The sequence below is a fragment of the Myotis yumanensis genome, unplaced genomic scaffold (genome assembly GCF_028538775.1).
Source record: "Myotis yumanensis isolate MYYU_CA2020_CCGP unplaced genomic scaffold, mMyoYum1.0.hap1 SCAF_7, whole genome shotgun sequence".
Taxonomy (NCBI): domain Eukaryota; kingdom Metazoa; phylum Chordata; class Mammalia; order Chiroptera; family Vespertilionidae; genus Myotis; species Myotis yumanensis.
Window position 1 is genome coordinate 97511 of NW_027223758.1, and position 142859 is coordinate 240369.

Genomic DNA, 142859 nt, shown 5'->3' on the forward strand with positions numbered 1-142859 from the left:
GGCACCCTGATCCTTGCACATGAAGACTTACATGGGCTCTGCTGGTGATTTATACTCTCAGGCACCATCTACTGAAAACATCCTGTGGAAATTGGTACCTGTGCCTTCCTAATGTGTTCTTGTTCTTATTTCTGCAGATACAGTATATTCAAATATACTTCCATTGCCCTGGTTTCTGTGGGGATATTTATTTGCACTTCCATGTCAGCAAAGCAGGTGGTAAGAATCGGTTCACAAATCATTTATATTCACTGCTTGCCACGGGGCCCAGGCACCAGGTACTTACTAATGATACAAAGAAGGGAGAGAAAAAGGTAGCAAACATTTCCCTTGTGTCCAGGCCCATTGCTTGTGGTTCTGGTCTCTGTACCTAGTGTTTTTTCTTATTCCCTAGACTTCCCAGTCCAGCTTGAGTGAGAATGAAGGATTCCAGGCATTTACATGGTGGTTACGAGGCAAGTATGCTAATTACAATAATGATAATTGCCTCTGCAGTTCTGTTTGCTGAGTTTTCTCCTAAGGGACATGTTTCTTGGCAAGAAGTGTTAGCTAAACAAATGATGCCACAGGAGAGAGGCACCTGGGATCATAAGTCTGAACCGCAGTGTTCAAGAAGTGACAGAAAGAAAAGGACGAGGTCATGGTGGTATGTTCTGTGACATGGAGCCATGTTTCTCTGTTGCCACTGATCTAGGAAGAAAAGTACCTGCCTGCCTGCCCAGTACCCTGTGGGTGCTTGGCTGTCATCCATCTCTTTATGACCTGTCTGCTGAGTACAGGCTTCTTCAGAAGGGCACGTTGTAGCAGTGGACTCTAAGTCTCCAAGGGACCCATTGCTAAATCTTAGATTTATTTTTTTCAGAAGTTAGCTCTTCCTCATGGCAGTGTTCCAAGACCTGACTGGTCAGCAGAATCTCCCGGGAATTGTATCTCTTTGTGGAAGTAATGAGACAATTCCTGTAGTGCTTGGCCCTCCCGTTGTGAGATACAGAGGTGATGCTCCTGCCAAGTGCTTTCTGTGCTGGCAATAACAGGTTGAGACTGACCAGGCGAAAGAGAAAAAGCAAGGAAGGAACTGGATTCTTGCTTCTTGGCTTTGAAACTTTACACCCCCCCCCCCCTTTAACACAGAAAGATCTTCATGAGCTATTGGAAGAACAGTATCTATTAGGAGAAATTTGCAAAGGATTTGAACAAACCACTTACGGAGGAAAATATTAATGTCCTGTAATTTTTATGTTCAGCCTGGAACTAGTCTAATAAAGAAATGCAACTTGAATACAAAATGCAGTATCTTTTTATTTTTTAAATATATTTTATTGATTTTTTACAGAGAGGAAGGGAGAGGGATAGAGAGTCAGAAACATCGATGAGAGAGAAACATCGATCAGCTGCCTCCTGCACACTCCCCACTGGGGATGTGCCCGCAACCTAGGCATATGCCCTTGACCGGAATCGAACCTGGGACCCTTGAGTCTGCAGGCCGACGCTCTATCCACTGAGCCAAACCTGCTAGGGCATCTTTTTATTTTTGATCTATTATATTTGCAAGATAATAAATTATTATTCTCTTTGCTGCTGAGGGTGCAATAGGACAACCATGTTCACATAAACTGTTTACAGTATAAATTGACATGCCTTTCTGGAAAAAAGTATGGGTTAGGGTTAGGGTTTGGCTTAGGGTTTAAGGTTTTGGGCTAGGGTTAGGGCTAGGGCTAGGGCTAGGGCTAGGGTTAGGGGCTGGGGGTTAGGGGTTAGGGCTAGGGCTAGGGCTAGGACTAAGGTTAGGGTTAGGGCTAGGGTTAGGGTTAGGGTTTAGGGTTAGGGTTTATGGTTAGGGTGAGGGGTGAGGGGTGAGGAGTGAGGGCTGAGGGTGAGGGTGAGGGTGAGGGTTATGGGTAGGATTTATCATGGTCAGTATTTCCATAACTGGAATAAGAAGATGTGACAACAGGAGGATGACTGAGCAAGGGAAAATCTGGTGACATATTTAAGGGCATATGAAAGGATCAAGCTGCTATGGCTGTTACCACATGTACAAATGATCTTTCCCAGGAAGTTGCTGGGGTCCAGCCCCAACAGGTCCAGGGGTTCCCATGGAGGTGTGGACGGAGTTGGCGAAGAATGAATGACACAGAGGCAGCGTTCAGTTGATCATCATGGTTGGGTTCTCTTTTTATTGTTCCATTACATCATGGTATGTTTCAGGAAACCTTCTACTGTTCCTAGTTTCATGTCCATAATCCTGTCTCTAGTCTCTATCTAGTGCTGTTGATTTTGATCTTGTCTAGGTTAATCTCTTGTGTTCCATTATAAGGGCTATTCCAAGGTCACTCTTCTACTGCTCTACTGATAAGCTACAAGGAAGTGACTGAAGGAGCTTATCCTACCCAGTCAAGGTCATGTCCTCCCAGCCTTGCTGCTTGCCTTCCCTGGGACTTCCCTGTGTCAGTGGGTCTCCAGGGGTATAGGTTCTGGTACTCTCCCTGGTGGGCAAAACCCTGGGGATGTGGGTCAAGCAAGTCCCACATTTATTGCCAATGGTCTTAGTCCAAGTTCTTCATAAGTAGTACATGGTATTTCTGTAATACTAGGGGGGGTTACTCATTGATTTTCTTCCATAGTCCTGTTAACCCCTAAGCTGGGAAAACGACCATTTCTCGGGAAGAGGGTCCTGGTTAAAACACATAGAGCTTAAGAGGGGGAGCAGAAATATGTCCTACACGCCAGGTGCCTTGAAAAATGTAAGCTGTGCAGATGTTTCTTCCATGCAGCGACTACGTCAAACAGCAAGGGTGGATCGGCTCCCAGTAGGGAGGAAAGTTAAATATTTTACAAGAAGCCAAAATCCTCACGTAATACAATCAGTCATCCCAATATCGCCAAAGGTATAGGAGTTTGCACATCACCGCAGTCTATTCACATCATGAAGGAACTAGTCCGCGGAGGCGGTTTCCTCTCTTTTCTGAGAAAAAAGGGGATGAAATTTTCATCAGATGCTGCTTCCAGGTGTCGCATTTCAAATGAAAATTGTATACCCAGGAACCATGCTGCAAGGAACTGACTAGAGGTGAAAAGAATATCCTGACAACTGGTGACTTTGAAATGACTTGTCTAGAGGATGGTGGGTTGCAGTCATCTTTTGACTTCAAGCAGATTCCCCTGAAATGGGCAACACCCGACGCTCTTAAGAATGGGAGATACTGTTCCGAGAGTGATGCATGGAGAATTGGCATCCTCCTCCAGGGGACCTTCAACTTAGGGGTCTGTATATACCCTTTTTTGCCACTGGGGGGAGATTTTTATCCATCTTTTCAGAGTTAAATGAATCGCTGCCTTTTTCATTACCTGAAGAATTTTGACTCCCCCCCCCCCCCCCCCGCCCCACGCCCCCTTGTTTTTCTCATTTGGAGAAGGATTATCACATGGATTTTCACTTTTGTGTTTTTAAACTGCCATCATTCCATTTTCTCCTTTTCTTCGCCTCTTCCTTAGGTCTGGTAGCACCTCCAGGTCATTGTTTGAGTGATGCCGTTTCCGACCTTTTCTGTCCTTTTCATCTTTTTTCTCTCTTTCCCTGGATCTACTTTCCCTTGACGTGTCCAATCCTTTCCTGCCTGTTTCTCTCTCCTTACTCTTGATTAGTGGTGAAGAAGTTGTCTCCATTGAGTTATCATTCTCATCAGCACTGCTTTCATGAGATTTAGATGCACTTCCTCTGGAAGATGAAGAAGACCCACCAACAGGCCCATTTTGAACTGCGTTCTTCAGAGTGGGGTCTTTGTGATGAAACTCATTTTCAGGTATCATGTATGACTTCCTACATTTCAACTGCCCAGAGTAGCCGGTAGCTAATGCATGTAGACTACACCTTTTCCCTTTTTCTTCTTTGCAGATTTTATGCACTCTTTTTTCCAAAGCCTGACCCAGATTTAAAACTTTCGAGTAGCAAGGAAGTATTTTTGTTAGCACAATCAAGATATTCCTCATTGAATATATTCACCTATTTCAAGGCAATGTACCGATGCCTTGGTTAGTTTGTAGTGCCATTTATGTACCACATGTCGGAAATTTTCATTGTCTAGTTGATCAGCTTGATTTCCCCGATCAAATCCAGTTGCCCGAAGTATAGTAAGGAATCCTGGGTGGTTTCCACATTCTTTTTCATATGTGGCTCTATCACCGTGCCACCTAGTCACAGTCTCTAACATACAGCAAAGAAAGCTCCCATATTGACGCGCTTCATTTTCAGTACAGCTTGCCACTGTGAAAACGATGTCAGAGAAAACTCAATCGTAGCAAAGAAGTGTGGAAAAATTTGGAGTTTTCTCTTGATGTACCAATTCAACAAAACGAGCACAGTAAACAGCATCGACTGCTGAAAAAATACATCGAGAAAATATACACAGCTGTAAAAATTTTGTGATGGTCTCCTTTGGTGTAGACTTGGCTAAAAGCCAGTTGTCCTTTTCCAGTTTCAGTCTCTGTAGAACTCGCTGTACATGTTCCATCTGTTTCTTTTCTTTTTCAAGCAACTTGTCCCGAAGAGCACTACAGTGCTCCTTTTCTTTTTTCTTTTTCTCTGGAGGCATTTCTTGATTGTCATCAAGTGCTCTCATCTGGACTTTAAGTTTACTGACTTCCCGATCATAGCTGGTGTGTGGAACTGCAAGGTCATACGTTGTCAGTGACCAGAATGTGGCATAGAATCAAGGGCTGATGTCATCCCAGACATTGGAAAAGTGCAATGAGACTACCGCTTCACGGACAGATGCCATCACCATTTCACAGGCTGCTATGTACTTGTGGACTTTATGTTGCTGTTTACTTCCCTTGTCTGATTTTTTAAGTTCATCATATTTGGATGAGATATGGCGTGCATATGTTGGCCTAGACAAGAAAAATGCTGCATCATGGGGTATATGAAATTCGTGATAAAGCACATCAATCAAAGGCACTCTCTTTGTGTACTCTTCTGTGCTTAGATTCAGTGCTAAAAATCCACCAAACTGTACCAGGGTATCATGACACTGGTCATAGAGCTTTCCCACCAGTTCCACATCTTTCTCTCCACCTTCCTGAAAGATCACCCTATCCCACTGCTGAGCTATCATCAAAACAAGGAGAAGAGCAAGGTCATAGTCCAATAGGGCATCCTTTAGTCTCTGGGAGGATTTTTTAGTGTTTCTGGTCTGGCCACAAGAACCTCCCTCAGCTCTTAGTTGCTCTCCACCAGTCATGGCCTCTAGTTGCTCCGTTGTCATCGTCTCTTCCCTCGTGATTTCTATTCCTGCCATTTTATGTACCACTTCTTGCAATATAAGCAGGCCAATACTTCTGCCTGCCTTTAGCTGATTAGCCACATATTGCAGAAGACCAGCCAGATCCATTGGATATTTAGGAAAGACTGCAGCACAGAAACTAACAAGAGGCCGAAGCCAGCTTGAACTGGTTGTATCGTTGTGTTTCATCCTTTCCTTTTCTGGATTTGCTGAAGCCTCAATGATACAATAGGCCAAGACATCGTAATTCAATGAGGTGAGGCATTCCAGTGAATCTACTACAGGTGCCATCAAGTCATCACACGTCTGTATTTTTGCCAAGATATAATCAAACAAAATAGTTGGATTGCTGTGGCTCAATTTCCCAATTCGTCTTCCAGAAGGCCTCACATTTTCCTTGGTGAGATGGTTCATGATATCTCTAGCTTTGTCTATCATTCGAGCTTTAACCTTTACTAAAAGTAGGGACCTGTTGTAAGTTTCGTCCTTCCACTGGCCATACAAATGATATCTATGCTGATATGGAAATGTTTATAACATTCCCCATAGTTCCTCAGTCATACAAGCATTGCAGTCCATTAGATAAAGAGATGGAAGTAGGGCCTGGTCAGTAATGCCAAGTAAACAGCTAAGAATAACGTCCACTTTCTCTTGATCCTCTTGTTTCCTTCCATCAGACTGAAGCTCCTTCATAAAGGATTGGCCTATGCGCACCACTTTTGCAAATAAAATGGGATCCCAAGAAAGGTGGGGACCGAGGTAACAGAACGTATTGAAGGCATCTGTCCTCAAATCCTCAAAGCTCTCTGCTTGTTTTAGCACTCTCTTATTTTGCAAAGCATGAACAGGTGAGCCTTCAGCGCCTTTAGGAATGCCAACTCTTTGGTAGAGAGTCTCAATAGTTATGTGAATAAGCTTGCAAATAGCAAGAGCTATCAGCTTGTGGGAAGCAACATAGTATGGAGCCATCCGATCCATCATGTTCTGTGCATGCTGCCAATCGAAATCTTTAATAAGGCTTCTAACAAACCACATTTTTGGTTGTCAGGTGGCTTTTCTACTTTCTCCTCTTCCTCCTCTTCCTTTGCCTTCTCTTGCTTATCCATTTTTTCAGAAGACAATACAGCCACCGTTTAGTTTTTTAAGAATGGCCTTAGCTTCCAACATTTCTTGTTTATATTCATCCATCATGCAATTATCAGCTGGAAGAAGATGTACATAGAGTTCATTTAAATCAATAAGATTACCTTGTAGGAGCACTGCTGCAACACTGTATAAAGAAGAAGGAGTCTCTCCATTTGGCTCCTGGTAACACTTGAATTTGAACCCAAGTATATGACAAAGTGTTTGCGGCTCACACATATTCACACAAGATTCTAATAAGGATATAAAGAAGTCATCACATTCTGGTCTGCATTCAAACACTTCTAAAATGACACCCAAAACTCTATTGGGATCTAGATGAAAGCATCCTATTAAGGATTTGATATTTTCTAAGATTAAATCACCAGTCATATTTCCCGATAAATCTTGCCCCAATTCAACAGTCAGCTTAGCATAGCCTTCATTCTCTTCTCTTAACAAGTTGAACTTTTGCTGCGTATAAAAGAGTTTTGTCTTGATTTTCACTGATCTTTGATGGAATTGCCATGATTGCTTGATGAGTCCTAATGATTCCAATGTTTCTGGATCCAGGCGTTCCTTTAGAATCGTGTCTGAAAAGAAATACAAACACACTGATACCAATTGCGTAAAACAGTCTCTTTTGCCCTTCTAAAACGATTGTCTCCATATTTAACATGCAAAAGACATCAGCAACAATGGAAGGCGCATCCTCACGAAATTCGCTGATGTCATTGAAAACATCAGCTGCTTGTTTGGGCTTCAGATTTCCTTGAATGACATGGTGTGATAACTCATAGAGAGCTCGCTGGAAATCTCTGTAAGTCGAACTGCCGTGGCTCTTGTTTTCGCTGAGAAGCCAACATAAGTCCAACAGGTCGCCTCTCCCTGATTTCTCCCAGTTATTTATCCACTCGACCGAGACCAACACCGACGCTACCTCCATCTTCCCCGCCTTAGTGACAGAGGCCAGGAAGTGCCTCATCTCAGCGTGGGGTCAACGGGAAGTACAGCCCACGAGGAATGCCGGGAACTGCGCCTTTGCTTTTCGAGTTTCAGGCCCCAACAATTTCTAAAATAAAATAAAATAAATAATGAAAGAGCATATTATACCAAAGATCACTCTATTAAAGTGCTCCAAAAGTAGTCTCTGCGAACAGAAGGCCCTGGGCCGCTCACCTTGCTGCATTTTATAGCCCAAGAGCTTGGTGGGAGGAGCCAGAGACCCACCAATCAGCCGGCCCCAGGACTGAAACGCCCTCACACATTGGAGGTCAAGTTTAGGGTGGGGAAGCTCATGACCCAGGCTAGACCCCCGCACGGCCCGCCCTTCAGGTGGCATTCACCAAAAGCATCTCAAGGAAAGGTTCTCCTGAACCTGGCTGCGATGCCTGGTGTGCTTCACCATCGCCTCTTGTGCGGACTCCTTGGACCCAGTACCCGTGAAGAGTGTTGAGGGGGGGAGGTTATTTTATTTTATTTTATTATTTCTTTGCTCATTTCTCTTCATTCATTGCAATTGATTCTATTTCTGGGCAATGAATGGTTACAAACATCGGTCCCATTTGTATTTTTTTAATCAGTAGAATTTCTGGATTTTAAGGACTATTTCAGTGCTTATCGTTGCCTGTCACATATCTGTCTGTCCTTTCCATCCATGGCAAACGGATGCCCTTAAACCTAGTGAGTTTACTAAAAAAAAAAAAGCTTAAAAATGACCTTAACCACATGCTTCATTTGAAAATTGACATATAACTCTGTAGAATCCCTGTTCACTGTCTCTGCTATCCAAGTTGTCAACTGTCCTTGAATACATCTAGCAGTGATGGAGTGTGGTGTGAGGTAGGGCTTTACCTTGGGGGTGGTTTGGGGTGTGTGTGTGTGTGTGTGTGTGTGTTTCTCCTGGTTTTTCAACCTCCAATGTAAGGAGAGGCTGTTCATTTGTCCTAAGTCAAGAGTCCAGGTAACCACACAACGAAAGTCTATGGGAGGCACGAGAGAAATAAGAGAAAATAATTCAAACATAGCACTACAGAAAGTCCTCAACTGCTGGAAGCCGGTCCATCCTTGCTGCTTGACACAGTCGCTGCAGGAAAGAAACATCTGCACAGCATATGTTTCAATGGACCTGGCATATATAGCATACTGTTCTTAATATGTTTGCTCCCTTTAGCGCCATGTGTTTTAACCAAGGTCACCTCTCCGAGAAAGGTTGTTTCCCCAGGTGGGGATCTTTCCCTGAGGTTAGGGAGGGGATACAACCCCTTAATTAAGTGCCAGGCGGGTAGTTAAGCTACATAATCTTTACTCCCTGGAATGGAGATAAGAAACGCCCTAACCTTTGTAATAGAAATTGACAGGATTAAAATCGGCTGGTATAAATACGGATGTAACAAGACAATAAACATCAGATCCTCATCAGTTCCTAACCAGAACTCCGACCAGAATTTTGGCTGGAGATCCTGGCTATAGGTCCTGACTAGGCTGCTGATCAACTGAAGGCTGTCTTCGTGTCATTCCTTCTTCGCCGACTCCGTCCATACCTTTGGGGACCCCTGGACCCGCTGGGATTGGACCCCAGCACTCAACATACAGGACAAGAGAACAGGAAAACAAAAGAGAAACAGAGGATTCCAAAACACTCAGTAAAAAATAACATTGCATGCACCCTTAACTGGTGATAAGCTCTTCCAGTATAAACAGATGACAAGATCCAATTGAAAGACAAAACAGAGCCCTGCAGATGTGGCTCAGTAGGTGAGAGGACCTATCATGCAATGGAAAGCTGAAGGTTCCATTCGGGGTCACAAGGGAATCCTGGTCAAGGACACAGACATGGTTGCACTTACCAGGTTCTATCCTGGCTCTTGGCAGGTTGCTTTTGTGGGAGGCACCAACCCATGTTTCTCTCACATCAATGTTTCTCTCTCTCTCTCTCTCTCTCTCTCTCTCTCTCTCTCTCTCTTTCTCTCTCCTTGTGCTGAACTTGGCTGCGATGCCTGATGTTTATTCCTCCAAAGGAGGGCATGGAGTAGGGGTGCCGGAAAGGGGAGACTAGAGACACAAAAACACCAAACTAAGTGGGCCTTGAAGGTCATGGGAGGCTGAGGTTGAAGTTGAGGTGAATAAAATGTGTGTGCTTTTGTATATTAGCTCTGAGCAGGAAGCTAGAGGCCACCAGCAGCTGGTGGAGGCAGGAGAGGTGCTCCCCAAGAGCCCCCGGATGGAAAGGGGTTGCAGAACACCTGTCTGTAGCTGGAGGCATTGGGATCTTCTGCTTGGAAGACTTGCAAGGGTCTTTGCGGAGGGAGGCTGCTGAAACCAAGGCCCCCGTGGTGTACGGGGGCTGAAGGGAGCGCAGGGGTGGTGGGGAGCAAAGGGCCAGCGAGGAGCACAGAGCCTGCTGGGAACAACCATGATGCCAAACATGACCTGACATGATCAGAAATGAAACCCAATCACAAGCCCGACATGTTGTGCAGAGTTTTATTAGTACGGGATAAAAAGTATATGCAGCAGAATTTAATAAATCATTTCATACAGCATAATACATAAAAAAATAAGTAAAATACCCCCCCCCCACAAGATGTGATGCGTCTTCCCGGTGTTCAATGATGCCGCGAGAAGGGGGTGAATCCTCCAAGTCCAGGGAATGCGATGGGAAAAGCACCAGGAAGCCGCAAGTCGCAGATGTGCACACTCTGAAAGTTCGCCCAGTCCTACGGGCGCTAGAGCACACTGCCAGGAGGAGTGTGGAGGCTGGGCTGGGTCCTTGGGAAGGCTGTGGGCAGCAGCTCTCCAGTGGGTCCCGCACCAGCAGCAGCTATTGCTCTCCCAGCGCTGTGAATGGGCAGCGAGGTCACGTGTGCCCTAATGGGCTCAGCCTTGACCACTGAAGCAGCAGCCCTGGCCCGCCGCCACGCGCATGCGCAGTGGCCACCAAAGGGTCTTGGTGCGAGAGGGGCGGGGTGCAGAGCCCGGGCCACCTCGCCAGGGTGGAGGCTTAGAGGTTGGCCGACTCTGGAGGCGAGCAACTGGCGGAGAAGACGCACAGACCTGCGCTCCTCGCACCCTCGTGGGCGCACACCCTGGTCCCCTCTGGTCCCACGGCATCTGCAGGACTTGGCGGGGACACACTCCCTGGGAGATCCAGTAACTGGAAGAGGTCCACGTCGCTGTCACCCACAAAGTCGTAACAGGGCCTGGGGGAGGAGAAGGGCTCCTCCAAGAAGCAATAGGCTGAGAGCAGGGCTGTGAAATCAGGGTTTGAAGAGAAATTCCCGGCGTTTTCTGGCCCTGAGGCGAGAGTGTGTCCTCGGATGGAGCTCCAGTTGGAGTTGGAATTGGACTTGGAGCTGGATCTAGAGCTCGAGTTGGAGCTGGAGGTGCAGAAGGAGCTGGATCTAGATCTGGAGCTGGATCTGGAGTTGGGGCTCGATCTGGATCTGGGGCTGGAGCTGGAGCTGGAGCTCGATCTGGATATGGATCTGGGGCTGGAGCTGGAGCTGGAGCTGGAGCTTGATTTGGAGCTTGATCGGGATCTGGGGCTGGAGCTCGAGTTTGAGCAGGAGCAGGTGCAGCGGTGACCGTGCCCTGGACGCCTTGGGCAGGGTCGTAGCAGGCCTGGCTGTAGCTGGGGGCGCTTGGAACTCCTGCTGGGAAGACTTGCAAGGCTCTGTGTGGAGGGAGGCTGCTGAAACCAAGGCCCCCGTGGTGTATGGGGGCGGCAGGGAGCACAGGTGTGGTGGAGAGCACAGGGCCACCGAGGAGCACAGAGCGGGCTGAGAACACAGGACCCGCTGGGAGCACAGGACTGGCGGGGAACACAGGGCCAGCGAGGAGCCCAGGGCCTGCGGGGAGCACTGAGCTTGCTGAAAACACCGTGCCAGCAGGGAACACTGGCTCCTCAGGGCGCACAGGAATGGCGGGAAGCACAGGGATGGCAGCGAGCAAAGGGCCCTCCTGGGACGCAGGGCCTGCAGGTGAGGGCACAGGCGAGGGCTGAGGAACACAGGCTGCCAGTTCCTGGGGCGCAGGCTTGGCTCCCTGGCCTTGCTGCTTGCGCAGTCGCTGCAACCTTTGCTCTTTGGCCCTGCGGTTCTTGAGCCACACCCTCACTTGGGAGTCCTGCAGGTTCAGCCTGGCCGCCAGGGTCTCGCGTTCCTCATAGGTCCCATAGGGTTTCCCCTCAAAGAATTCCTCCAGAACCCGCAGCTGTTGTGCGCTGAACACCGTGCGAGGCCGCCGCTGGCGCCACAGCCGCGTCCTCTTCCTCGGGAGACTTGGGGACAACCGGGAGCCGTGGGAAACCCGGGGTCTTGCATCCTGGGTGCTCCTGGGCCCTCTGCGCTTGAAGCTCTGGCAAACAGCCCTGCGAGTGCCGCCTTAAATACCTGGGAGCCACTCGCCACCCAGCTGTCCCAACCAATGGGGCTCGAGGCAGCGCTGCCCTCAGGCCCCGCCCCTTGTGCAGGTGTGTGCATGCCTGCTTTTTCGCGCGCCGGTGCGTAGGGGCGGGGTGGGGTGGGGTGGGGTGAGGGTGGGGCCGGCGGGGCCATCAGGGAGCCGCAATCATTGATTAGTCCTTTGACCGAGCAGCTGCCCGCACCACGTGCCTGTCCTAGGGCCTGGCAGACATAGGTGGCCACACAGCCGTGGCCCTGCCCTCAAGAGGACTCGGGAGTGTGCTGTTCCCGAGCGGGGCTTTTATTGGCATCCACGTGAGAGACGATGACCTGCGTGATAGAATGCCAAAGGAAACTACACTGTGAGATCGCCTTGCTACATTCAGCTCGCCATCTGAACTGCCTCTTCTCGTGTCAGGGTGGCGTCTCCCCTTACTGGACATGATTTCTGCTTCCTGGGAGCACGTTGGTCTCCACGACAGTTGACGGCCCTAACGTCCACAATGGATAACCCAACCGATTCCTTGGTTTGTAAATTGGGACTGGAGGCCCCCTGCTCTATGATGTTTAAAAGAAAAACAGGTGTGTAATGAACCAAAAAAAAAAAAAAAGTGCGTCTAGAACTCTGTCTCCTGGCCGCACTTAGCAGAGCCATAGATTGACATCGCACCAAGATTTTTCCGTGAGAGCCCTTGTTATGCCGGAATGACCTTGCCTGAGCAGGGTCGTGTCCTACAGAGGCGTCTATCACCTGAGGCAGAAGATCTTGGCTGTGTCTTTAGCAGATCGTGTTGAAGAAACCATAGACGGAGGGAGCTGCCATGTTTCCAAGCAGCCATTGCGGAAAGGGCTGTGTGAACCTGAGTGTATGTGTTCAAAACCGCACAAGGAAAACCAACACACCAACACTTTGCTTCTTTCCCAACAGATTTTCTTTTTCCAATATGGGCAAGCATTGCTGTCCTGAAAGATGAATTTCTTACAAAATTCTACATTCAAAGTTGCCAGATCACCCTAGCTTCCCGCAATGGATGTCACAGTTCTATAAACAACTTTCATTTCCACAGACATTTCATTACTTGCTGAGCTGTGTGTTGAAAGGCTCTTTACAAGTGTTTGCACAGGCAGATGCACGCGCGCGTGCTCTCAAGCTCGAACACACACACACACACACACACACACACAGCGCACATGCCCTCATATTTTCTAATATAGTAATAACTAAGTATTTGGGTTTCCATTTGGGATTGCTGTATCCTTGGTGTGGGATATTTTAGGCTGAGTAAGAAATAAGTGATCAGCGAATGCCTCGACTTTGAGACACAGTGGTTTGTACACTGTGAATGGTCCCGTACATGACCAGTGTTGTTTGATGAATAAAAGGTTTCACCTGATTTTACCTTGTATCATTTCACTCGAGTGAATAATGTGTAAAACAGCGTTGGTCTTCCATGATTCCCTCTCCTTTGTTGAATTCCATCATGTTTTCTAAGGGGAGGACTATGACTGGAGGATTTTCCACATAGCTGACATGCCACGGGCTCTCCTCCCGTGTAGGAACTCTGGTGTCTGATGAGATTCGCATGTTGGCATTCCCACACTGACCGCATTCACATGGATTCTCTCTGGTGTGTGTTATGTGGTAACGTGTCGTCAGCTCAGACTTTTGACGGAAAGCCTTCCCACACACGGGACATACATGTGGTTTGTGCCCCGTGTGCATTCTCCCGTGCTGGTTCAGGCCAGAGCTTTGACTAGTGACATTCATAGCACGGCTTGCCCGGATGGAATCAATCCTGCTGTTCTGTGGTAAGATCATTGATTGAGAGCTTTGTCACAGAGGGGACATTCATGTGGTTACTCTCCTGTGTGGATGGCCTCATGCTGTCTAAGGAAAGAAGTCTGACTACAGGCTTCCCCACACTCACTGCACTCATAAGGCTTCTCTCGGTTGTGCATGGCATTGTGGTTTCTAAGCCCAGGCCGTTGCAGAAAGCCTTTCCCTCTTCCATGACATTCACTTGGTTTCTCTCTAGGCTGCGTCATGTTCTGCCCTCTGAGGTGGAAAACACTCCTGAAGGGCATCCCAGGGTCACACTGCGGTGTGCATGTCATTGTGTCTACTAAGGCATTCCTCTAGTCCAGGTGACTTTCCGCAGTGTTGGCTGACATCTGGTTTCATTCTTACTCGAACTGAGGAATGTGGAGACATGGCTGATCTATGAGTAACTTCATCACTCCTATCAGCCCTTGGCACCCTTCTTCTAGAAGCTGCGGAGAGCTCGAATATTCACGGCATGGTGGGGGCAGAGGTAGGGTTCTGGACATGCTCTGAAGTCGTCCAGGTCAGGGAGGGCTCCTTGGATGTGCTTGGGGCTGGCATGGACTGAGAATTTATGAGAGGGTCAGTGAGGTTGCGGAAGGTCCTCAAGGTTGGGGCACCTTTGGAGGATGAATTCCTAAGGGCTTATAGTGCCCCTGAGGGTGGGGATGATCTTGACTGTGAGAGAGGGATTAGGCAGGGATTTACAGGTGGAGCCCAAACTACAGTCATTTCAAGGAACATCAGACTCCACTATCCTGTCAGGGACTTCAGCTTTGTGGCACAACCATGATGCCAAACATGATCAGACATGATCAGAAATGAAACCCAATCACAAGCACGACATATTGTGCAGAGTTTTATTAGTATGGGATAAAAAGTATATGCAGCGGAATTTAATAAATCATTTCATACAGCATAATACATAAAATAAAATAAGTAAAATAACCACCCCCCTCCCCAACAAGACGTGATGCGTCTTCCCGGTGTTCAGTGATGCCGCCATAGAGAAGGGGGTGAATCCTCCGAGTCCAGGGAATGCGCTGGGAAAAGCACCAGGAAGCCGCGAGTCGCAGATGTGCACACTCTGAAAGTTCACCCAGCCCTGCGGGCGCCAGAGCACGCTGCCAGGAGGAGCGTGGAGGCTGGCCTGGGTCCTTGGGAAGGTTGTGGGCAGCAGCTCTCCAGTGGGTCCCGCACCAGCAGCAGCTATTGTGCTCCCAGCGCTGTGACCTGGCAGCGAGGTCACGTGCGCCCTAATGGGCTTGGCCTGGACCAGGGATGCAGCAGCCCAGGCCGGCCCGCCGCCACGCGCATGCGCAGTGGCCACCGAAGGGTGTTGGCGGGAGGGGGGCGGGGTGCAGAACCCAGGCCACCTCCCCAGGGTGGATGCTTAGAGGTTCGCCAACTCTGCAGGCGAGCAACTGGCGGCGGAGACGCACTGACTGGCGCTCCTGGAACCCGCGTGGGCGCACACCCTGGTCCCCTCTGGTCCCGCGGCATCTGCAGGACTTGGCGGGGACACACTCCCGCGGAGATCCAGGAACTGGAAGAGGTCCAGGTCAGTCACAGAGTCGTATGCTGTCAGCCACCAAGGCGTACCAGGGCCTGGGGGAGGACAAGTGCTCCTCTGCGGAGCAATAGGGTGAGAGCAGGTCTGTGGCATCAGGTTCTGGAGAGAAATGCCCGGCTTCATCGGGGCCTTGAGGCGAGACTGTGGCCTCGGATGGAGCCAGAGCAGGAGCGGGAGCAGGTGCAGGGGGGCCCGTGCCCTGGACGCCTTGCGCAGCATCACAGCAGGCTTGGCTGTAGCTGGAGGCGCTGGCATCTGCTGATGCGAAGACCTGCAAGGGTCTGTGCAGAGGGAGGCTGCGGAAAGCCAGGCCCCTGTGGTGCACGGGGGCAGCGGGGAGCACAGGGCTGGTGGGGAGCACAGGGCCAGCGAGGAGCCCAAAGTCGGCAGGGAGCACTGGACCCGCCAGGAGCACAGGACCGGCTGGGAACACACGACCCCCGGCAGCACAGGACCAGGGCCTATGGGGAGCACAGAGCCGGCTGGGAACACAGGACCCGCAAGCAGCACAGGACTGGCCGGGGACACGGGGCCAGCGGCGAGGCCAGGGCCTGCGGGGAACACTGGTTCCTCAGGGCGCACAGGAATGGCTGGCAGCACAGGGCTGGCAGGGAGCAAAGGGTCCTCCTGGGACGCAGGGCCTGCAGGGGAGGGCACAGGCGCGGGCTGAGGGGCGCAGGCTGCCAGTTCCCGGGGCACAGCCTGGGCTCCCTGGCCTTGCTGCTTGCGCAGTCGCTGCAACCTTTGCTCTTTGGCCCTGCGGTTCTTGAGCCACACCCTCACTTGGGAGTCCTGCAGGTTCAGCCTGGCCGCCAGGGTCTCGCGTTCCTCATAGGTCCCGTAGGGTTTCCCCTCAAAGAATTCCTCCAGGACCCGCAGCTGTTGTGCGCTGAACACCGTGCACGGCCGCCGCTAGCGCCATAGCCCAGTCCTCTTCCTCGGGGGGTTTGGGGACAACCGGGAGCCAGTGGGAAACCCGGGGTCTTGCATCCTGGATGCTCCTGGGCCCTCTGTGCTTGAGGCTCTGGCCAACAGCCCTGCGAGTGCCGCCTTAAATACCTGGTAGGCACTCGCCACCCAGCAGTCCCAACCAATGGGGATCCAGGCAGCGCTGCGCTCAGGCCCAGCCCCTTGTGCAGGTGAGTGCATGCTCTTTCGCGAGCCTGTGCCTAGGGTTGAGGTGGGGTGGGGTGGGGTGGGGGTGGGGCGGGCGGGGCCCTCGGGGAGGCGCAATCATTGATTAGTCCTTTGACCAAGCAGCTGCCCGCGCCTGTCCTAGGGCCTGGCAGACATAGTTGGCCAGACAGCCGTGGCCCTGCCCTCAAGAGGACTCGGGAGTGTGCTGTTTCCAAGGGGGCTTTGATTAGAATCCACGAGAGAGACGATGACCTGCGTGATGGAATGCCAAGGGAAACCACACTGTGAGATCTCCTTGCTAGCTTCAGCTCGCCATCTGAACTGCCTCTTCCCGTCTCACGGTGTCTTCTCCCCGAACTGGACATGATTTCTGTTTCCTGGGAGCACGTTGGTCTCCACGACAGTTGACGGCCCTGACGTCCACAAGGGATAACCCAACCGACTCCTTGGTTTGTAAATAGGGACTGGAGGCCCCCTGCTCCATGATGTCTAAAAGAGAAACAGGGTGTGTAACGAACCACACACACACACACACACACACACACACACACACACAAAGTGTCTAGAACTCTGTCTCCTGGCCCCACTTAGCAGAGCCGTAGAATGATGTCCCACCAAGATTTTTTTCCATGAGAGCCCTTCATATGCCCGAATGAACTTGCCTGAGAAGGGTCGCGTCATGCAGAGGCGGGGAGAGCTCTCTTTCTCATGGCATGGTGGGCGCAGGGCTAGGGTTCTGGACATGTTCTGAAGTCGTCCAGGTGAAGGAGAGCTCCTCGGATGGGGTTTGGGTGGGCAGGGGTTCTGTGAGGGATTCTGAGTGGGGCACTGAGGCTGCCGAAGGACCACAAGGGCGGGGCACCTTTGGAGGGTGAATCCCTTCGGGTTTTTAGTGCCCCTTAGGCTGGGGATGACTTTGACTGTGAGAGAGGGATTAGGCAGGGACCTAGAGGTGGAGCCCAAACTACAGTCATTTCAAGGAACATCAGACTCCACTCTCCTCTCCGGGACCTGAGCTTTGTGGCACAACCATGATGCCAAACATGATCTGACATGATCAGAAATGAAACCCAATCCCAAGCACGACATATTGTGCAGAATTTTATTAGTATGAGATAAAAAGAATATGCAGCGGAATTTAATGAATCATTTCATACAGCATAATACATAAAATAAAATAAAATGAAATAAAATAAAATAAAATAAAATAATTAAAATGCCCCCAGCTCCCAACAAGACGTAATGCGTCTTCCCGCTGTTCAATGATGCTGCCGCGGGAAGGGGGTGAATCCTCCGAGTCCAGGGAATGCGATGGGAAAAGCACCAGGTTCCTGGGAGTCCCGGATGTGCACACTCCGAAAGTTCGCCCAGTCCTGTGCGCGCCAGATCACGCTGCCAGGAGGAGCGTGGATGTTGGGCTGGGTCCTTGGGCAGGTTGTGGGCAGCAGCTCTTCAGTGGGTCCCGCACCATTATCGGCTACTGCGCTCCCAGCGCTGGGAACCGGCAACGAGGTCACGTGCGCCCTGATGGGCTCAGCCTGGCCAGCCCATGCAGCAGCCCAGACCCTCCGCCACGCGCATGGGAACTGGCCACCAAAGCGTGCTGGCGGGAGGGAGCCGTGGTGCAGAGCCCAGGCCTCCTCCCCAGGTTGGAGGCTTAGAGGTTCGCTGACTCTGCAGGAGAGAAACTGGCAGCGGAGACGCTGTGACCTGCGCTCCTCGCACCCGCGTGGGCGCACACCCTGGTCCCCTTTGGTCCTGCGGCATCTGCAGGACTTGGCAGGGACACACTCCCTGGGAGATCCAGGAACTGGAATAGGTCCACGTCGCTGTCACCCACAAAGTCGTACCAGGGCCTAGGGGAGGAGAAGGGCTCCTCCGATAAGCAATAGGCTGAGAGCAGGTCTGTGAAATCAAGGACTGAAGAGAAATTCCCGGCGTTGTGGGGTCCCTGTGGCGAGTGTGTGGCCTCGGATGGAGCTCCAGTTCGAGTTGGACTTGGAGTTGGAGCTGGATCTAGAGCTGGAGTTGGAGCTGCAGCTGAAGAAGGAGCTGGATCTAGATGTGGAGCTGGATCTGCAGCTGGAGCTGGATCTGGAGCTGGATCTGGGTCTGGGGCTGGAGCTGGACCTGGATCTGGATCTGGAGCTGGAGCTGGGGCTGGGGCTGGGACTGGGGCTGGAGCTGGAGCAGTGGCAGGGGTGACCATGCCCTGGACGCCTTGCACAGTGTCGTAGCAGGCCTGGCTGTAGCTGGAGGCACTGGGATCGGCTGCTGCGAAGACTTGCAAGGGCCTGTGAGGAGGGAGGCTGCCGAAACCAAGGCCCCCGTGGTGTACAGTGGCGGCAGGGAGCACAAGGCTGGCGGGGAGCACAGGGCCAGTGAGGAGCACAAAGCCGGCCGGGAGCACAGGACCCGGCGGGAGCACAGGACCGGCCGGGAACACAGGGCCAGCGGGGAGCCCAGGGCCTGCGGGGACACTGCGCTGGCTGGGAACACAAGGCCAGCAGGGAACACTGGCTCCTCAGGGCACACAGGAATGGCGGGCAGCACAGGGCTGGCAGGGAGCAAAGGGCCCTCCTGGGATGCAGGGCTTGCAGGTGAGGGCACAGAGGCAGGCTGAGGGGCGCAGACTGCCAGTTGCTGGGGCGCAGCCTGGGCTCCCTGGCCTTGCTGATTGCGCAGTCGCTGCAACCTTTGCTCTTTGGCCCTGCGGTTCTTGAGCCACACCCTCACTTGGGCCTCAGGCAGGTTCAGCCTGGCCGCCAGGGTCTCGAGTTCCTCATAGGTCCCATAGGGTTTCCCCTCAAAGAATTCCTCCAGGACCCACAGCTGTTGTGCGCTGAACACCGTGCACGGCCGCCGCTAGCGCCACAGCCCAGTCCTCTTCCTCGGGGGGTTTGGGGACAACCGGGAGCCAGTGGGAAACCCGGGGTCTTGCATCCTGGATGCTCCTGGGCCCTCTGTGCTTGAGGCTCTGGCCAACAGCCCTGCGAGTGCCGCCTTAAATACCTGGTAGGCACTCGCCACCCAGCAGTCCCAACTAATGGGGCTCGAGGCAGCGCTGCCTTCAGGCCCCGCAGCTTGTACAGGTGTGTGTGGGTGTGGGCGCGCACGTGCCTGCGTGCCTGCGTGGTTTTTCGCTCGCTGGTGGGGTGTGTAGGGGTGGGGTGGGGTAGTGGGGGTGCGGGCGGGGCCCTCGGGGAGGCGCAATCATTGATTAGTCCTTTGACCCAGCAGTTGTCCGCGGCTGTCCTAGGGCCTGTCAGACATATGTGGCTAGACAGCCGTGGCCCTGCCCTCAAGAGGACTTGGGAGTGTGCTGTTCCCCAGGGGACTTTTATGAGAATCCATGTTAGAGACGATGACCTGCGTGATGGAATGCCAAAGGAAACCACACTGTGATATCTCCTTGCTAGATACAGCTCGCCATCTGAGCTGCCTCTTTCCGAGTCAGGGTGGCTTCTCCCCTAACTGGACATGATGTCGTTTTCCTGGGAGCACGTTGGTCTCCACGACAGTTGCCGGCCGTGACGTCCACAATGGATAACCCAACCAACTCCTTGGTTTGTAAATAGGGACTGGAGGCCCCCTGCTCCATGATGTCTAAGAAAAAAATAGGGTGTGTAAAGATCCAAAAAAATAATTTAAAAAAGAAATGTTTAGAACTCTGTCTCCTGGCCCCACCAAGATTTTTCCTTGCGAGCCCTTGATATGCCTGAGTGAACTTTCCTGAGCAGGGTCGTGTCATGCAGAGGCACCTAGCACCTGAGGCAGAAGAGCTAGGCTGTGTCTTTAGCATATCGTGTTGAAGAAAACATAGACAGAGGGAGCTGCCATGTTTCCAAGCAGCCATTGGGGAAAGGGCTGTGTGAACCTGAATGTATGTGTTCAAAACTGCATAACGAAAATCACACACCAACACTTTGCTTCTTTCGCAACAGATTATATTGTTCAAAGATGGGCAAGCATTGCTGAAATGAAAGATGAATTTCTTACAAAATTGTACATTCAAAGTTGCCAGATCACCCTAGCTTGCCGCAATGGATGTCACAGTTCTATAAACAACTTTCATTTCCACAGACATTTCATTACTTTCTTAGCTGTGTGTTCTAGGGCTCTTTACAAATGTTCACACAGGCAGATGCAAACACACACACACACACACACACACACACACACACACACCACACTCCCCCAGCAAACATGCCCTCATATTTTCTAATATAAAAACAACTATGTATGTGTGTTTCCATTTGGGATTGCTGTATCCTTGGTGTGGGATATTTTAGGTTGAGTAAGAAGTATGTGATCAGCGAATGCCTCGCCTTTCAGACACAGTGGTTTGTACTCTGTGAATGGTCACGTACATGACCAGTGTTGTTTGATGAATGAAAGGTTTCACATGATTTTACCCTGCATCATTTCACTCGAGTGAATAATGTATAAACAATGTTGGTCTTTCACGATTCCCTCTCCTTTGTTGACCTCCGTCATGTTTTCTCGGGGAAGGACCATGACTTGAGGATATTCCACATAGGTGACATGCCTAGGGCTCTTCTCCCGTGTAGGGACTCTGGTGTCTGACGAGATTCGCATGTTGACTAAATGTATTCCCACACTGACCCGCATTCACATGGGCTGTCTCTGGTGTGTGTTATGTGGGAACGTGTCTTCAGCTCAGACTTTTGAAGGAAAGCTTTCCCACACATGGGACATACATGTGGTTTCTGTCCCGTGTGCATTCTCCAGTGCTGATTCAGGCCAGAGCTTTGAATAGTGACATTCATAGCATTGCTTGCCCAGATGGACTCAATCGTGCTTTTCTGTGGTAAGATCTTTGATTGAGAGCTCTGTCACATAGGGGACATTCATGTGGTTACTCTCCTGTGTGGATGACCTCACGCTGTCTAAGGACAGAACTCTGACGGTAGGCTTGCCCACACTCACCGCACTCATAAGGCTTCTCTCCGTTGTGCATTTCATTGTGGTTTCTAAGCCCAGATCATTGCAGAAAGCCTTTCCCTCCTAGGTGACATTCACATGGTTTCTCTCTAGGGTCCATCATGTTCTGCCCTCTGAGGTTGAAAGCATTCCTGAAGGGAATACCATGGTCACACTGTGGTGTGCATGTCATTGTGTCTACTAAGGCACTCCTCTAGTCCAGGTGACTTTCCGCACTGTTGGCTGACATCTGGTGTCTCTCTTACATGAAGTGAGGAATGTGGAGACAGGGCTGATCTATGAGTAAATTCATCACTCCTGTCAGCCCTTGGCACCCTTCCTCTAGAAGCTGCGGAGAGCTCTCATTCTCACGGCATGGTGAGGGCAGGGTTAGGGTCCTGGACATGTTCTGAAGTCGTCCAGGTCAAGGAGGGCTCCTCGGATGGGGGTGAGGTGGGCAGGGACTGAGGGATTCTGAGAGGGGCACTGAGGCTGCTGAAGGACCACAAGGGCGGGGCACCTTTGGAGGGTGAATCCCTAAGGGTTTTTAATGCCCCTTAGGGTGGGGATGACCTTGACTGTGAGAGGGGGATTAGGCAGGGACCTAGAGGTGGAGCCCAAACTACAATCATTTCAAGGAACATCAGACTCCACTCTCCTCTCAGGCACCTGAACTTTGTGGCACAACCATCATGCCAAACATGATCTGACATGGTCAGAAATGAAACCCAATCACAAGCACGACATATTGTGCAGAATTTTATTAGTATGGGATAAAAAGTATATGCAGCGGTATTTAATAAATCATATCATACAGCATAATACATAAAATAAAATGAAATAAAATAAAATAATTAAAATGCCGCCCACCCCCCAACAAGACGTGATGCGTCTTCCCGGTGTTCATTGATGCCGCTGCGAGAAGGGGGTGAATCCTCCGAGTCCAGGGATTGCGATGGGAAAAGCAGCAGCAAGCCGCGAGTCGCGGATGTGCACACTCCGAAAGTTGGCCCAGTCCTGCGGGCGCCAGAGCACCCTGCCAGGAGGAGCGTGGAGGCTGTGCTTGGTCCTTGGGAGGTTGTGGGCGCAGCTCTCTAGTGGGTCCCACACCAGCAGCGGCTACTGGGCTCCCAGCGCTGGGAACCGGCAGCGAGGTCACGTGTGCTGATAGACACGCATCCCAGGCCGGTACCGAGTGTCAACAGAGGCTGGGTGACTACAAACTGAGGATCTGGAGGCTTCGGCCGCAGAGGTGGTGCGGCGGCACTCAGGCCCTTGCCCGCGGAGGTAACTGGCGTCCATGCAGGCGCACATGCCGCCATTCAAAGCGAAACATCTCGGCGGAGGATTTGGATGCCCAGCAGCACGGTTACAACTCGATTAGGGGCCCCAAGTGGTTGGACTTCAAGCAGGACGCTTCCAGCACGATGAGGGTCACCCAGCAGTTGGACGCCTAAAAGGACGCTTACAACTCGATGAGGGACACCAAAAGGATGAACTCCCACCTGGGCGCTTACCATGCCATGAGGGACACCAAAATGTTGGACACCCAGAAGGACGCTTACAGCTCCATGAGGGACACCGAGAAGTTGGACTCCCAGCTGGACGCTGACGGCACGATGAAGGACACCGAGGACTTGGACGGCCAGAAGGACGCCGAGGAGATGGACGCCCTGCTGGACGATGACGATGCGATGATGGACACCAGCTAAAGCACCAGCAAGTCAGTGTGCGCGAGGATGGCCAGGGACCAGGGGCCAATGATGGAGTTGTTTCTTCTGTTTGGAAATAGGATTTAAAACTCCTAGAAAGATTTTTCGTTAACTTTTATTGTATTCAATAACTCTGAAAAAGACCTGTTTTGTGCCGAGTCATTTTCAGGATTCATTTTACCGGTTGCTGTTTTCACCTTGGCCATAATCACCCGAAATGGTGTGGGAAAAACAAACAAACAAACAAACAAACAAACAAAATAACTCGTTCCCTCTGATAAAGAACAACAACAAAATACCCTCCTCAGAAAAAAAAGTTGACCCCGCCTTTCCAATTTTTGAGGCTTTGGCAAGCCCAGGTGGCCAGGCCTGGACTTGGTCTCTGGGAGGGGGCTTGACCATCCATCCACAGAGTTAGCGGGGTGGGGGGGGGGGGTTAGGGGTGGGGGCTAGGGGGTGGGCGTGGGCGGGGTGTTTATCATATGGACAGGCCAGGACGTCATCTTTGGCTTTGGATTACAGAATTTGGGTGGACTGGAGCAGGGGCCTAAGAGCCCGTCCCGCCCTCTGCTGGTCTAGAAGTGTCAATGCAAGGCCCCCTCCTGCAACCTCCTGTGGGGAAAGCACGGACAGGTGACTGGACTTCCCCATTTCTGGCTAGACCCGAGGCGGGAAGGACGTTCAGGGGGCGTTGTCTTTGAGAAGGCAGGGGCTGAAGGGTGTTCATGGATGGCGACGGACCGTTCAAAGCAAGGAGTGTCTGTGCGTGACTGGGGATATACACGCACAGTTGCACACGCTCGGGCGCACACACAAACTCCCACACCCACACCCACACCCACACACCTATCCCTCCCGCCTCCAACCCCCCCCCCCCATTTCCCGCCTCCCGCGTCCCCCCGCACACACACACACACACACACACACACACACACACACACACACACACGGGAGCACAAGGTCTCGCTAACAAGATATCTGCCGAGTGATGCAAGCCTAGGAGATTTTCCGTGGCTTTGTTTCCTTTTGGCCAGGCCTGGGCCCACCGGAGCCTGTCTAAGTATGTATTGTCCCCTCTTCCACCGAGAAAAAATGACGATGCCGTCCTGTAAGGCGTGGAGACAGAGCCCTGCGGGCCTTCTTGGGCACCTGCCCTGTCTCCCAAGTCCTCCCCCAAGCCCCATGAATCACTTCGGCGGGCCTGTGGCGCCCTCTCCTGGTCCTGCAGCGCCAATGCAAGCCTCCTCCCCTCAACTTGAGGCCCAACCTGTGACATCAGTTCTGGGGGCGGCTGATTGGTCGAGCGGGCGGCTGCTTTGGCTCCTCCCACCGGCTCAGGGCTATAAAAGAAAGCAGGGCCCTCTTTGCAGAGCTTCTGAGCCCTAGGCTTGTGGTCTTGGTCGTCGTCCTCGTTCTCTAAAGGAGCTTTCAGGAGAGAAGTCTCGCCAAGACCCGGTCCCGGGACATAGAAGCCGCTAGGACACCTGGCTAGAACTTAGCTAAGCTGCTGATCACCGAACGCGGTCTGCGTGTCATTTCTTCTTCACCGACTCTGGTCTTCTCGCGGTGCCCAGGTCACCCCAAACCACGAAGAGGGCCCCAGGGAGGTGCGGAGGCACTACAGACCCCTGTCCCCGCTGGGTCACTCGGACCTGGAACGTGTGGACTCACCGCCGCTGACTGCACCACCCGCTGGACCTGAGCTTGAGCGAGGGGGATCCGGCCTGGGTAATGCCGTGCCCTTTGGCAGAGCCCCGGGCCCTCCCGCCCTGGCCCGCCCTCCTGCACATTAAGTGATTCTGGGTTTGGGGACTGGATTGCGGTTATCACGCCCCTGCTGTGGGGAGGGGGTGTTCAACCCAAGGCCTTCGTCCCTTCGGTGTCTTGCGAGTTTTCTGTGTATGCCCATATTTTTCTCTTCAGTTCATAAGTATACCTATACTGAACGTGTCCACGTGTCCTCGCCCAACCTGAGGAGTCCTTTGGCACCATGTCCTGTGTGCATTATAAATTCGCTTCCACACTTAACTATGCCATCTTCACCTTTGATGGGCGGCACATCTCCCTCTGCAACCTAAAGATGCAGATTATGGGGAGAGAGAAGCTGAAGGCTGCCAAGTGCGACCTGCAGATCATCAACCACAGAACGCGGAAGAGTACACTGATGATAATGCTCTGATTCCTAAGAATCCGTCTTTCATTGTTAGAAGAATTCCTATTGGAGGTGTGAAATCTACAAGCCTGATGGACGTTATACGTCGAACTGATCCAGTGATGGGAACTTCAAAAGTCACTGACGACTCTTCTGCACCTAAGTCTCTGGCCCAGCTTACAAAGACTGCCAATCTGGCTGAAGCCAATGCTTCTGAAAAAGATAAAATTAAAGCCATGATGTGTCAGTCTGGCTGTACATAGGACCCCATCAATTACATGAAGAAACCTCTAGGTCCACCACCTCCCTCTTACACCTGTTTCCGCTGTGGTAGACCTGGCCATTATATTAAGAATTGCCCAACCAATGGGGACAAAAACTTCGAATCTCGTCCTAGGATTAAAAAGAGCACGGGAATCCCCCGAAGTTTCATGATGGAAGTGACAGGTCCTACCATGAAAGGTGCAAAGCTCACCAGCACCGGAACATAGGCAATAGCGACTATAGAGGCAGAGGCATATGCAATTGGGAAGAAAGAAAAGCCACCTTTCTTCCCAGAGTAGCCCTCTTCATCCTCTGAAAAGGACGACCCAATTCCAGACGAGTTGCTCTGTCTCATCTGCAAAGACATCGGGACCGATGCCGCTATCATTCCCTGCTGTGCGAAAGCTACTGTGATGAGTGTATAGGAACAGGGCTCTCCGAATCAGAATACCATACATGCCCAACGTGTCATCAACATGATGTCTCTCCTGATGCTTTAGTTGCCAATTAAGCCTTGTGACAGGCTGTTAATAACTTCAAAAATGGAACTGGTGGTTATACTACAGGACGACGGAAACTGTTACCCCCACCACCAACGCCAATACCGCCTTGGAGACCACTCCTTCAGCAGAATCTACAGCCTCTGATGAGATCTCCAATATCAAGACAGCAAGATCCTCCGATGATTCCATTGGCGTCTAAATTAGGCCACCCTGCTCCTTCTATACCTTCTTTCACTTCTAATCTGTCTTCCTTAGCCCCTGCTGCGCCTGGAAATTCATCTACCCCAGTGCCTGTACCCGATGTAACTGCAACGGTCTCCATATCAGTCCACTCGAAAAAACCAGATGGGCCTTTCCGGGATTCGGATCATAAAATATTGCCGGCCACAGCCCTCACCTTCGAACATTCAAAGGGAACCTCTTCAATAGCAATAACTTCCCTTGTGGAGGAGAAAGGTTACCAGGTGCCTGTGCTCAGAAATCCATCTTTGCTTGGACAGTCACCACCTGCTGGGTATAGCTTCCCTTCCCCGAGGGTTACCTGAAGTGCCAGCCAACTTATCCACACCTTGGGTATCATCAGGAGGGCAGACTGCTCACTCAGATACCATCCCAACAACACAAGCACCACTTCTGTCCAGGGAAGAATTCTACAGAGAGCAGCGACGGCTAAAAGAAGAGTATCAATATCCCTACAGTGTTTTCGCATACTCCAGGAGTCCTTCTGCCAATTTATCAGCACCTTGGGTATCATCAGGAGTGCAGACTGCTCACTCAAATACCATCCCAGCAGCACAAGCACCACTTCTGTCCAGGGAAGAATTCTATAGAGAGCAGCGACAGCTACAAGAAAAGTCTAAGTCTAAATATTCCCACAGTGGTTCCTCATACTTCAGAAATCCTTCTGCTTACGCTAAATCAAGAAGTGGTTCAGGGCGCTCATGTTCTCATTCTCTATCACCTAGCCACTCACACTCTCCTTCCTATTCAAATCACTGCCATGCCCCAAAAGAGGCAGAGGCAAGAGTCAAAATTACCGCCTAGATCTAGATCTCATGGATATCGTGGTCGATCTAGGTCAAGGTCACCACTATATAGGCGACATCCTTTGCGATCAAGGTCACCTCAGGCATTTAGGGGACAGTTTCCAAATAAACGCACTGTACCACAAGGGGAAACAGAACGTGAATATTTTAAGAGATACAGAGACGTTCCACCACCCTATGACAGAAAAGCTTATGATGGGAGGAGTGTTGACTTTAGAGACCCATTTGTAAAAGAGCATTACCGAGAATGGGAGAGGAAATACAGGGAGTGGTACTAAAAACGCTACAAAGGTTATGCTGCTGGAGCACAGCCTCGACCGTCAGCAAATGGAGAGAACTTTTCTCCAGAGGGCTTTCTACCACTTCATGTCACGAATTCTCCCCTTACAAGGGGCCGCAGAGAAGATGATTCGGGTGGGAAAAGTCGTAGAAGTGGAAACATAGGTGGTAGCAACCATCCAGAAAACCTTTCAACAAGAGACAGGCACGATCGGAAGGACAGTACAAAGTCAAAAGAGAAGGAGAGGGACAGTGCTGCAGGAGAGGGTCCTGGAAGTAAACATACGGAACTTTGAAGGTGGAAGAAAGTGAAGGCTTTCTAAACCCAGAGTTGTTGGAACCTTCTAGAAAATCAAGAGAACCTACAAGTCCAGTGATGAGATGCCTCCCAGGGCCTCTGGTTTGGGTGGGAGTGGGAATCCAGCTGCACCCCTTCTCCAACTCCAGGGCTGCACCTCCGGGGATGCTGGGCCTCTCCCACCACTGGGTGCTGACTGCCGGAGCAGGCCCAGCCTTGCCTTCTGCAGCGCTCCGTGCAGAACCCCTAAACCTAAAATTAACAACCCCATCCCTAACCCTAACTACCCTCACCATCACCCTAACCCAAACCTGACCATGACCTGACCCTGACACTTATGTTTACCCTGACCCTGACCCTAGATCTGACCCTAACCCTGACCCACTATCCTCTATGCCCTGGCGTTCACCACATGGGTTTCCCCCCAGAAGGCCCCGCGGGCGGACTGGCAGTGAAAGGGGGAATGGAGATTTTCTGTGTGTGTGTGTGTGTGTGTGTCCGTGTGTGAAAAGGGGGTGTGGGTGGCGATTGGGTGTGCCTGTGGACTGGGTAGATGTACCCAGAACACTATTTGTTGACCTGGACCCTTGAAACCCTGGGAACTCTGAAAGCCTAAACGAGGCGAGTACTCCAGGGACAACAATGGGGCATTCATTTTCTGTTTGTTGTTGTTGCTGTTGTTTTTGCAATGGAATGTATTGGGGGAGACATCGGTTAATAAAATGAAATGGAATGCCATAGGATAAAATGGAAGGTGTAAATACATAAGAAGCTTTGCATTGTGGATGAAAAGGGGCCACATGCTCACCTGACCCACTCCCGGGAGGCCTGGCCTGGGTTTGGAAACTCAGACACCTAAAGTGATCACCCAGGATGTTCTGAAAATAAAAAGACTTTTAAAAGTAGAAAACAGTGTATAGTGAGTGTGTAGTCACACCCTGGGCCAGATATCTTCCCTGAGAGAGATCATCTTTGACCTTACTGGTATCTGAGCCTATTATCTTTCTATGCCTCTAGGATCACATGTCTTTGGACTCATGAAGGCCACGGTAACAAGTCACTTTCCTTTTTCCAGTGCCCTCAGCGCCCCCCCCCCCCCCGCCAGGATCCCAGGGTAAAGACGAAAAATTCTATCGTTGTTAGTTTTGTATTTTTTTTTAAATCAAGGGACACATGAATAAACAAGTGGAAAATCAATTTTCTCTCACTCTACCTCTCCCTTTCCCTCTCTCTCTTCCTCTCCCTCTCCAAATCCCTCTCCCTCCCCTCTATCTCTCCCTCTCCCTTCCAATCTCTTTTTAAACAACAACAACAAAATGGCCCTAGCCAGTTTGGATCTATGGATAGAATGTCAGCCTGTGGATCACGAAGCCTCCCGGGTTTGATTCTGGTCAAGGGCACATGCCTCAGTTGAGGGCTAGATCCCCAGTGTGGGGTGTGCAGGAGGTAGTTGACCGGGGATCCTCTCTCATCGTGAATGTACTATCACTCTCTCCCTCTCCCTTCCTCTCTGAAATCAATAAAGATATATTTTAAAATGCACTCACACACACACACACACACACACACACACACACACACCGCACAAAGATGTTAATCCATCTCCGTGTAGTAAAACATACACTTGTGCAATGTTTTGTACTTGCATTTTCTGCTATCCAAACGCGGAAGTTAAAACGGGGGATGTGGGGCGGCAGGGAGAGGATTAAAGAGAGGGATTGACCTTTGCCTTTTCAAAATGGCGGCTGCCGCCCTAACTGGTTTGGCTAAGTGGAAAGAGCACCATCCTGCCGACTAAAGGGTCCCAGGTTCGATTCTGGTCAAGGGCATGTACCTTGGTTGTGGGCATATCCCCAGTAGGAGGTGTGCGGGAGGCAGCTGATTGTGGTTTCTCTATCTTTGAGGTTTCTAATTCTCTATCATTCTTCCTTCCACTCTAGAAAAAAAATCAATAAAATATATTTATAAAACAAAATGGCGGCTGCCAAGTTACTGGGGCCAAAGTGGCGGGAAGTATGCCAGGGTCATCCACATCACAGGACAGTACATGAACACTAAGGTAGAGATCCACCTCATGGGCCGCATCCACCTGCCAGATGGTGAGATCTTCTGCAACTTCAATGAGCTCTCCAGCGTGGTCCAGTAGATTGGAGAGCAGGTGATCTGGGAGAAGCAGCAGCAGCAGCAGCAGCAGCAGCAAGAACACGGGACTGGGAGGAAAAAATGGCGGAGGCTTAGACGGACGTGTTGGTGCTTTATCCCGGAGCAGATAGGGGCGAGCAGCTGAAACGGGTAACAATCAGCCCGATCAAGCTGGGGAGGTTCAGCTGAGAGACAGTCTGCAGCCAGGAAAGACAGAGAACTCCTAAAAAATGCGGATGGTTAGAGATTGAGGCTGAAACCTCCCCCTGGGCGCCAGCGCAGCGGTGACCGCTACTAACCCGGCGGCTACTAACCCGGAGGCAACGACTCGCAAGCAACGCGACTGTAAGAGCCCAGAGGAGACCGGCACCCCTCCACGGAAAGGTTAGACTTACCCCAAAGGTGCGGTTTGCAGTTCAGGTTGGAGCGAGGAACGCGCGCACACATGCGCGGGCGCAGGGGGAAATCTACCCCCTCCAAAATCCGCGCCCATAGAGGCCAGCGTGACCCGCAAGTGGGGAGGGCTCCCGCAGGGCTGCTGCCAGACGGTAACACTATAAATGAGCCCATAGTTGGACTGGATGCAAAAGGGCAGCCTCAGAGTTTCCCTGATAGCCAGCTACTTGTCACCAGGGGCTTGAGCGCGCGCAGACACTCCACTCAGACACCCCGTGCAGTTCTGGAGGGTGGAACCCTGTAAGTTCGAACAGCTTCCCAGGCTCTTGTTTGCACACTTCCTCTTACTTCTGTGAGATTGATTGTTGGCCCAGTGCATGTGATTGCCCAGTTGGGGTCACTAGCAGAGCTTGTAGGGGAAGATTGTTTTTGGGGAGCCTGGGAAACAGAGCTGGGAGTGGGGCCTGGGGAACCAACTCTGGGCGGAGCTGGTTCAGGTACAATAGAGAGCTTCTGGACAGAGAGAACTTTTAGCCTCAGAGGTCAATCCAGACACACTGCCACCCAGAGGCAGAGCCACGAACTGACTCTTCTGTAAATACAGATAAGGCAATAAGGGGATTGTACGGCCGGCCTTAAAATCAGGAATGTGGCTTACACCACGGAGGAACAGTGTAACAGAGGAAAATTCAACATTCTCCTGAATTCCGGGCGTGCCAATAAGAAGAGTAGAAGATCTGAAGCACCTGCATTACTGCACATTTTTATTTTTATTTTTTTAAATTACTTTTTCTCCTTTTAACTAAGAAAACATTTTTTTCTTTTTCTCCATCACCTGATTTTGCCCTTTCAGCTACTACATTTTTATTTTTAACTAGTATTATTACCGCTACCATTTTACCACCTTTAAAGTGTCATTTTATTTTGTCTTTATTTTATTTTGGGACTAATGTTCTCCATTCTGTTTTCATCGTTCCTTTAGCAACATTTTTCTCTACCTCAATTTGCCTCTGTGCTAAACAATCTCCCCCACTTTTTCCCTTTTGCTGTCCTGTTTCTCTTACCCTACTCCAGCTTTTGATTTTCCCTACTCTTTTTACCCCCTGTCAAAATTTAACCCTGCTTATATATCCTACGTCCAATCCCCCGTTCTAAATCCTTATACACCTTTCCCTTATCTTCCTTCAATATCCAATTTTTTTTTCTTTTTTTCTCTTCTTCTTCTTCTTTTCTCTCTCCATTGTTTTATTGTTGTTTCCTTGATTGACGAGTATATTGGTTTTTTTTTTTTTTTTGGATTGTTTGTGAGGTTAGACTGCTTATTCTTTTTATTTTCCTGCCCCCCTCTCTCCCCCCCCCCCCCGGTTATTTCTGTGCTTCTGTTTCCCCTTGCGTCGCTTGATATTATTGGTTGTTTGTAGTTTGTATTCATCTCCAGGAATCTGTTGCTGTAATTTGTTGGTATTAGTGGCGGACCTATAGGAGTTTTCTCCTCATATAAATAGTCTCTTCCCCTTTTATACTTCATTCTCTTTTCTCTCTTATTTTTTTTTCCTCCTCTTTTTCCAATTTCATTTTTGCACTCCTTTTTTTATTTCTTTCTTTTTTCTCTTCTACCTTTTTCTCTTCTTTCCCCCTTATCTCCCAACTCTCTTAGCTCTGGTGGCCACCTTTATTTGGGGTTAGTAATATCGTAAATACAATAGTGTTCAGTGCCTGGTACGTTGTGCCTTGTTGTGTTGTATTTTGTGCCTTTAAATCAACGCAGCAGATTCAAGCAACAGCGGCCTCCTGATCACCACACGCTCTGCCTGGGGAACAGTTGCTGTGTGTGAAGCCTCCCTCCACCAGCCAGAAGAGCCACCAAAGCTGTGAACAGCACCCACCAGAGGCCCTGCTATCAACAGAGGAGCCGCTGCTACCACAACCGCCCAAGGAGCAACCACAACCCGAGGAGCCACTGCCACCCAGGGAGCAGCCACTGCCACCCAGGGTCCAGCCACTGAATGACTCAACAACTAGTCATGTCAGTGAGATCAAACATGGGTAGACAAAGAAACCCCCAAAGGAAAGAAAAGGAGGACTCGCCAGAAAAGCAGCAAAGTGAGACAGAGATATGCAACATGACGGAAAAAGAATTCAGAATAAGGTTCCTAGAGTACATGCACCAGATGTTCAAGAAGCAAGAAGAAACAGATGAAAAACTCAACTACTTATGCAAGAAGCTAGAAGAAACAGAGGAAAAAATCAACAACTTAAGTAAGTCCCAAGAAGAAATGAAGAGCGACATAGCTGCAATAAAAAACACCATTGAAAGTATCAACAGTAGACTGGGAGAAGCGGAGGACCGAATTAGTGAATTAGAAGACAAGGGAGCAAAACACACTCAAACTGTACTGCAAATGGAGAAAAAAATTAAAAGACAGGAGGAGAGCCTAAGGGAGCTTTGGGACAACATGAAACCAAACAACATACGGATAATAGGGGTGCCAGAACAACAGAAAGATGAACATGGATTAGAAAACCTATTCGAAGAAATAATATCAGAAAACTTCCCTGAGGTGGGGAAGAAAAAAGTCACACAAGCCCAGAGAGTCCCAAACAAGGTGAACCCGAAAAGACCCACACCAAGACACATCATAATTACCATGGCAAATGTTCAGGATAAAGAGAGAATCTTACAGGCTGCAAGAGAGAGACGGAAAGTAACATACAAGGGATCTCCCATTAGATTATCAAATGATTTCTCAACAGAAACACATCAGGCCAGAAAAGAATGGACAGAAATCTACAAAGTGATGCAAAGCAAAGGACTGAATCCAAGAATACTCTATCCAGCAAGGCTATCATTCAAAATTGAAGGGGAAATAAGAAGCTTCACAGACAAAAAAGGGCTAAGGGAGTTTATCACCACCAAGCCAGCCATGCAAGAAATGCTAAAGGGACTGGTGTAAAAAGAAGAAATATCAAGCTCAGAAAGAAAACAGCCACACACACACACACACAAAAAGAAATGGCTACAAACAAGTACCTTTCAATAATAACTTTAAATGTAAATGGACTAAATGCTCCAACCAAAAGACATCGAGTGGCTGAATGGATAAAAAAACATGACCCATACATCTGCTGTCTACAAGAGACCCACCTCATTAGAAGGGACTCACACAGACTGAAAGTGAAGGGATGGAAAAATATCTTTCACGCAAATGGAAAGGAAAAGAAAGCTGGGGTAGCAATACTTACATCTGACAAAATACATCTCAAAGTGAAGGCCATAACCAGAGATAAGGAAGGCCACTTCATAATACTAAAGGGATCAATACAACAAGAAGATATAACCCTGGTAAACATATATGCACCCAATGCAGGAGCACCCACATACATAAGAAAACTTCTGGAAGACATCAGGGGAGAGATCGACAACAATACAATCATAGTAGGGGACTTTAATACGCCACTGACATCACTGGATAAATCCGCTAGACAAAAACTCAGCAAAGAAACAGCAATCCTAAATGACTCACTAGATCAGATGGACTTAATTGACATCTTCAGAACACTTCACCCCACAGCTGCAGAATATACATTCCTCTTAGGTGCTCATGGGACATATTCAAAAATAGACCACATATTGGGTCACAAGCAAAGTCTCCACAAATTCAAGAAGATTGAAATCATAAAAAGCATCTTCGCAGACCACGATGGCATAATGTTAGAAATAAACTACAATAAAAACAACCCAAAATACTCAAACACTTGGAAGCTGAATAGCATGTTATTAAATATTGATTGGGTTACCGATGACATCAAAGAAGAAATTAAAAACATCCTGGACACTAATGACAATGAAAACACAACAATCCAAAACCTCTGGGACACAATGAAAGCAGTCCTGAGAGGAAAGTTTATAGCTCTACAGGCCTATCTCAAAAAACAAGAAAAAATGGTAGTCAATCATCTAACTCTACAACTCAAAGAATTAGAAAGAGAGCAACAAGAAAACCCCAGAGTGAGCAGAAGGAAGGAGATAATAAAGATTAGAGCAGAAATCAATGAAATAGAGACCAAAAAAACAATACAGAAAATCAATGAAACCAAGAGCTGGTTCTTTGAAAGGATAAACAAGATTGACAAACCCCTAGCCAGGCTCACCAAGAAGCAAAGAGAGAGGTCCCAAATAAACCAAATCAGAAATGATAGAGGCGAAATAACAACAGACCCCACAGAAATACAAATGATTGTTAAACAATACTACAGGCAACTCTACTCCAACAAACTAGACAACCTGGAGGAAATGGACAAATTCCTAGAAAAATACAACATTCCAAAACTCAATCAGGAAGAATCTAAAAACCTCAATAGGCCAATAACTATGGAAGAAATTGAAGCAATCATCAGAAAGCTTCCAGCAAACAAAAGCCCAGGGCCAGACGGCTTCACAGGGGAGTTTTACCAAACATTCAAGGAAGAACTAAAACCTACCCTCCTCAGACTACTACAAAAAATTCAAGAGGAAGGAACACTTCCAAGCTCATTTTATGAAGCCAGCATCACCCTAATACCAAAACCAGGTAAAGACATCACAATGAAAGAGAATTACAGGCCAATATCCCTCATGAACATAGATGCCAAAATCCTCAACAAAATCTTAGCAAATCGGATCCAGCAGTACATCAGAAGGATCATACACCATGACCAAGTAGGATTTATCCCAGAAATGCAAGGATGGTACAACATCCGTAAATCAATAAATATGATACATCACATAAACAAATAGAAAGAAAAATACCACATGGTCATATCAATTGATGCAGAAAAAGCATTCGACAAAATCCAACACCCATTTTTGATAAAAACTCTCAGAAAGGTGGGAATAGAAGGATCATACCTCAACATAATAAAAGCCATATATGACAGGCCCACAGCCAACATCATACTCAATGGACAAAAACTAACACCATTTCCCCTAAGAACAGGAACAAGACAGGGATGCCCACTCTCACCACTCCTGTTCAACATAGTACTGGAAGTATTAGCCATTGCAATTAGGCAAGAAGAAGAAATAAAAGGCATCCAAATTGGAGAAGAGGAAGTAAAACTGTCCTTATTTGCAGATGACATGACATTATACATACAAAACCCTAGAGACTCCATCAAAAAGCTACTAGACTTAATACATGAATTTGGCAATGTAGCAGGATACAAAATTAACCCCAAGAAATCTGAGGCATTTCTATACACCAATAGTGAACTTTCAGAAAGAGAGATTAGAAAAACAATCCCATTTACCATCGCACCAAAAAAATTAAGATACCTAGGAATAAACTTAACTAAAGAGGTTAAAGACCTCTACTCAGAAAACTACAGGACGTTGAAAAAAGAGATAGAGGAAGACATAAACAGATGGAAGAACATACCATGTTCTTGGACTGGTAGAATCAACATCATTAAAATGTCCATACTACCCAAAGCAATCTATACATTCAACGCACTTCCCATTAAAATACCAATGGCCTTCTTCAAAGATCTAGAACGAACTCTCCAAAAATTCATCTGGAATAAAAAAAGACCCCGAATAGCTGCAACGATCCTGAGAAAGAAGAAAGTAGGTGGGATCTCAATGCCAGATATCAAGCTGTATTACAAAGCCACTGTTCTCAAAACTGCCTGGTACTGGCACAAGAACAGACATATAGATCAGTGGAATAGAATAGAGAGTCCAGAAATTAGCCCGAACCAATATGCTCAATTAATTTTTGACAAAGGAGGCATGAACATACAATGGAGCCAAGATAGTCTCTTCAATAAATGGTGTTGGGAAAATTGGACAGATATATGCAAGAAAACGAAACTAGACCACCAACTTACACCATACACAAGAATAAACTCAAAATGGATAAAGGACTTAAATGTACGACAGGAAACCATAAAAATTCTAGAAGAATACAAAGGCAACAAAATCTCAGACATATGCCAAAACAATTTCTTCACTGATACAGCTCCTAGGGCAGTTGAAACTAAAGAGAAAATGAACAAATGCGACTACATCAAAATAAAAAGCTTCTGCACAGCAAAAGAAACCATCAACAAAACAACAAGAAAACCCACCTCGTCGGAAAACATATTTGCCAACGTCATATCTGATAAGGGCTTAATCTCCAAAATTTATAGGGAACTCATACAACTTAACAAAAAGAAGATAAACAATCCAATTAAAAAATGGGCAAAGGATCTAAATAGACACCTTTCAAAAGAGGACATTCAGAAAGCCAAGAGACATATGAAAACATGCTCAAAGTCACTAATCATCCGAGAGATGCAAATCAAAACAACAATGAGGTACCATCTCACACCTGTCAGAATGGCCATCATCAACAAATCAACAGACGACAAGTGCTGGAGAGGATGTGGAGAAAAAGGAAAACTTGTGCACTGCTGGTGGGAATGCAGACTGGTGCAGCCACTATGGAAGGCAGTATGGAGGTTCCTCAAAAAATTGGAAATGGAACTCCCATTTGACCCTGTGATCCCACTTCTAGGAATATATCCCAAGAAACCAGAAACACCAATCAGAAAGGATATATGCACCCCGATGTTCATAGCAGCACAATTCACCATAGCTAAGATCTGGAAACAGCCTAAGTGCCCATCAGTAGATGAATGGATTAGAAAACTGTGGTACATCTACACGATGGAATACTATGCTGCTGTTAAAAAGAAGGAACTCTTACCATTTGCAACAGCATGGATGGAACTGGAGAGCATTATGCTAAGTGAAACAAGCCAGTCAATGAAGGAAAAATACCACATGATCTCACTCTTTCATGGATAATTAAGACCATTACAAACTTTTGAACAATAATAAATACAGTGGCAGAGCTGCCTCAAACCGATTGTCGGACTGCAGTGGGAAGGCCAGGGAGGGTTGGGGGACAGGAGGGAGGGGAGTAAGAGATCAACTGAAGGACTTGTATGCATCCATATAACCATAACTAATGGACATAAGACACTGGGGGGTAAGGGAGGGCAGGGGCTTGTCAAGGGTGGGGGGGGAAAAAGGGACACTTATGTAATACCCTTTGTAATACTTTTAGAGAAAAAAAAAAAAAACAACAAAAAACTATGAACAAATTCCTATGCACACAGCAGCAGCAAAAATACCCGGCGGACCGGATAAATGTTTTCGGCGGGCCGCATGTGGCCCGCGGGCCATAGTTTGAGGACCCCTGTCCTAGATAATATAAAATGTGCAGATTTCTGAATAAAAAAAAAAAAAAAAAAAAAGAACACGGGACTGAGGAAAGCCAGGGCCATGGCTGGCAGGCTGAGCATCGGGTAGTCCAGGGCTGCAGTTTCGGAGGAGCAGCCGGTTCCGTTTGTTCTGCCTGTGGGCCTGGGCTCAGGAGTCCACAATTACCCCCGAACCCGCAGGATGTGTTCCTATAGCGAGCGTAGAAACCATGATTGTTAACTTCCCTACTTTCGTCTTCGCCAGGTGCCTCCCTGGAGTCTTCATTCTGTTCGATGAGAACCACTCCGGGTTCATCTTGCTGGAGGCAAAATACTTCATCCTGTTCGGCAGAGTCCAGAAATCCTTCCAGAAGGTGGAGGCACCATCCCCGCAGGCCTTCCTGGAGATGCTCTCGAACATTCAGTCCGGGCCCCCTAGGAGGAGCAGCTTGCATGCACTTTGAAGATTTGACCTTCTGACCTGGTTTTTTTAAAAAAAACAAACCAAAACCAAAACCAAAAACACTCCTTTTACAATTGAAAAAAAAAAAAAAATTAACCTCCTTAAGAAAATCCTCCTTTAAAAAGAAATCTTAAAAAACAAACAAACAAACAAAAACAAAAATCCTCCTTAGAGATGAGATCGATCCAGCCTCTGGGCGGGGGCCTGACCATCCCATCCATCCAGAGAGGGAGCATGGGGCCCGGAGAAGGGGGTGAAGAGCGGGGTGAGCCAGGGCGGGCCGTCCCCACCCTCTGCTGGTCGAAAAGCGCCAATGCAAGCCACCCTCCTTCAGCCAGAGCCCGTTGCCTGGACTTGACCTGAGTGGGGAAGGACCAGCAAGGGGCACGCTAATATACAAAACCGTACACATTTTATTCACATCAACTTCAGCCTCTGCCTCCCATGACCTCCAAGGCCAGCTTCATTCTGTGTGTCTGCATCTCGGGTCTACCCGCTTCCGCAACCCCCCACACCCTCTACCCTCGCCCGGCCCATTCCCTTCGAGGAATGAATACCAGGTTCAGCAGGACCTTTCCTTTCCGTACATTCGCAGGGCACAGCTTGGGGGCATGTTCGCCCAACTTGTGACTTCACAGTCCAGTGGGGGGCTGATTGGTCGAGCGCTTGATTTGGCTCCTCCCACCACTCTCTGGCGCTATAAAAGAAAGCAGGGTCATGGGTGCGGAGCTTCTCAGCCTTAGGCTTGTTGTCTTGGTCGCCATCGCCGACCTCCTTCTCCAAGGGAGCTTTCAGGGGAGACGTCTCGCCAAGACCCGATCCCGGGACATAGAAGCCGCTGAAGCACCTAGCTAGAACCTGGCTATGCTGCTGATCAACTGACCGCCGTCTGCGTGTCATTTCTTCTTCGTTGACTCTGGTCTTCTCCCGGTGCCCGGGGCACCCCAAACCACGGAGAGAGCCCCAGAGAGTTGCGGCCGCATTACGGACCCCGGACCCCGCTGGGTCACTCTGACTTGGAACGTGTGGACTCAACGCCGCTGATTGCACCGCCCGCTGGACCTGAGGTTGAGCGAGGGGGACCCGGCCCGGGTGACGCGGTGCCAGTTGGCGGAGCCCGGGGCCCTCCCACCTGGCCCGCCCTCCTGCACAGGAAGTGATTCCGCGGTCGGGGACGGACTGGATTGCGGTTCTCACGCCCCTGCTGTGGGGAGAGGGTGTTCAACCCAAGGCCTTCGTTCCTTCGGTGTCTTGCGAGTGTTCTGTGTATGCCCATATTCTGCTCTTCAGTTCACAAGTATACGTATACTGAGCGTGTCCACGTGTCCTCGCCCAACCTGAGGAGTCCTTTGGCACCATGTCCTGTGTGCTTTATAAATTCGCTTCCACACTTAACTATGCCATCTTCACCTTTGATGGGCGGCACATCTCCCTCCGCGACCTAAAGATGCAGATTATGGGGAGAGAGAAGCTGAAAGCTGCCAAGTGCGACCTGCAGATCAGCAAGCGCAGACGGCGGAAGAGTACACTGATGATAATGCTCTGATTCCTAAGAATCCGTCTTTCATTGTTAGAAGAATTCCTACTGGAGGTGTGAAATCTACAAGCCTGACGGACGTTATACGTCGAACTGATCCAGTGATGGGAACTTCAAAAGTCACTGAGGACTCTTCTGCACCTATGACTCTGGCCCAGCTTACAAAGACTGCCAATCTGGCTGAAGCCAATGCTTCTGAAGAAGAAGATAAAATTAAGCCATGATGTGGCAGTCTGGCTGTGCACACGAACTCATCAATTACATGAAGAAGCCTCTAGGTCCACCACCTCCATCTTACACCTGTTTCCGCTGTGGTAGACCTGGCCATTATATTAAGAATTGCCCAACCAATGGGGACAAAAACTTCGAATCTCGTCCTAGGATTAAAAAGAGCACGGGAATCCCCCGAAGTTTCATGATGGAAGTTACAGTTCCTACCATGAAAGGTGCAAAGCTCACCAGCACCGGGACATACGCAATAGCGACTATAGAGGCAGAGGCATATGCAATAGGGAAGAAAGAAAAGCCACCTTTCTTCCCAGAGGAGCCCTCTTCGTCTTCTGAAAAGGACGACCCTATCCCAGACGAGTTGCTCTGTCTCATCTGCAAAGACATCGTGACTGATGCCGCTATCATTCCCTGCTGTGCGAACAGCTACTGTGATGAGTGTATAAGAACAGCGCTCATGGAGTCAGAGGACCATACATGCCCAACGTGTCATCAACATGATGTCTCTCCTGATGATTTAGTTGCCAATAAAGCCTTGTGACAGGCTGTTAATAACTTCAAAAATGGAACTGGTGGTTATACTACAGGACTACGGAAACCGTTACCCATACCACCACCGCCGATACCGCCTCGGAGACCACTCCTTCAGTGGAATCTACAGCCTCTGATGAGATCTCCAATATCAAGACAGCAAGATCCTCTGATGATTCCAGTGGCGTCTTCATTAGGCCACCCGGTTCCCTCTATACCTTCATTCACTTCTAATCAGACTTCCTTAGCCTCTGCTGCGCCTGGAAATTCACCTACCCCAGTGCCTGTACCCGATGTAACTGAAACGGTCTCCATATCAGTCCACTCGGAAAAACGAGATAGGCCTTTCCGGGATTCCGATCGTAAAATATTGCCGGCCACAGCCCTCGCCTTCGAACATTCAAAGGGATCCTCTTCAATAGCAATGACTGCCCCTGTGGAGGAGAAAGTTTACCAGGTCCCTGTGCTCAGAAACCCATCTTTTCTTGGCCCGTCACCACCTGCTGAGTACAGCGTCCCTCCCCCCGGGTTCCCTGCAGCACCAGCCAACTTATCCACACTTTGGGTATCATCAGGAGGACAGACTGCTCACTCAGATACCATCCCAACAACAAAAGCACCACTTCTGTCCAGGGAAGAATTCTACAGAGAGCAGCGACGGCTAAAAGAAGAGTCTCAATATCCCTACAGTGGTTCCGCATACTCCAGAAGTCCTTCTGCCAATTTATCAACACCTTGGCTATCATCAGGAGTGCAGACTGCTCACTCACATACCATCCCAACAGCACAAGCACCACTTCTGTCCAGGGAAGAATTCCATAGAGAGCAGTGATGGCTACAAGAAGAGTCTAAGTCTAAATATTCCCACAGTGGTTCCTCATACTCCATATGCCCTTCTGCTTACGCTAAATCAAGAAGTGGTTCAGGGCGCTCATGTTCTCATTCTCTATCACCTAGCCACTCACACTCTCCTTCCTATTCGAATCACTGCCATGCCCCAGAAGAGGCAGAGGCAAGAGTCAAAATTACTGCCTAGATCTAGATCTCATGGATATCGTGGTCGATCTAGGTCAAGGTCACCACTATATAGGCGACATCCTTTGTGATCAAGGTCACCTCAAGCATTTAGGGGACAGTTTCCAAATAAACGCACTGTACCACAAGGGGAAACAGAACGTGAATATTTTAAGAGATACAGAGACGTTCCACCACCCTATGACAGAAAAGCTTATGATGGGAGGAGTGTTGACTTTAGAGACCCATTTGTAAAAGAGCATTACCGAGAATGGGAGAGGAAATACAGGGAGTGGTACTAAAAACGCTACAAAGGTTATGCTGCTGGAGCACAAAAGGGCCCTTGCCGGTTTGGCTCAGTGGATGGAGTGTAAGCCTGTGGACCACGAAGCCTCCTGGATTCGATTCTGGTCAAGGACACATGCCTGGGTTGCAGGCTAGATCCCCAGTGTGTGGTGTGCAGGAGGCAGCTGACCGGTGATCCTCTCTCATTGTGGATGTACTATCACTCTCTCCCTCTCCCTTCCTCTCCGAAATCAATAAATATATATTTTAAAACATACACAGACACACACACACACACACACACACACACCAAGGACACAAAGATAATTAATCCATCTCCGTGTAGTAAAATGTATACTTCTACAATGTTTTGCACTTGCATTTTGTTCTATCCTAACGGGGAAGTTAAAACCTGGGATGTGGGGAGGAAGAGAGAGGGTTAAAGAGAGGGATTGACCTTTGCTGTTTCAAAATGGCAGGTGCTGCCCTAACTTTTTTGGCTCAGTGGACCAAGCACCATCCTGCGGACTAAAGGTTCACAGGTTCGATTCTGGTCAAGGGCATATACCTTGGTTGTGGGCACATCCCCAGTAAGAGATGTGCTTGAGGCAGCTGATTGAGATTTCTCTACCTTTGAGGTTTCTAATTCTCTACCCCTCTTTTTTCCACTTTGAACAAAAATCAATAAAATATATTTAAAAAACAAAATGGCATCTCCCAAGTTCCTGGGGCCAACATGGCAGGAAGTATGCCAGGGTCACCCACATCACAGGACAGGCCATGAACACTAAGGTAGAGATCCACCTCATGCGCCGCATCCAACTGCCAGATGGTGAAATCTTCTGCAACTTCAATGAGCTCTCCAGCGAGGTCCAGTAGATTGGCGAGCAGGTGATCTGGGAGCAGCAGCAGCAAGAACACGGGACTGAGGAAAGCCAGGGCCATGGCTGGCAGGACCCTGCCCAGCCTAGCGTCCGGGAGTCCAGAGCTGCAATTTTGGAGGAACAGCCGGTTCCATTTGTTCTGCCTGTGGGTGTGGGCTCAGAAGACAAGAATTACCTCCGAACCCACAGGATGTGTTTCTATAGCAATAGTAGAAACCATTAATGTTAACTTCCCTATGTTCGTCTTCGCCAGGTGCTGCCCTGGAGTCTTCATCCTGGTCGATGAGAACCACTCGGGTTCATCTGGCTGGAGATGAAAAACCTCACCCTGTTTGGCAGAGTCCAGAAATCCTTCCAGAATGTGGAGGCACCGTCCCTGCAGGCCTTCCTGGAGATGCTCTAGAATATTCAGTCTGGGCCACTTAGGAGGAACAGCTTGCATGCACTTTGAAGATTTGACATTCTGACCTGGTTTTAAAAAAAACCCAAAACCAAAACCAAAGCCAGAAACACTCATTTTAAAATTGAAAAATAAAAAAATAAAGAAAATAAATCTCCTTAAAAAAATCCTCCTTCAAAAAAAATCTTAAAAACAAACAAACAAACCAATAATCTCCTTCGAAATGACATCCATCCAGCTTTTGGGCTGGGGCATGATCATCCCATCCATCCAGAGAGGGAGAATGGGGCGGGGGAAGGGGGTAAGGGGCGGGGTGACCCTGGGCTGGACGCTTACAACTCCATGAGGGGCACCAAGCATTTGGATGCCAAGTAGGACTCTTACACCCGATGAGGGGCACCAAGCAGTTGGATCCCAGAAGGGTGCTTACAATTCGATGAGGGAAACCAAAGAGCTGGACGTCCAGAAGAACGCTTGCAGCTCCATGAGGGACAACGAGGAGATGGATCCCCTGCTGGACGATTACGATGTGATGATGGACACCTGCTAAAGCACCAGCAAGTCAGTGTGTGCGAGGATTACCAGGGGCCTATGGCCAATGATGGAGTTGTTTCTTCAGTTTTGAAATAGGATTAAAACTCCTGTAAAGAGTTTTCCTTAACTTTTATTTGATGAAATAATTCTGAAAAAGACCTGTTTTGTACAGAGTCATTTTTGGGATTCATTTTACTAGTTGCTCTTTTCACCTTGGCTATAATCTACAGAAACGGGTGTAGGAAAAACAAACAAACAAACAAACAAACAAACAAAATAACTCGTTCCCTCTGATAAAACAACAACAACAGAAAACCCTCCTTAGAAAAAAGGTTGATCCAGCCTTTCAAATTTCTGAGGCTTTGGCAAGGCCAGATGGCCAGGCCTGGACTTGGTCTCTGGGAGGGGGCCTGAACATCCATCCACAGAGTGAGCCGGCTGTGTGTGGGGTGGGGGTGTGTGGGGGTGGGGTGGGCGTCTGTCGACCAGATGGACAGGCCAGGATGTAATCTTTGGCTGTGGATTACAGAATTTGGGTGGACTGGGCAGGGGTCTGGGACAAAGAGCCTGTCCCGCCCTCTGCTGGTCTAGAAGTATCAATGCAAGCCCCCCTCCTGCAACCTCCTGTTGGGAAAGCACAGACAGTTGACTGGATTTCCCCATTTCTGGCGAGACCTGAGGCCTGAAGGACATGCAGGTGGTGTTGTCTTTGAGAAGGCAGGCGCTGAAGGGTATTCATGGAAGCCGAAGGACCGTTCAAAGCAAGGAGTGTCCGTGTGTGACTTCCGATGTACATGCACAGAAGCACGCACTCGCGCACACACATTCCCACACCCACACCCACACACCTATCCCCCAAAGCCGCCTTATCCCCGCGTCCCCCAGCCACACACATGGGAGCACAAGGTCTGCTAACAAGATATCTGCTGAGTGAGGCAAGCCTAGGAGATTTTCCGTGGATTTGTTTCCTTTTAGTCTGTCCTGGGCCCACCGGAGCTTGTCTAAGTATGTATTGTCCCATCTTCAACCGAGAAAAAACGGCGATGCCGTCCCGCAAGGCATGGAGACGGAGCACTGCGGGCCTACTTGGGCACCTGCCCTGTCTCCCAAGTCCTCCCCAAGCCCCGTGGATCGCTTGGGAGGGCCAGTGGCGCCCTCTACTGGTCCTGGAGCGCCAATGCAATCCTCCTCCCCTAAACTTGATGCCCAACAGGTGACTTCAGTCCTGGGGGCGGCTGATTGGTCGAGCGGGCAGCTGATTGGGCTCCTCCCATCAGGTCTGTGGCTGTAAAAGAAAGCAGGGCCTTCTTTGCAGAGCTTCTCAGCCCTAGACTTGTGGTCGTGGTCGTCGTCCTCGTTCTCCTAGGGAGCTTTCAGGGGAGAGATCTCGCCAAGACCCGGTCCCGGGATATAGAAGCCGCTAGAGCACCTGGCTAGAGCCTGGCTGGGCTGCTGATCCACTGAACGCTGTCTCGGTGTCATTTCTTCTTCACTGACTCGTCCACACCCTTGGGAACCCCTGGGCCTGGACCCCAACATCTGGTGCCCGTACAGGAACAGCTCCGGCTCCCCATGGGAAGTGAAGGACCGGCGTGCCTCCGCACAGGCTTGATCCGAGGCTAATTCAGGGCCGCCATGGCCGACAAAATCCACAAGTCACTGGACGACATCATTAGGCTGGAGCGGAGCCAGCGGAGCGGCCATGGCTGGTGCCGCAGCCATGGCGGGGGCAGTGGCAGGGGCAGGGACCGAGGCTGGGACCGAGGCCGGGCTGGCTCCCAGGGAGGCCGAGGTGGCAGAGTGCAGGCCGCCGCACCAGAGAGCCACGGCGGCGGGTCGTTCCGGAACAGGGCGGCCCTCGGCCGAGGCAGGAACCGGCCAGTGCCCTACAGCAGGCCATGTCCACTTCCTGAGGAGTGGCAACACGACGACTTCCGCAGGGCCTTCTGCATGGGAGCTGGCATGATGACCTGGGGGAAGCTGCTGTTGTCCAACCTGGACTTCGGAGTGTCCTTGTGCACCTTCTGGAGCCCTCTCAAGGAATGAGATAGTTCTTGCAGCAAGAAAGTCAGCTTTAAGGTTAGGAATGATAGGGGGTGGCCTGCTAAATATGATAGGATAGTCACCAAATCCCGGCCAGTTTCCATGCTTCCTTTCTACCTGCCCTGAACTCTGGGGTCTATAAGCACGATGTAATTTCCAATTTGCCCCAATAGCCCTGGTTACTACCTGCGTTACTTGGGCCCTTTTTGGCAGAGGAGCAACCAGGCCTCTTTCAAGGGAGATCCTAGAAGGAGATATCAGCCCCTCCTTTGCTAGCAGCAACAGGTACCAAACCCTTTCAGTACATTTGAGCAGCTTCATTCCCACACATCTTTACAGATTCCAGGGTCCATTGTGTTACTTTTATCAGCAAGCCAAATGACACTGGCCCGTATTATCTAATTCAGCACAGGCAGGGGGAAGGGCCCATTAAATCTTTGCCTTGAGGAACTGTGAGCCCCACCCTAAGATGTCCCAATTAGACTAGGAAAGCCACTAATACCTTTTAAATTTACCCCAGAATTCCAAAATCCCAACCCAGCACAGAATATCACATAGCAAATCAAAGTTCCCAGCAAACAAACAGACAGAGATGTTTACAAACATCAAATATACATTTGCACTTACACCTTTTCAGTGAACAAGTATCTTTACAGTCTTGGGCTCTTGAGCAGATAAAAGGTACACCACCCCCAGGTCCCCTGATGGGGGCCTGACAGGAACAGATGTGGAGGCCTTTCTTTCCCACATCACAGGACAGGATTCTTGACCTATGTCTCATTCAATATTACTGTCAAGCGGCTCTGGAAAACCAAATTTGAGCCTTGCAAAGCAGGTTCTGGCCTACCTGGTTTTTACAGATGCTACAGGCAGGAGGGACTATCTCCTTCCTCCATTAAGAAAAGCTTTCTTAATTAACAAAGGACCATTTTTTCCCTTGTAAAAACTGTTCTTTATTATGGAAATGCAAATCCTGCTGCTAGAACTAGCTAGCATATATTTTTTCCAAGGTTAAATGATTAGTATTGTGATGTATCCTCCACATCTGCAAGGAGATTCCAGCTCAAAACTTTATCCAAAATCGATTGGTGCACACGTTAGGTTTTAGCCAGCTTTTCTCCTTACATGTGCACAGAAATCCCAGAAGCATTTACTTGGGAAGGGGGTGACCTGTTTTCACAGATCATTACTCAGATGCCCACATTACCTAAATCCTGGAGCCACACAAAGGAGGGGAGAAGGCAGGCCCCCTCCCTCCACACTCACATACTTTCACCAGACATTCATTCAGAGTTTAAACAATAACAACTTCCCAACTCCTGACGGAGCTCTACAGCCTCCCCCAATCTCCTTGAAATGATCAATCACAATACCCAAAGGAGCAGTCCAATTCTATCCCATAACATCCGTTCAGTAAGCCCACAGGGAAAAAAAACACAAAAACACAGAAAACTAAGAGGGCCCGAAAATACAGCCTTCCAACTCCATGGAAGTGAAACCAAAACAATCTTCCAACTCCATGGAAGCAAAAACCGAAAACGATGGCTGCATGCCAACCAGTGGCTGCACACCAACCAGCGGGAGCGACCAGCCTGTCTCAGATTGAGGGGGTTCCTACAGACCTTCCCGACTCCACAGAAGCAAAACTACACCCCTCCAGATGGAGGGTCCAAGCGTCCCCCAAATCCTCCCGCCCTTGATTCCCCTGTGCGTCTACTTAGATTATTGCAGGCGATTGCAGATTTCAGAAGTGAGCTCACACAGGACAGATACAAAACACAGAATGACACAGACACCTACCACTGTCAGTCAGGCCCTCTGGACTGGGGGTCCCTTGATGGTGTTGGGGATCGCGATGAGCCCCCAAATGTTATGCCCAGATTTCAAGATCCCCAACAGACCAACAGGGAGCCAGCCAAGTCTGATGCAAAAGCAGAGAGTCCTTTATTATTATTACAGACCCGGGTCTGGCTCCCAGCTTCTTCCCACGTAACAAGAAGGGGGAGAGCCTTCATGAGAAAAAAAAAACAGGGTTTTAATAGCGGGTGGAGTGAGGGGACTGTGGGCCCTGCAGATTGGCCAGGCGCAAGCTGGGTCTAGTTACATAGGATGCGGTAATTTTTATGGCCCGCACATCCCTCAATTGTCATTGGTGAGTTTAAATAAATTCCTGGCGTGGCCAGCAGAGGCCTGGGCTTCCTGGAAGAAGGGGTCTGAGCACATGGCTACTGCCCCAACATGGAGGATATGGGGTAAGATGGAGGGCATAGCCCTCACCCTTTCACTCCTACCTGTGCTGAAAGTCATGGATGCTGGGTAGGGTGTGGAGGTTGTGGGCCACAAAAGAGAAGAAAGAAAAGAGGAGGGCGGGCATGTGGAGAAAAAATCCATGAGGAAGGAGGTACTTGATGCACTGGGCTCCATGGGCTGGATGCTCTCCGATGATGCTTCCCGCTTGCACGCTGGATGTGGTATGTATGTCTGTATGTATGTATTCAGATGACATTTTCTTGAGTTGTCCACTCGAATACCTGAATGTTTTTGTTGTTGTTGTTTTTTGTTTAGTTCCATACAAAAATTCCTGTTTATTCATATTTGATTTATTCATTTTTCATTTTATTTTAAAACCCGTATGGTTTTATGAACCGGTGTCTCCCCAATAATTTCAATGAGAGAGAGAGAGAGAGAGAGAGAGAGAGAGAGAGAGAGAGAGAGAAGATGCCAGGATCTGATCCTTGAGTACTGCCTCATTTAGGTTTCAGCTCCCAGGCGGCAAAAATTTTTTGTGCCCTAACTGGTTTGGCTCAGTGAATGGAGCATTGGCCTTCGGACTGGGGGGGTGGGGTGGGGAGAGGGGCAGGGGCGGGTGTGTGTGTGTGTGTGTGTGTGTGTGTGCCCCAGGTTTGATTCCGGTCAAGGGCATGTACCTTGATTTCGGGCACATCCCCAGTAGGAGGTGTGCAGCTAGCTGATCGATGTTTCTCTGGCGGATGTTTCTCTCTATCCCTCTCCCTTCCTCTCTGTAAACATCAATAAAATATTTAATAGAATGTTTTTGTTATGTCTTCCGGGAAGGGATAAAGGGAGAAAGTGAGGCAGAAGCTGGGACGTCTTGGGCCTGCGGGGTGTGTGAGTGTGGGGTGGGTGGGTGGGTGGTGGTGGTGGTGTGTGACTTAGAGGAAGTCTTTCACTTTCGAATGGCCCGGCAAGACACCACCCGTCCCCCCGCCCTTTTGCCTCTCGGCACCCCCTCGATGCTCTTAGCTGAGTGTCCCACAGGGCCCGAAGCGTTTACTTTGAAAAAGAGTGTTCAAAGCAGTCCCGAGCTGCCTTGATACCACAGCTAGGAATAATGGAATAGGACCAAGGTTCTATTTTGTTGGTTTTCGGAAGTGAGGCCATGATTAAGAGGGACGGCCAGGGGCATTCGTATTGTGCCACTGGAGGTGAAATTCTTGGACTGGTGTAAGTCGGACCAGAGCGAAAGCATTTGCCAAGAATGTTTTCATTAATCAAGAACGAAAGATGGAGGTGCGAAGACGATCAGATACCGTTGTAGTTCCGACCATAAACGATGCCAACTGGGTTATTCCCGCGACCCGCTGGGCAGCTTCTGGGAAACCAACGTCTTTGGGTTCCGGGGGGAGTATGGTTGCAAAGCTTAAACTTAAAGGAATTGACAGAAGGGCACCACCAGGAGTGTAGCCTGAGGCTTAATTTGACTCAACCTGGGGAAACCTCACCCGGCCCTGACACAGACAGGATTGACAGATTGAGAGTTCTTTCTTGATTCTGTGGGTGGTGGTGCATGGCTGTTCTTAGTTGGTGGAGCGATTTGTCTGGTTAATTCCGATAACAAATGAGACTCTGGCATGCTAGCTAACTAGTTACTCAACCCCAACTTAGATGAGTCGCCCAATTTAGAGGGACAAGTGGCGTTCAGCCATCCGAGATTGAGCAATTACAGGTCTGTGATGCCTTTAGATGTCCAGGGCTGCACAGCGCTACACTGACTGGCTCAGTGTGCGCCTACCCTATGACCGCAGGCGCGGGTAACCTGTTGAACCCCATTCGTGATGGGGATCGGGGATTGCAATTGTTCCCCATGAATGAGGAATTCCCAGTAAGTGCGGGTCATAAGCTTGGGTTGATTAAGTCCCTGCCCTTTGTACACACCACCCATCGCTACTACCGATTGGATGGTTTAGTGAGGCCCTCGGATGAGCCCTGCCGGGGTGGGCCCATGGCCCTGGTGGATTGCTGAGAAGGCGGTCGAACTTAACTATCTAGAGGAAGTAAAATTCTAACAAGGTTTCCATAGGTGAACCTGTGGAAGGATCATTAACGGGAAAGGGGCGACAGAGCCCAAGTCCTTCTGCATTCGGTTGGTCGGGTCAGTTTCCTCTGGCTTACCCACCATGGTTTTTGCGGTGTGGTCCGGGTTGGGGCGGCAACTGCTGCCGCCTTGCCCCCACTGTTCGCTAGAGAAGGAGCAAGCGGGGACTAGGAGGGGGCCTCGGGGTGCCCCCGTTGCCCACACCTGCCACCTTGTGGTTCATTGTTGCCCTCACCCCCGGCCGCAAGAAGACAAGGGCACGCGTTGTGGGCGCCCCCCCCCCCCCCACCCCAAACCTTGTGTCTCGGGAACTGGGCCGCGGTGGCCCCTTCCCACGCCTGCCCTGGACACGGGTCATCCTGTCCTTCCAGTCAGGAGCACAACCATCTGCCCCGCGCCTCTCCTCCGCCGTCCACCGCCCCGCACATTCCGAGTGTTCTGCCTCCCCTCTCCCCACAAGCCTCGCCCCATGCCCCAGCCTGCACCCTGCTTCCCGTCGCAGCTCCTAGCCCCAAAGTGGTGAGGGGCCTGGGCCACGGGTGCAGGGACGGGACGCGGTGGTGGAGGGAGAGAAGGGGGGAACGGCCCCAGGACGCCTGTTGAGGTGTGTTGCGCGGGGTTTCCAGGCTTAGAGTCTGCCAGGTGGTGAAAATGAAGGTGGTTGGTCGGCGCTGAAGGGGCGTGGGGGGGGGGGGGATGGTGCCCGTTGCCGGGTCAGCAGGAGGCCCCGTCATGGGAAGGCAGCGCCGGGGACTCTGTGCCCTACGCCTGTGCAGGTTGTGGGAACCATTGGGTTGAGGGGTCGAGGCCTCGGGGGTGAAGGCGCCTGTTGGAACGCGGTTCCCCACCCCGTCCGCTCTGACCTTTTGCTTCCCCCTTTCCAGGTACCTATCGCTTCTCGGCGCGGAGGTTTAAAGACCCTTGGGGGTCGCCCATCCTCCTTGGGTTGCGGGTTTCCGGCCCGTGGGGAGGGCCAGGCAGGAAGGTCCCCACACCCTTTTCTACCCCTTTCCCTTCCCTACCCCCGGGAGTCTGTGGGGCGTCCGAGCACGCCCCTTTGGGGCCATTGCTTCGGACCACCCCAAGGTCATACCTTCCCGACCTGCAGAGTCTGGTCTTGTTTGTCTCGCGCTTAGACGGCTGCCTGAGGCGCCCCCGCTCACAACCAGTGGGATGTGGGGGTGGAGGGGGAGAAGAGAAAGTTGCCATGCCAGGGAGCGAAAACCAAAAACCAAAACGTTACGACTCTTAGTGATGGATCACTTTGCTTGTATGTCGATGAAGAATGCAGCTAGCTTCGAGGATTCATGTGAATTGCAGGACACATTGATCATCGACAGTTTGAACGCACTTTCGGGCCAGGGTTCCTCCCGGGGCTACGCCTGAATGAGTATCCCTTGCCGATCAATCATGCCCCGGGGTGTCGTGCGCCCCCGAGTGTGTGCGCGGCTGGGGGTTTCCTTGCAGGGCCCGTTCCTGGGCCCTCCGTCCCCCTAAATGTAGACGACGGTGTCTGTGCCCCCCTTGAGAGACGGGCGAGGCCCCGAGGCCACGGTTTTCCCTCTCAGGAGCTTCCTCGCGCCCCACGGTGCCAACGGGAAAAGAGGAAGGTGGTCATGGGGCCCATTGTGGTGACGGTGTCCTCTTCTCTGCTCCGGCCCTGCCTGGGTTGTGGCTCGAACCAAGGCCGAGTCATGCGTGGGGTCGCTCCCTGGGGTCTCACGAGCAACTTGATTTGTGACTCCTGGCATCTGGACTCTCAGGGGATTCCTCTCTGTTCTTATAACCCACCTATTTGGTGGCAAAGGGACATGGCGACTCTAGGAAATGAATAGGATGCCTTCCTTCAGATGTGCCCTATGACGTCGGTTTTTCAAAACCATTGAAGCCAAGGAGGTCAGTTGTACTGTAGGTGTGATCAGAATCTCAGCTGAGCGTCAAATCTCAGCCACAGGCCCGAGCCACCCGGCAAAAAGCCACAGTGAATCTCCTAGAAGCGGGTTACTCGGCAGAAATCACGGTGCACGACATTGTGCTCCATGTGTGTATATCCACGGCCACTCAGGCAAACTGTTGGATTTCCATTGTGTGATGGCATCTGAGAGAACCCCTCTTCTCCCCCCGCCCCGTCCTCCCTCCTGCCACAGACACACCCACACACCTGCCTTTTTGCAGACAGCGCCCCCGGCTGGATCTTCCCCCACCCCTGGGGTCTATGCACACCTGGGAGGTCCAGACACCTGGCTCTGTCTTCTCCAGAGGAGGCTGAGGGAAGAGGTGGGGGTGGGGGGGTGGGGAGGAGGCTTGCATTGGCGCTCCAGGACCAGTAGAGGGCGCCACTGGCCCACTGAAGCGATTCTGGGGCTTGGGGATGGCTTGGGAGATGGGGCAGGTGCCCAAGAAGGCCACAGAGCTCCATCTCCAGGCCTTGCGGAGAGGCATCGCCATTTTCTGGGTTGAAGAGGGGACAATACCTATTTAGACAGGCTCCGGTGGGCCTGGGACAATCCACAAGGAATAAAGCCACAGTAAATCTCCTAGGCGTGCGTCACTCAGCAGATATCTTGTTAGCGGACCTTGTACTCCCGTGTGTGTGGGGGGGGGGGGAGGAGGACTAGGTGTGTGGGTGTGGGTGTGCGTTTGGGAGTGTGTGTGTGTGTGTGTGCGCGTGGGCGCGCGGGAGTGCGTCTGTGCGTGTACATCTGCAGTCACGCACGGACACTTCTGGCATTGAATGGTCCGTCAGCATCCATGAGCACCCTTCAGCCCCTGCCTTCTCAAAGACATAGCCCCCTGCACGTCCTTCCTGCCTAGGGTCTAACCAGAACTGGGGAAGTCCAGTCACCTGGCTCTGCCTTCTCCAGAGGAGGCTGCAGGAGGGGGCATTTGCATTGACGCTTCTCAACCAGCAGAGGGCGGGACGGGCTCTCAGGCCCCGCCTAGGCTGGGCCATCTGTTGCACTTCCAACCCCCCGCCCCCCTCCCATCCATACCTCCACTCCCTCTCAGGATGGATGGTCCGGCTCGGCTCAGAGACCATGTCCGCGCTAGGCCACATGGGCTTACAGAAGCCTCTGCCCATTGAAAGGCTGGATGAATATCATTTCTAAGGAGGATTTCCTGTGGGGTTTTTCTGTTTGTTTGTTTGTTTTATTGGTTTATTATTGTTATTATTATTATTTTGTTTTTTTGGGGTGATTTTTTTAGGAGGGTTTTTTTCTTTTTGTACGCTTTTTTTGTTTCTGTGGGGTTTTTTTTGTTTGTTTTTGTTTTTTCTTCTGCTTTTATATATGGGATGATGTGGAAGGAGCCAGAATGTTCCACTGTTCACCCAATTTGTTGGCAAATATCTCTATATTTCCCGTCACAGGTTTGTCTCGGCGAGCACCAGGGCCTTCATTTCCTTTCGGTACAGCATCATGATTTTCCTTATCTTCACCCTCACCCGTTTTTATGTCTTCAGAAGGAGGTGGTGATTCCTTTGCTAATTTTAGTACCATGTGTTCAAGATATTCTGGACCGGGTCTTGGCGAGATCTCTCCCCTGAAAACTTCCTCGGTGAACATGGTCGACGACCAAGACAAAAAGCCTAGGACTGAGAAGCTTGGCAGAGTAGACCCTGCATTTCTTTATAGCCCCGGAGCGTTGTGGGAGGAGCCAAATCAGCCGCCCGCCCACTCCACCAATCAGCTGCCCCCAGGACTGAAAGCATCAGCGGTTGGGAGTCAAGTTTCAGGTGGGGGCGCACATGCCCCAAGCTAGGCCCCGCAGGACACGCCCCTTCAGGTGGCATTCACCCATAGGACCGAAAGGAAAGGTTCTGCTGAACATGGCTGTGCCTGGCAGTCATTCCTTGAAGGGAATGGGCCGGGAGCGGGTGGGGTGTGTGTGTGGGTGGGTGGCGGCCGGGGGTAGACCAGAGACGCAGACACTGAATGAAGCTAGCCTTGGAGGTCATGGGAGGCAGAGGCTGAAGTTGATGTGTATAAAATGTGTATGGTTTTGTATATTAGCGAGCCCCTTGCTTGTCCTTCCCCGCTCAGGTCAAGTCCAGGCACCTGGCTCTGGCTGCAGGAGGGTGGCTTGCATTGGCGCTTCTCGGCCAGCACAGGGCGGGAAGGGCTCTTTGGTCCGGACACAGGCTCTGCCTTCCCCAGAGGAGGTTACCCAAGGGGGTGCGGGTGTGGGGTGGGGAGGAGGCTTGCATTGGCGCTCCAGGACCAGTAGAGGGTGCCGCTGGCCCGCCGAAGTGATTCCTGAGCTTGGGGAGGACTTGGCAGATGGGGCAGGTGCCCAAGGAGGCCCGCAGGGCTCCATCTCCACATCTCCTGGGGCGGCATCACTGTTTTACGGGTTGAAGAGGCGACAATACATATTTAGACAGGCTCAGGTGAGCCCGGGACAAGCCACAAGGAAAAAAGCCACAGTAAATCTTCTAGACGAGGGTCACTCATTACAAATCTTGATAGTGGAACTTGTGCTCCTGTGTGTGTGTGTGTGTGTGTGTGTGTGTGTGTGTGTTTTGGAGGTGGGGGAGGGGGGTTTGGTGAGTAGGTGTGGGTGTGGGTGTGGGTGTGGTTTTCGGTGTGCGTGTCTGTGTGTGTACACCCTTCAGCCCCTGCCTTCTCATAGACAGCGCGGCCCCTGCTTGTCCTTCCCTGGTCGGGTCAAGTGCAGGCACCCGGCTCTGCCTTCCCCAGAGGTGGCTGCAAGAGAGTGGCTTGCAGTGGCGCTTCTCGACCGGCAAAGGGCGAGACGGGCTCTTCGGCCCGTCTTGGGTTGGGCCCTGTGGTCGAACCCCCACCCACCTTCCTCTCTGGATGGATGCTCAGGCCCCTGCCCAGAGACCAAGTCTGGGCTGGGTCACATGGGCTTGCAAATCATCTGCACCTTGAAAGGCTGGATCAATGTCATTTGTAAGGAGTTGATTTTTTGTTTGTTTGTTTGTTTGTTTGTTTTTAAGGAGGGTTATTTTTAAGGAGTTTTTGAATTTTTTTAAATGAGTTTATTTTTGAAACGAAGTTTTTAATTAAATGAGCTATTTTTTTATTTTTTAGGAGTTTTTATTTTATTTTATTTTATTTTAAAAGGAGGGTTTTTGGTTTTTGTAACGAGGTCAGAAGGTCAAATCTTCAAAGTGCATGCAAGCTGTTCCTCCCAGGGGGCCTGGACTTCATGTGCAACAGCATCTCCAAGAAGACCGGCTGGGATGGTGCCTCCACATTCTGGAAGTTGTTCTGGACTCTGCCAAACAGCATGAAGTATTTTGCCCCCATCCAGATGAACCCAAAGTGGTTCTCATCGAACAAGATGAAGACTCCAGAACGGCATGTGGCGCAGACGAACGTAGCTGAGGTAACATTAGTAGCTTCCACGCCATAGAAACATATCCTGCAGGTTCGGGGGTAATTCTGGTCTCTTGAGCCCACGCCCTCAGGCAGAACAAAAGAAACAGGCTGCTCCTCCGAAGCTGCAGCCCTGGACTCCCAGACGCTGGGCTTTCCTCCGTCCCGTCTTCTTGCTGCTACTGCTGCTGCTCCGGGATCATCTGCTCGTCAATCTCCTGGACCACGCTGGAGAGCTCGTTGAAGTTGCGGAAGATCTCGCCATCTGGCTGGTGGATGCGGCGCATGAGGGGGATCTCTAACTTAGTGTTCATGGCCTGTCCCGTGATGTGGGTGACCCTGGCATACTTCCCATGGAAGCTGAGCATGACAATCTTTAGGCTTTCGTGATAGTATACGCATTGGAAGAGGCCTGGCCTAATGAGGTCTTCCGCATGGCTCAGCGGGAGGTAGACTCGGCAGTAGGTCAGGCGGTTATAAAGCAGAAAGTCCTCCACCAACAGCATTCGCCCCCATTCTCCCCTAAGCTGCGATGGTGAATCCTTTTGGTGGTCTCTCTTGACACACTGGATGCTGAATCTGTCCTTTTGAATCTGCAGGTGGCGTTTGTGGAAAAAGCTGTAGGGGTTGTCCATGTAGGACTCCACCGAGGCTGATTTCCTCTCCATCAGGAGAATTCTAAAGCAGGGCTCAAACTGCACTGGGTCATTCACATGGGTGTTAAAGGAAGGCCTGCATGTCCAAGCAGCAATGCATAAGCCATCCACCACTACACTCAGCAGTGTTCTATAGCAATGATCTAGCTGCGTCAATCCCAAAATGTGTCTGTATGGGAAGATCTTGGCGTAGACCTCTCAATAAGACATACTGATCATCGCCGGGTTCTGCGAGTTTTCACAAACGCCATACTCCTCCCGGCAGCACTGTCTCCAGATGCTGTCAGTGCGCAGGATGTGGCGGAATTTGGTGCAGGCCTGGGCCAGGCTGGCCAGGTCGGTGCCGGGGAGCGAGGCGAAGATGTCCACCAGCATCTCCACAGGCAGGTCCTGCAGCGAGCAGTGCGGGGGCGGCATGGGGCTCGCCATTCCTCCATTCCTGCACAGAAGGGGGCGGCCGCAGCCACCTCGAGGTGCTTCTCTGCCGGGGCCTGCTTGCCATCGGCCTCTGCCTTCTCAGCTGGGTTCTGGCACTCCTGAAGACAGCGCTTGCCCTTGGCCTCTGAATCTAGGCTGGGCCCTGGCACTCCTGATCACAGGGAAATCCCAGAGAAGAGCCCAAGCTGCAGAGGCAAGCGCATTCCTCCATGCCTCCAGGCTTAACAGCCATCATAGCCTGGGCCACTAAGCCTCCGCAGGGTTTTAAGCTGGCTCGCTCCGCCCTAGATTCCAGCCACGCCCTCCACAGCCTAGCCATGCCCCCTCAGAAAGGAGTCAATTGTAGGACTTTAAACTCATACCCATTAACTGTTGCCTTCCTGTCCTCCAGCCCTAGCCCCAGGCAGTCGCTAATCTGCTTTCTGCAGGGAGATGCCTCCAGGGATATTGCTATGGGAGGGTTGTGGGGGACACATTTCACAGAAATGCAGTAAAAAACAAACAAACAAACAAACAGAAAAAACGAATGCAATGTCAGAAATGGAGGTCAGAAGGCTATGGAGAATGGAAATAGGCAGCCTGGACTATGTCCAAGATGCGGGAGAGGAAAGCATTGGGTAAATGAATGTTACTCATGGACTGATGTTAATGATAATTCAATACCCTATAGGCGGGGAAATTTCAAGAGGGGCCAGCCCCAGCCCCACCCAACAGTAGGGGTCATATCTTTGACACCACTTCAGCCTTTCCAGGCGGCTTGGTCCCAAAGCCAACCATCGGAGACCTTTACCTTACCACCCTGGGAAGCTCAGGAATGGACCTCTATCCTACCTCCAGATGTGTACTAACACCTGAAATGGGGCCTCAGGACATTACTACGGGAGTGCATGGTCCCCTTCTTGCAGGCAAGATGGGACTAATTTTAGGGAGAAGCAGTTTAACATTAAAAGGATTTCAAGTTCTCCCTGGGGTAACAGACCAGGACTATACTGAAGAAACTAAAGTAATACCACAAATAATCAATACTGTAATTCAGGTATTACCAGGAACAAAAATGGCACAAATTTTCCTTCTGCTGTATTATGTAGAAGGGCGGCCTTTAACCGGTCGACCCCGTGGTGCAGTGGGGTTTGGATCCAATGACGCTGTATACTGGGCAAGAATAGTTAAGCAAGTCGGCCTGAATTAGAACTAAAAATTAATAGGAAGCCTTTTAAAGGGATTATAGACACCGGAGCTGATGTATCAGTCATTGCCTTTAGACACTGTCCTCAGGCTTGGCCCTTAAATCCCGCAGCTTCTGAATTGCACGGAGTAGGGCATATTACTCAATCTCTACAGAGTGCTCAACTCCTTCGATGGGAAGATCCAGATGGAAATACAGGTTATTTTAAACCTTATGTATTGCAATATTTACCTGTCAATATATGGGGTCGAGAGATGTTAGAACAAATGGAAGTTTTAAAAACAAGTCCTAGTTCTATTGCTACTTCTGGTCAAGACTTTCACCCCCAAAAGAGGCAGGGAAAGAAGCAGCAAGAAAGGCTTTTGTCTATCCCAATGTCTGTTAAAAGGGAGAGGCATGAATTGGGTTACCAGGATTTTCAACAGGGGCCTTGATCATTTCTCTGATCCAGCTTACAGCAGCTAAAATTACCTTGCTTACAGATACCCCTATCTGGTTTGATCAATGGCCCCTATTAGGAGAAAAATTAAAAGCTGCACAAGAATTGGTTCAAGTACAACTTGAGGCAGGGCATATTGAACCCACTTACAGTCCATGGAACACACCCATATTTGTGATAAAGAAGAAGTCTGGTGAATGGAGACTATTGCAACACCTGAGGGCAGTTAATAAGACCATGGAGATGATGGGATCCCTTCAGTCAGGGTTAATATCCCCCACAGGTATCCCATTGCAATATCATTTATTGGTATTAGATCTAAAAGACTGTTTTTTGGGTTTTTTTTTTTACTATTCCTCTTCACCCTGAGGATAGCAAAAAATTTGCATTTAATGTTCCTACAATAAATTTCAATGGACCCATGAAAAGGTATCAGTGGAAAATATTGCCTCAAGGCATGCTAATAGACCTACCTTATGTCAGGATTTTGTGGCTGCTGCCATACATTCTATAAGGGAAAAATATCCTGAGGCTTATATTATTCATTATAAGGATGATATTCTCTTAGCTCATAAACATGAGATGCTCTTAAATACCATTTATATAGATTTGCAGGATTCCTTGTGCTGTGCTGGATTATGCATAGCACCTGAAAAGGTTGAAAGAACATTTCCTTTTTTTTTACCTTGGTAGCATTATTGAAGGACAAAAAATAAGACCTCAGAAAACTCAAATTCGGACTGACACTTTACTTAAATGACTTCCAAAAATTATTAGGAGACATTAATTGGGTTCGACCTGTTTTAAAACCAACTACATCCGACATATGCCCTTTATTTCATGTACTCAGGGGCGATCCATCCTCAACAGCCCCACGCTGTTTGACAGAGAAAGCCAGGACAGCCCTACATAAAGTCGAGGGTGCCTTAAATTCGGCACAGCTTACTAGAATTGATTACTCCCTTCCTTTACAAGTTTTAATTTTTCCCACTATACATACATCCACTGGGGTTATTTGGCAAGATGCTAGAGTCATTGAATGGCTACACCTGGCTCATTCTCCAACTAAGGTATTCACTCCCTTTCATGATTCAGTGTCGCAGTTGATTGCTCGAGGCCGTCTTGGATTGGGCCAGTTGGTGGGCTGAGACCCTGAGCCATACAGCAAGACTGGCTCTGGCAATGGTCAACAAGTTGGCAAGTTTCAGTTGCTAATTACTGTGGACAGATTGATAGCCACTATCCAGCAAATAAAATTTTACAATTTTTTTCAGTTACTATCTTCATCTTCCCAATGATAATAAAATCACAACCTATACCTCAAGCATTAACCATTTTTACAGATGGATCTAGTTCTCTAAAAGCTGGATATTACTGCAACAGAGGTGCCAAGGTCTGTCAAACCCCTTCTGTTTCAGCACAATGGGTAGAAATACAAGCCCTTGTCTATGCTTTGATAGATTTTGCTACAGAGCCTATCAACTGGTATAGTGATAGTGCCTACGTGGTAAGTATGGCCAAAATTATAGAGACAGCTAATATAGGGCATACTAATTCAGAAGGACTTTTTAATTTATTTTTCAGCCTTCAAAAAGTCACTAGAGAACGACAATTTCCCTGCTTTATTGGCCATATTCGGTCTCATTCAGGTCTCCCTGGTCCGTTAGCTATGGCTATGAGGCTATTGATCGCCTCCTTGCTGTGGTGCAGGAGAAGACGCCATTTTCTCTTGCACAGCCCTCCCATGCTTTGCATAATCAAAATGCTGCCCTGTGTAAACAATTCCGTATTTCTCGGGAGCAAGCTCATCAAATTCTTAAGCAGTGTGATCAGTGTATAAATCATTGCCCTGTACAATCATTAGGGGTTAATCCTAGGAGTCTTAACCTAATCAAATCTGGCAAATGAATGTCACCCATGCTCCAGAATTTGGTACACAGAGATGGGCACATGTTACCATAAGTACCTGATCTCGCTTTATTTTTGCGACTCCCCAAACAGGAGAAAGTGCCAAGCATGTAATAAATCATTGCTTAGCCGCCTTTGTGGTGCTAGGTTCTCCCTTAGAGCTGAAAACAGACAATGGACCCGCATAAGCTAGTTCCACTTTTCAGCAGTTTTGTCAACAGTATCAAATTTGTCATAAAACTGGTATTACTTATGACCCTCAAGGGCAAGCAGTAGTGGAAAGAGCCAATCCTACTTTTAAAATGCAATTACTAAAAATAAAGGGGGGAGGAGACGGATGTTATGTGTCACCTCAAAATAAACTCAGTCATGCTATATATGTCTTAATCTTTTTGAATTTTGATGCAGAAGGTCGTCCAGCAGCTGAAAGGAATCAGACCTCCAGCACAATAGCCTCCTCCAGGTTAGCCCGGTGGAAAGACTTACAAACTGGACGATGCTTAGGACCAGATCCAGTAATGATGTGGGGAAGAGGTTGTGTTTGTGTCTTTCCAGAAGGAGCAGTGCAGCCAATTTGGGTGCCAGAATGGTACGTGCGGCACCACAATGGACTCAGAGAAGCTCCTTGTCCCTCCGTTCAAGGGACTGAGAGTTGCCCCGATGACAGCAAAGAGGAATAAAAAGAAAACAAAGGCTACACTAGGGGCTGAGGTGCCAACATGGGGTCAGTTGAAGAAGCTAAAACTGAAGCCCAGCAAATAGCAGAAAAACAAGGAGTGGAAGCTACTCCTTCAGCCATGTTTATGGCTATGTTAGCATTGGTTAGCTGCCAGTCTTCTATAAAATCTTGTGCAGCCAAAACCGAGGACTAAGTTTGGTTTTGCTATATTTATTGGTTTAAAAAATAAGCTGTATAAATAATGAGATCAATAGAAAAGTAAGCAGTTGAAAATAAGCCATAGAAATAGAGAGTAGGAAATAAGTTGTAGGAATGTAGAAACCAGCGGAGGGTTGCAACGCAGGAAGGTTTAGGCAGGGGCAGCCAAGCAGACCTATAAGTGGGGCCTTGACTTACAAGTTTAATTCTTTTGGGAGACCATGCTCGTTAAGGAGCTCATTAACTCAAATTACTCTGTCAACTCAAAGCAAAAAAACCTGCGAGAGACATCTGGTATCTCAAAGAACTCCTTAGTCGGGACACTGGTAAGTCAAGGCCTCACTGTAGCTCATAGTTAGAGGTAGAGAAATAAGTAAGAAAAAAAAAGTGGTAGAAATAAAGTAACAATAGAAAGAAAGTAGAAATAGAGAAATAAGTGGTAGAAAATAAGCGGTAAGAAAATAATTAGGAAATACAAAATAAAGTGGCAATCTCCTAGGTTTTGTTTAAGCTACTGTAAAGCAGAAGATGGCTGTGGTTGATGCTGTTTAAGGAAGTAAATTTGTTTTAGAATTAGATTGCAAGCTCTTGCAGCAGCTGCATTGTTTCTAGGCTTTGGTTATCTTTGCATGTGTGAACTGATAGCTCCCTGGGACTTTGGGTCTGTGTGAGATGCCAGACTCAGAGTGGGAAGTCTCCAGCTCTGCAGGATTGAGGGTTTCTCCTTTCCATGCAGCTGCAGATAAAGAAAGAGGCTGAGAAGGGACCAGCCTTCCACCTGCGTGGACAGGGATGATTTCACTGGGACTGGTACAGACTCAGTGTCGAGGTCAACCATCCAAACAGACTGACCAGGGGACTGGTTTTGCATCAAGGACATCTTTGCATCAGCGTCATCTTACTACGCTAGTGACAGTTATATCAGCATGGAGTCAGCTCAACGAGATGGCAACTGAGGCCAAGCAGATGTTAGAAAAGCAAGTGGAAGCTATGTTAGCATTGTTGAACTGTCAGTTTTCCGTAAAATCTTGTGGAGCTAAATCTAAGGACTTTGAGTAAGATATCCTGAAAAAGTTAACATGTTTGTAGTTTGATTTTCATTGGGATTGCTTTGTTAGTAGCCAGAATTTTGTTCTCTTGTTAACTTTACTGTTTATGGTTTTGTTAACAGCCAGGGGTTTGTTTTGATGTTTTGATGATGCTGAATAATTTGTTTAGAGTTTTTGGATAGTGTAAATGGGCATGTTTAAAAACAAAAGTAAAGGGGGATATGTGGGGCGCGGCTACAGTGTTTTGGCCATGTTCAAGCCTCAGACTAATGAAAGGACAGGGTCCTCTCATTGCCACGTGCAAGTCCCAGCTGGAGGGCAGGGCCCTCCCAGCAAAATCATAGCCAACAGCTGTGGTTGTCAGATTGAACCTATAGTGCGAACACGTGGCCCCATGTGCCTTGTGCTAGAGTTCATGTGCATATAGTTGAGTATGGTTGAAACTCAGGAGAATGCTGTAAACAGCTTGATCACGCCCCTAATTTACCTCATGGCATCTGCTATAAAATAAAGACCGGGCTTGTGGGCATGGTCGTTGTCTCCTCACCAGGGAGGCAGCGACCCACCGAGACCCAGCTATCATTCTCTTATCTGTCTTTTCTCAATACTTTCACCACCCCCCCATTCGGGATCACCCTTGGCCGTGCTGGTATAGCACAGGAGATAACAAAGGAAGGTGCTATCAACACTGAAAGTGAGATACCAAAGCAAATGAGGCCATGTCACTCCTCTGCTTAAACTCTCTCACCAGTAGCCATCACCAACAGGATACAGCTGCTTCCCGCAGGCACACCACCCCGTCTGTATGTATCACCTTAGCTTCATCTCTGCCTGCCTGTCACACAGCCACTATATATGACAGGCATCTTTCCATGCCTTCCCTGCCTGTCTGTACCCACTGCTCTCTCCTGCTTCCATCCCACCTAAGTTATAGCCCCCCCCTCAAGACTTACCTTGGCCACACCTTAATTAAGCTTTTCTTGTCCTATTCATCCAGTGTGACTATTAAACACTTTGTAGTTTCAAAGCAGTCATTAACATAAGTATAAATTATTTGCAAATTTATATCACCAAAGGCAAGAAAAGCGGCTCGATCCCCTTCTACATGCTGAGTGCTCACCCAGCACGGGGACACAGCAGACTCCACAAGTTTGGGTGAAAGCTAGAGTACCCATGTTAACACAGTGCATGGATTCCTAAGCAGGTTAGCAGTCCTGCCCCCAGTACTGAAAGAGGCCCTTGGGATGTCGCATTTGTAAGTCTGGGAGAAGGAAGATCTTTGGAAGAATCCAATGCTGACCTGGGCCACCTTTAGTTGGATAGACAGCACCAACTGGGAAGATGGGAGAAGGCCTTAAGGTTCACCAATTTCAGAAGTTTGCCTGGTCTGCCACATCATCAGTAATTTTTTCAAGTTGGCTGTAATATCACATTGCGTTTATAGGTATGCCTCACACCATCCAGCACCTTCCAGCATCCTGCCAGTCCTCACTGCCCACCCCTTGGGGGGGCTCAGGCCCTACAACTGCACTCACCATTGATCCCGCTGTTTATTAGAAACGTAAAGCATCACCTCATTGAATCCTCTCAACAACCTGGGAGTTATTTGTTACCTATTTACTCGTGAGAAAACTGGTGCCCAGAGCAGGTGAAGCATCTTGTTGGGGTCAACAGGCTCCACACCACTCAGCGCAGTTGTCCATGCTGTGTAGCTGACCCCAAATAACTGGAGTGCTTCCCGCTCTCCTGCTCCAAGTCCCTTAACGCACAGTGGTCACAAGATAACAGCGCTGCACTCTGCGCAATAAAAAAAAAAGCTTTTTCCGGGTTCATGTGCCCTGGAGAAGGCCGGGAAGGAGGACCCTGAGGGCTCAGAAGGAGCAGCAAACTAATAAGAGGCTGGAAAAGGTGGGCAAATGGCAGGAAGGGAGCTGGGGCCCTTGGGAGGCGAGAGCGGAGGGAGCAGGATCTGCTCCATGGCGGGTGCTCCTGCGAGCCCCAGCACCGCCCGCCACCCCTGCCAGTGACAGCGCCCATGGGAGGGGCCAGCACTCAGCCCTGCGCTGACAGTTGTAGGGCTACACCTGGAAGCCCATCTGGCCTGGCGAGCCAGGTAGAGCCGCCAGCGCCCGGCAGGGAAGAGGAGGCTCCTGCTCCCCGGTAGGCAGAAGGTAACTGGGGTTGAGGGTTACACACCTGGCTTCGGCCGCGGGTTAGAGGATTCTGAAGGCAGCGGGACTCGCTCCCTGTCTGGCTGCCACTCGGAGCCCTCCCGGGTGCTAGTCTGAACTTTTTTGCCCACTCACTGTGTTACCTTGGGCAACTTTCGCTCCTTCTCGGGGTCTGTTTCTTTCTCGGTTCAATGAAGGCGTTGGGGTTGAATAGTGCTTTTTAGTCTTATGAATTCTAACACGTGAACTGCATTTTGGCAGCCGGCAAGCTTCCTTGGTCAATTCCCCACCTACTTAAGGGCCAGTTCCACTGCCCAGGGGGCCAGAGGCTCCAGGAAGCCAAGGTGCCTGGGTCGGCGGGGGCTCCGCTGGGCGCTGGGGTTTCCTGGGGATTTTGCGGCCTGAGCCCCGGTTGGTGCTGGCTGCTGGCGGGACCTGGCTACAGAGGGACGGCCCCAGATTGCTCAGGTGACTTAGGCAGCGCACTAGGACCACTGGCCACACTGGTGGGGTGTTGGGAAGGGGATTTGCGGCTGATGATTTGTACTTGGAAAATAAGCAGATTTGTTTTTGGAATTCTCTTCCTACACGCAGACCTGTCCCACGGTGAGTTATAAAAGACAGGAGTGCTAGCTGTCATTCTCTAAAGTGGAAAGCCAACTGCTCCAGCACTAAGTCATGGGCTCCTCCAGCGTGTAGGAAGTGGGCCTCTCTCTGCACCCAACCTGCCAACCCCCTCTTCCCTTTTCTCCCTCTTCCCTTTATAAATCCCCTGGTTAGTGAAAAGTCCTCATTTTCATTGAATGTTGGGTGGTGACCAGCGGCCTCCCTCCAGGTCTTTGGGCTCTGGGTGAGGATGGAAGCCCAGATAAGAACAGCTGTGAGTCATACTGTCAGCCTTCTGGCCCCCTCAGCCTGGTAGGGACATGCAGAGGAAGCCCAGTGGGGTCCAGACAGACAGACAAACACAGGAAGATTGGATGGATTCAAACCGCTGTCCAGCTTCCTGTCCCTGTCTTGGCAGCCTCCCTAACTAGGGAATAGTGGCCCCTGCTGTCAGTTGGATGGAGCAGCCAGAGGAAGGTGGCTGAAAGGAACTGGGAACTTTGCTGGAAGTTCTTCAGCCTTTCCTTTCCTATCTCCCCTCCCCCTCCCTCACACTCCCCTCATTCCCTCACCCCTGTAGTTTTTCTGCTCTACTGTGACTTCCATGTGAATTCAGATTCCAGGACCCTTCAAGAGGTGTGGGGAAGGGGTGAAGCAAACCAGTAGCAATACTGACTATCTGTTATGGAGCACTTATGGGCCAGACACTTCTCTTTGCATAAAATGTGTCCTTAATTCTCTGAAAGCCTCGAGTGAGGATGGGATACTGCCCTTGACCCCATTTTACAAATGTGAAACCGAGGCTTGGAATGATCACATCCCTTAGTCACATGGCTAGTAAGTGGTATATCTAGGACTCAAATCCGGTCTTTCTGAATCTAACACCTCTGTTCTTTCTACTGTTTTGATGCTCCTTGAGGAAGGGCAAGCTGGAATAGTACCAGCAAAACTGACGATTGAGTTCTTAGTAGGTGCCCGTGAAAGAAGAAAGCAGAACTGACTATCCCCATACTTGTAGAGCTGGATCTTTAGCCTGACAACCCCGCCCCCCCAAGGGAGTAACCACAGGAATGCCAGAAATGTCCTAACTCCCCCAACCACTGCCTGAGTGGACCAATGAAGCTAAGGAATGCAGCCAAGGTCCTAACAAGGCTATACCATAAATTGTTCTCTATTCATTGCAGTTGACCAATCAGGACCTAGTGAGGGATGGCTCAAACCTTAGAATGTGTTGGTCACTTCCTGACCACTGTGCTGTAAGACCCTGCTGAAAGACCCTGACCAAAGTGACCAGTCTCTGTAACCCACGTCACTTACCTAAGCCCACCCAAATGACTAGCCCTATATAACCTTTGTTCTCCTGGGAATCGGGGCTCTCTCGGCAGCTTGCCGCTGCATCCGCAAATGTGGCTGATGGGGTGGGGTGGCAAACTAGTTTGAATAAAGACTCTCTGCTTTTGCATCAGAGGAGGCTCCCTGGTGGTTGATTCTTGGGGACCCCGAACTCTGGGCATAACACTAGACACTGTTGGAAGCATTTAGAGGTGTTAGCTCAAAGTCAGGTGCAAGGGTTTCAAAGATTCTGGTGTGGATCCGGGACTGCCTTAGCCTCTCCCAGACAGCACCCCTGTTCCACAGCCCCTGCCTGATCCGGCCCAGCTGCTCTGAGTGGGGGCCTGGCTGCTGTATCCTAGAGGTGGTTTGAGGTCTAATGAAAGATGGATTGTCCACATCTGATCCGTTAGCCCTGCTCATTGGCTTGTGAATGATCCACACTGTCCCCTAAGAGGACTTTCTCAGGCTTCACTCAGTAAATACCTATGGAATGGCTGAATTAGCACCTTGTGCAGAGCAATCTGCTGTCCTGCAGAAATGTGAGGCAGCCCAGAGGTATCCCTCAGAGCCCAGGGCGCCAGGCCAGACACTTCTTTCTCCACCGGCCCCGTGACCCCTCCCTTCCTCTGGCCCACCAACAAGGAAAGCAGAGCCAAGGATGCTCCTGTGGCTTTTGGGTTTCCCTGGCAACATGTTTGCTGCCACCTGTTTTGTAAAGAATTTTAGAAGATAGAGTAGATGAAGAAAAATTTGACTTAAAAAAAAGCTAACATAAAAGTGATATTATTAATGAGGTTGCTGCTCTTTCAAAGCAGCGAGGGGGCTCCTGGGTGACGATCAGATGGTAATCTTTGCCTTAGGGCTTCCCAAACTTTTGAATAGAAGAGTCTCTGAGAGCCAGGAAGACTGACAATTGCCCCAGGGGGTGGGGATGGGGGTGAGGGTAAGGGTATCAGATTGATACCAATGAGCTTGAAAATGATTTAAGGATTTATGCAATTTTTCATTTGATTTTATATGTTGAATATGATATATATAGATATATAGATATATAGATATATAGATATATAGATATATAGATATATAGATATATAGATATATATTCTTCCTCAAAAATATTTGTAGAACATTGATGTCCTGGCATATTGTTTTAAATCCTTGGGGGCTGAGAGTAGTCAGGTGGAGAAGCAAAGCAAAGTTTCTGGTCTGAGGCTTAGAGTATTGTTTGCATTTTCTATTTACTTGGTTCACAGTGATAGAGCTCTCAATCCCCTGTAGAGGTAACCCCTTCCCCCACTTTTTCACAACGAAGAAAATGTTTTAAAAATCAAATAATCATAATTGTTTGTTTTTTTCTCTCTCTCTCCACCTGCCAACTTTATTGAGATATATATTAGTAATGGACATGCAACTGTTGTGTAAGTCTAATGTGTGCACATGATGCGTCGATACATGTACAGCTACTTTTTTTCTTGTTGTAGTGGGAGCACTTAAGATACACTGTCTTAGCAACTTTCAGGTATACAATTTAATATTGTTAACTGTGGCCACCATGCTGTACGTTAAAACCTCAGACCTTACTCATCTTGTAACTGGAAGTTTGTACCTCTTGACCAGCATTGCCCAATTTCCTCCAGGCCCAATCTCTGGCAACCACCATTCTGCTCCATGTTATCATGAATTCAGCTCTTTATAAATTCTACATGTAAGTGAGATCATTGTTGTTTGTCTTCTTATTTCCAATGCTATGTATATTCATTGTACAAAAGATAAGATACTTTAGCATTCATAAAATGCTAATAATCATTACACCTAGACTCATGATATAGCCTTTCGAGACTTTTTCTCTGCACCAGTGAGTGAGTAAATATTTTTTGAAATGAACAAATGAATGCTTTACTTTTGATTGAATTATTGTCAAAGCTAAGAACTACCTCAGATTGCTTTTGAAAGGATGCAGAGCATTATGAAGAATTGAAAGCATCATAAAGGTTAATCTCATTTCTGCACCCCCAAAGTTCACCCCCCACCCCCATAACCCACCTGTGTCATTTAGTGTCCAGCAGATAGAAGTGCCTGCTGTGGGGCTGCTGCCTGAGTCAAAGGGTCAAGCTGTTATCCTTTTTAAGGGACTCAAGTGTCTGAAATGTCTCAAATGTAACAGAAAAGGTTGCTCTTTGGTGTTGATGTGAAAAATTTGAGCAGAAAATTCTAAAGCAAAATTGCACAGTAAGAAAGAAGAAAGCCTTAGACAAGGTCATTGTTTTGGCATTGCATTTTATTACCTGTTTGACTTTAGGCAGACAGGTAGCTTCCCTTAACCAAGCTCCTCTTCTGTAATTTGGGGATAATGACCCCTACTCTACTGTCTCCTACCAGAGTCACAAGTGTATGGTTATTTGCATTGCATGCAAGTGTGTATGCTATTTTTTAAAAAATGTTTAGAAGTAGAAAGAGCAAAAGCATTGCCACTCTTTATAAAATTCTGGGATCTAATTCTTGGGTTTAACATCAGTAGGAATTAATTGTGATGCAACTACTCTCTCAGAACCCTACTCCAAGTTTTCTTCAAAAACAAAATAATCCCTTGATGGCTAGCAGCTCATTGATCTTAAGTAGAAAAGACAGAAAATAATCCCATTTCACAGAATAATAGCAGGCTTGCCCGTTTTCACAGGGGTCTCAGAGCTCCGGAGTTCTGTGTGTGTTACTTTAAGCACAGCAGAGACGTGCAAGGAGGAAGCAAGGGGAGAAGCCAGATAGGCGGTGTGCCTGTGGGGGCACCGCAGGGTGTGCTGCAGGGTTGCCTACAGGTGCACACCTGGCTCCTGGTGGCTCTCAGGGGAGGAATGGGCCTTGCATGGGAGGCAGGTGACTCAGCTTCTATCCTACCTCAGAGACAAGCTGTGCAATCTGGGTTTCATCATGTCCTCTCCTCTCCCTGAGCCTTGGTTTCTCTATCTATAAAGGGAGGGAGTTAGCCTAGATGAGTTCCTTCCAGTCTTAAACATCTAGGATTCTGGGTTATTTCCCATTCATGCCTTCCCAAATAAAAGTTTGGTAGAGAATTACCACATCCTGATGAATCAGGTGGTATGTCTTATAGAGAAGTCTACGCCAAGATGTTCCAGGACATCCTGCACACCAACAGCATCTGGAGACTGCCCCGACCTGCAGGGCACGCTTCGTGGGTACACCGCACCAAATCCTGCAAAGGAATGAGAGGATAGGAGACGCGAAGAAATGGAGGCAAGACAAAGTTCTGATCAAGCCTCAGTTTTATTTTTACAGCAGGTGGTATTTATACTGTTTCTAGAGGAAGGGGGTGGGCAAAGGAAGTCGTTAAGGATGTAACAGACTTTGGAATGTCGCAGCTTATCAGCGGAGATGTAGCTTGCTTTGTGCTTAGGGTGAGGGTATGTTATCTTTTAACTCCAGGCTAAATCGCAAGGTTAACTTTTAACTCCAGGCCAAACCAGGAGTTGGCTTGGAGGAGCCAGAAACCTCTTGTTGTAAGCTGGAGATGTATATGTGATTTATAATGGCTCCCAACAATTCCTCCCTTACCATTTAGTTAAGGGTGGGCATTAACCGACTGGGGGAGTAGTGACCTGGTTCCTCCCATGAGATCGGCAGATCTCACCTCTGGTGGCTCTTGGTATCTTTTGGGGAGGAGAGGCAGAGCCAACAATTATATATGTATGGATACCAACCTCTATGCAAACCAGGTGTGCTCACAGAGAAATCCAGAGGCGGTCGAGAAAATTTTGATTTTCTGTTTTGACCTTCACTTGCAGTGCTTTGCCCTGCACCCAGACGGTACCCATACCATACCTCTATATAGAGTGTAGGTAAGCATTCCTCTGGCTTTATGCTGTCCCTGTGGGGAGGGAGCTCTGGCAATCATAATCACGTTCTCGGTCTATAGTAGTTAAACGGTGGTAGTGAACCTGAATGGGTTTGGCCAGGATGCTATCAATTTGCTGTTTGACAAAACTTGTCAGTTTCTTAAAAGCCCATGGACCAAAGGTTAAAATTAACAGTAAGCTGACAAGGGGGCCAAGTGCAGGAAGCAGGTAGGGGAGTAGGCCATTGAGTCCGCTCCAAAGGGGGTTTTCGAACAGCTCTCTTCGCCTTTTCACCAGGTCTTCCTGGAGTTTTCTTATCTTGTCTTCAGACGATATCAGATTTGTTGGCATAAAAACAGCAGCGTTCCTGTAGGGCTAAACATATTCCTCCATGCTCTGCTATAAGTAAATCTAATCCTCTTCTATTTTGTAAAACTACTTCTGCTAGGGAGTCAATTTGGTCTTGGAGATCATTGATAGTACCTGAAAGAGCCTGAACATCAATTAACTGATTAGATAATTTATTATAGGTATGTAATGCGGTTCCTAATCCAGCTGTGCCAGTGGCCACAGCTCCAGAGACTCCCAGTCCTATAAGTAAAGGAATAAATTGGACAGCCCGCTTACTGCGTCCAGCAATGTAATCAAGGCTGGGTAGGGGGACAGGTTCTCCCCCTGGAATAATATCAATGTCAGGGAGAATACTAGCCTGAACACATAATCCTATCCAGTTTAAAGGTAGAGCTGTATAGGCCATATTACCTCCACATACAAACACTCGTCCAGGAGCGGGGCAAAGGGAGGAACTGTGATTGTGAACGGGAGAGCAGTTAACAAAGCTAACGAAGCCTACATCTAGATCATAACTATTATTCTGGGGGAGTTTTTGTAGACATGAGGAAAAGTTGAATGCAACAGGTTGAGTTCTAAAGGGCAAACTGAGGGTACAATTATTATTAGAAGTGATGTTACTGATGTCATCTGGAATGACAAGGGGCATAGGTGTACCTAGGGTCATGCATAGCCAACAGTTTTCTGCAAGGGATGGATTGGAGGCATTTAAAGCACGAAGTGTGGCTTCTAAGATATCAGAGGTTTGGGTGTCTAGATCTACTCCTGGTGATTTAGGTAAGGCTAAAGGGTGATAGTGGAGGGGAGGATACATGTTTCTAATGAATTCTTCAATTTGGTTCTGAACTAGGGTTTCCCTGACTCTGTCAGAATTTATAGTATGATAAGCAGCTTCCTTATTTGATGACCCATCAGTAAAAACAGTTAAAGCTCCAGGAATTGGTTCCTGCGTAGTATTTTTTGGTATAATGATGGAGATCTTATATAAAAATTGTAAAAGTTTATCTTTTAATAGGTGACAACTAAGTTCCCCTGAATATCCATTTAACCCAATTTGCCAATTTTAAGTCAGTTTGAAATAGCATTTATTCTTTTAACTTTACTTGTCCTAAGTTATGGACAGTAAATGACCTTAATTAAATTTCTGGTATTAGTTTTTGGGTAAATTTACATAAACTTTGTTTAAGGAGACAAAACACAAATTATTTAATTTAGCTTTTGAGGCCCAATATATTGATTTTTAATTTTAGTTAGGCATCTGAAGGAAACCTTTTTATTTCCTTCCAGACAGCTTTCTTTCTCACACAAGCAACAAATGTAACAAGTAAATTTAGTATTTAGTAAACTTTTGATTCACAAGGGACAAATGCTGCCCCACCTCCAGCCTAATTTAAAATGCAGCGGCGAGGAGCTTTTGTTATTTCAAATTACATCTTAAAATTCCACTGCTGTATTTTAAGAAATATTAAACAAAATTACTTGTTTTGCCCTTTCTCAGAGGCAAAAACCTAAAATACATTTATTAATTTATATTTGATAAAGCTTTCCATGTGATTTCAAGTATATTAAATTGGCTTTATTAAAAAATCCTTTAAGAAGAGAGAATAAACTTTTGAAAACATTTCAGGGCACATGAAATGTCCCAAAGTCATTCCTTGGTTATAGTTTTGAAATCCAACTTGAAAGACCATCAAATATATACATATATATATATATGATTTAAAGATTATATACCTTTTATAATTATTAAGAGATATCAATTAAATTTAAACTGATCTTTGTATTTAAAATTTTTGTTGGGATCACAGAATTTATCCTCTTTTTTCATTAGAAATGTTTTGGCCAGCCTTTTCAATTAACAAAGGGCCGGTTTTTTACCGGGCTACTTAGATTTTTATAATTAATATAGATCAATAATTCTTGAGATTCAAATCTAGATTATTATTTTAAGGCAGTTATTTTGGTAACTTTTCTATAACAGACAATTTTACTAAATTTCTTTGAGGCTTTTAAGATTAACTTTGGAACAGGCTTTATTAATATTTCAAAAATCACTCTTTATTATGGAAATATACCAATCTTATTGCTAGAACCAGCCTGCATTTCTTCCCTGGCTCAAATATGCCATTTTTCTTAGGAAATAATCAGTCTTGGGTTTTATTCTGTACATTTGTAAAGAGATTTTTAGCTCAAAACTCTATCTAAATGTCCAAAATTGGATGATGCGCGCTTTTAGTTCCAAGCCAGTTTTTCTCTTTACACGTGAACAGAAATCCCAGACGCATTTTCTAAATTTTGTAAAACTTTTTTAATTACGAGAAGGAGATTTTAAATTTGAATACTGGGGAGGAGGCGTCCATGTAGGATCGCCATGTGTTCCTTTTTCCTTTCCCCTACATATCCTGCTTTGGGGGAAGTGTTAGCAAATGACTCAGATGGCGTATTTTTCCCCAAAGTCATGCTTAATAGAAAAAGACTTTTTAAATTTTTTCCTATTTCGCTTTCTAAAGTCATGGTTAACACCCAAGGTAATCTTAGCCAAAGTTTGGTTGTCATAAGATGTTCTCCAGTAATTTTTAAATAAAACACCAAGTAATCTCATTGCAGGAGAGCCCACAGCTCTGCCCTCTCCTGCCATCTCTGAATCTCTCCGAACCAGAGAGAGATTCGGCAGCGGGGTTTCATTTCTTAAAAGTAAAGAAGCCTTTTAAATCTTTCTTTTTAACCCTAAATCTTCGCGCCTTGAGGGACTCCCTGAGTCCTTCAAGAAGCCTTTTAAATCTTTCTTTTTAACCCTAAATCTTCGTGCTCTGAGGGACTCCCTGAGTCCTTCAAGAAGCCTTTTGAATCTTTCTTTTTAACCCTAAATCTTCGTGCTCTGAGGGACTCCCTGAGTCCTTCAAGAAGCCTTTTGAATCTTTCTTTTTAACCCTAAATCTTCGTGCTCTGAGGGACTCCCTGAGTCCTTCAAGAAGCCTTTTAAATCTTTCTTTTTAACCCTAAATCTTCGCGCCTTGAGGGACTCCCTGAGTCCTTTAAGAAACAGCTCATGAGAACTCAGAGCCTGACCCATGTCTTAGCCTCTTCCACGTAAGCCTCCGGGACGTATAAACCCCGTACCAGGTCAGCCCAGGAGTCGACAAGGAGACGAACCAGCGAGGAAGATGCCAACCATCACCTCAAAAGAGAGGCCCCTGTTCACGTGTCATAGGTCTGGATGTTGAAATTCTCTGCTGAGACTACTTCAGTCCTGTTTATGCCACAGGTGTGTTTTCCTACGTAAGCAACCTGTTGGTATGATCCGCCAACTCGGGCCCCTGAATCAGAGCTCCCCAGATCGAAACTTGTTGTCAAGTGCCTTCCTCGGAGCTGTTTTTGCAGCTCACTCCTCCTACGTAAACAGCCGGTTGGTATAACCCGCCAACTCGGACCCTTGTGAGGCAAGAAACCTGCTAGGACCCTCAGGCATTCACCAGTCGGGAGTCAGGCACACCATGAGTGCTCACAAGGTGGACGACTTGCGTTTTTAAGTAGGCAAGGAGTTTTCCCGGAGTAACAGTGACACAAGTTCTTACTGGATTACTTCTAATTTTGGGTGGACGGTTTAAGCTTTAAAGTAGGCAAAAACACTTACTTCAGAGTCTCAGCTGGAGTCCCCATTTTCTCAGAAAGACCACTAAGACAAGGTGAACGCAGGGTTTTTGGAAGGAGTCAACCACGTGGAACGAAACCAAGGGACAAGCCTGAGTGATTCGGAGTTCTCTCTGCCGAAATCGGGTACCTTTCACTCTTCCCCGAAACAACAAGAGAGTGCTCAAAGTGGACTAGAGGCAGGAGACAAGGATGGAGGCAATGAGGGAAGAGAATGCCTATCCAAAATAAATGCGTTCACTTACCAAAGCAACAGGTCTGACTCGCAAAGCGGGTAAGCAGAGCGGCGACCAGGAAAAAAGCAGGCTGACTCACAGGGCGATCCCAGTGGCGCCAAAGGGAGGTCCGGCCGGACATAAAAAGTGAACGTTCCTGAGGAGGATTGGAGAGCAGAGATCACGTTTGGGCGCCAGTTATGCCCCGACCTGCAGGGCACGCTTCGTGGGTACACCACACCAAATCCTGCAAAGGAATGAGAGGATAGGAGACGCGAAGAAATGGAGGCAAGACAAAGTTCTGATCAAGCCTCAGTTTTATTTTTACAGCAGGTGGTATTTATACTGTTTCTAGAGGAAGGGGGTGGGCAAAGGAAGTCGTTAAGGATGTAACAGACTTTGGAATGTCGCAGCTTATCAGCGGAGATGTAGCTTGCTTTGTGCTTAGGGTGAGGGTATGTTATCTTTTAACTCCAGGCTAAATCGCAAGGTTAACTTTTAACTCCAGGCCAAACCGGGAGTTGGCTTGGAGGAGCCAGAAACCTCTTGTTGTAAGCTGGAGATGTATATGTGATTTATAATGGCTCCCAAGAGGAGACAGCACTGTCACCAGGACTTTGGCATTCCTGGAAACTTGCAGAAACCGGAGAAGATCGGTGATATGTCTTATAGAGAAGTCTACGCCAAGATGTTCCCATACAGAAACCTTTTGGGTTTGTGGCAGCTAGACTATGGCTATAGAAGACTGCTGAATGTAGTGGTGCATGATGGCTTATGCATTACTGGTTGGATGTATGGGCCTCGCCTTAACACCCATGTGGATGGCCCAATGCAATTCGAGCCTTCGTTTCGAATTCACCTGATGCAGAGGAAATCAGCCACGGTGGAGTACATGGACGACTTGTACAGCTTTTCCCACAGCCGCCTCATGCAGATTCAGAAGGACAGGTTCAGCATCTGGTGGATCCAGAGAGACCTCCGAAGGGATTCACCAAAGCGCCTTAGGGGAGGACGGGAACTGGGGAGTCTTCATCCTGTTCGATGAGAACTACTTCTGGTTCATCTGGCTGGAGATGAAATACTTCATCCTGTTAGACAGAGTCCAGAACACCTTCCAGCATGTGGAGGCACCATCCCCACAGGCCTTCTTGGAGATGCTCTGAAACATTCAGCCCGGACCCCCCAGGAGGAGCAGCTTGCATACACTTTGAATACTGGACCTTCTGACCTCGTGACCGACCTTTGTTCGATTTTATTTTTAATCCTCACCTGATAAAATATTCCCCTTGATGTTTAGAGAGAGTGGGGAAGAGGGGGGGAAACAGACATAATCCATGTGAGAGAAACACATCAGTAGTTTGCCCCCTGCCCAAGCCCGGACCAGGGCCAGGCTGGGTAGAGGCCAGAAATTGAGGTAGAAATAAACCTTAGACCAGGGGTCTCAACCGTCCTAATGCTGTGACCCTTTAATACAGCTCCTCATGTTGTGCGGAGCCCCAATTTCCTTGTTACAAATTGAACATGAACATGATTTTGGATAGATAGATAGACAGATAAGTAGATAGGTAGATAGAAATATAAAGATACCGGGATAGCCCTGAACTGCCTGGTGGTGGCCATGTTGCCGGGCCCCACCACAGAGTGGTGGTACAGATGTCTATGGACCTGTCCCTGTTCATCAGTCTATGTTGTTCTCTATATTCCACAAATGAGTGAGATCACATGGTATTCATTTTTCTCTGACTGGCTAATTTCACTTTGCATAATGCTCTCCAGTTCCACCCATGCTGTTGCAAATGGCAAGAATTCCTTCTTCTTCTTCTTCTTTTTATTTTTCAACGCAAGGTAGTATTCCATTGAGTAGAAGATAAGAAGGCTCTGCATCTGCTCATAGATAAGCATGACCAGCGAGGCTTAGGAGGAATTCTTCTAGAAGACATAGAGGAAGAACTGCCCAATTCCCAGAAAGCTGTCAAGGCTTTAGGGGACCAGATATTCTTTGTAAATCATCCAGAATAGAAGAAAATTCTTTTCTTCAATGATAAAAGCTGTCAATTTTCTGTGGACGAAGAGTTTCAGAAACTGTGGAGGAGTGTCACTGTGGATTCAATGGGTGAGGAGAAAACTGGTGAAGGCAGCAGAGATATTCAGAAGAATATCTGAAGCGACAGGGTATTTCTTCCATGCAGGAATCCAGACCAAAGAAAGAGGCCCCTATCCAGAGCAGGAAAAAGCCTGTCCACTACACAAAAAGCGACGATTTAAGACTCATAGCGAACACATGGCTGGAGTGCTGAAGGATGACTCTGACATTGCTCCTAGTAAATAGTGAACAGTTTTGTAGTGTGAAGGGGTCACCACACACCAACAGAGGAGGCAAATCAGCTTGAGGAACTGGATTCAGGTCAGCTTCCTCCCCCCACATTCTTGGATTTGGGGGCCTGGAATGACACCTTCCACGTCATGCCAGATTGAAAAAAAAAAAAAAAAACACTCCTTAAAAAAAATAAAAATAAAAAAATCCTCCATGAAAAACTCTTGATCCGGCCTTTCAACTTTCTCAGGCTTTGGCAAGCCCAGATTGCCACACCCGGACTTGGTCTGTGGGCGGGGGCCTGACCATCCATCCATCCAGAGAGTGAGCAGGGTGGGGGTGAGGGGTGGGGAGGGCCCACAAGATTGCTTGAGCCAGATATAGTCTTTGGCTGTGGATTACAGAGATTGGGTTGACTGGGGCCTTGGCCTGCACCAAAGATCCCGTCCAGCCCTCTGCTGATCGAGAAGCATCAATGCAAGCCCCCCTCCTGCAACCTCCTGTGGGGAAAGCACAGACAGGTGACTAGACTTCCCCATTTCTGGCTAGACCCGAGGTGGGAAGGACATGCAGGGGGCGTTGTCATTGAAAAGGCAGGGGCTGAAGGGTGTTCATGGATGGCGACCGACTGTTCAAAGCAAGGATTGTCCATGCGTGACTGTGGATATACACGCACAGACGCACATACTTGCGCACACACACAAACTCCCACACCCACACCCACACACTTATCCCTCCCGCCTCTAACCCTCCGCCCCCCGGGTCACCCTGCCACACACAAACACACACATACACACACACACACACACACACACACACACACACACGGGAGCACAAGATATCTGCCGAGTGAGGCACGCCTAGGAGATTTCCCGTGGCTTTGTTTCCTTTTGGCCCGTCCTGGGCCCACCAGAGCCTGTCTAAGTATGTATTGTCCCCACTTCCACCGAGAAAAAACGGCGATGCCCTCGCGCAAGGCGTGGAGATGGAGCCCTGCGGGCCTCCTTGGACACCTGCCCCGTCTCCCAAGTACTCTCCCAAGCCCTGTGAATCGCTTGGGCGGGCCAGTGGCGCCCTCTCCTGGTTCTGGAACGCCAATGTAAGCCTCCTCCCCTCAACTTGAGGCCCAACCAGTGACTTTGGTCCTGGGGGCGGCTGATTGGTCAAGCAGGCGGCTGATTTGGCTCCTCCCACCAGCTCTGGGGCTATTAAAGAACGCAGGGCCTTCTTTGCAGAGCTTCTCAGCCCTAGGCTTATAGTGGTTGTGATCTTCGTCCTCGTTCTCCAAGGGAGGAGCTTTCAGGAGAGAGGTCTCACCAAGACCCGGTGCCAGGACATAGAAGCCGCTAGAGCACCTGGCTAGAGCCTGGCTGGGCTGCTGATCTACTGAACGCTGTCTCGGTGTCATTTCTTCTTCACCGACTCGTCCACACCCTTGGGAAGCCCTGGGCCTGGACCCCAACATCTGGGACAGCCCCGGCGCCACGCGGGAAGTGAAGGACCGGCGTCCTTCCGCACGGGCTCCATCTGAGGCTGATTCGGGCCCCGCCATGGCCGACAAAATCCAGATGTCACTGGACGATATCATTAGGCTGGACCGGAGCCAGTGCGACGGCCAAGGCGGGGGCCGCGGCCGTGGCGGGGGCGGGGGCGGGTGCAGGGACCGAGGCTGAGACCGAGGCCGGGCCGGCTCCCAGGGAGGCCACGGCCAGGGCCACGGCCACGGCGGGGACAGGTACCACGGCCGGGACCCAGGCAGGGCCAGTTCCCAGGGAGGCCTCCCCGGAGAGCTGGGGCGGCGGGTCGTTCCGGAACAGGGCGGCCCTTGGCCGAGGCAGGAACCGGCCGGCACCCTACAGAAGGCCCAGACAGCTTCCCCACGAGTGGCAACACGACCGCTTCCGCAGGGCATTCGGCACGGATACCGGCCTGACCATCTGGGGGAAGCTGCTGTTGTCCAACCTGGATTTTGGAGCGTCCGAAGCGGACATCCAGCAGCTCTTTGCGGAGTTCGGGCCTCTGAAGCAGGCCGCTGCCCATTACGACCTCTCTGGCCGCAGCCTGGGAACAGCCCACGTGCACTTTGAAAGGAAGGCAGAAGCCCTGGAAACCAGGAAACAGTACAATGGTATCCCTTTGGATGGCCGTCCCCTCCACATCCAGATCCTCACCTCGCAGATGCACACGCAGCCCAGGCCGGTACCAAGTGTCAACAGAGGCTGGGTGACTACAAACCGAGGATCTGGAGGCTTCGGCTGCGGCACCACTCAGGACCGCGCCCACGGAGGCAAGCGGTGTCCAGGCAGGCGCACGGGGTGCCATTCAAAGCCACACATCTCGGCGGTGGAGTTGGACGCCCAGCTGGACGCTTAGAGCGCGATGAGGGACACCCAGCAGTTGGACGCCCAAAAGGGCGCTTACAACTCGATGAGGGACACCAAAAGGATGAACGCCCACCTGGGCGCTTACCATGCCATGAGGGACACCAAAAAGTTGGACTCCCAGAAGGACGCTTACAGCTCCATGAGGGACACCGAGAAGTTGGACTCCCAGCTGGACGCTGACAGCGCGATGAAGGACGCCGAGGACTTGGACGCCCTGCTGGACCATGACGATGCGATGATGGACACCAGCTAAAGCACCAGCAAGTCAGTGTGCGCGAGGATGGCCAGGGACCTGGGGCCAATGATGGAAATGTTTCTTCTGTTTGGAAATAGGATTCAAAACTCCTAGAAAGATTTTTCATTAACTTTTATTTTATTCAATAACTCTGAAAAAGATGTTTTGTGCCGAGGTCATTTTCGGGATTCATTTTACCGGTTGCTGTTTTCACCTTTGCCATAATCACCCAAAAAGGTGTGGGAAAAACAAACAAACAACAAACAAACGAACAAAATAACTCCTTCCCTAAGATAAAACAACAACAAAATGCCCTCCTCAGAAGAATAGGTTGATCCCGCCTTTCCAATTTCTGAGGCTTTGGCAAGCCCAGGTGTCCAGGCCTGGACTTGGTCTCTGGGTGGGGGCCGGACCATCCATCCACAGATTGAGCGGGGTGGGGGGAGGGTTGGGGGTGGGGCGTTGGGGGGTGGGCGTGGGTGGGGTGTCGATCAGATGGACAGGCCAGGACATCATCTTTGGCTGTGGATTACAGAATTTGGGTGGACTGGGGCAGGGGCTGAAGAGCCCATCCTTCCCTCTGCTGGTCCAGAAGTGTCAATGCAAGCCCCCCTCTTGCAACCGCCTGTGGGGAAAGCACAGACAGGTGACTGGACTTCCCCATTTCTGGCTAGACCCGAGGCGGGAAGGACATGCAGGGGGCGTTATCATTGAGAAGGCAGGGGCTGAAGGGTGTTCATGGATGGCGGCGGACCGTTCAAAGCAAGGAGTGTCCGTGCGTGACTGTGGATGTACATGCACAGACGTACACGCTCGTGCGCGCACACACAAACTCCCACACCCACACCCACACACCTATCCCTCCCGCCTCCAACCCCCCCGCCCCCCGCCACACACACACACACACACACACACACACACACGAGCACAAGGTACCGCTAACAAGATATCTGCTGAGTGAGGCACGCCTAGGAGATTTTCCGTGGCTTTGTTTCCTTTTAGCCCAGACTGGGCCTCCCGGAGCCTGTCTAAGTATGTATTGTCCCCTCTTCCACCGAGAAACAACAGCTATGCTGTCCGGCAAGACGTGGAGACCGAGCCCTGCAGGCCTCCTTGGGCACCTGCCCCGTCCCCCAAGTCCTTTCCCAAGCCCCGTGAATCGCTTGGGCGGGCCAGTGGCGCCCTCTCCTGATCCTGGAGCGCCAATGCAAGCCTCCTTCCCTCAACTTGAGGCCCAACCAGTGACTTTGGTCCTGGGGGAGGCTGATTGGTCGAGCGGGCGCCTGATTTGGCTCCTCCCACCAGCACTGGGGCTATTAAAGAACGCAGGGCCTTCTTTGCAGAGCTTCTCAGCCCTAGGCTTGTCGTGGTAGTGGTCGTCGTCCTCGTTCTTCAAGGGTGCTTTCAGGAGAGAGTTCTGGCCAAGACCCGGTCCCGGAACATAGAAGCCGCTAGAGCATCTGGCTAGAGCCTGGCTGGGCTGCTGATCCACTGAACGCTGTCTCGGTGTCATTTCTTCTTCACCAACTCGTCCACACACTTGGAAACCCCTGGGCCTGGACCCCAACATGGGACAGCCCCAACGCCATGCAGGAAGTGCAGGACCAGCGTGCCTCTGCACGGGCTCGATTCGAGGCTGATTCAGGGCCCGCCATGGCCAACAAAATCCACATGTCACTGGACAACATCATTAGGCTGGACCGGAGTGAGCGGGACGGCCAAGGTGGGGGCCAAGGCCGTGGCGGGGGCAGAGGCAGGGGCAGGGACCAAGGCTGGGACCTAGGCCGCTCCCTGCCCCAGTCAACCAGACTTCTGCCAGGGGTGGCCCTGGCTTTCCTCGGTCCCACATTCTTGCTGCTCCCAGATCACCTGCTGTCAATCTCCTGGACCACACGGGGGAGCTCTTTGAAGTTGCAGAATATCTCGCCATCTGGCAGGTGGATGCAGCGCATGAGGTGGATCTCTACCTTAGAGTTCATGCACTGTCCCGTGTTGTGGGTGACCGTGGCATACTTCCAGCTCTTTGGGCTCCAGTCACTTGGCAGCCGCCATTTTGTTTTTTAAATATATTTCCTTGATTTTTTAACAGAGTGGAATGGAGAGGGATAGATATTTAGAAACCTCAAAGATAGAGAAACCTCAATCAGCTGCCTCCTGCACACCTCCTACTGGGGATGTGCCCTCAACCAAGGTATATGCCCTTGACCAGAATCGAACCTGGTACCCTTTAGTCTGCAGGCCGATGCTCTGTCCACTGAGCCAAACCAGTTAGGGCGGCAGCCGCCATTTTGAAATGGCAAAGGTCAATCCCTCTCTTTTATCCTCTCCCCGCTGCCCCAAATCCGGCATGTTAACTTCCCCGGCCGTGTGTCCACGTCACTCCTGTGAGTTCGTCCCTCTGTCCATCAGAGGCGCCTTCCACGAAATTTTTCAAAATCCCCTTTTAGAGGCCAGAGCATGCGCGTCATTAAGTGGTCGACCGGGCTGCGCCGGGCAGGCGTGTGCCGAGTGAGCCTCGCTCACCGGGCTCTACTTTGTGGCCGTTATCTGAGTCGCAGAGCTCCGTAGGTGGGGGCCGGTATGGGCGGTGCGTGGAGGATGGCAGAGGACGAGGCAGGTTGGTACGAGCGCACACGTGGTCCCTGTCGTCAGATATGGTTCTTCATTTTTCTGTGAGCGAGCTTGGGCCAACTCTGTGTCCAGGCCTTCCGGCGACACAGTGGTTCTAGGCGCCTGCGGAATTTTTTCAAAGTCCTGATTCGGAAGCACGTTTGACAGGGCGTTGCCCGCACGTGCAAAGTGGTGAGGGAGGCCGTGGACTGCCCGGCCCTCTTCTCTTGCTGCCACCTGTCCATGGCACGCTATTTACGTGCTTTGGGGGGTCAACCAGATAGCTCCGTCCCTTACTTTTGCACCCCCCCCCGCCCTTCTTTGGTGGTGATGGTGTCCCGTGGGGTCTCTGTTGGCCGCGACTCGCTTCCGGGAGTCCAGCGTGATCTGAAGACAGAGGCCCCCATCACTGGCACCATGCATGTTTTGCCTAAAGTTGGCATTTTGTACCACGAGATGAGTGTGGACACGCTGTCCTCGGGTGATTGGACAACAGGGGGTGTGCCCGGGAGCTTCTCGGCAGCGACCAGAAGCATGACTACCCCGTCCATGCTGCACGAGCGAAAGCCATAAGCATAGGGCCTGCGAGCACTGGCTGCTGCTGTACGTCTCAGACCCTGTCCCCGAGGACTGTGCTCTCCCCCTCCGCGTGGTAAGAGAATGGAGGGCTTTACATGGCGAAGCTGAAGTGCAGTCTCGTTTTCTGGACGGTTTTCTCCGCCCTGTTTCCCTTATGCTCGCTGGGGGGCCGCCTCGCTCCCCGCCCCGTTTTTGTAGCAGATCGATTGATATGGTGATGTAGCGCTCTCCCGGGTGGGCCTAAGCTGCGCCAGCCAAGAGACAGACATTCCTTGGCGAATGGGACTGCTCTTCTCGCTCTACCCGCTGGCCCCTCTCCTCTCCTCCCTGATAGTCGGCGGTGCGTGGAAGGGAAGGGGTAAGGAACCCGCCCGACCTTGGTGTCACGCTGGTGGTCTCTCTTACGCAGTGGACACCCTCCGCTCGCCTTTCCCGGCCTGCGTTGCCGCAGGCGCCCCTCCCCGCAGCGGGGAGGGGCTGTCCATCATCACTCCGCATGCGCCTCCCCGTTGGGCGTGTTGTCGCTGTTTCACCTTGGCCCTTGGTGGGTGCCCCTGGAGCTCTCCTGGATGTCCTGCAGGTGCCCGAGGCTGAGCTGGTGGTGTGCTTTCCCGCTCCCCTCGAGCCCACAGCCAGGCTGCTGCTGTCGGCGGTGCTCTGGAGGGGAGTCCCGGGGGAGTCTGGCTGGATAAGGGGAAGGCACGTCCGTCCCCCTCCCGGAAGGGGGACCGGGCCCTGCAACGTGTGCTGCGCTGGCGAATGCGATGGGGCCGAGTCAGCGGTGCCGGCCGCTGGCTGACCGTGAGAGTTAATTTTGTCCTGCCGCCTGTTCTTCCGTTACTGTAGTGTGTTTTTTTTCTCTCTTACAACATGCCAGTGTTCCCGACGCAACACCACGGGCTCTCTTTTAGTTAACTGTGGATGAGGCCCCCAGTGAGGCAAGAGGACGAAGCCCAGAGGCAGTACGGACTCGCTACTGCTGCGCTCTCTCACTCCACGGCCCCTCTTGCGAGCGCTTGTTGTGTGTCCATCGTGTGCTTGGCCCTGTCCCAGTCGGGTCTTCCCCCTTCCCCCCTGTTCCCTCGGAAGTGTCTCCACGTGGCTCCCCCGGCCCGATGGGGTGTTTCTGCTGGGGTTGGGGGACAACGCGTCCTCAGTGAGAAAGCCTTCTCTAGCGATCCGAGAGGGTGCCCTGGGGTACCGGACCACCCAGCTGACACCCCTAATCTGGAAGCGCGTTGTGTTAGCAGCCTCTGTGTTTGGGCTCTTGTGCTCCTCTCGCACAGGCTTCGAGGGGCCTAGTGGCGACGCCGCTGTGCCTTACCTTGGCCCGCAACTTCAACCTTCGAGTCTGGGGAGGGTCCTGCCGGGCGGGGCTGGCATCTGTCGCGGAAGTGCTGCGTTACGTGAGCGTGCACGCGCGCGTTGCTGCATGCGCATCCCCTGCACCGGGGCAGATTCTCTCCATTTGCGTGTCAAAGCGGTTGGGGGGCCGAGGAGGACTTCCCCGTCCCAAGCGTTCCTGCTCGCACGCCTTGATGCGAGTCCCTGTCTGGGTCGGACCAGGCAGATAAACGGATTGGCGGCTAGAGAGAAGCCGCAGTGGTTCCCCTGTGGTTGCTGAGGGTCGCTTGTATGGCCTTTCCTCGTTGGGGTGGGCCTTGGCTGCGGCGGGAGGAGGCTTCGAAGTTGTGTGCTTGGGAGGATTGTCCCGGGCGACACGGGGCCGCCCTGTGTGTCTGTGGTGGTGGGATCCCCGTGTTTGTTTACCCGGTGTCCAGGTCCGGTGCCTTGCCTTGATGTCTGTCCTCTGCTGTGCATGCCTGGGAGAAAGAGGGGACTCTAGGTCCTCTCGGCTGAGCATCACAGGCGGTGGTGGCCGTAGCCGGTGGGCGGCGGGGCCTGGAACCACCTGTGAGGTTGGTTGAAGTTTGTTTCCGGTGGAAGCCAGTCAGCATTTCCTGGGTCTCTGTGGGATGTCCCGTGGACCTGGAGGGGCCTCGTCGTTGATACCCACATTTGTCCCGGTGCGGCGAACTGACTCATTTCCCGGCCTTGTCCTTTTTCTCCTTCCGTTCTTTCTCGCCAAGCGAACCGTGTCCTCAACTCACCTCGCCGGGTGGCCCTGAGTCCAGCTCAGCCCACTCGTGCAGTCACTGCTGCACCTCCCCCCCCCCCCCCCCCCCCCCCGCACCTCGCTGCCCGGGGGTGGTAGCCTCATCTCCGTGTCCATCTGTCGGTCCCATCTGCCTAGCCGATGCCCTTACGGGGCCATGCCTGCAGTCGTGTGTCGCCTCCTGGGCCGGCCGCCGCTCCGCTCTGTGCCCGCCTCCTCCCGCTGTTGTGGCATTATCGTTGCGTGGGCGCGCGAGGGTCCGTCTCCCGCATCGCGGCCCAGTTCAGAAGGGCATGCCCGAGTGCCGACCGAGTCACGACCAGCTATCGTGATCTCCGTCCACGCGTCACCCTGGAAGGGGCCCCCAGGCTCTGGCCTGGGATGTCCCTTGTCTGTGTGTGCGTGTCCCGGCTGTCAGGCTGTCTGCCTGGGTGCCATATCCAGCATCACTCTCGGCCGCCATTGGGCCCCCCGGGGGGATGCCCCACACCCGTGCCCCTCCATGGCGCTGCCGCATGTGCTGCGCCCTCATCCACGGGTGCGGGCGGTGCTTCCACCTCACCGCCGCTGGTAGCAGTCCGCCCCTTGCTGGGTTTGGTGCAGTGTGGAGCGGGCCCCGCCGCTCACCTTGTTGCCCAAGGCTCTGCAAGCCCTCGCCCGCTCACTCGCTATTGCTCGCTTCCTCCAGTGCTCGGCACGTCCGCCCGCGCCTGGAGAACGCACCGCGGGGGCACGGCCTCTGGCTCCCCGCGCTCTCCTACCTGGTTGACCCTGCCAGGACCATATGCTTGTCTCAAAGATTAAGCCATGCATGTCTAAGTACGCACGCCGGTACAGTGAAACTGCGAATGGCTCATTAAATCAGTTATGGTTCCTTTGGTCGCTCGCTCCTCTCCTACGTGGATAACTGTGGTAATTCTAGAGCTAATACATGCCGATGGGTGCTGACCCCCCTCGAGGGAGGAGGTGCGTGCAGTTATCAGATCAAAACCAACCCGGACAGCCTCCCCTCTGTCCCTCTCGGGCCGTGGGGGTGGGTGCGGACGGCTTTGGTGACTCTAGATAACCTTGGGCCGATCGCACGCCCCCGCCTCTGTGGCAGCGACCACCCATTTGAACGTCGAGGGACCCTGAGAAACAGGTACCACATCCATGGAAGGCAGCAGGCACGCAAATTACCCACTCCCGACCCGGGGAGGTAGTGACGAAAAATAACAATACAGGAGTCTTTCAAGGCCCTGTAATTGGAATGAGTCCACTTTAAATCCTTTAACGAGGATCCAATGGAGGGCAAGTCTGGTGCCAGCAGCCACGGTAATTCCAGCTCCAATAGCGTATATTAAAGTTGCTGCAGTTTAAAATCTCGTAGTTGGATCTTGGGAGCGAGCGGGGTGGGCGGTCTTTCGCGAGGCGAGCCACTGCCAGTCCCCGCCCCTTTGCCTCTCGGAGTCCCCTGGATGCTCTTAGCTGAGTGTCCCGCGGGGCCTGAAGCTTTTACTTGGAAAAAATTAGAGTGTTCAAAGCAGGCCCGAGCTGCCTGGATACCGCAGGTAGGAATAATGGAATAGGACCGCGGTTCTATTTTGTTGGTTTTCGGAACTGAGGCCATGATTAAGAGGGACGGCCGGGGGCATTCGTATTGTGCCACTGGAGGTGAAATTGGACTGGTGAAAGATGGACCAGAGCGAAAGCATTTGCCAAGAATGTTTTCATTAATCAAGAACTAAAGTCAGAGGTTGAACATGATCAGATACCGTCGTAGTTCCGACCATAAATGATGCCGACTGGCGATGTGGCGGCGTTATTCCCATGACCCTCCGGACAGCTTCCGGGAAACCAAAGTCTTTGGGTTCTGGGGGGTGTATGGTTGCAAAGCTGAAACTTAAAGGAATTGACGGAAGGGCACCACCAGGAGTGGAGCCTGCGGCTTAATTTGACTCAACACGGGAAACTCACCCAGCCCGGAATCAGACAGGATTAACAGATTGAGAGCTCTTTCTCGATTCCGTGGGTGGTGGTGCATGGTCGTTCTTAGTTGATGGAGCGATTTGTCTGGTTAATTCTGATAACGAACGAGACTCTGGCATGCTAACTAGTTATGCGACCCCCGAGCGGTCAGCATCCCCCAACTTCTTAGAGGGACAAGTGGCGTTCAGCCACCCGAGATTGAGCAATAACCGGTTTGTGATGCCCTTAGATGTCCCGGCTGCACGGCTCTACACTGACTGGCTCAGTGTGTGCCTACCCTATGCTGGCAGGCGCGGGTAACCTGTTGAACCCCATTTGTGATGGGGAACGGGGATTGCAATTATTCCCCATGAACGAGGAATTCCCAGTAAGTGCGGGTCATAAACTTGCGTTGATCAAGTCCCTGCCCTTTGTACACACCGCCCGTTGCCACTACCGATTGGATGGTTTAGTGAGGCCCTAGGATGGGCCCGGCCGGGGTTGGCCCACGGCCCTGGTGGAGTGCTGAGAAGGCGGTGGAACCTGACTCTCTAGAGGAAGTAAAAGTCGTAACAAGGTTTCCATAGGTGAACCTGTGGAAGGATCATTAACGGAGAAAGGGGCGACTGAGCCTAAGTCCTTACGCGTTCGGTCAGTTGGGTCGCTGTCCTCTGGCTTAACCCCTGTGGTTTTTGAGGCCCGGGCCGGTTCAGGGCGGCGCCAGGTGCTGCCTGGCTCCCACAGGTCTGGAGAGAAGGAGCGAGCAGGGACTCGGAGGGGGCCTTGGGGTGCCCCCGTTGCCCATGCCTGCCACCTTGTGGTTCATTTTCACCCTCACCCCCAGCCGCAAGAAGACAAGGGCACACATTGTGGGCGTTCCCCCCCAGGCTCGTCTCGGGAACGGGGCCGCGGTGGCCCCTTCCAGCCGCCTGCCCTGGGCGCGGGTCATCCTGTCTTTCCCGTCAGGAGCACAACCATCTGCCCCGTGTCTCTCGTCCGCCATCCACCACCCGCAGTGCGGTCTGGTGTGCGCACGCGCGTTTAGGGTGTCCTGCCTCCCCCCGCCCCACAGGCCGCGCCCAGTGCCCCAGCCTGCACCCCACTTCCTGTCGCAGCCCCTCACCCCAAGATGGTGAGGGGCCTGGGCTGGGGTTGTGGGGACAGGACGCTGTGGTGGAGGGAGAGAAGGGTGGTTCGACCCCGGGACGCGTGTTGACATGTGTCGCGTGGGGTTTCCCGGGTTGGCGTCAGCCAGGTGGTGGAAACGACGGTGGTTGGTCGGTGCTGAAGGGGCGTTGGGGGGGATGATGCATGTTGCCAGGTCAGCGGGCGGCCAAGTCATGGGCAGGCCCCGTCTGGGCTCTGTACCCACCTGTGTGCAGGTTGCGGAAACCGTTGGGTTGAGGGGTCGAGGCATCCGGGGTGGAGGCGCACGTTGGAACTTGGTTCCCCACCCCGTTCGCTCCCCCCTTTCCAGGTACCTAACGCGTCCAGGTGCGGAGGTTTAAAGACCCCTGGGGGTCGCCCGTCCGCCTTGGGTCAGGGGCTTTCGGCCCATGGGGAGGGTCAGGGAAAAGGTCCCTGTGCCCTTTCCCCCCCTTTTCCCTCCCCTACTCCCGGTCCCCTTGGGGGCCGTTGCTTCGGACCACCCCATGGTCATTCCTTCCCTACCTACAGAGTCTGATCTTGTTTGTCTCATTCTTAGACGGCTGCCTGAGGCGCGCCCGCCCCCCACCAGTGGGATGGGCGGGGGGGGGGGGGGGGGGGGGGGGGAGCCATGCCAGGGAGCGAAAACCAAAAACCAAAACGTTAAGACTCTTAGTGGTGGATCACTTGGGACGTGCATCGATGAAGAACGCAGCTAGATGCGAGAATTAATGTGAATTGCAGGACACATTGATCATCGACACTTCAAACGCACTTGCGGGCCAGGGTTCCTACCCGGGCTATGCCTGTGTGAGCATCGCTTGCCGATCAAACGCGTCCCGGGTTGTCTTGCACTGCTGGGGTTTCCTCGAAGGGCTGTTCCTTGGGCCCTGCATCCCCGGAAGTGTAGACGATGGTGTCTGTGCCCCCCGTGAGAGAAGGGAGAGGCCCTGAAGCGATGGTTTTCTCTCTCAGGAGCTTCCTGGAGCTGCACGTGGCCAACGGGAAGAGACAGTTGTGGTTGTGGGGCCCATTGTGGTGACAGTGTCCCCTTCCCCACTCCGGGTCTGCCTGGGTTGTGGCTCGAGCCAAGGCCGAGTCATGGGCGGGGTTGCGCCACGGGGACACGTGCCCCGGTGGTGCCACTCGGGACTCCACAGTGTCCTCCCCAACCGAGCGCTCCACAACCTGGGCTGTGGCTGCGCTGCATCACGCGTTGACGGGCCCATTGTGTGTGTGTGTGTGTGTGTGTGTGTGTGTGAGTGTGTCTGGGGTGGGTTCGTGTGCTTTGTGGGGCTACGGCATCATCATGGCCCATGCATCCACTCCCCCTACCCAGAGACCACCACCAAACTCACACCCCCTCTGCTGGCAAAAGGCCACCCCTTCTCCTGCCAGCTTGAGCTCCTGTCTGTAAGACCCCCTCCTCGCCTCGCCCAGTCCTCAGGGTAAGGCAGGCAGAGAGGGAGAGGCGGGACATATCGTGCATGGTGTCCCCCATGTGTGCAGGTAAGGGTTCCTCTCACCGGCCTCGTCTGGGGAAGACGCTCTCTCCATGGTGTGTGTGCGTGCACCCCTTCCTAGACATCACCTCAGATCAGACCTGGCGACACGATGAATTTAAGCATATTAGCGGAGGAAAAAAAACTAACCAGGATTCCCTCAGTAACAGTGAGTGAACTGGGAAGAGCACAGCGCAGAATCCCCGCCCAGCTGTGGGGCACGGGAAATGTGGCATAGAGAAGGGCCCCACTCCCCAGCGCTATTTTATCAATGTCATTTCTAAGGAGTTTGTTTTTTTTTTTTAAAAAAAAAAACCAGGTTAGAAGGTCAAATCTTCAAAGTGCATGCAAGCTGCTCCTCCCTGGAGGTCCGGACTGTTTGTTCAAGAGCATCTCCAGGAAGGCCTGTAGGGATGGTGCCTCCACATTCTGGAAGGTGTTCTGGACTCTGCCAAACAGGATGAAGTATTTTGCCTCCAGCCAGATGAACACAAAGTGGTTCTCATTGAACAGGATGGAGACTCCAGGGCGGCACCTGGTGAAGACAAAGGTAGGTAAGTAAACAGTAATAGTTTCCACGCTATAGAAACACATGCTGCAGGTTCGGGCGCGGGAAATGTGGCACACAGAAGGCCCACTCCCCTGCGCTGCTGTATCAATGTCATTTTTAAGGAGGTTTTTTTTTTTTTTTAACTGATTTCTTGAGCCCACGCCTACACGCAGAACAAATGGAACAGGCTACTCCTCTGAAGCTGCAGTCCTGGACTCCTTGACGCTGGGCTGGGCAGGGCCCTGCCAGCCATGGCTTTGGCTCTCCTCAGTCCCGTGTTCTTGCTGCTGCTGCTGCTGCTGATCCCAGATCATCTGCTCGTCAATCAATTGGACCACGCTGGAGAGTTCGTTGAAGTTGCGGACGATGTCACCATCTGGAAAGGTGGATTTGGTGCATGAGGTGGATCTCTACCTTAGTATTCATGCACTGTCCCGTGATGTGGGTGACCGTGGCATACTTCCTGCTCTTTTGGCTCCAGTAACTTGGCAGCCACCATTTTGTTTCTTAAATATTATTGATTGATTTTTTAACAGGGTGGAAGGGAGAGGGATAGAAAATTAGAAACCTCAGAGATAGAGAAACCTCAATCAGCTGCCTCGCACACACCTCCTACTGGGGATGTGCACACAACCAAGGTATATGCCCTTGACCGGAATCGAACCTGGGACCCTTTAGTCCGCAGGATGGTGCTCTGTCCACGGAGCCTAACCAGTTAGGGCGGCAGCTGCCATTTTGAAATGGCAAAGGTCAATCCCTCTCTTTTATACTCTCCCTGCCACCCCAAATCCGGCATGTTAACTTCCCCATTTGGATAGGACAAAATGCAAGTCCAAAACATTGTACAAGTACACTTTTTACTATACGGAGATGGATCAATCCCTTTGTGTTTTTGGTGTGTGTGTGTGTGTGTGTCTGTGTGTGTTTTAAAATATATCTTTATTGATTTCAGAGAGGAAGGGAGAGGGAGAGAGCGATAGAACATCCACGATCAGAGAGAATCACCGGTCAGCTGCATCCTGCAGACCCACACTGGGGATCTAGCCCGCAACCCAGGCATGTGCCCTTGACCCGAATCGAACCCGGGAGGCTTCGCGGTCCACAGGCTGACACTCTAAGCACTGAGCCAAACCTGTTAGGGCCATTTTGCTGTTGCTGTTTACAAAGAAAGAGGAAGGGAGAGGGAGAGGGAGAGGGAGAGGGAGAGAGAGAGGGAGAAAATTGATTTTCCACTTGTTTATTCATGTGTCCCTTACTTTTTTTAAAAAAAAAAAAAATATATATATATATATATATATATATATATATATATATACAACACTAGGAATGAGGGAATTTGTGGTCTCTACCCTGGGACCTTGGGCTGTGCCCTGAGGGCATTGGAAAAAGGAAAGTGACTTGTTACTATGGCATTCATGAGTCCAAAGTCATGTGATCCTAGAGGCATAGAAAAACAATAGTCTCAGATACCAGTAAGTTCAAAGATGATCTCCCTCAGGGAAGACACCCAGCCTAGGGCGTGACTACCCACTCACTATACCCTGCTTTGTACTTTAAAAAGTCTTTAATTTCAGAACATCCTGGTTGATCACGTTAGTTGTCTGAGTTTGCAAGGCCAGGCCTGGCTTTCCGGGAGTGGGTCAGGTTAGCATGTGGACCCGTTTTATCCACAAAACAAAGCTTCTTATGTATTGACACCTTCCATTTTATCCTTTTGCATTACATTTAGTTTTATTAACGGATGTCTCCCCCAACACATTCAATTCCAAAAACAAAAAAAAAAAGAGAAAATGAATCCGCCCTTGTTGTCTCTGGAGTACTCACCTCATTTAGGCTTTCAGAGTCCCTGGGGTTTCAAGGGCCCTGGTCCACAAAAGGTATTCTGGGTATGTCCACTCGGTCGGTCCTCAGTCACACCCCACCCCCCAAGAAAAATAGTTCCAGTTCCCCTTCAACTTCCAGTCCGCCCTCGGGGTCTTCCTGGAAAACCTAGGTGTTGGACTCAAGGAGATCAGATCTAGGGTCAGGGTCATGGTAAAAGTGAGTGTCAGGGTCAGGTCAGGTTTAGAGTCAGGGTCAGGGTCAGGGTTAGTGTTAGGTTTATTGTCAGGGTCAGCTTAGGGTCACCATCAGGGTTAGGTTTAGGGTCAGTGTCAGGGTTAGTGTGGGGATCAGGATCAGGGTCAGAGTCAGGGTCAGGGTCAGGTATAGATCCAGGGTCAGCGTAAGTGTCATGGTAAGTGTCAGTTTCAGGGTTAGTGTTAGGTTTATTGTCAGGGTCAGGGTCAGGTTTGGGTTAGGGTTAGAGTGAGTGTTAGGGTTGTTAGGGTTAGGGATGGGGTTGTTAAGTTTAGGTTTAGGGTGTTAAGGTGACGGTGAGGGTGAGTGTTTAGGCTGAGTGTGACGGTGAGGGTGAGGGTGAGGGTGAGAATGAGGGTTACGGGTAGGATTTATCATGGTCAGTATATCCATAACTGGAATAAGAAATGTGTTCTCAATCATGAAGATGTGACAACAGGAGGATGACTGAGAAAGGGAAAATCTGGTGACATATTTAAGGGCATATGAAAGGATCAAGCTGCTATGGCTGTTACCACATGTACAAATGATCTTTCCCAGGAAGTTGCTGGGGTCCAGCTCCAGCAAGTCCAGGGGTTCCCATGGAGGTGTGGACGGAGTTGGCGAAGAATGAATGACACAGAGGCAGCATTCAGTTGACCATCATGGTTGGGTTCTCTTTTTATTGTTCCATTACGTCATGGTATGTTTCAGGAAAGCTTCCAATGTTCCTAGTTTCATGTCCATCATCCTGTCTCTAGTCTCTATCTAGTTCTGTTGATTTTGATCTTGTCTAGGTTAACCTCTTGTGTCCCATGATAAGGGCTATTCCAAGGTCACTTGTCTACTGCTCTACTGATAAGCTACAAAGAAGTGACTGAAGGGACTGAAGGAGTTTATCCTGCCCAGTCAAGGTCATGCCCTCCCAGCCTTGCTGCTTGCCTTCCCTGGGACTTTCCTGTGTCAGTGGGTCTCCAGGGGCATATGTTCTGGTGCTTTCTCTGGTGGGCAGACCCCTGAGGATGTGGGCCCAACAAGTCCCACATTTATTGCCAACAGCCTTTGTCCAAGTTTTTCATAAGTAGTACATGGTATTTCTGTAACAATAGGGGGATTGACTGATTGATTTCCTTCTGTCGTCCTGTTAACCCCTAAGCTGGGGAAATGTCCGTTTCTCGGGGAGATGGTCCTGGTTAAAACACATAGCGCTTAAGAGGGGGAGCGGACATATGTCCTACACACCAGGTCCCTTGAAAAACGTAAGCTGTGCAGATGTTTCTTCCATGCTGTGACTGCGTCAAGCAGCCAAAGTGGATAGGCTCCCAGTAGGGACTAAAGTTAATTTTTTTTTTTACAAGAAGCCAAAATCCTCATGGAATACAATCAGTCATCCCAATATCGTCCAAGGTTTAGGAGTTTGCACATCAACGCAGTCTATTCAGATCATGAAGGAACTAGTCCCCGGAGGCAGTTTTCTCTCTTTTCTGAGAAAAAAAGGGATGCCATTTTCATCAGATGCTGCCTCCGGGTGTCGCATTTCAAATGAAAATTGTATACACAAGAACCATGCGGCAAGGAACTGACTAGAGGTGAAAAGAATATCCTGAAAACTGGCGACTTTGAAATGACTTCTCTAGAGGATGGTGGGTTGCAGTCATCTTCTGACTTCAAGCAGATTCCCCTGAAATGGGCAACACCCGACGCTCTTAAGAATGGGAGATACTGTTCCAAGAGTGATGCATGGAGCTTTGGAATCCTCCTCCAGGGGACCTTCAACTTAGGGGTCTGTATATACCCTTTTTTGCCACTGGGGGAGATTTTAATCCATCTTTTCAGATTTAAATGAATCGCTGCCTTTTTCATTGCCTGAAGAATTTTGACTCCTCCTCCCCAACACCCCCCCTCCTTGTTTTTCTCATTTGGAGAAGGATTATCACATGGATTTTCAGTTTTGTGTTTTTAAACCGCCATCGTACCGTTTTCTCCTTTCCTTCGCCTCTTCCTTAGGTCTGGTAGCACTTCCTGGTCATTGTTTGAGTGATGCTGTTTCTGACCTTTTCTGTCCTTTTCATAATTTTTCTCTCTTTCTCTTGATCTTCTTTCCCTTGATGTGTCCAATCCTTTCTGCCTGTTTCTCTCTCCTTACTCTTGATTAGTGGTGAAGGAGTCGTCTCCATTGATTTATCATTCTCATCAGCACTGCTTTCATGAGATTTAGATGCACTTCCTCTAGAAGATGAAGAAGACCCGCCAACAGGACCATTGTGTACTGCGTTATTCGGAGTGGGGTCCGTGCAATGAAACTCATTTTCAGGTATCATGTATAACTTCCTACATTTCAACTGCCCAGAGTAGCCGGTAGCTAATGCATGTAGACAACGCCTTTTCCCTTTTTCTTCTTTGCAGATTTTATGCACTCTTTTTTCCAAAGACTGACCCAGATTTAAAACTTTTGGGTAGCAAGGAAGTATTTTTGTTAGCACAATCAAGATATTCCTTATGTGAATATATTCACCTGTTTCAAGGCAATGTACCGATGCCTTGGTTAGATTGTAGTGCCATTTATGTACCACATGTCGGAAAGTTTCATAGTCTAGTTGATCAGCTTGATTTCCCTGATCAAATCCAGTTGCCCGCAGTATAGTCAGGAATCCTGGGTGGTTTCCACAATCCTTTTCGTATGTGGCTCTATCACTGTGCCACCTAGTCACAGTCTCTAACACAGAGCAAAGAAACCTCCCATATCAACGCGCTTCCTTTTCAGTACAGCTTGCCACTGTGAGTGAATACTATGTCAGAGAAAACTCGATGATAGCAAAGAACTGTGGAAAAATGTAGAGTTTTTTCTTTATGTAACAATCTAACAAAACGAGCACAGTAAATCACTGCTGCGGGGGCCTGGGCGGGTGCGGGAACCGAGGCTGGGACCGAGGCAGGGCCGGCTCTAAGAAAGGCCGCCATGGTGGCGAAGCGCAGGCTGCTGCCCCCGAGAGCTGGCAGTTCCGGAACAGGGGGGCCCTTGGCCGAGGCAGGAACCAGCCGGCGCCCTATAACAAGCTGAGACAGCTTCCTGACGAATGGCAACATGACCGCTTCCCCAGGGCCTTCGGCAGGGGCGCCAGCCTGATGACCGGGGGGAAGCTGCTGTTGTCCAACCTGGACTTCAGAGTGTCTGACGCGGACATCCAGCAGCTGTTTGCGGAGTTCGGGCCTCTGAAGAAGGCCGCTGCCCATTACGACCGCTGTGGCCTCAGCCTGGGAACAGCCCATGTGCACTTTGAGCGGAAGGCAGACGCCCTGGCAGCCAGAAAACAGTACAACGGCATCCCTTTGCATGGCCATGCCCTCCACATCCAGATCCTCACCTCGCAGATAAACACGCAGCCCAGGACAGTACCCAGTGTCAACAGACGCTGGGTGAATACAAACCGAGGATCTGGAGGCTTCAGCAGCGGTGGCACTCAGGGCCGCGCCCACGGAGGCAACCGGTGTCCAGGCAGTCGCATGGGCCGCCATTCAAATCAACAAACCTGGGTGGGGGAGTTGGACGCCCAGCTGGACGCTTACAACTCCATGATGGGCCCCAAGCAGTTGGACGCCAAGCAGGACGCTTACAGAGGGATGAGGGGCACCCAGCAGTTGGACGCCCATAAGGGCGCTTACAACTCGATGAGGGACACCAAAAGGATGAACACCCATCTGGGCGCTTACAATGTGATGAGGGACACCAAAAAATTGGATGCCCAGAAGGACACTTACAGCTCCATGAGGGACACCGAGGAGTTCGACTCCCACCTGGACACTGATAGCGAGATGAGGGACACCGAGGACTTGGACGGCCAGAAGGACGCCGAGGAGATGGACGCCCTGCTGGACGATGACGATGCAATGATGGACACAAGCTAAAGCACCAGCAAGTCAGTGTAAGCGAGGATGGCCAGGGACCAGGGGCCAATGATGGAGTTGTTTCTTCTATTTGGAAATAGGATTGAAAACTCCTAGAAAGATTTTTCATTAACTTTTATTTTATTCAATAACTCTGAAAAAGACCTGTTTTGTACCGAGTCATTTTCAGGATTCATTTTACCAGTTGCTGTTTTCACCTTGGCCATAATCACCCGAAAAGGTGTGGGAAAAACAGACAGACAAACAAACAAACAAACAAACAAAATAACTCGTTCCCTCCGATAAAACAACAACAAAATACCCTCTTCAGAAAAAAAAGGTTGATCCCGCCTTTCCAATTTCTGAGGCTTTGGCAAGCCCAGGTGGCCAGGCCTGTACTTGGTCTCTGGGAGTGGGCCTGACCATCCATTCACTGAGTGAGCGGGGTGGGGGAGGGCGGGGGGTGAGGGCTGGGGGGGTTGGGCGTGGGCGGGGTGTCGATCAGATGGACAGGCCAGGATGTCATCTTTAGCTGTGGATTACAGAATTTGGGTGGACTGGGGCAGGGGCCGAAGAGCCCGTCCAGCCCTCTGCTGGTAGAGAAGCGTCAATGTAAGCCCCCCTCCTGCAACCTCCTGTGGGGCAAGAACAGACAGGTGACTGGACTTCCCCATTTCTGGCTAGACTCGAGGCGGGAAGGACGTGCAGGGGGCGTTGTCTCTGAGAAGGCAGGGGCTGAAGGGTGTTCATGGATGGCGACGGACCGTTCAAAGCAAGGAGTGTGCGTGCGTGACTGCGGATGTACACGCACAGACGCACACGCTCGCGCACACACACAAACTCCAACACTCACACCCACACCCACACACCTATCCCTCCCGCCTCCAACCCCCTCCACCCCCTGTGTCGTCCCCCCCCCACCCCACACACACACACAGGAGAACAAGGTCCCGCTAACAAGAAATGTGCCGAGTGAGGCAACCCTAGGAGATTTTCCGTTGCTTTGTTTCCTTTGGCACATCCTGTGCCCACCGGAGCCTGTCTAAGTATGTATTATCACCTCTTCCACCTAGAAAAAACGGCGATGCCGTCCCACAAGGCGTGTCTTTCTCCTCATGATCTTGCTTAGGGCTAGCTTCTCTTCTGTGTTCATGCAATGTCCTGTGATGTGGGTGACCCTGGCATACTTCCTGCCATTTTGTTTTTTAAATATATTTCATTGATTTTTTATCAGAGTGGAAGGGAGAGGGATAGAGAATTAGAAAACTCAATGATAGATAAACCTCAATCAGCTGCCTCCTGCACACCTCCTAGTGGGGATGTGCCTACAACCAAGGTATATGCCCTTGACCCGAATCGAGCCTGGGACCCTTTAGTCCGAAGGCCGATGCTCTGTCCAATGAGCAAAATCAGTTAGCTCGGCAGCCGCCATTTTGAAAGGGCAAATGTCAATCCCTCTCTTTTATCCTCTTGCCCCCTCCACAAATCCGGCATTTTAACTTCCCTGTTTGGATAGCACAAAATCCAAGTCCAAAACATTATACAAGTACACTTTTTACTATACAGAGGTGGATTAATACCTTTGTGTTGTTGTTGGTGTTTGAGTGTATGTATGTGTGTCCCTGAGCTCCTGGGCGCTTCTGTGTGTGTTAACCCTTCAGGCCCTGCCTTCATTCAGCCAGCGTGGCCCCTGCTTGTCCTTCCCTTCTCTGGTCAATTTGAGGCACCTGGCTCTGGCTGAAGAGGGTGCCTTACATTGGCACTTCTCAACCAGCAGAGGGTGGGACAGGCTCTTCGGCCATCTGGGCGACTCTCCCCCCCACCCCCAGCCATGCACCCAGTCCTCCCACTCTCCCCACGCCCCCCACTCCAGTGTCCTTGCCCTAGGGCCTCGCGGGAGACCCCTCCTGTTTCCCGGGGGCACGCTGTGCCATCAAGGCCTAGCCTCCACCATGCAGCGCCTCCTCAAACCTCCATCTCACCCCTCCCCACACCACCCCACCCCCGGAGGATATGGGTATGGTCCGGCGCGAGATTCACACACTCTCCCTGGGCCTGGGTTTCTTTGTCCAAGGGCCAGCGGGCGCTCACCAGACGTCGCCGGAACCGCAATGCTTTCCAAGGCACCGGACCATCTCTCGGGGTGAACCCATTCCTTGGCTCCGTGCCCTTCACAAAAAAAAAAAAAGAACTCTCCCTGGGGCCTCAGCAGGCTTCTCCCGGGTCGGTCGCGTTACCCCACTGGACGCCTAGCGGTTCCCCTCTCCGCCACTCTGGATTCGGGAATCTGAACCCGACTCCCTTCAGATCAGCTGAGGGCAACGGAGGCCATTGCTGGTCCCCTGGGAACGGCGCTCGCCCATCTCTCGGGACCCACTGACCCAGGTTCAACTGCTGTTCTCATGGAAGCCTTCTCCACTTTGGCCTTCCAAGTTCTCCTTGGAAGAACTACAGCCGGGTATGGGCCCGCGGCACCGCGCCATGCGTTTTCAGGGCTAGTTGATTCCGCAGGTGAGTTGTTACACACTCCTTAGCGGATTCTGACTTCCATGACCCCCGTCCTGCTGTCGCTATCAACCAACACCTTTTCTGGGGTCTGATGAGCGTCGGCAAGGGGCGCCTTCAGCAGGGGTTGGGTTGACCCCGAAGCGCCAGTTCTGCTTACCAAAAGTGGCCCGCTAGGCACTCGCATTCCAAGCCCGGCACCACGCCAGCGAACATGGTTGATGACCAAGACAACAAACCTAGGGCTGAGAAGCTGGGCAGAGTAGACCCTGCTTTCTTTTATAGCTCCAGAGCGTGGTGGATGGAGCCAAACCAGCCTTCTGTCCGCTCCACCAATCAGCCGCCCCCAGGAGTGAAAGCGTCACCTGTTGGGAGTCAAGTTTCAGGTGGGGGCGCACAAGCACCAAGCTAGGCTCCGCAGGGCACACCACTTCAAGTGGCATTCACCCAAAGGACCGAAAGGAAAGGTTATGCTGAACATGGCTGCGCCTGGCATTCATTCCTCGAAGGGAATGGGCTGGGAGAATGAGGGGTGTGGGTGTGGGTGGGTGGTGGACTGGGGTAGACCAGAGACACAGACACACCGAATGAAGCCTACCTTGGAAGTCATGGGAGGCAGAGGCTGAAGTTCATGTGTCTAAAATGTGTATGGTTTGTATATTAGTGAGCCCCTTGCTTGTCCTTCCCCGCTCAGGTCAAGTCCAGGCACAGGGCTCTGGCTGCAGGAGGGCGTCTTGCATTGGCGCTTCTCGACCAGCGCAGGGCGGGACGGCCCAGCCTGAGCTGGGTCATCTGGTGGACACACGCCCCACCCAGCTCTCTCTCTGGATGGCTGGTCAATCCCATACCTAGAGACCAAGTCCATGCCAGGCCACTTGGCTGGCCTAAGCTTCTGTTCATTGAAAGGCTGGATTGATGTCATGTCTAAGGGTTTTATTTTTTTTTTTTGTTTATTTTTTTTAAAGTAGGTTTTTATAAGGAGGGTTATTTTTAAGATTTTCGTTTGTTTGTTATGACGGAACTCAACAAAGGAGAGGGAATCATGGGAGACCAACGCTGCTTTAAACATTATTCATTCCAGTGAAATGATGCAGGGTAAAATCAGGTGAAACCTTTTATTCATCAAACAACACTGGTCATGTCCATGACCATTCACAGTGTACAAACCACTGTGTCTCAAAGTTGAGGCATTTGCTGATCAATTATTTCTTACTTAACATAAAATATCCCACACCAAGGATACAGCAATCCCAAGTGGAAACACACATGTTTAGTTCCATTTATTAGAAAATATGAGGGCATGTGTGCTGTGGTGTGTGTGTGTGTGTGTGTGTGTGTGTTTGTGTGTGTGTGTAAAGAGCCATTCAACACACAGCTCAGCAAGTAATGAAATGTCTGTGGAAATGAAAGTTGTTTATAGAACTGTGACATCCATTGTGGGAAGCTAGGGTGATCTGGCAACTTTGAATGTAGAATTTTGTAAGAAATTCATCTTTCAGGACAGCAATGCTTGCCCATATTTGAACAAGAAAATCTGTTGCGAAAGAAGCAAAGTGTTGGTGTGTTAGTTTTCCCTATGCAGTTTTGAACACATACATTCAGGTTCACACAGTCCTTTCCCCAATGGCTGCTTTGAAACGTGGCAGCTCCCTCCGTCTATGTTTTCTTCAACACGATCTGCTAAAAACACAGCCAAGATCTTCTGCTTCCAGTGATAGGTGCCTCTGCATGACACGATCCTGCTCAGGCAAGTTCATTTGGGTATATGAAGGGCTCTCACGGAAAAATCTCAGTGGGACATCATTCTGTGATTCTGCTAAGGTGGGCCAGGAGACAGAGTACTAGACACTTTTTTTTTTGGTTTGTTACAAACCCTGTTTTTCTTTTAGACATCATGGAGCATGGGGCCTCCAGTCCCAATTTACAAACCAAGGAATCAGTTGGGTTATCCCTTGTGGATGTCAGGGCCGTCAACCGTCGTGGAGACCAACGTGCTCCCAGGAAACAGAAATCATGTCCAGTTCGGGGAGAAGACACCGTGACTCGGGAAGAGCCAGTTCAGATGGTGAGCTGAATCTAGCAAGGAGATCTCACAGTGTGGTTTCCCTTGGCATTCCATCACGCAGGTCATCATCTCTCACGTGGATTCCAATGAAAGCCCCCTCGGGAACAGCACACTCCCGCGTCCTCTTGAGTGCAGGGCCATGGCTATCTGGCCAACTATGTCATCCAGGCCTTAGGACAGGCGCGGACAGCTGCTGGGTCAAAGGACTAATCAATGATTGCACCTCCCCGAGGGCCCCGGCCACCCCAGCCCCTCCCCAACCCACCCCTAAGCACTAGCTAGCGAAAAATTACCCACGCACGCACGCACACACACACCTGCACAAGGGGCAGGGCCTGAGAGCAGCGCTGCCTCCAGCCCAATTGGTAGGGAACGCTGGGTGTCGAGTGCCTACCAGCTATTTAAGGCGGCACTCGCAGGGGTGTTGGCAAGAGCCGCAAGCGAAGAGGGCCCAGGAGCCTCCAGGATGCCAGATCCCGTGTTTCACACCGGCTCCCGGTTGTCCCCTGGCCCTCCTAGGATGAGGACGCGGCTGTGGGGGCGGCGGCGGCGGCCTCCCGAGGTGTTCAGCGCACAATATCTGCGGGTCCTGGAGGAATTCTTTAAGGGGAAACCCTACAGGACCTATGATGAACGCGAGACCCTGGCAGCTAGGCTGAACCTGCAGGAGGACCAAATGAGGGTGTGGCTCAAGAACCTCAGGGCCAAAGAGCAAAGGTTGCAGCGACTACGCAGGCAGCAAGGCCAGGGAGCCCAGGCTGCAGGAACTGGCAGCCTGCACCCCTCAGCCCGTGCCTGTGCCCTCGCCTGCAGGCCCTGTGTCACAGGAGGACCATTGGCTCCCTGCCAGCCCTGTGCTGTCCCCCATTACTGTGCGCCCTGAGGAGCCAGTGTTCCCCGCATGCCCTGGGCTGCCCGCTGGCCCTGTGTACCCTGCCAGTCCTTTGCTGCCATTGTCTCCTTTGTTCGAGCCAGCTCTGCGCTCCCCATAGGCCCTGGTCCTGTGCTACCGGCTGGTCCTGTGTTCCCAGCCGACTCTGTGCTCCCCGCAGGCCCTGGGTTCCCCACAGGCCCTGTGTTCCCCACAGGCGCTGTGTTCCCAGACGGCTCCGTGCTCCCCGCAGGCCCTGGGCTCCCCGCTGGTCCTGTGTTCCCAGCCGGCTCTGTGCTCCCCATAGGCCCTGGTCCTGTGCTGCCGGGGGTCGTGTGTTCCCAGCCGGTCCTGTGCTCCTGGCGGTCCCAGTGCTCCCTGCCAACTTTGGGCTCCTCGCTGGCCCTGTGCTCCCCACCAGCCCTGTGCTCCCCGCTGCCCCCGTGCACCACGGGGGCCGGCTTTCGGAAGCCTCCCTCTGCACAGACCCTTGCAGGTCTTCGCATCAGCAGATGCCAGCGCCTCCAGCTACAGCCAAGCCTGCTGCGATGCTGCGCAAGGCGTCCAGGGCACGGGCCCCCCTGCACCTGCTCCCGCTGCTGCTCTGGCTCCATCCGAGGCCACAGAATCGCCTCAAGGCCCCGAGGAAGCCGGGCATTTCTCTCCAGAACCTGATTCCACAGACCTGCTCTCACCCCATTGCTCCCCAGAGGAGCCCTTCTCCTCCCCCAGGCCCTGGTACACCTTGGTGGCTGACAGCATACGACTCTGTGACTGACCTGGACCTCTTCCAGTTCCTGGATCTCCGCGGGAGTGTGTCCCCGCCAAGTCCTGCAGTTGCCACGGGACCAGAGGGGACCAGAGCGTGCGATCACGCGGTGCGAGGAGCGCAGGTCAGTGCGTCTCCGCCGCCAGTTGCTCCCTGCAGAGCTGGAGAACCTGTAAGCATCCACCCTGGGGAGTTGGCCAGGGCTCTGCACCCCGCCCCCCTGCCGCCAACACGCTGTGGTGGCCACTGCGCATGCGCGTGGCGGCGGGCCTGGGCTGCTGCATCAGTGGTCCAGGCTGAGCTCATTAGGGCGCACGTGACCTCGCTGCGGGTTCACAGCGCTGGCAGCGCAATAGCTGCTGCTGGTGCGGGACTCGCTGGAGAGCTGCTGCCCACAACCTTCCCAAGGACCCAGCCCAGCCTCCATGCTCCTCCTGGCAGCGGGCTCTGGCGCCCGTAGGACCTGGCGAACTTTCGGCGCCTGCACATCTAAGACTCCCGACTGCCTCTTGCTTTACCCATCGCATTACCTGGACACGGAGGATTCACCTCCTTCTCGCGGTATCATTGAACACCGGGAAGACACTTCACGTCTTGTTGGGGGGCGGGGGTGTGGTGGTGGGTGTTATTTTACTTATTTTATTTTACGTATTATGCTGTATGAAATAATTTATTAAATTCCGCTACTTATACTTTTTATCCCGTACTAGTAAAATTCTGCACAATAGGCGGTGCTTGTGATTGGGTGTCATTTCTGATCATATCAGATCATGTTTGGCATCATGGTTGTGCCACAAAGCTCCGGTCCCTGAGAGGAGACGGGAGTCTGATGTTCCTTTAAATGACTGTAGTTTGGGCTCCACCTGTAGGTCCCTGCCTAATCCCTCTCTCACAGTCAAGGTCATCCCCACCCTCAGGGGCACTAAAAGCCCTTAGGAATTCACCCTCCAGAGGTGCCCTTCCCTTGTGTTCCTTTGGCAGCCTCATGCCCCTCTCAGAATCCCTCCGTCCATGCCCACCCCAACCCCATCAGAGGAGCCCTCCCTGACCTGGACGACTTCAGAACATGTCCAGAATCCTACCTCTGCCCCCACCATGCTGTGAATATGCGAGCTCTCCGCAGCTTCTAGAAGAAGGGTGCCAAGGGCTGATAGGAGTGATGAATTTACTCATAGATCAGCCGTGTCTCCACATTCCTCAGTTCACGAAAGAAAGAAACCAGATGTCAGCCAACAGTGTGGAAAGTCACCTGGACCAGAGGAATGCCTTAGTAGACACAATGACATGCACACCACAGTGTGACCGTGGGATACCCTTCAGGAATGTTTTCAACCTCAGAGGGCAGAACATGACAGACCCTGGAGAGAAACCATGTGAATGTCATCGACGACGAGGGAAAGGCATTCTGCCACGATCTGGGCTTTGAAACCACAATGCAAGGCACAATGGAGAGAAGCCTTATGAGGGTGGTGAGTGTGGGAAAGCCTTCCATCAGATTTCTTTCCTTCGACGGCATGAGGCCATCCACACAGGAGAGTAACCACATGAATATCCCCTATGTGACAGAGCTCTCAATCAGAGATCTTACCCCAGGAAAGCAGGATTGAGCCCATCTGGGCAAGCAATGATATGAATGTCACTAGTCAAAGCTCTGGCCTGTACACGTACCAGAGAATGCACACTGGGCAGAAACCACATGTATGCCCCATGTGTGGGAAGGCTTTCCGTCAAAAGCCTGAGCTGAGGACATGTTATCACATAACACAAACCAGAGAGAATCCATGTGAATGTGGTCAGTGTGTGAACGCCTTCAGTCAACATGCGAATCTCATCAGACACCAGAGTTCCTACACGGGAGAAGAGCCGTAGGCATGTCAGCTATGTGGAAAATCCTCCAGTCATGGTCATTCCCTTAGAAAACATGACGGAACTCAACAAAGGAGAGGGAAACATGGGAGACCAATGCTGCTTCACACATTATTCACTTGAGTGAAATGATGCAGGGTAAAATCATGTACATAACCATTCATGGTGTACAAACAACTGTGACTCAAAGGCGAGGCATTCGGTGATCAATTATTTCTTACTCAACCTAAAATATCCCACAACAAGGATATAGAAATCTCAAGTGGAAACACACATGCTTAGTTGGTTTTTTATTAGAAAATATGAGGGAATGTGTGCTGTGTGCTGTGTGTGTGTGTGTGTGTGTGTGTGTGTAAAGAGCCCTTCAACACACAGCGAAGCAATTAATGAAATGTCTGTGGAAATGAATGTAGTTTATAGAACTGTGACATCCATTGCGGGAAGCTAGGGTGATCTGGCAACTTTGAATGCAGAATTTTGTAAGAAATTCATCTTTCAGGACAGCAAAGCTTGCCCATATTTGAACAAGAAAATCTGTTGCAAAAGAAACAAAATGTTGGTGTGTTAGTTTTCCTTATGTGGTTTTGAACACATACATTCAGGTTCACACAGCCCTTTCCCCAATGGCTGCTTGGAAACGTGGCAGCTCCCTCCGTCTATGTTTTCTTCAACAAGATCTGCTAAAGACACAGCCATGATCTTCTGCCTCAGGTGCTAGAAGCCTCTGCATGACCCGACCTGCTCAGGCAAGTTCATTCGGGACTATGAAGGGCTCTCACAGAAAAGACTTGGGGGGACATCATTCTATGGCTCTGCTAAGGTGGGCCAGGAGACAGAGTTCTAGACACTTTTTTTTTATTCGTTACAAACCCTGTTTTTCTTTTAGACATCATGGAGCAGGGGGCCTCCAGCTCCAATTTGTAAACCAAGGAATCAGTTGGGTTATCCCTGGAGGACGTCAGGGCCATCAACTGTCGTGGAGACCAACGTGCTCCCAGGAAGCAGAAATCATGTCCAGTTAGGGGAGAAGACACCATGACACGGAAGAGGCAGGTCAGATGGCAGGCTGAATCCAGCAAGGAGATCTCACAGTGTGGTTTCCCATGGCATTCCATCACGCAGGTCATCGTCTCTCACGTGGATTCTCATAAAAGTACCACTCGGGAACGGCACCCACTCCAGATTCACACAATCTCCCTGAGTTTTTTTGTCCAAGGGCCAGCAGGCGCTCACCAGATGTCGCCGGAACCTCAATGCTTTCCAAGGCACCGGACCCTCTCTCGGGGCGAACCCATTCCTTGGCGCCCTGCCCTTCACAAAAAAAAAAAAAAAAAAAAAAAAAAAAAAAAGAACTCTCCCTGGGTCCTCGGCCTGCTTCTCCCAGGTCGGTCGCGTTACCCCGCTGGACGCCTCGCGGTGCCCGTCTCCGCCACTCTGGATTCGGGGATCTGAACCCGACTCCCTTCGGATCGGCTGAGGGCAACGGAGGCCATTGCCGGTCCCCTGGGAACGGCGCTCGCCCATCTCTCGGGACCCACTGACCCAGGTTCAACTGCTGTTCTCATGGAAGCCTTCTCCACTTTGGCCTTCCAGGTTCTCCTTGGAAGAACTACAGCCGGGTATGGGCCCGCGGCACCGCGCCATCCGTTTCCAGGGCTAGTTGATTCCGCAGGTGAGTTGTTGCACACTCCTTAGCGGATTCTGACTTCCATGACCCCCGTCCTGCTGTCGCTATCAACCAACACCTTTTCTGGGGTCTGATGAGCGTCGGCAAGGGGCGCCTTCAGCAGGCGTTGGGTTCACCCCGCAGCGCCAGTTCTGCTTACCAAAAGTGGACCGCTAGACACTCGCATTCCACGCCCGGCTCCACGCCAGCGAGCCGGGCTTCTGACCCACTGAAAGAAAGTTGGAGACGAGGTTGAGGTCCTTTCTGCCCCAAGACCTCTAATGATTCGCTTTACCGGATGGATAAAAGGGCGTCTTTTGTGCGTCTGCGAGAGCGCCAGCTATCCCCAGGGAATCTGCGGAGGGAACCAGCTGCTAGACCGTTCCATTGGTCTTTTGCCCCTATACCCAGGTCGGACGACCCATTTCCCACATTTGTTCAGTTTTGTTGAGTGATAAAATCTATCAAGATTCTGAAAGTCATGTCTATGTGCCAAACTATTATCTATCTGTGGAGCTCCCTGTCTATGGAAAAACAGCCGGTGCCGAAAGAAAGGGGCGCCAGCACTCCCATCATCTCCTACATTGCATAGCCATAGTACCGAGCAATCGCCATGTCTTTTTCCCTCTCAGTGAAGTGCTGACGACTTCTCCCCAATCTGGCAGCGTTGTCACGCTCTCGTTGAGCCTTCCTCCTCATGGCCTCTCGTTCTGGCCTCTGCCCATCTGTGATGGGTGTTGACATTACTGGCCCCGGAACCCCAGGGGTCCTCCGTAGAATTGGTTGGCGGGTGAAATGCTGAAGTGCAGTGTGGTTGTGAGGCCTGGGCGGGGCCCGGGGCTGGCTCACAGCAGAGTGAACAGGCTCCCGCTTCCGGGAAGCACAGGATGGTGTTGTGTGCGCCTCAGGCCTAGACGCAGGAGGCCGAGGGACACTGGGCCGGGCAGGGTTGTTGAAACCTGGTCCGGCTGAGTTGATGGACATTGGCTGAGCTGAGCTGCCAGGACCTGCCAAACATACGGCGGTTGGCAGGGTTGCAGTGGCTTCGGCAGCCCGACCTGATGCCTGAGACTGTGGCCTGCGAGGCCGGCCTCGAGCCGGCGGCGGCTTGCGGTCCATGGGTGGAACACCCGATGGCACCAACTTGACCTTCCCGGGAGAAGGCAGCTTGTCCTGGGATGGAGGTGGAGGCCCTTGGCATGAACTTCCATCTGGTTTTGGGGGTGTGACTTGACTTTTCACTGGACCTTGGCCCTCACGGGGGCGGGGGCGCGTATCCAGCCATGGTTTGAAAACGGGGCGTGCCTGGGGGCCTTTGGGGTTGCTTGAGCTTGCCAGGGCCCGCGAGGAAGACGGGTCAGGTTGCTCTCCGCTCCTCTTGCCCAGTGCATAGAACTCTTGCAGACCCTCCGCCAAGTGCGCACGCAGGCCGCTGCGAGGCCTTTTGAAGGCCTCCTGCGGGGGCTCGGGAGGCCGTTTCTTTCTCTTCATGATCTTGGGAAGGGCCAGCTTCTCTTCTGCCTCCGGTGGGGTCCAAGCCGGGTCTCCGCGAGATCTCTCCCTGAAAGCTCCCTGGGAGAACGAGGATGGACGACGACGACGACGACGACGACGACGACCGCGACCACAAGCCTAGGGCTGACAAAGCTCTGCCAAGAGGAACCCTGTTTTCTTTTATAGCCCCAGCGTGTAAAAGTGGGAGGAGCCAGAGAGACAGACCCACCAATCAGCCGCTCCGAGGAATGACGCCTCACCGTTTGGGCGGCGCCGACTGTAGGGTGGGGCAGGTTGGCGCATCTCAAGGAAAGGTTCTCCTGAACCTGGCTGAGATCGATGCCTGGGGTGCTTGACCGGCGCCGCCTCTTGGGCAGGCTCCTCCGCCCCGAGACCCGTGAAGTGTGCTCGGGGGTTTTTATTTTACTTTATGCTATTTCTTGTTTGTTTGTTGGTTGGTTGGTGTTGTTTTGCTTTGTTTTTTCTGCTTTCTGTGCTCAATTCTCTTCATTCATTGCAATCGATTCTATCTCTCGGCAATGAAACCTTGCAAACCTCGGTCCCATTTGCATTGGAAGGGAGGGGGAGTGGTGTGAGGGAGCGGGGAGGGGAAGACCGGAGACGCAAGCACACCGAACGTAGCGGCCCTTGCAGGTCATGGGAGGCAGAGGCTGAGGTGGATGTGAGTAAAATGTGTATGGCTTTGTATTTTAGCCCTTTGGCCCAGGCCCCTGCCCCAGTCAACCCAATATGCCAGCCGTGGCCCTGGCTTTCCTCAGTCCCATGTTCTTGGTGCTGCTGCTGCTCCCGCATCACTTGCTTGTCAATGTCCTGGACCACACGGGAGAGCTCTTTGAAGGTGCGGAAGAGCCCGCCATCTGGCAGGTGGATGCGGCGCGCACGAGGTGGATCTCTAACTTAGTGTTCGTGCACTGGCCCGTGATGTGGGTGACCCTGGCATACTTCCCGCCATTTTGGCTCCAGTCACTTGGCAGCCTCCATTTTGTTTTTAAATATCTTTTATTGATTGTTTTTTAAAGAGTGGAAGGGAGAAGGATAGAGAATTAAAAACCTCAAAGATAGAGAAATCTCAATCAGCTGCCTCCTGCACCCAGCCCTTCTACTGGGCATATGCCCACAACAGAGGGATATGCCCTTGACCGGAATCGAACCTGGGACTGTTAGGCCGCAGGCTGATGCTCTGACCATGGAGCCAAACCACTTAACCGCCACTTTGAAACCCCAAAGGTTAACCCCTCTCTATTACCCTCTCCCCGCCACCCGAAATCCAGCGTTTTAACTTCCCCGTTTTATCAGCACAAAATACAACTACATAACATTGTACAAGTATACATTTTACTACACAAAGATGGATTAATATCTTTGTGTTGTTGTTGGTGTGTGTGTGTGTGTGTGTGTGTGTGTGTGTGTGCGCGCGCGCGCGCGCGCGCGCGCGTGCGCCAGATCACGTGTGCGCGTCGGTGTGTGTAAATCCGCAGTCACCCGCGGACACTTCTTGATCTGAATGGTCCGTCGGCATCCATGAGCACCCTTTAGGCCCTGCCTTCTTGCAGACAGCGTGGCCCCTGCTTGTCCTTCCCTGCTCTGGTCAAGTTGAGGCACCTGGCTCTGGCTGCAGGAGGGTGGCTTGCATTGGCGCTTCTCGGCCAGCAGAGGGCGGGACAGGCTCTTCGGCCATCTGGGCGACTCTCCCCCTCACCCCCAGCCACGCACCCAGTCCTCCCACTCTCCCCACGCACCCCACGCCAGTGTCCTTGCCCTAGGGCCCCGCTGGAGACCCCTCCCGTTTCCCGGGGGCACGCTGTGCCATCAAGGCCTCGCCTCCACCACGTGGCGCCGCCTCGAACCCCCATCCCACCCCTCCCCACACCACCCCACCCCCGGAGGATATGGGTATGGTCCGGCGCGAGATTCACACACTCTCCCTGGGTATTTTTGTCCAAGGGCCAGCGGGCGCTCACCGGACGTCGCCGGAACCGCAATGCTTTCCAAGGCACCGGACCCTCTCTCGGGGCGAACCCATTCCTTGGCGCCCTGCCCTTCACAAAAAAAAAAAAAAAAAAAAAAAAAAAAAAGAACTCTCCCTGGGTCCTCGGCCTGCTTCTCCCAGGTCGGTCGCGTTACCCCGCTGGACGCCTCGCGGTGCCCGTCTCCGCCACTCTGGATTCGGGGATCTGAACCCGACTCCCTTCGGATCGGCTGAGGGCAACGGAGGCCATTGCCGGTCCCCTGGGAACGGCGCTCGCCCATCTCTCGGGACCCACTGACCCAGGTTCAACTGCTGTTCTCATGGAAGCCTTCTCCACTTTGGCCTTCCAGGTTCTCCTTGGAAGAACTACAGCCGGGTATGGGCCCGCGGCACCGCGCCATCCGTTTCCAGGGCTAGTTGATTCCGCAGGTGAGTTGTTGCACACTCCTTAGCGGATTCTGACTTCCATGACCCCCGTCCTGCTGTCGCTATCAACCAACACCTTTTCTGGGGTCTGATGAGCGTCGGCAAGGGGCGCCTTCAGCAGGCGTTGGGTTCACCCCGCAGCGCCAGTTCTGCTTACCAAAAGTGGACCGCTAGACACTCGCATTCCACGCCCGGCTCCACGCCAGCGAGCCGGGCTTCTGACCCACTGAAAGAAAGTTGGAGACGAGGTTGAGGTCCTTTCTGCCCCAAGACCTCTAATGATTCGCTTTACCGGATGGATAAAAGGGCGTCTTTTGTGCGTCTGCGAGAGCGCCAGCTATCCCCAGGGAATCTGCGGAGGGAACCAGCTGCTAGACCGTTCCATTGGTCTTTTGCCCCTATACCCAGGTCGGACGACCCATTTCCCACATTTGTTCAGTTTTGTTGAGTGATAAAATCTATCAAGATTCTGAAAGTCATGTCTATGTGCCAAACTATTATCTATCTGTGGAGCTCCCTGTCTATGGAAAAACAGCCGGTGCCGAAAGAAAGGGGCGCCAGCACTCCCATCATCTCCTACATTGCATAGCCATAGTACCGAGCAATCGCCATGTCTTTTTCCCTCTCAGTGAAGTGCTGACGACTTCTCCCCAATCTGGCAGCGTTGTCACGCTCTCGTTGAGCCTTCCTCCTCATGGCCTCTCGTTCTGGCCTCTGCCCATCTGTGATGGGTGTTGACATTACTGGCCCCGGAACCCCAGGGGTCCTCCGTAGAATTGGTTGGCGGGTGAAATGCTGAAGTGCAGTGTGGTTGTGAGGCCTGGGCGGGGCCCGGGGCTGGCTCACAGCAGAGTGAACAGGCTCCCGCTTCCGGGAAGCACAGGATGGTGTTGTGTGCGCCTCAGGCCTAGACGCAGGAGGCCGAGGGACACTGGGCCGGGCAGGGTTGTTGAAACCTGGTCCGGCTGAGTTGATGGACATTGGCTGAGCTGAGCTGCCAGGACCTGCCAAACATACGGCGGTTGGCAGGGTTGCAGTGGCTTCGGCAGCCCGACCTGATGCCTGAGACTGTGGCCTGCGAGGCCGGCCTCGAGCCGGCGGCGGCTTGCGGTCCATGGGTGGAACACCCGATGGCACCAACTTGACCTTCCCGGGAGAAGGCAGCTTGTCCTGGGATGGAGGTGGAGGCCCTTGGCATGAACTTCCATCTGGTTTTGGGGGTGTGACTTGACTTTTCACTGGACCTTGGCCCTCACGGGGGCGGGGGCGCGTATCCAGCCATGGTTTGAAAACGGGGCGTGCCTGGGGGCCTTTGGGGTTGCTTGAGCTTGCCAGGGCCCGCGAGGAAGACGGGTCAGGTTGCTCTCCGCTCCTCTTGCCCAGTGCATAGAACTCTTGCAGACCCTCCGCCAAGTGCGCACGCAGGCCGCTGCGAGGCCTTTTGAAGGCCTCCTGCGGGGGCTCGGGAGGCCGTTTCTTTCTCTTCATGATCTTGGGAAGGGCCAGCTTCTCTTCTGCCTCCGGTGGGGTCCAAGCCGGGTCTCCGCGAGATCTCTCCCTGAAAGCTCCCTGGGAGAACGAGGATGGACGACGACGACGACGACGACGACGACGACCGCGACCACAAGCCTAGGGCTGACAAAGCTCTGCCAAGAGGAACCCTGTTTTCTTTTATAGCCCCAGCGTGTAAAAGTGGGAGGAGCCAGAGAGACAGACCCACCAATCAGCCGCTCCGAGGAATGACGCCTCACCGTTTGGGCGGCGCCGACTGTAGGGTGGGGCAGGTTGGCGCATCTCAAGGAAAGGTTCTCCTGAACCTGGCTGAGATCGATGCCTGGGGTGCTTGACCGGCGCCGCCTCTTGGGCAGGCTCCTCCGCCCCGAGACCCGTGAAGTGTGCTCGGGGGTTTTTATTTTACTTTATGCTATTTCTTGTTTGTTTGTTGGTTGGTTGGTGTTGTTTTGCTTTGTTTTTTCTGCTTTCTGTGCTCAATTCTCTTCATTCATTGCAATCGATTCTATCTCTCGGCAATGAAACCTTGCAAACCTCGGTCCCATTTGCATTGGAAGGGAGGGGGAGTGGTGTGAGGGAGCGGGGAGGGGAAGACCGGAGACGCAAGCACACCGAACGTAGCGGCCCTTGCAGGTCATGGGAGGCAGAGGCTGAGGTGGATGTGAGTAAAATGTGTATGGCTTTGTATTTTAGCCCTTTGGCCCAGGCCCCTGCCCCAGTCAACCCAATATGCCAGCCGTGGCCCTGGCTTTCCTCAGTCCCATGTTCTTGGTGCTGCTGCTGCTCCCGCATCACTTGCTTGTCAATGTCCTGGACCACACGGGAGAGCTCTTTGAAGGTGCGGAAGAGCCCGCCATCTGGCAGGTGGATGCGGCGCGCACGAGGTGGATCTCTAACTTAGTGTTCGTGCACTGGCCCGTGATGTGGGTGACCCTGGCATACTTCCCGCCATTTTGGCTCCAGTCACTTGGCAGCCTCCATTTTGTTTTTAAATATCTTTTATTGATTGTTTTTTAAAGAGTGGAAGGGAGAAGGATAGAGAATTAAAAACCTCAAAGATAGAGAAATCTCAATCAGCTGCCTCCTGCACCCAGCCCTTCTACTGGGCATATGCCCACAACAGAGGGATATGCCCTTGACCGGAATCGAACCTGGGACTGTTAGGCCGCAGGCTGATGCTCTGACCATGGAGCCAAACCACTTAACCGCCACTTTGAAACCCCAAAGGTTAACCCCTCTCTATTACCCTCTCCCCGCCACCCGAAATCCAGCGTTTTAACTTCCCCGTTTTATCAGCACAAAATACAACTACATAACATTGTACAAGTATACATTTTACTACACAAAGATGGATTAATATCTTTGTGTTGTTGTTGGTGTGTGTGTGTGTGTGTGTGTGTGTGTGTGTGCGCGCGCGCGCCGCTGCGCGCGTGCGCCAGATCACGTGTGCGCGTCGGTGTGTGTAAATCCGCAGTCACCCGCGGACACTTCTTGATCTGAATGGTCCGTCGGCATCCATGAGCACCCTTTAGGCCCTGCCTTCTTGCAGACAGCGTGGCCCCTGCTTGTCCTTCCCTGCTCTGGTCAAGTTGAGGCACCTGGCTCTGGCTGCAGGAGGGTGGCTTGCATTGGCGCTTCTCGGCCAGCAGAGGGCGGGACAGGCTCTTCGGCCATCTGGGCGACTCTCCCCCTCACCCCCAGCCACGCACCCAGTCCTCCCACTCTCCCCACGCACCCCACGCCAGTGTCCTTGCCCTAGGGCCCCGCTGGAGACCCCTCCCGTTTCCCGGGGGCACGCTGTGCCATCAAGGCCTCGCCTCCACCACGTGGCGCCGCCTCGAACCCCCATCCCACCCCTCCCCACACCACCCCACCCCCGGAGGATATGGGTATGGTCCGGCGCGAGATTCACACACTCTCCCTGGGTATTTTTGTCCAAGGGCCAGCGGGCGCTCACCGGACGTCGCCGGAACCGCAATGCTTTCCAAGGCACCGGACCCTCTCTCGGGGCGAACCCATTCCTTGGCGCCCTGCCCTTCACAAAAAAAAAAAAAAAAAAAAAAAAAAAAAAGAACTCTCCCTGGGTCCTCGGCCTGCTTCTCCCAGGTCGGTCGCGTTACCCCGCTGGACGCCTCGCGGTGCCCGTCTCCGCCACTCTGGATTCGGGGATCTGAACCCGACTCCCTTCGGATCGGCTGAGGGCAACGGAGGCCATTGCCGGTCCCCTGGGAACGGCGCTCGCCCATCTCTCGGGACCCACTGACCCAGGTTCAACTGCTGTTCTCATGGAAGCCTTCTCCACTTTGGCCTTCCAGGTTCTCCTTGGAAGAACTACAGCCGGGTATGGGCCCGCGGCACCGCGCCATCCGTTTCCAGGGCTAGTTGATTCCGCAGGTGAGTTGTTGCACACTCCTTAGCGGATTCTGACTTCCATGACCCCCGTCCTGCTGTCGCTATCAACCAACACCTTTTCTGGGGTCTGATGAGCGTCGGCAAGGGGCGCCTTCAGCAGGCGTTGGGTTCACCCCGCAGCGCCAGTTCTGCTTACCAAAAGTGGACCGCTAGACACTCGCATTCCACGCCCGGCTCCACGCCAGCGAGCCGGGCTTCTGACCCACTGAAAGAAAGTTGGAGACGAGGTTGAGGTCCTTTCTGCCCCAAGACCTCTAATGATTCGCTTTACCGGATGGATAAAAGGGCGTCTTTTGTGCGTCTGCGAGAGCGCCAGCTATCCCCAGGGAATCTGCGGAGGGAACCAGCTGCTAGACCGTTCCATTGGTCTTTTGCCCCTATACCCAGGTCGGACGACCCATTTCCCACATTTGTTCAGTTTTGTTGAGTGATAAAATCTATCAAGATTCTGAAAGTCATGTCTATGTGCCAAACTATTATCTATCTGTGGAGCTCCCTGTCTATGGAAAAACAGCCGGTGCCGAAAGAAAGGGGCGCCAGCACTCCCATCATCTCCTACATTGCATAGCCATAGTACCGAGCAATCGCCATGTCTTTTTCCCTCTCAGTGAAGTGCTGACGACTTCTCCCCAATCTGGCAGCGTTGTCACGCTCTCGTTGAGCCTTCCTCCTCATGGCCTCTCGTTCTGGCCTCTGCCCATCTGTGATGGGTGTTGACATTACTGGCCCCGGAACCCCAGGGGTCCTCCGTAGAATTGGTTGGCGGGTGAAATGCTGAAGTGCAGTGTGGTTGTGAGGCCTGGGCGGGGCCCGGGGCTGGCTCACAGCAGAGTGAACAGGCTCCCGCTTCCGGGAAGCACAGGATGGTGTTGTGTGCGCCTCAGGCCTAGACGCAGGAGGCCGAGGGACACTGGGCCGGGCAGGGTTGTTGAAACCTGGTCCGGCTGAGTTGATGGACATTGGCTGAGCTGAGCTGCCAGGACCTGCCAAACATACGGCGGTTGGCAGGGTTGCAGTGGCTTCGGCAGCCCGACCTGATGCCTGAGACTGTGGCCTGCGAGGCCGGCCTCGAGCCGGCGGCGGCTTGCGGTCCATGGGTGGAACACCCGATGGCACCAACTTGACCTTCCCGGGAGAAGGCAGCTTGTCCTGGGATGGAGGTGGAGGCCCTTGGCATGAACTTCCATCTGGTTTTGGGGGTGTGACTTGACTTTTCACTGGACCTTGGCCCTCACGGGGGCGGGGGCGCGTATCCAGCCATGGTTTGAAAACGGGGCGTGCCTGGGGGCCTTTGGGGTTGCTTGAGCTTGCCAGGGCCCGCGAGGAAGACGGGTCAGGTTGCTCTCCGCTCCTCTTGCCCAGTGCATAGAACTCTTGCAGACCCTCCGCCAAGTGCGCACGCAGGCCGCTGCGAGGCCTTTTGAAGGCCTCCTGCGGGGGCTCGGGAGGCCGTTTCTTTCTCTTCATGATCTTGGGAAGGGCCAGCTTCTCTTCTGCCTCCGGTGGGGTCCAAGCCGGGTCTCCGCGAGATCTCTCCCTGAAAGCTCCCTGGGAGAACGAGGATGGACGACGACGACGACGACGACGACGACGACCGCGACCACAAGCCTAGGGCTGACAAAGCTCTGCCAAGAGGAACCCTGTTTTCTTTTATAGCCCCAGCGTGTAAAAGTGGGAGGAGCCAGAGAGACAGACCCACCAATCAGCCGCTCCGAGGAATGACGCCTCACCGTTTGGGCGGCGCCGACTGTAGGGTGGGGCAGGTTGGCGCATCTCAAGGAAAGGTTCTCCTGAACCTGGCTGAGATCGATGCCTGGGGTGCTTGACCGGCGCCGCCTCTTGGGCAGGCTCCTCCGCCCCGAGACCCGTGAAGTGTGCTCGGGGGTTTTTATTTTACTTTATGCTATTTCTTGTTTGTTTGTTGGTTGGTTGGTGTTGTTTTGCTTTGTTTTTTCTGCTTTCTGTGCTCAATTCTCTTCATTCATTGCAATCGATTCTATCTCTCGGCAATGAAACCTTGCAAACCTCGGTCCCATTTGCATTGGAAGGGAGGGGGAGTGGTGTGAGGGAGCGGGGAGGGGAAGACCGGAGACGCAAGCACACCGAACGTAGCGGCCCTTGCAGGTCATGGGAGGCAGAGGCTGAGGTGGATGTGAGTAAAATGTGTATGGCTTTGTATTTTAGCCCTTTGGCCCAGGCCCCTGCCCCAGTCAACCCAATATGCCAGCCGTGGCCCTGGCTTTCCTCAGTCCCATGTTCTTGGTGCTGCTGCTGCTCCCGCATCACTTGCTTGTCAATGTCCTGGACCACACGGGAGAGCTCTTTGAAGGTGCGGAAGAGCCCGCCATCTGGCAGGTGGATGCGGCGCGCACGAGGTGGATCTCTAACTTAGTGTTCGTGCACTGGCCCGTGATGTGGGTGACCCTGGCATACTTCCCGCCATTTTGGCTCCAGTCACTTGGCAGCCTCCATTTTGTTTTTAAATATCTTTTATTGATTGTTTTTTAAAGAGTGGAAGGGAGAAGGATAGAGAATTAAAAACCTCAAAGATAGAGAAATCTCAATCAGCTGCCTCCTGCACCCAGCCCTTCTACTGGGCATATGCCCACAACAGAGGGATATGCCCTTGACCGGAATCGAACCTGGGACTGTTAGGCCGCAGGCTGATGCTCTGACCATGGAGCCAAACCACTTAACCGCCACTTTGAAACCCCAAAGGTTAACCCCTCTCTATTACCCTCTCCCCGCCACCCGAAATCCAGCGTTTTAACTTCCCCGTTTTATCAGCACAAAATACAACTACATAACATTGTACAAGTATACATTTTACTACACAAAGATGGATTAATATCTTTGTGTTGTTGTTGGTGTGTGTGTGTGTGTGTGTGTGTGTGTGTGTGCGCGCGCGCGCGCGCGCGCGCGCGTGCGCCAGATCACGTGTGCGCGTCGGTGTGTGTAAATCCGCAGTCACCCGCGGACACTTCTTGATCTGAATGGTCCGTCGGCATCCATGAGCACCCTTTAGGCCCTGCCTTCTTGCAGACAGCGTGGCCCCTGCTTGTCCTTCCCTGCTCTGGTCAAGTTGAGGCACCTGGCTCTGGCTGCAGGAGGGTGGCTTGCATTGGCGCTTCTCGGCCAGCAGAGGGCGGGACAGGCTCTTCGGCCATCTGGGCGACTCTCCCCCTCACCCCCAGCCACGCACCCAGTCCTCCCACTCTCCCCACGCACCCCACGCCAGTGTCCTTGCCCTAGGGCCCCGCTGGAGACCCCTCCCGTTTCCCGGGGGCACGCTGTGCCATCAAGGCCTCGCCTCCACCACGTGGCGCCGCCTCGAACCCCCATCCCACCCCTCCCCACACCACCCCACCCCCGGAGGATATGGGTATGGTCCGGCGCGAGATTCACACACTCTCCCTGGGTATTTTTGTCCAAGGGCCAGCGGGCGCTCACCGGACGTCGCCGGAACCGCAATGCTTTCCAAGGCACCGGACCCTCTCTCGGGGCGAACCCATTCCTTGGCGCCCTGCCCTTCACAAAAAAAAAAAAAAAAAAAAAAAAAAAAAAGAACTCTCCCTGGGTCCTCGGCCTGCTTCTCCCAGGTCGGTCGCGTTACCCCGCTGGACGCCTCGCGGTGCCCGTCTCCGCCACTCTGGATTCGGGGATCTGAACCCGACTCCCTTCGGATCGGCTGAGGGCAACGGAGGCCATTGCCGGTCCCCTGGGAACGGCGCTCGCCCATCTCTCGGGACCCACTGACCCAGGTTCAACTGCTGTTCTCATGGAAGCCTTCTCCACTTTGGCCTTCCAGGTTCTCCTTGGAAGAACTACAGCCGGGTATGGGCCCGCGGCACCGCGCCATCCGTTTCCAGGGCTAGTTGATTCCGCAGGTGAGTTGTTGCACACTCCTTAGCGGATTCTGACTTCCATGACCCCCGTCCTGCTGTCGCTATCAACCAACACCTTTTCTGGGGTCTGATGAGCGTCGGCAAGGGGCGCCTTCAGCAGGCGTTGGGTTCACCCCGCAGCGCCAGTTCTGCTTACCAAAAGTGGACCGCTAGACACTCGCATTCCACGCCCGGCTCCACGCCAGCGAGCCGGGCTTCTGACCCACTGAAAGAAAGTTGGAGACGAGGTTGAGGTCCTTTCTGCCCCAAGACCTCTAATGATTCGCTTTACCGGATGGATAAAAGGGCGTCTTTTGTGCGTCTGCGAGAGCGCCAGCTATCCCCAGGGAATCTGCGGAGGGAACCAGCTGCTAGACCGTTCCATTGGTCTTTTGCCCCTATACCCAGGTCGGACGACCCATTTCCCACATTTGTTCAGTTTTGTTGTGATAAAATCTATCAAGATTCTGAAAGTCATGTCTATGTGCCAAACTATTATCTATCTGTGGAGCTCCCTGTCTATGGAAAAACAGCCGGTGCCGAAAGAAAGGGGCGCCAGCACTCCCATCATCTCCTACATTGCATAGCCATAGTACCGAGCAATCGCCATGTCTTTTTCCCTCTCAGTGAAGTGCTGACGACTTCTCCCCAATCTGGCAGCGTTGTCACGCTCTCGTTGAGCCTTCCTCCTCATGGCCTCTCGTTCTGGCCTCTGCCCATCTGTGATGGGTGTTGACATTACTGGCCCCGGAACCCCAGGGGTCCTCCGTAGAATTGGTTGGCGGGTGAAATGCTGAAGTGCAGTGTGGTTGTGAGGCCTGGGCGGGGCCCGGGGCTGGCTCACAGCAGAGTGAACAGGCTCCCGCTTCCGGGAAGCACAGGATGGTGTTGTGTGCGCCTCAGGCCTAGACGCAGGAGGCCGAGGGACACTGGGCCGGGCAGGGTTGTTGAAACCTGGTCCGGCTGAGTTGATGGACATTGGCTGAGCTGAGCTGCCAGGACCTGCCAAACATACGGCGGTTGGCAGGGTTGCAGTGGCTTCGGCAGCCCGACCTGATGCCTGAGACTGTGGCCTGCGAGGCCGGCCTCGAGCCGGCGGCGGCTTGCGGTCCATGGGTGGAACACCCGATGGCACCAACTTGACCTTCCCGGGAGAAGGCAGCTTGTCCTGGGATGGAGGTGGAGGCCCTTGGCATGAACTTCCATCTGGTTTTGGGGGTGTGACTTGACTTTTCACTGGACCTTGGCCCTCACGGGGGCGGGGGCGCGTATCCAGCCATGGTTTGAAAACGGGGCGTGCCTGGGGGCCTTTGGGGTTGCTTGAGCTTGCCAGGGCCCGCGAGGAAGACGGGTCAGGTTGCTCTCCGCTCCTCTTGCCCAGTGCATAGAACTCTTGCAGACCCTCCGCCAAGTGCGCACGCAGGCCGCTGCGAGGCCTTTTGAAGGCCTCCTGCGGGGGCTCGGGAGGCCGTTTCTTTCTCTTCATGATCTTGGGAAGGGCCAGCTTCTCTTCTGCCTCCGGTGGGGTCCAAGCCGGGTCTCCGCGAGATCTCTCCCTGAAAGCTCCCTGGGAGAACGAGGATGGACGACGACGACGACGACGACGACGACGACCGCGACCACAAGCCTAGGGCTGACAAAGCTCTGCCAAGAGGAACCCTGTTTTCTTTTATAGCCCCAGCGTGTAAAAGTGGGAGGAGCCAGAGAGACAGACCCACCAATCAGCCGCTCCGAGGAATGACGCCTCACCGTTTGGGCGGCGCCGACTGTAGGGTGGGGCAGGTTGGCGCATCTCAAGGAAAGGTTCTCCTGAACCTGGCTGAGATCGATGCCTGGGGTGCTTGACCGGCGCCGCCTCTTGGGCAGGCTCCTCCGCCCCGAGACCCGTGAAGTGTGCTCGGGGGTTTTTATTTTACTTTATGCTATTTCTTGTTTGTTTGTTGGTTGGTTGGTGTTGTTTTGCTTTGTTTTTTCTGCTTTCTGTGCTCAATTCTCTTCATTCATTGCAATCGATTCTATCTCTCGGCAATGAAACCTTGCAAACCTCGGTCCCATTTGCATTGGAAGGGAGGGGGAGTGGTGTGAGGGAGCGGGGAGGGGAAGACCGGAGACGCAAGCACACCGAACGTAGCGGCCCTTGCAGGTCATGGGAGGCAGAGGCTGAGGTGGATGTGAGTAAAATGTGTATGGCTTTGTATTTTAGCCCTTTGGCCCAGGCCCCTGCCCCAGTCAACCCAATATGCCAGCCGTGGCCCTGGCTTTCCTCAGTCCCATGTTCTTGGTGCTGCTGCTGCTCCCGCATCACTTGCTTGTCAATGTCCTGGACCACACGGGAGAGCTCTTTGAAGGTGCGGAAGAGCCCGCCATCTGGCAGGTGGATGCGGCGCGCACGAGGTGGATCTCTAACTTAGTGTTCGTGCACTGGCCCGTGATGTGGGTGACCCTGGCATACTTCCCGCCATTTTGGCTCCAGTCACTTGGCAGCCTCCATTTTGTTTTTAAATATCTTTTATTGATTGTTTTTTAAAGAGTGGAAGGGAGAAGGATAGAGAATTAAAAACCTCAAAGATAGAGAAATCTCAATCAGCTGCCTCCTGCACCCAGCCCTTCTACTGGGCATATGCCCACAACAGAGGGATATGCCCTTGACCGGAATCGAACCTGGGACTGTTAGGCCGCAGGCTGATGCTCTGACCATGGAGCCAAACCACTTAACCGCCACTTTGAAACCCCAAAGGTTAACCCCTCTCTATTACCCTCTCCCCGCCACCCGAAATCCAGCGTTTTAACTTCCCCGTTTTATCAGCACAAAATACAACTACATAACATTGTACAAGTATACATTTTACTACACAAAGATGGATTAATATCTTTGTGTTGTTGTTGGTGTGTGTTTGTGTGTGTGTGTGTGTGTGTGTGTGTGCGCGCGCGCGCGCGCGTGCGCCAGATCACGTGTGCGCGTCGGTGTGTGTAAATCCGCAGTCACCCGCGGACACTTCTTGATCTGAATGGTCCGTCGGCATCCATGAGCACCCTTTAGGCCCTGCCTTCTTGCAGACAGCGTGGCCCCTGCTTGTCCTTCCCTGCTCTGGTCAAGTTGAGGCACCTGGCTCTGGCTGCAGGAGGGTGGCTTGCATTGGCGCTTCTCGGCCAGCAGAGGGCGGGACAGGCTCTTCGGCCATCTGGGCGACTCTCCCCCTCACCCCCAGCCACGCACCCAGTCCTCCCACTCTCCCCACGCACCCCACGCCAGTGTCCTTGCCCTAGGGCCCCGCTGGAGACCCCTCCCGTTTCCCGGGGGCACGCTGTGCCATCAAGGCCTCGCCTCCACCACGTGGCGCCGCCTCGAACCCCCATCCCACCCCTCCCCACACCACCCCACCCCCGGAGGATATGGGTATGGTCCGGCGCGAGATTCACACACTCTCCCTGGGTATTTTTGTCCAAGGGCCAGCGGGCGCTCACCGGACGTCGCCGGAACCGCAATGCTTTCCAAGGCACCGGACCCTCTCTCGGGGCGAACCCATTCCTTGGCGCCCTGCCCTTCACAAAAAAAAAAAAAAAAAAAAAAAAAAAAAAGAACTCTCCCTGGGTCCTCGGCCTGCTTCTCCCAGGTCGGTCGCGTTACCCCCGCTGGACGCCTCGCGGTGCCCGTCTCCGCCACTCTGGATTCGGGGATCTGAACCCGACTCCCTTCGGATCGGCTGAGGGCAACGGAGGCCATTGCCGGTCCCCTGGGAACGGCGCTCGCCCATCTCTCGGGACCCACTGACCCAGGTTCAACTGCTGTTCTCATGGAAGCCTTCTCCACTTTGGCCTTCCAGGTTCTCCTTGGAAGAACTACAGCCGGGTATGGGCCCGCGGCACCGCGCCATCCGTTTCCAGGGCTAGTTGATTCCGCAGGTGAGTTGTTGCACACTCCTTAGCGGATTCTGACTTCCATGACCCCCGTCCTGCTGTCGCTATCAACCAACACCTTTTCTGGGGTCTGATGAGCGTCGGCAAGGGGCGCCTTCAGCAGGCGTTGGGTTCACCCCGCAGCGCCAGTTCTGCTTACCAAAAGTGGACCGCTAGACACTCGCATTCCACGCCCGGCTCCACGCCAGCGAGCCGGGCTTCTGACCCACTGAAAGAAAGTTGGAGACGAGGTTGAGGTCCTTTCTGCCCCAAGACCTCTAATGATTCGCTTTACCGGATGGATAAAAGGGCGTCTTTTGTGCGTCTGCGAGAGCGCCAGCTATCCCCAGGGAATCTGCGGAGGGAACCAGCTGCTAGACCGTTCCATTGGTCTTTTGCCCCTATACCCAGGTCGGACGACCCATTTCCCACATTTGTTCAGTTTTGTTGAGTGATAAAATCTATCAAGATTCTGAAAGTCATGTCTATGTGCCAAACTATTATCTATCTGTGGAGCTCCCTGTCTATGGAAAAACAGCCGGTGCCGAAAGAAAGGGGCGCCAGCACTCCCATCATCTCCTACATTGCATAGCCATAGTACCGAGCAATCGCCATGTCTTTTTCCCTCTCAGTGAAGTGCTGACGACTTCTCCCCAATCTGGCAGCGTTGTCACGCTCTCGTTGAGCCTTCCTCCTCATGGCCTCTCGTTCTGGCCTCTGCCCATCTGTGATGGGTGTTGACATTACTGGCCCCGGAACCCCAGGGGTCCTCCGTAGAATTGGTTGGCGGGTGAAATGCTGAAGTGCAGTGTGGTTGTGAGGCCTGGGCGGGGCCCGGGGCTGGCTCACAGCAGAGTGAACAGGCTCCCGCTTCCGGGAAACACAGGATGGTGTTGTGTGCGCCTCAGGCCTAGACGCAGGAGGCCGAGGGACACTGGGCCGGGCAGGGTTGTTGAAACCTGGTCCGGCTGAGTTGATGGACATTGGCTGAGCTGAGCTGCCAGGACCTGCCAAACATACGGCGGTTGGCAGGGTTGCAGTGGCTTCGGCAGCCCGACCTGATGCCTGAGACTGTGGCCTGCGAGGCCGGCCTCGAGCCGGCGGCGGCTTGCGGTCCATGGGTGGAACACCCGATGGCACCAACTTGACCTTCCCGGGAGAAGGCAGCTTGTCCTGGGATGGAGGTGGAGGCCCTTGGCATGAACTTCCATCTGGTTTTGGGGGTGTGACTTGACTTTTCACTGGACCTTGGCCCTCACGGGGGCGGGGGCGCGTATCCAGCCATGGTTTGAAAACGGGGCGTGCCTGGGGGCCTTTGGGGTTGCTTGAGCTTGCCAGGGCCCGCGAGGAAGACGGGTCAGGTTGCTCTCCGCTCCTCTTGCCCAGTGCATAGAACTCTTGCAGACCCTCCGCCAAGTGCGCACGCAGGCCGCTGCGAGGCCTTTTGAAGGCCTCCTGCGGGGGCTCGGGAGGCCGTTTCTTTCTCTTCATGATCTTGGGAAGGGCCAGCTTCTCTTCTGCCTCCGGTGGGGTCCAAGCCGGGTCTCCGCGAGATCTCTCCCTGAAAGCTCCCTGGGAGAACGAGGATGGACGACGACGACGACGACGACGACGACGACCGCGACCACAAGCCTAGGGCTGACAAAGCTCTGCCAAGAGGAACCCTGTTTTCTTTTATAGCCCCAGCGTGTAAAAGTGGGAGGAGCCAGAGAGACAGACCCACCAATCAGCCGCTCCGAGGAATGACGCCTCACCGTTTGGGCGGCGCCGACTGTAGGGTGGGGCAGGTTGGCGCATCTCAAGGAAAGGTTCTCCTGAACCTGGCTGAGATCGATGCCTGGGGTGCTTGACCGGCGCCGCCTCTTGGGCAGGCTCCTCCGCCCCGAGACCCGTGAAGTGTGCTCGGGGGTTTTTATTTTACTTTATGCTATTTCTTGTTTGTTTGTTGGTTGGTTGGTGTTGTTTTGCTTTGTTTTTTCTGCTTTCTGTGCTCAATTCTCTTCATTCATTGCAATCGATTCTATCTCTCGGCAATGAAACCTTGCAAACCTCGGTCCCATTTGCATTGGAAGGGAGGGGGAGTGGTGTGAGGGAGCGGGGAGGGGAAGACCGGAGACGCAAGCACACCGAACGTAGCGGCCCTTGCAGGTCATGGGAGGCAGAGGCTGAGGTGGATGTGAGTAAAATGTGTATGGCTTTGTATTTTAGCCCTTTGGCCCAGGCCCCTGCCCCAGTCAACCCAATATGCCAGCCGTGGCCCTGGCTTTCCTCAGTCCCATGTTCTTGGTGCTGCTGCTGCTCCCGCATCACTTGCTTGTCAATGTCCTGGACCACACGGGAGAGCTCTTTGAAGGTGCGGAAGAGCCCGCCATCTGGCAGGTGGATGCGGCGCGCACGAGGTGGATCTCTAACTTAGTGTTCGTGCACTGGCCCGTGATGTGGGTGACCCTGGCATACTTCCCGCCATTTTGGCTCCAGTCACTTGGCAGCCTCCATTTTGTTTTTAAATATCTTTTATTGATTGTTTTTTAAAGAGTGGAAGGGAGAAGGATAGAGAATTAAAAACCTCAAAGATAGAGAAATCTCAATCAGCTGCCTCCTGCACCCAGCCCTTCTACTGGGCATATGCCCACAACAGAGGGATATGCCCTTGACCGGAATCGAACCTGGGACTGTTAGGCCGCAGGCTGATGCTCTGACCATGGAGCCAAACCACTTAACCGCCACTTTGAAACCCCAAAGGTTAACCCCTCTCTATTACCCTCTCCCCGCCACCCGAAATCCAGCGTTTTAACTTCCCCGTTTTATCAGCACAAAATACAACTACATAACATTGTACAAGTATACATTTTACTACACAAAGATGGATTAATATCTTTGTGTTGTTGTTGGTGTGTGTGTGTGTGTGTGTGTGTGTGTGTGTGCGCGCGCGCGCGCGCGCGCGCGCGTGCGCCAGATCACGTGTGCGCGTCGGTGTGTGTAAATCCGCAGTCACCCGCGGACACTTCTTGATCTGAATGGTCCGTCGGCATCCATGAGCACCCTTTAGGCCCTGCCTTCTTGCAGACAGCGTGGCCCCTGCTTGTCCTTCCCTGCTCTGGTCAAGTTGAGGCACCTGGCTCTGGCTGCAGGAGGGTGGCTTGCATTGGCGCTTCTCGGCCAGCAGAGGGCGGGACAGGCTCTTCGGCCATCTGGGCGACTCTCCCCCTCACCCCCAGCCACGCACCCAGTCCTCCCACTCTCCCCACGCACCCCACGCCAGTGTCCTTGCCCTAGGGCCCCGCTGGAGACCCCTCCCGTTTCCCGGGGGCACGCTGTGCCATCAAGGCCTCGCCTCCACCACGTGGCGCCGCCTCGAACCCCCATCCCACCCCTCCCCACACCACCCCACCCCCGGAGGATATGGGTATGGTCCGGCGCGAGATTCACACACTCTCCCTGGGTATTTTTGTCCAAGGGCCAGCGGGCGCTCACCGGACGTCGCCGGAACCGCAATGCTTTCCAAGGCACTGGACCCTCTCTCGGGGCGAACCCATTCCTTGGCGCCCTGCCCTTCACAAAAAAAAAAAAAAAAAAAAAAAAAAAAAGAACTCTCCCTGGGTCCTCGGCCTGCTTCTCCCAGGTCGGTCGCGTTACCCCGCTGGACGCCTCGCGGTGCCCGTCTCCGCCACTCTGGATTCGGGGATCTGAACCCGACTCCCTTCGGATCGGCTGAGGGCAACGGAGGCCATTGCCGGTCCCCTGGGAACGGCGCTCGCCCATCTCTCGGGACCCACTGACCCAGGTTCAACTGCTGTTCTCATGGAAGCCTTCTCCACTTTGGCCTTCCAGGTTCTCCTTGGAAGAACTACAGCCGGGTATGGGCCCGCGGCACCGCGCCATCCGTTTCCAGGGCTAGTTGATTCCGCAGGTGAGTTGTTGCACACTCCTTAGCGGATTCTGACTTCCATGACCCCCGTCCTGCTGTCGCTATCAACCAACACCTTTTCTGGGGTCTGATGAGCGTCGGCAAGGGGCGCCTTCAGCAGGCGTTGGGTTCACCCCGCAGCGCCAGTTCTGCTTACCAAAAGTGGACCGCTAGACACTCGCATTCCACGCCCGGCTCCACGCCAGCGAGCCGGGCTTCTGACCCACTGAAAGAAAGTTGGAGACGAGGTTGAGGTCCTTTCTGCCCCAAGACCTCTAATGATTCGCTTTACCGGATGGATAAAAGGGCGTCTTTTGTGCGTCTGCGAGAGCGCCAGCTATCCCCAGGGAATCTGCGGAGGGAACCAGCTGCTAGACCGTTCCATTGGTCTTTTGCCCCTATACCCAGGTCGGACGACCCATTTCCCACATTTGTTCAGTTTTGTTGAGTGATAAAATCTATCAAGATTCTGAAAGTCATGTCTATGTGCCAAACTATTATCTATCTGTGGAGCTCCCTGTCTATGGAAAAACAGCCGGTGCCGAAAGAAAGGGGCGCCAGCACTCCCATCATCTCCTACATTGCATAGCCATAGTACCGAGCAATCGCCATGTCTTTTTCCCTCTCAGTGAAGTGCTGACGACTTCTCCCCAATCTGGCAGCGTTGTCACGCTCTCGTTGAGCCTTCCTCCTCATGGCCTCTCGTTCTGGCCTCTGCCCATCTGTGATGGGTGTTGACATTACTGGCCCCGGAACCCCAGGGGTCCTCCGTAGAATTGGTTGGCGGGTGAAATGCTGAAGTGCAGTGTGGTTGTGAGGCCTGGGCGGGGCCCGGGGCTGGCTCACAGCAGAGTGAACAGGCTCCCGCTTCCGGGAAGCACAGGATGGTGTTGTGTGCGCCTCAGGCCTAGACGCAGGAGGCCGAGGGACACTGGGCCGGGCAGGGTTGTTGAAACCTGGTCCGGCTGAGTTGATGGACATTGGCTGAGCTGAGCTGCCAGGACCTGCCAAACATACGGCGGTTGGCAGGGTTGCAGTGGCTTCGGCAGCCCGACCTGATGCCTGAGACTGTGGCCTGCGAGGCCGGCCTCGAGCCGGCGGCGGCTTGCGGTCCATGGGTGGAACACCCGATGGCACCAACTTGACCTTCCCGGGAGAAGGCAGCTTGTCCTGGGATGGAGGTGGAGGCCCTTGGCATGAACTTCCATCTGGTTTTGGGGGTGTGACTTGACTTTTCACTGGACCTTGGCCCTCACGGGGGCGGGGGCGCGTATCCAGCCATGGTTTGAAAACGGGGCGTGCCTGGGGGCCTTTGGGGTTGCTTGAGCTTGCCAGGGCCCGCGAGGAAGACGGGTCAGGTTGCTCTCCGCTCCTCTTGCCCAGTGCATAGAACTCTTGCAGACCCTCCGCCAAGTGCGCACGCAGGCCGCTGCGAGGCCTTTTGAAGGCCTCCTGCGGGGGCTCGGGAGGCCGTTTCTTTCTCTTCATGATCTTGGGAAGGGCCAGCTTCTCTTCTGCCTCCGGTGGGGTCCAAGCCGGGTCTCCGCGAGATCTCTCCCTGAAAGCTCCCTGGGAGAACGAGGATGGACGACGACGACGACGACGACGACGACGACCGCGACCACAAGCCTAGGGCTGACAAAGCTCTGCCAAGAGGAACCCTGTTTTCTTTTATAGCCCCAGCGTGTAAAAGTGGGAGGAGCCAGAGAGACAGACCCACCAATCAGCCGCTCCGAGGAATGACGCCTCACCGTTTGGGCGGCGCCGACTGTAGGGTGGGGCAGGTTGGCGCATCTCAAGGAAAGGTTCTCCTGAACCTGGCTGAGATCGATGCCTGGGGTGCTTGACCGGCGCCGCCTCTTGGGCAGGCTCCTCCGCCCCGAGACCCGTGAAGTGTGCTCGGGGGTTTTTATTTTACTTTATGCTATTTCTTGTTTGTTTGTTGGTTGGTTGGTGTTGTTTTGCTTTGTTTTTTCTGCTTTCTGTGCTCAATTCTCTTCATTCATTGCAATCGATTCTATCTCTCGGCAATGAAACCTTGCAAACCTCGGTCCCATTTGCATTGGAAGGGAGGGGGAGTGGTGTGAGGGAGCGGGGAGGGGAAGACCGGAGACGCAAGCACACCGAACGTAGCGGCCCTTGCAGGTCATGGGAGGCAGAGGCTGAGGTGGATGTGAGTAAAATGTGTATGGCTTTGTATTTTAGCCCTTTGGCCCAGGCCCCTGCCCCAGTCAACCCAATATGCCAGCCGTGGCCCTGGCTTTCCTCAGTCCCATGTTCTTGGTGCTGCTGCTGCTCCCGCATCACTTGCTTGTCAATGTCCTGGACCACACGGGAGAGCTCTTTGAAGGTGCGGAAGAGCCCGCCATCTGGCAGGTGGATGCGGCGCGCACGAGGTGGATCTCTAACTTAGTGTTCATGCACTGGCCCGTGATGTGGGTGACCCTGGCATACTTCCCGCCATTTTGGCTCCAGTCACTTGGCAGCCTCCATTTTGTTTTTAAATATCTTTTATTGATTGTTTTTTAAAGAGTGGAAGGGAGAAGGATAGAGAATTAAAAACCTCAAAGATAGAGAAATCTCAATCAGCTGCCTCCTGCACCCAGCCCTTCTACTGGGCATATGCCCACAACAGAGGGATATGCCCTTGACCGGAATCGAACCTGGGACTGTTAGGCCGCAGGCTGATGCTCTGACCATGGAGCCAAACCACTTAACCGCCACTTTGAAACCCCAAAGGTTAACCCCTCTCTATTACCCTCTCCCCGCCACCCGAAATCCAGCGTTTTAACTTCCCCGTTTTATCAGCACAAAATACAACTACATAACATTGTACAAGTATACATTTTACTACACAAAGATGGATTAATATCTTTGTGTTGTTGTTGGTGTGTGTTTGTGTGTGTGTGTGTGTGTGTGTGTGTGTGTGCGCGCGCGCGCGCGCGCGCGCGTGCGCCAGATCACGTGTGCGCGTCGGTGTGTGTAAATCCGCAGTCACCCGCGGACACTTCTTGATCTGAATGGTCCGTCGGCATCCATGAGCACCCTTTAGGCCCTGCCTTCTTGCAGACAGCGTGGCCCCTGCTTGTCCTTCCCTGCTCTGGTCAAGTTGAGGCACCTGGCTCTGGCTGCAGGAGGGTGGCTTGCATTGGCGCTTCTCGGCCAGCAGAGGGCGGGACAGGCTCTTCGGCCATCTGGGCGACTCTCCCCCTCACCCCCAGCCACGCACCCAGTCCTCCCACTCTCCCCACGCACCCCACGCCAGTGTCCCTGCCCTAGGGCCCCGCTGGAGACCCCTCCCGTTTCCCGGGGGCACGCTGTGCCATCAAGGCCTCGCCTCCACCACGTGGCGCCGCCTCGAACCCCCATCCCACCCCTCCCCACACCACCCCACCCCCGGAGGATATGGGTATGGTCCGGCGCGAGATTCACACACTCTCCCTGGGTATTTTTGTCCAAGGGCCAGCGGGCGCTCACCGGACGTCGCCGGAACCGCAATGCTTTCCAAGGCACCGGACCCTCTCTCGGGGCGAACCCATTCCTTGGCGCCCTGCCCTTCACAAAAAAAAAAAAAAAAAAAAAAAAAAAAGAACTCTCCCTGGGTCCTCGGCCTGCTTCTCCCAGGTCGGTCGCGTTACCCCGCTGGACGCCTCGAGGTGCCCGTCTCCGCCACTCTGGATTCGGGGATCTGAACCCGACTCCCTTCGGATCGGCTGAGGGCAACGGAGGCCATTGCCGGTCCCCTGGGAACGGCGCTCGCCCATCTCTCGGGACCCACTGACCCAGGTTCAACTGCTGTTCTCATGGAAGCCTTCTCCACTTTGGCCTTCCAGGTTCTCCTTGGAAGAACTACAGCCGGGTATGGGCCCGCGGCACCGCGCCATCCGTTTCCAGGGCTAGTTGAGTCCGCAGGTGAGTTGTTGCACACTCCTTAGCGGATTCTGACTTCCATGACCCCCGTCCTGCTGTCGCTATCAACCAACACCTTTTCTGGGGTCTGATGAGCGTCGGCAAGGGGCGCCTTCAGCAGGCGTTGGGTTCACCCCGCAGCGCCAGTTCTGCTTACCAAAAGTGGACCGCTAGACACTCGCATTCCACGCCCGGCTCCACGCCAGCGAGCCGGGCTTCTGACCCACTGAAAGAAAGTTGGAGACGAGGTTGAGGTCCTTTCTGCCCCAAGACCTCTAATGATTCGCTTTACCGGATGGATAAAAGGGCGTCTTTTGTGCGTCTGCGAGAGCGCCAGCTATCCCCAGGGAATCTGCGGAGGGAACCAGCTGCTAGACCGTTCCATTGGTCTTTTGCCCCTATACCCAGGTCGGACGACCCATTTCCCACATTTGTTCAGTTTTGTTGAGTGATAAAATCTATCAAGATTCTGAAAGTCATGTCTATGTGCCAAACTATTATCTATCTGTGGAGCTCCCTGTCTATGGAAAAACAGCCGGTGCCGAAAGAAAGGGGCGCCAGCACTCCCATCATCTCCTACATTGCATAGCCATAGTACCGAGCAATCGCCATGTCTTTTTCCCTCTCAGTGAAGTGCTGACGACTTCTCCCCAATCTGGCAGCGTTGTCACGCTCTCGTTGAGCCTTCCTCCTCATGGCCTCTCGTTCTGGCCTCTGCCCATCTGTGATGGGTGTTGACATTACTGGCCCCGGAACCCCAGGGGTCCTCCGTAGAATTGGTTGGCGGGTGAAATGCTGAAGTGCAGTGTGGTTGTGAGGCCTGGGCGGGGCCCGGGGCTGGCTCACAGCAGAGTGAACAGGCTCCCGCTTCCGGGAAGCACAGGATGGTGTTGTGTGCGCCTCAGGCCTAGACGCAGGAGGCCGAGGGACACTGGGCCGGGCAGGGTTGTTGAAACCTGGTCCGGCTGAGTTGATGGACATTGGCTGAGCTGAGCTGCCAGGACCTGCCAAACATACGGCGGTTGGCAGGGTTGCAGTGGCTTCGGCAGCCCGACCTGATGCCTGAGACTGTGGCCTGCGAGGCCGGCCTCGAGCCGGCGGCGGCTTGCGGTCCATGGGTGGAACACCCGATGGCACCAACTTGACCTTCCCGGGAGAAGGCAGCTTGTCCTGGGATGGAGGTGGAGGCCCTTGGCATGAACTTCCATCTGGTTTTGGGGGTGTGACTTGACTTTTCACTGGACCTTGGCCCTCACGGGGGCGGGGGCGCGTATCCAGCCATGGTTTGAAAACGGGGCGTGCCTGGGGGCCTTTGGGGTTGCTTGAGCTTGCCAGGGCCCGCGAGGAAGACGGGTCAGGTTGCTCTCCGCTCCTCTTGCCCAGTGCATAGAACTCTTGCAGACCCTCCGCCAAGTGCGCACGCAGGCCGCTGCGAGGCCTTTTGAAGGCCTCCTGCGGGGGCTCGGGAGGCCGTTTCTTTCTCTTCATGATCTTGGGAAGGGCCAGCTTCTCTTCTGCCTCCGGTGGGGTCCAAGCCGGGTCTCCGCGAGATCTCTCCCTGAAAGCTCCCTGGGAGAACGAGGATGGACGACGACGACGACGACGACGACGACGACCGCGACCACAAGCCTAGGGCTGACAAAGCTCTGCCAAGAGGAACCCTGTTTTCTTTTATAGCCCCAGCGTGTAAAAGTGGGAGGAGCCAGAGAGACAGACCCACCAATCAGCCGCTCCGAGGAATGACGCCTCACCGTTTGGGCGGCGCCGACTGTAGGGTGGGGCAGGTTGGCGCATCTCAAGGAAAGGTTCTCCTGAACCTGGCTGAGATCGATGCCTGGGGTGCTTGACCGGCGCCGCCTCTTGGGCAGGCTCCTCCGCCCCGAGACCCGTGAAGTGTGCTCGGGGGTTTTTATTTTACTTTATGCTATTTCTTGTTTGTTTGTTGGTTGGTTGGTGTTGTTTTGCTTTGTTTTTTCTGCTTTCTGTGCTCAATTCTCTTCATTCATTGCAATCGATTCTATCTCTCGGCAATGAAACCTTGCAAACCTCGGTCCCATTTGCATTGGAAGGGAGGGGGAGTGGTGTGAGGGAGCGGGGAGGGGAAGACCGGAGACGCAAGCACACCGAACGTAGCGGCCCTTGCAGGTCATGGGAGGCAGAGGCTGAGGTGGATGTGAGTAAAATGTGTATGGCTTTGTATTTTAGCCCTTTGGCCCAGGCCCCTGCCCCAGTCAACCCAATATGCCAGCCGTGGCCCTGGCTTTCCTCAGTCCCATGTTCTTGGTGCTGCTGCTGCTCCCGCATCACTTGCTTGTCAATGTCCTGGACCACACGGGAGAGCTCTTTGAAGGTGCGGAAGAGCCCGCCATCTGGCAGGTGGATGCGGCGCGCACGAGGTGGATCTCTAACTTAGTGTTCATGCACTGGCCCGTGATGTGGGTGACCCTGGCATACTTCCCGCCATTTTGGCTCCAGTCACTTGGCAGCCTCCATTTTGTTTTTAAATATCTTTTATTGATTGTTTTTTAAAGAGTGGAAGGGAGAAGGATAGAGAATTAAAAACCTCAAAGATAGAGAAATCTCAATCAGCTGCCTCCTGCACCCAGCCCTTCTACTGGGCATATGCCCACAACAGAGGGATATGCCCTTGACCGGAATCGAACCTGGGACTGTTAGGCCGCAGGCTGATGCTCTGACCATGGAGCCAAACCACTTAACCGCCACTTTGAAACCCCAAAGGTTAACCCCTCTCTATTACCCTCTCCCCGCCACCCGAAATCCAGCGTTTTAACTTCCCCGTTTTATCAGCACAAAATACAACTACATAACATTGTACAAGTATACATTTTACTACACAAAGATGGATTAATATCTTTGTGTTGTTGTTGGTGTGTGTTTGTGTGTGTGTGTGTGTGTGTGTGTGTGTGTGTGCGCGCGCGCGCGCGCGCGCGCGCGTGCGCCAGATCACGTGTGCGCGTCGGTGTGTGTAAATCCGCAGTCACCCGCGGACACTTCTTGATCTGAATGGTCCGTCGGCATCCATGAGCACCCTTTAGGCCCTGCCTTCTTGCAGACAGCGTGGCCCCTGCTTGTCCTTCCCTGCTCTGGTCAAGTTGAGGCACCTGGCTCTGGCTGCAGGAGGGTGGCTTGCATTGGCGCTTCTCGGCCAGCAGAGGGCGGGACAGGCTCTTCGGCCATCTGGGCGACTCTCCCCCTCACCCCCAGCCACGCACCCAGTCCTCCCACTCTCCCCACGCACCCCACGCCAGTGTCCCTGCCCTAGGGCCCCGCTGGAGACCCCTCCCGTTTCCCGGGGGCACGCTGTGCCATCAAGGCCTCGCCTCCACCACGTGGCGCCGCCTCGAACCCCCATCCCACCCCTCCCCACACCACCCCACCCCCGGAGGATATGGGTATGGTCCGGCGCGAGATTCACACACTCTCCCTGGGTATTTTTGTCCAAGGGCCAGCGGGCGCTCACCGGACGTCGCCGGAACCGCAATGCTTTCCAAGGCACCGGACCCTCTCTCGGGGCGAACCCATTCCTTGGCGCCCTGCCCTTCACAAAAAAAAAAAAAAAAAAAAAAAAAAAAGAACTCTCCCTGGGTCCTCGGCCTGCTTCTCCCAGGTCGGTCGCGTTACCCCGCTGGACGCCTCGAGGTGCCCGTCTCCGCCACTCTGGATTCGGGGATCTGAACCCGACTCCCTTCGGATCGGCTGAGGGCAACGGAGGCCATTGCCGGTCCCCTGGGAACGGCGCTCGCCCATCTCTCGGGACCCACTGACCCAGGTTCAACTGCTGTTCTCATGGAAGCCTTCTCCACTTTGGCCTTCCAGGTTCTCCTTGGAAGAACTACAGCCGGGTATGGGCCCGCGGCACCGCGCCATCCGTTTCCAGGGCTAGTTGATTCCGCAGGTGAGTTGTTGCACACTCCTTAGCGGATTCTGACTTCCATGACCCCCGTCCTGCTGTCGCTATCAACCAACACCTTTTCTGGGGTCTGATGAGCGTCGGCAAGGGGCGCCTTCAGCAGGCGTTGGGTTCACCCCGCAGCGCCAGTTCTGCTTACCAAAAGTGGACCGCTAGACACTCGCATTCCACGCCCGGCTCCACGCCAGCGAGCCGGGCTTCTGACCCACTGAAAGAAAGTTGGAGACGAGGTTGAGGTCCTTTCTGCCCCAAGACCTCTAATGATTCGCTTTACCGGATGGATAAAAGGGCGTCTTTTGTGCGTCTGCGAGAGCGCCAGCTATCCCCAGGGAATCTGCGGAGGGAACCAGCTGCTAGACCGTTCCATTGGTCTTTTGCCCCTATACCCAGGTCGGACGACCCATTTCCCACATTTGTTCAGTTTTGTTGAGTGATAAAATCTATCAAGATTCTGAAAGTCATGTCTATGTGCCAAACTATTATCTATCTGTGGAGCTCCCTGTCTATGGAAAAACAGCCGGTGCCGAAAGAAAGGGGCGCCAGCACTCCCATCATCTCCTACATTGCATAGCCATAGTACCGAGCAATCGCCATGTCTTTTTCCCTCTCAGTGAAGTGCTGACGACTTCTCCCCAATCTGGCAGCGTTGTCACGCTCTCGTTGAGCCTTCCTCCTCATGGCCTCTCGTTCTGGCCTCTGCCCATCTGTGATGGGTGTTGACATTACTGGCCCCGGAACCCCAGGGGTCCTCCGTAGAATTGGTTGGCGGGTGAAATGCTGAAGTGCAGTGTGGTTGTGAGGCCTGGGCGGGGCCCGGGGCTGGCTCACAGCAGAGTGAACAGGCTCCCGCTTCCGGGAAGCACAGGATGGTGTTGTGTGCGCCTCAGGCCTAGACGCAGGAGGCCGAGGGACACTGGGCCGGGCAGGGTTGTTGAAACCTGGTCCGGCTGAGTTGATGGACATTGGCTGAGCTGAGCTGCCAGGACCTGCCAAACATACGGCGGTTGGCAGGGTTGCAGTGGCTTCGGCAGCCCGACCTGATGCCTGAGACTGTGGCCTGCGAGGCCGGCCTCGAGCCGGCGGCGGCTTGCGGTCCATGGGTGGAACACCCGATGGCACCAACTTGACCTTCCCGGGAGAAGGCAGCTTGTCCTGGGATGGAGGTGGAGGCCCTTGGCATGAACTTCCATCTGGTTTTGGGGGTGTGACTTGACTTTTCACTGGACCTTGGCCCTCACGGGGGCGGGGGCGCGTATCCAGCCATGGTTTGAAAACGGGGCGTGCCTGGGGGCCTTTGGGGTTGCTTGAGCTTGCCAGGGCCCGCGAGGAAGACGGGTCAGGTTGCTCTCCGCTCCTCTTGCCCAGTGCATAGAACTCTTGCAGACCCTCCGCCAAGTGCGCACGCAGGCCGCTGCGAGGCCTTTTGAAGGCCTCCTGCGGGGGCTCGGGAGGCCGTTTCTTTCTCTTCATGATCTTGGGAAGGGCCAGCTTCTCTTCTGCCTCCGGTGGGGTCCAAGCCGGGTCTCCGCGAGATCTCTCCCTGAAAGCTCCCTGGGAGAACGAGGATGGACGACGACGACGACGACGACGACGACCGCGACCACAAGCCTAGGGCTGACAAAGCTCTGCCAAGAGGAACCCTGTTTTCTTTTATAGCCCCAGCGTGTAAAAGTGGGAGGAGCCAGAGAGACAGACCCACCAATCAGCCGCTCCGAGGAATGACGCCTCACCGTTTGGGCGGCGCCGACTGTAGGGTGGGGCAGGTTGGCGCATCTCAAGGAAAGGTTCTCCTGAACCTGGCTGAGATCGATGCCTGGGGTGCTTGACCGGCGCCGCCTCTTGGGCAGGCTCCTCCGCCCCGAGACCCGTGAAGTGTGCTCGGGGGTTTTTATTTTACTTTATGCTATTTCTTGTTTGTTTGTTGGTTGGTTGGTGTTGTTTTGCTTTGTTTTTTCTGCTTTCTGTGCTCAATTCTCTTCATTCATTGCAATCGATTCTATCTCTCGGCAATGAAACCTTGCAAACCTCGGTCCCATTTGCATTGGAAGGGAGGGGGAGTGGTGTGAGGGAGCGGGGAGGGGAAGACCGGAGACGCAAGCACACCGAACGTAGCGGCCCTTGCAGGTCATGGGAGGCAGAGGCTGAGGTGGATGTGAGTAAAATGTGTATGGCTTTGTATTTTAGCCCTTTGGCCCAGGCCCCTGCCCCAGTCAACCCAATATGCCAGCCGTGGCCCTGGCTTTCCTCAGTCCCATGTTCTTGGTGCTGCTGCTGCTCCCGCATCACTTGCTTGTCAATGTCCTGGACCACACGGGAGAGCTCTTTGAAGGTGCGGAAGAGCCCGCCATCTGGCAGGTGGATGCGGCGCGCACGAGGTGGATCTCTAACTTAGTGTTCATGCACTGGCCCGTGATGTGGGTGACCCTGGCATACTTCCCGCCATTTTGGCTCCAGTCACTTGGCAGCCTCCATTTTGTTTTTAAATATCTTTTATTGATTGTTTTTTAAAGAGTGGAAGGGAGAAGGATAGAGAATTAAAAACCTCAAAGATAGAGAAATCTCAATCAGCTGCCTCCTGCACCCAGCCCTTCTACTGGGCATATGCCCACAACAGAGGGATATGCCCTTGACCGGAATCGAACCTGGGACTGTTAGGCCGCAGGCTGATGCTCTGACCATGGAGCCAAACCACTTAACCGCCACTTTGAAACCCCAAAGGTTAACCCCTCTCTATTACCCTCTCCCCGCCACCCGAAATCCAGCGTTTTAACTTCCCCGTTTTATCAGCACAAAATACAACTACATAACATTGTACAAGTATACATTTTACTACACAAAGATGGATTAATATCTTTGTGTTGTTGTTGGTGTGTGTTTGTGTGTGTGTGTGTGTGTGTGTGTGTGTGTGCGCGCTCGCGCGCGCGCGCGCGTGCGCCAGATCACGTGTGCGCGTCGGTGTGTGTAAATCCGCAGTCACCCGCGGACACTTCTTGATCTGAATGGTCCGTCGGCATCCATGAGCACCCTTTAGGCCCTGCCTTCTTGCAGACAGCGTGGCCCCTGCTTGTCCTTCCCTGCTCTGGTCAAGTTGAGGCACCTGGCTCTGGCTGCAGGAGGGTGGCTTGCATTGGCGCTTCTCGGCCAGCAGAGGGCGGGACAGGCTCTTCGGCCATCTGGGCGACTCTCCCCCTCACCCCCAGCCACGCACCCAGTCCTCCCACTCTCCCCACGCACCCCACGCCAGTGTCCTTGCCCTAGGGCCCCGCTGGAGACCCCTCCCGTTTCCCGGGGGCACGCTGTGCCATCAAGGCCTCGCCTCCACCACGTGGCGCCGCCTCGAACCCCCATCCCACCCCTCCCCACACCACCCCACCCCCGGAGGATATGGGTATGGTCCGGCGCGAGATTCACACACTCTCCCTGGGTATTTTTGTCCAAGGGCCAGCGGGCGCTCACCGGACGTCGCCGGAACCGCAATGCTTTCCAAGGCACCGGACCCTCTCTCGGGGCGAACCCATTCCTTGGCGCCCTGCCCTTCACAAAAAAAAAAAAAAAAAAAAAAAAAAAAAAAAAGAACTCTCCCTGGGTCCTCGGCCTGCTTCTCCCAGGTCGGTCGCGTTACCCCGCTGGACGCCTCGCGGTGCCCGTCTCCGCCACTCTGGATTCGGGGATCTGAACCCGACTCCCTTCGGATCGGCTGAGGGCAACGGAGGCCATTGCCGGTCCCCTGGGAACGGCGCTCGCCCATCTCTCGGGACCCACTGACCCAGGTTCAACTGCTGTTCTCATGGAAGCCTTCTCCACTTTGGCCTTCCAGGTTCTCCTTGGAAGAACTACAGCCGGGTATGGGCCCGCGGCACCGCGCCATCCGTTTCCAGGGCTAGTTGATTCCGCAGGTGAGTTGTTGCACACTCCTTAGCGGATTCTGACTTCCATGACCCCCGTCCTGCTGTCGCTATCAACCAACACCTTTTCTGGGGTCTGATGAGCGTCGGCAAGGGGCGCCTTCAGCAGGCGTTGGGTTCACCCCGCAGCGCCAGTTCTGCTTACCAAAAGTGGACCGCTAGACACTCGCATTCCACGCCCGGCTCCACGCCAGCGAGCCGGGCTTCTGACCCACTGAAAGAAAGTTGGAGACGAGGTTGAGGTCCTTTCTGCCCCAAGACCTCTAATGATTCGCTTTACCGGATGGATAAAAGGGCGTCTTTTGTGCGTCTGCGAGAGCGCCAGCTATCCCCAGGGAATCTGCGGAGGGAACCAGCTGCTAGACCGTTCCATTGGTCTTTTGCCCCTATACCCAGGTCGGACGACCCATTTCCCACATTTGTTCAGTTTTGTTGAGTGATAAAATCTATCAAGATTCTGAAAGTCATGTCTATGTGCCAAACTATTATCTATCTGTGGAGCTCCCTGTCTATGGAAAAACAGCCGGTGCCGAAAGAAAGGGGCGCCAGCACTCCCATCATCTCCTACATTGCATAGCCATAGTACCGAGCAATCGCCATGTCTTTTTCCCTCTCAGTGAAGTGCTGACGACTTCTCCCCAATCTGGCAGCGTTGTCACGCTCTCGTTGAGCCTTCCTCCTCATGGCCTCTCGTTCTGGCCTCTGCCCATCTGTGATGGGTGTTGACATTACTGGCCCCGGAACCCCAGGGGTCCTCCGTAGAATTGGTTGGCGGGTGAAATGCTGAAGTGCAGTGTGGTTGTGAGGCCTGGGCGGGGCCCGGGGCTGGCTCACAGCAGAGTGAACAGGCTCCCGCTTCCGGGAAGCACAGGATGGTGTTGTGTGCGCCTCAGGCCTAGACGCAGGAGGCCGAGGGACACTGGGCCGGGCAGGGTTGTTGAAACCTGGTCCGGCTGAGTTGATGGACATTGGCTGAGCTGAGCTGCCAGGACCTGCCAAACATACGGCGGTTGGCAGGGTTGCAGTGGCTTCGGCAGCCCGACCTGATGCCTGAGACTGTGGCCTGCGAGGCCGGCCTCGAGCCGGCGGCGGCTTGCGGTCCATGGGTGGAACACCCGATGGCACCAACTTGACCTTCCCGGGAGAAGGCAGCTTGTCCTGGGATGGAGGTGGAGGCCCTTGGCATGAACTTCCATCTGGTTTTGGGGGTGTGACTTGACTTTTCACTGGACCTTGGCCCTCACGGGGGCGGGGGCGCGTATCCAGCCATGGTTTGAAAACGGGGCGTGCCTGGGGGCCTTTGGGGTTGCTTGAGCTTGCCAGGGCCCGCGAGGAAGACGGGTCAGGTTGCTCTCCGCTCCTCTTGCCCAGTGCATAGAACTCTTGCAGACCCTCCGCCAAGTGCGCACGCAGGCCGCTGCGAGGCCTTTTGAAGGCCTCCTGCGGGGGCTCGGGAGGCCGTTTCTTTCTCTTCATGATCTTGGGAAGGGCCAGCTTCTCTTCTGCCTCCGGTGGGGTCCAAGCCGGGTCTCCGCGAGATCTCTCCCTGAAAGCTCCCTGGGAGAACGAGGATGGACGACGACGACGACGACGACGACGACCGCGACCACAAGCCTAGGGCTGACAAAGCTCTGCCAAGAGGAACCCTGTTTTCTTTTATAGCCCCAGCGTGTAAAAGTGGGAGGAGCCAGAGAGACAGACCCACCAATCAGCCGCTCCGAGGAATGACGCCTCACCGTTTGGGCGGCGCCGACTGTAGGGTGGGGCAGGTTGGCGCATCTCAAGGAAAGGTTCTCCTGAACCTGGCTGAGATCGATGCCTGGGGTGCTTGACCGGCGCCGCCTCTTGGGCAGGCTCCTCCGCCCCGAGACCCGTGAAGTGTGCTCGGGGGTTTTTATTTTACTTTATGCTATTTCTTGTTTGTTTGTTGGTTGGTTGGTGTTGTTTTGCTTTGTTTTTTCTGCTTTCTGTGCTCAATTCTCTTCATTCATTGCAATCGATTCTATCTCTCGGCAATGAAACCTTGCAAACCTCGGTCCCATTTGCATTGGAAGGGAGGGGGAGTGGTGTGAGGGAGCGGGGAGGGGAAGACCGGAGACGCAAGCACACCGAACGTAGCGGCCCTTGCAGGTCATGGGAGGCAGAGGCTGAGGTGGATGTGAGTAAAATGTGTATGGCTTTGTATTTTAGCCCTTTGGCCCAGGCCCCTGCCCCAGTCAACCCAATATGCCAGCCGTGGCCCTGGCTTTCCTCAGTCCCATGTTCTTGGTGCTGCTGCTGCTCCCGCATCACTTGCTTGTCAATGTCCTGGACCACACGGGAGAGCTCTTTGAAGGTGCGGAAGAGCCCGCCATCTGGCAGGTGGATGCGGCGCGCACGAGGTGGATCTCTAACTTAGTGTTCATGCACTGGCCCGTGATGTGGGTGACCCTGGCATACTTCCCGCCATTTTGGCTCCAGTCACTTGGCAGCCTCCATTTTGTTTTTAAATATCTTTTATTGATTGTTTTTTAAAGAGTGGAAGGGAGAAGGATAGAGAATTAAAAACCTCAAAGATAGAGAAATCTCAATCAGCTGCCTCCTGCACCCAGCCCTTCTACTGGGCATATGCCCACAACAGAGGGATATGCCCTTGACCGGAATCGAACCTGGGACTGTTAGGCCGCAGGCTGATGCTCTGACCATGGAGCCAAACCACTTAACCGCCACTTTGAAACCCCAAAGGTTAACCCCTCTCTATTACCCTCTCCCCGCCACCCGAAATCCAGCGTTTTAACTTCCCCGTTTTATCAGCACAAAATACAACTACATAACATTGTACAAGTATACATTTTACTACACAAAGATGGATTAATATCTTTGTGTTGTTGTTGGTGTGTGTTTGTGTGTGTGTGTGTGTGTGTGTGTGCGCGCGCGCGCGCGCGCGCGCGCCAGATCACGTGTGCGCGTCGGTGTGTGTAAATCCGCAGTCACCCGCGGACACTTCTTGATCTGAATGGTCCGTCGGCATCCATGAGCACCCTTTAGGCCCTGCCTTCTTGCAGACAGCGTGGCCCCTGCTTGTCCTTCCCTGCTCTGGTCAAGTTGAGGCACCTGGCTCTGGCTGCAGGAGGGTGGCTTGCATTGGCGCTTCTCGGCCAGCAGAGGGCGGGACAGGCTCTTCGGCCATCTGGGCGACTCTCCCCCTCACCCCCAGCCACGCACCCAGTCCTCCCACTCTCCCCACGCACCCCACGCCAGTGTCCTTGCCCTAGGGCCCCGCTGGAGACCCCTCCCGTTTCCCGGGGGCACGCTGTGCCATCAAGGCCTCGCCTCCACCACGTGGCGCCGCCTCGAACCCCCATCCCACCCCTCCCCACACCACCCCACCCCCGGAGGATATGGGTATGGTCCGGCGCGAGATTCACACACTCTCCCTGGGTATTTTTGTCCAAGGGCCAGCGGGCGCTCACCGGACGTCGCCGGAACCGCAATGCTTTCCAAGGCACCGGACCCTCTCTCGGGGCGAACCCATTCCTTGGCGCCCTGCCCTTCACAAAAAAAAAAAAAAAAAAAAAAAAAAAAAAAAAGAACTCTCCCTGGGTCCTCGGCCTGCTTCTCCCAGGTCGGTCGCGTTACCCCGCTGGACGCCTCGCGGTGCCCGTCTCCGCCACTCTGGATTCGGGGATCTGAACCCGACTCCCTTCGGATCGGCTGAGGGCAACGGAGGCCATTGCCGGTCCCCTGGGAACGGCGCTCGCCCATCTCTCGGGACCCACTGACCCAGGTTCAACTGCTGTTCTCATGGAAGCCTTCTCCACTTTGGCCTTCCAGGTTCTCCTTGGAAGAACTACAGCCGGGTATGGGCCCGCGGCACCGCGCCATCCGTTTCCAGGGCTAGTTGATTCCGCAGGTGAGTTGTTGCACACTCCTTAGCGGATTCTGACTTCCATGACCCCCGTCCTGCTGTCGCTATCAACCAACACCTTTTCTGGGGTCTGATGAGCGTCGGCAAGGGGCGCCTTCAGCAGGCGTTGGGTTCACCCCGCAGCGCCAGTTCTGCTTACCAAAAGTGGACCGCTAGACACTCGCATTCCACGCCCGGCTCCACGCCAGCGAGCCGGGCTTCTGACCCACTGAAAGAAAGTTGGAGACGAGGTTGAGGTCCTTTCTGCCCCAAGACCTCTAATGATTCGCTTTACCGGATGGATAAAAGGGCGTCTTTTGTGCGTCTGCGAGAGCGCCAGCTATCCCCAGGGAATCTGCGGAGGGAACCAGCTGCTAGACCGTTCCATTGGTCTTTTGCCCCTATACCCAGGTCGGACGACCCATTTCCCACATTTGTTCAGTTTTGTTGAGTGATAAAATCTATCAAGATTCTGAAAGTCATGTCTATGTGCCAAACTATTATCTATCTGTGGAGCTCCCTGTCTATGGAAAAACAGCCGGTGCCGAAAGAAAGGGGCGCCAGCACTCCCATCATCTCCTACATTGCATAGCCATAGTACCGAGCAATCGCCATGTCTTTTTCCCTCTCAGTGAAGTGCTGACGACTTCTCCCCAATCTGGCAGCGTTGTCACGCTCTCGTTGAGCCTTCCTCCTCATGGCCTCTCGTTCTGGCCTCTGCCCATCTGTGATGGGTGTTGACATTACTGGCCCCGGAACCCCAGGGGTCCTCCGTAGAATTGGTTGGCGGGTGAAATGCTGAAGTGCAGTGTGGTTGTGAGGCCTGGGCGGGGCCCGGGGCTGGCTCACAGCAGAGTGAACAGGCTCCCGCTTCCGGGAAGCACAGGATGGTGTTGTGTGCGCCTCAGGCCTAGACGCAGGAGGCCGAGGGACACTGGGCCGGGCAGGGTTGTTGAAACCTGGTCCGGCTGAGTTGATGGACATTGGCTGAGCTGAGCTGCCAGGACCTGCCAAACATACGGCGGTTGGCAGGGTTGCAGTGGCTTCGGCAGCCCGACCTGATGCCTGAGACTGTGGCCTGCGAGGCCGGCCTCGAGCCGGCGGCGGCTTGCGGTCCATGGGTGGAACACCCGATGGCACCAACTTGACCTTCCCGGGAGAAGGCAGCTTGTCCTGGGATGGAGGTGGAGGCCCTTGGCATGAACTTCCATCTGGTTTTGGGGGTGTGACTTGACTTTTCACTGGACCTTGGCCCTCACGGGGGCGGGGGCGCGTATCCAGCCATGGTTTGAAAACGGGGCGTGCCTGGGGGCCTTTGGGGTTGCTTGAGCTTGCCAGGGCCCGCGAGGAAGACGGGTCAGGTTGCTCTCCGCTCCTCTTGCCCAGTGCATAGAACTCTTGCAGACCCTCCGCCAAGTGCGCACGCAGGCCGCTGCGAGGCCTTTTGAAGGCCTCCTGCGGGGGCTCGGGAGGCCGTTTCTTTCTCTTCATGATCTTGGGAAGGGCCAGCTTCTCTTCTGCCTCCGGTGGGGTCCAAGCCGGGTCTCCGCGAGATCTCTCCCTGAAAGCTCCCTGGGAGAACGAGGATGGACGACGACGACGACGACGACGACGACCGCGACCACAAGCCTAGGGCTGACAAAGCTCTGCCAAGAGGAACCCTGTTTTCTTTTATAGCCCCAGCGTGTAAAAGTGGGAGGAGCCAGAGAGACAGACCCACCAATCAGCCGCTCCGAGGAATGACGCCTCACCGTTTGGGCGGCGCCGACTGTAGGGTGGGGCAGGTTGGCGCATCTCAAGGAAAGGTTCTCCTGAACCTGGCTGAGATCGATGCCTGGGGTGCTTGACCGGCGCCGCCTCTTGGGCAGGCTCCTCCGCCCCGAGACCCGTGAAGTGTGCTCGGGGGTTTTTATTTTACTTTATGCTATTTCTTGTTTGTTTGTTGGTTGGTTGGTGTTGTTTTGCTTTGTTTTTTCTGCTTTCTGTGCTCAATTCTCTTCATTCATTGCAATCGATTCTATCTCTCGGCAATGAAACCTTGCAAACCTCGGTCCCATTTGCATTGGAAGGGAGGGGGAGTGGTGTGAGGGAGCGGGGAGGGGAAGACCGGAGACGCAAGCACACCGAACGTAGCGGCCCTTGCAGGTCATGGGAGGCAGAGGCTGAGGTGGATGTGAGTAAAATGTGTATGGCTTTGTATTTTAGCCCTTTGGCCCAGGCCCCTGCCCCAGTCAACCCAATATGCCAGCCGTGGCCCTGGCTTTCCTCAGTCCCATGTTCTTGGTGCTGCTGCTGCTCCCGCATCACTTGCTTGTCAATGTCCTGGACCACACGGGAGAGCTCTTTGAAGGTGCGGAAGAGCCCGCCATCTGGCAGGTGGATGCGGCGCGCACGAGGTGGATCTCTAACTTAGTGTTCATGCACTGGCCCGTGATGTGGGTGACCCTGGCATACTTCCCGCCATTTTGGCTCCAGTCACTTGGCAGCCTCCATTTTGTTTTTAAATATCTTTTATTGATTGTTTTTTAAAGAGTGGAAGGGAGAAGGATAGAGAATTAAAAACCTCAAAGATAGAGAAATCTCAATCAGCTGCCTCCTGCACCCAGCCCTTCTACTGGGCATATGCCCACAACAGAGGGATATGCCCTTGACCGGAATCGAACCTGGGACTGTTAGGCCGCAGGCTGATGCTCTGACCATGGAGCCAAACCACTTAACCGCCACTTTGAAACCCCAAAGGTTAACCCCTCTCTATTACCCTCTCCCCGCCACCCGAAATCCAGCGTTTTAACTTCCCCGTTTTATCAGCACAAAATACAACTACATAACATTGTACAAGTATACATTTTACTACACAAAGATGGATTAATATCTTTGTGTTGTTGTTGGTGTGTGTTTGTGTGTGTGTGTGTGTGTGTGTGTGTGTGTGCGCGCGCGCGCGCGCGCGCGCGTGCGCCAGATCACGTGTGCGCGTCGGTGTGTGTAAATCCGCAGTCACCCG

At 52.5% G+C, this 142859-nt stretch overlaps 2 protein-coding genes, 1 non-coding gene and 1 pseudogene across 3 annotated transcripts; 3 read left to right on the forward strand and 1 right to left on the reverse strand.

The window, feature by feature from the left end:
• Nucleotides 1-2636: 2636 nt before the first annotated feature.
• LOC139014290 (THO complex subunit 2-like) lies at nt 2637-7350 on the reverse strand. The gene is given in 6 exon segments (XM_070421294.1): nt 2637-2674; nt 3636-3995; nt 3998-6286; nt 6289-6415; nt 6417-7056; nt 7058-7350. Coding segments are annotated over 6 exon segments (3747 nt in total).
• Nucleotides 7351-44818: 37468 nt separating this feature from the next.
• LOC139014291 (THO complex subunit 4-like) lies at nt 44819-81753 on the forward strand. The gene is given in 5 exon segments (XM_070421295.1): nt 44819-45050; nt 50240-50261; nt 77790-78402; nt 80164-80293; nt 81617-81753. Coding segments are annotated over 5 exon segments (1134 nt in total).
• LOC139014782 (5.8S ribosomal RNA) lies at nt 50806-50958 on the forward strand (annotated as a pseudogene).
• Nucleotides 81754-87635: 5882 nt separating the features above from the next.
• LOC139014735 (5.8S ribosomal RNA) lies at nt 87636-87788 on the forward strand. The gene has a single exon (XR_011472292.1). It is a non-coding gene; the product is annotated as a 5.8S ribosomal RNA (ribosomal RNA).
• Nucleotides 87789-142859: the final 55071 nt, after the last annotated feature.